General features: G+C 38.9%; 3 protein-coding genes across 3 annotated transcripts; 2 read left to right on the plus strand and 1 right to left on the minus strand.

The window, feature by feature from the left end:
- Positions 1–43358: 43358 nt before the first annotated feature.
- Positions 43359–68189, plus strand: LOC139709174 (ATP-binding cassette sub-family C member 10-like). The gene is made up of 20 exons (XM_071621128.1): positions 43359–43601; positions 52596–54053; positions 54371–54496; positions 54945–55172; positions 55914–56070; positions 56311–56316; positions 56603–56826; positions 57348–57599; positions 58101–58199; positions 58837–59026; positions 59499–59750; positions 60279–60426; positions 60997–61201; positions 62417–62632; positions 63410–63537; positions 63986–64155; positions 65025–65185; positions 65980–66233; positions 66505–66748; positions 67977–68189. The coding sequence occupies exons 1-20, from the start codon at positions 43359–43361 to the stop codon at positions 68187–68189; spliced, it is 4974 nt and encodes a 1657-aa protein (XP_071477229.1).
- A 5366-nt stretch (positions 68190–73555) lies between these two features.
- Positions 73556–84902, minus strand: LOC139709196 (translation initiation factor eIF2B subunit beta-like). Its single transcript, XM_071621146.1, has 12 exons — positions 84833–84902; positions 84069–84190; positions 82255–82461; positions 81447–81501; positions 80772–80831; positions 79662–79808; positions 78935–78994; positions 77803–77936; positions 77247–77307; positions 76123–76182; positions 74784–74920; positions 73556–74081 (listed from the first exon to the last, which is right to left on the minus strand). The coding sequence occupies exons 2-12, from the start codon at positions 84146–84148 to the stop codon at positions 74009–74011; spliced, it is 1074 nt and encodes a 357-aa protein (XP_071477247.1). The 5' UTR covers positions 84149–84190; positions 84833–84902; the 3' UTR covers positions 73556–74008.
- Positions 84903–121384: 36482 nt separating this feature from the next.
- Positions 121385–123772, plus strand: LOC139709197 (uncharacterized). Its single transcript, XM_071621148.1, has 3 exons — positions 121385–121913; positions 122169–122755; positions 123207–123772. The coding sequence occupies exons 1-3, from the start codon at positions 121385–121387 to the stop codon at positions 123486–123488; spliced, it is 1398 nt and encodes a 465-aa protein (XP_071477249.1). The 3' UTR covers positions 123489–123772.
- The last annotated feature ends 20135 nt before the right edge of the window (positions 123773–143907 follow it).

The following is a 143907-nucleotide window of genomic DNA, read 5'->3' on the forward strand; positions in this document are numbered from 1 at the left end:
GGGGCAAACTCTTGACAAAACAGTACGTTCAAGGTTCCGAGATGTTTTGTGAGGATCAGAGTATCATTTTGCTGTCCTTTCATTATCTTACTTCAAATGATGTAGCATTGTTTACAGGGAAGTAGACAAACAGTCTATTCACTTCCCTATCAAGTCTAGTCAATGATGGGTTACAAATAACATTTACGAAAAATATGAAAAACTTACGGAAAATGAATTATTATTTTTTTGTTGGCATTAACAATTCGTCATTGAATTGTATCCCTATATGTTTGTATGATATGGAATCTATGTTTGTAAAATGAAAGGAATAATTCCTTTTTTTATTTATGTAAAGAAAGTGTAAGGGAATATTATGATAAAGGAAAAAAAATCATTGCAAGAAATAATCATAAGCTGCAAGTGTTTCAGAAAAAAATGGTGTCTGTTTAGACACCTGTTCTCTTGATATGTATGATATGATGGTCTGAATCACGATATTTCATTGCATTGCCTGTTTTACAAATTTTGTTTGCAATATTATGATTTATTATGTGTTTAGATGAATGCATGTTTGATGTATAATAATGAATATCCCAGTGGGAAAAAAAGTAGGCAAACAATCCCGGTAGATTCTTTACGAATAATTACACTCTCCTTCATAGAAGAATGATTGTGTGTATACTGCTAAAAGTCTCACCCCTTAAAGATACAGACAAAATACGTCATAATAATAATGATAATAAAGAATCCCTTTTTAAAACATGTTACGAAGAAATGTCTTATTTCGTTCGTGAACACTACATCCGTTTATGATTGTTAACTTTTATGATTGTCATGAAGCGGAGGTCGAACGGAAATTCAAGGAATTAACAGCTCCGAATGAAAAAAAAAAACACAAATATATTCAGTGAATACAGAGAGGGAAATTATTTGTAAGAAGAAGCTACAAATTTGGTGATTAAACAATCTTTTGACAAGACAATCACACAGGTACTACTTCTGTTTTCTCTTTCTTGTACATTGTTACTTTGGGGTGAGTGAACACAAGATGAATCCATCTTTTACTATGTGAAACTTTTTTTTTTGGTGTGTCTCTTTACGAGAGTGAAAGAGATTTTTTGCTCCCATGCAGTGGTATAGATTAATAAAAATACAAACAAACACAAACACACACAAACATACAGTCTCTTTCACTGCAACTTCAACTGTGCTACAATAATCAAAGGATGGTACAGTTTTGATTAAGATAGAGTTTCAGATTTCCATTCTTTTTTTTTTTTAGAATAAGTTTCTGAGATAATGAGAAATCTCTAGTGAAATAATAACCATGAATAAGCATAGTTCTAAGAGGAATTCAGAGTTAATTTGACAGATATTGGCTTTGAAAATTACTGAGAAATCCAAAACAAAGTGATCCTAATAAAAGGTGAGACCAACATTTTTATTAGGAAAACCTTGCTTTACTTATTCCTATATATCAATAAACTGATTTCTTTCAAATAAACTCTGAATTCGTCTAATAAACTGCTTGTTCTTTAATATTTTCATAAACCAGTGGTTTATAAGTATCTCGCAAAGAGTTCTGAACTGTATCCTCGCCTCAAGCAATATCATGCCATCCCTTTAACGCAGAGGAAAATAGAAAGATTCACAGGCTCTGCTCATTTCACATACTTTTAAATACTTCTCTCCAAAATAAGCAAAGCAACCCTTACCCTGCGGTTTGATGATTAACAAGAATAATAACAAACAATAATAGAGTATCAGCCCACTTCATGATGTGCAACATAACTTTATTCGATTAAAGATGATATGGTACTATACAGTCTCCAAATGTGAGGGAAACATTACAATACGAAATCTTAAGAACATTTTTCATACAATCGCATTCATCAATTTGTGTGTGACTATTTCCTCATTCCTAACCACTGCGCCATCAGTCTTTATTCCTTGGGTCTAGGTAAACACGAAGATCATCTATTGCAAGTAAACGGTCAATGTCTGGCATGTACTCTGTTGAATTTCAAGTATACTTAATTGGTACATGATCTCGCCTTATTATTCAGATAACCATCACATCTCCTCGTCACTTGTCTTGACTTTTTCATATTGATTCACCAGACGTATATCCCTGCACATACACACACACACACACACACACACACACACACACACATACACAGACACAGACGCACCATAATCTTTCTAAATTGATATATACATATATATATATATATATATATATATATATATATAGATATATATATAATGTATAGTAGGAATACATATATCATATCATATTTAGTTTCAGTCTTTAACAAATTAAAGGTCACATTCTACTGGCCTTACCGCAAAGGGAGGAAGTCACACTCCAGCGTACTCCCCTCCCCCTATCGGCAAAGTCGCTGTCTTGAGCAAGTCGGGTATATGCCTATCTTACTGATGAATCCTAGTGAGACAGTTCTTTCTTTCTTTCTTTCTTTCTTTCTTACTTTCTTCCTTTCTTTCTTGTGGCTTTATAATGACACAAAATATACTGTTTGTTCTGACATCTTATCTTTCTCCATTCATGTAACAAGAAAGAGTAGTCTTTAAAAAGAAAAAAATAGTTTTGAATTCGTGTCGTGTCAAAGTGGTGTCAAGTCAAATAACTGCTTCCGTCTTGACATGTAAGGCTCACGTAATATGAAGCCCCAAACATATGACTCTCAGCAAATGACCGTGTCAGCAAAATCAAAGAAAACAACACCTTGGTTCTGAGGTAAGCAGAAAATTGTTATTGATGGAATGAAGAGAATGGTGAAAAAAAAATTACTCGTAATTTCGAATTTGAGCTACTGATAGGTCATCAACACTCTGGAACTAAATACCCGTCTTCTGACGTTATAATACATTTCGATCATTGTGATATTAAACATACCTTATCAGGTCATAGTTCAGACTGCTCAACCAGAGTATAAAAAAAACCACAACTATATATCTCCCTCAGGACCTATAGAATGTAGATATTCAATCCATGAGTACAGTTCCCATTTATATTTCAGTAAACTGAGAGTAACATGACTGTGTTCCTTATTTGTTGCTACGTTGGGGCAATTGATCTTCGGGTAAGCTTATTTGAGTGTCAAAAAGGAGGAAATTTGATAAGAAATTTAGTCTAGATTATTAAGAAGCGAATTACACACTTCACTTGTCTACCAGAAAGTATGGGAACTGATTGTTATCTATAAAAAAAAAAAAAAAAAGTTGCGAAAATATAACATCGAGCATGCAGAAATATTGTAGGCAATAGATCAAACGTGATCAACCTACTCTTTGTGTTAAAACATAATTGTCATCACAATATCAAGAATAAACCGAACGATTACATCGTAGATTTGGTATAAAAGTCCTGTTTGTTAATTTCGGTTCCATTTGTATCGATTCACTGCGACAATTGGATGTGAACTTTATGTGAGATGTAAAGGTAATTCTACATGTTTTAATTCAATTCAAAGGTTTTGTAACTTCAGACATTCCTGATATTGTCTGTCAGTTGATTAATATGTAACAGCTGGTATAGCTGCTCCTCAATTCTCAATCTTGAAGAGTGCTATAGTATAGACAATGGTAAGTAGATCGACTATGATTACGATTTGTAGCCACATTTGTAAATACCATTTCTTATCTATCGATTCAATCAATCATTCACCGAGGATGAATAACAGATGATGATGTCTTCGGAAGGCATCATGATTAACATCAAAACAATTAAAGCCCTATAAAACAACAAATATAAGTTTGTCGTCTAATGACGTCTTATGTGCGGTTTAACCAGGCGAGGACGTCTTGAATTAAGTCCCGACTGACCGGGTTATCCTGCCAGCCAAACACCGATACACTTGTGTGCTTGTCCACCTCGACCACGAATTGGGTAGAGTAGCCACATACCGACAGGATATTTACCACGGAGGCTTTAGATGTGGGATAGGACATTCGACCACGGTGGCGAAGTCCTTCGATTTGTAATTCTTCTCCAAATCGAGACTCGTCGAGCTTGAAGGCGATTGAACGAACTTGTCCCCAACGCGATATCGTGCAATCCTGTTTGACCAAGTCCAGAAAGACAGAAAGTCTCGCCTTCCAGCCGTCTTGATGCAAATATACGACGAAACTCTGCTTGCCCGTGCGGCGATGAAAGAGTACTAGTCCTCCACCAAAGGAACTGTCATCAATCGTCTGCACGAACAAAACATGAGCCAGTAGAGATCTAAGCTTCAGGGTCCTGGCTTCCGCCTTCAGCAGTTCTGTCTCTTCGAATCGATCGGGAAGAATGACGTAGCCGTGTCGCAGAAAGTTTAGGATGTGTCTAAATATATTCCCATCTGCATGAATGAAGTGTTGCCCGCGCGCCGAGGCGGAATCCTCATCGAGGATGGTACGAAAGACGGACTCAGGTTCGCGAGACAGGTCCGTCCGTGTCGTCTGGTAGATTTTCCCGCCAACATTGAGGCAGATCTTTTCCGACGCTGCAGACCTTCCCATTAAGATCTGAACCTCGGCTTTCAAGGAGCTGAGCTGGAAAAAGTCTGCCTCGCATTCTAGCAATTCATATTCAGTGAAACCGTCTGGGAGAAACAGTCTTCCATATCTCAGGTAATTCAAAACATACCGGAATATGTCTCCGTCTCTATCAATGCGAAGATTGCCCTTTTCGTCATGTGGACAAGTTAACTTACCAGTCAGCATCGATCGAAACAGACAATTGGGGTCGCTCGTAAGTGTGTGAAGTGACGTCTGATAAATCTTACCGCCAACGTTCAGTCCCACGAAAGCAGCCATTTTGAACTCAAGGCAATAAGCTCAAAGATTCCAATTCACCTTGCCAATTGAAATGATGCACATTGAACGTTGAATCTGCTCGCGTACCTGCGCAGTCTGAGCTTTTTCCACCTTAATCAGGCGCAAGCAGAGTGACGTGGATTCTAAAACATAGACTCTTCCGCAGCGATGTGAAACAATAATGGAAATAAGATAATAATGAATAAATCATCACGATCAACGTTCCTAGCCTTGTCAAACCGTCTGTTGCCGGCAAACCTCATTGGATTCAGTAGGAACATGTACAAGGATCATGAGCGTATCGTCTTAGTGGGTCGTGTCAAAGATATATCTACACAGTTTTCCCATGATGCATCGAGGCGATCTATACACGCCATGTCTCTAAAGGTCTTGTTGACATTCTGTATTTAATGATCAAATACTGCATCGATTACGGTTAATAACGCATTGTCGTTAAATACCCGAGGCCTTTACACATTAACCTGCATAAAACGTGCTATTACAATGAGAATCCCCACCAAGCATAGGCCTAAGACAAATTGTTTTTTTTTCTTATGGTATTATTACAATCCAATCTTTAATGCAAATTAGTTCTTTTATAAACTGTACTGGTACTTTGTAGAGTTTTCCACCAATTAGGTTTATTCTTTTTGGGTCTGTCATCACCTCTCTCTCCCTCTTTCTCCCTCTCTCTCTTTCTCTCCATATTTTTTTTTTAATGTCTACATGTCTCGACTTTGAACTCATCAATCTAGAAGCGTTTGTTTAACAACCCCATCGTTCTCTTATACCATCAAATTACTGTGTAAACAGAGCGATCTTATACACCACAGCTTTTACTCTCATGACTCATGGACATCGCTGTATTTTACTAGGACAACAAGATTTATTGTCTAAAAATAGAATCAATCAATGTATTGTTGCAAAATACCCGACATAACAATTAAAAATATTATATATACAGAAACGTCGTCTTCTTTTAGCTGACAGTGACGGGTACTATCTTTGAATATATTTGTATCAAGACACCTTTGCTATTATAATGAGAGCCCCATCCCCATATTCCATGTAAGACGTGCCATATAGTACAGATTGTACTTTCTTAATTGCAAGTATAGGATAATTTCAACTGGCGGCAATCCTTCGATCAGAAACATCATTTCCTTTGTCAGCTGTACAAGTCCATTATATGACATCATTTCCAATTCTCTTTTAGCAATATGATCAAACATAATCATACAGACATGATACTCACTATAGCTGGTTTCTACAATTTTAATAATGTTTATTACACATGCGTCTGTGACATAATCACAGTACATGAATTACCAAACAGAACGGTCGCCAACCATGCGCTGTAAGCTTTACCCTTTGGTAACAGGTGATAAATACTATGTACGTTAACAGGCCCGTAGCCAGGATTTTCCAAGGGGGGGGTGCGGTCACTAAAAAAACGGACCTTCGGTACCAATACCAATGATGACACACACACACACACACACACACACACACACATATATATATATATATATATATATATTCTTTGGACGACCGAACTACAAAAGTTGTATAAGAATTTGCGCGCGAAGCGCGCCGCAAATTGTGAATTTTGACTGTTTTAATGACGTTTTAAAGTCTTGAGGAAATTTGTATTTTTGTCTGTTGCATGCAATCGCGTTACGGTATTTCATCTAGGAAATAGTAAAAACTCATTTTGCCAGGAAGTTGCAAAGTTTAATTGTGTTCGAGACTCTGCGCGCGTAGCGCGCCGCAAAATTGAGAATAGTGATTTTCCTGGTGTTGTTTTAACTTTTATTTTTTCTATTGTATACCCGCGTTAGCAGGCCTGAAGCCAGGATTTTTAAAGGAAGGGGGGATTGCGTTAATTAACAAAACGGTCCTTTGATACTGTCCCGGGAGGGGTAGCGACAATTAAAAGGTGGACACCATGCTCATACATGGCCTTTCAAAATGGCCCCTAAACGAGTAATGATCATATGATTTTTTCGGGCCTCAAAAACAAGTATTCCTTAAATGTTTCCTGCACCCTAAAGAAGTACTTCATCATGATTGAACAATATACCATTTTCCCAAATTTCGGCCTTTTTGATACCCTTTGATTATATACGCTCGTACATCACACTTTCCATCTAATCCGTGAGAAAAAACGACCCCTATCACGCGTTTTCTTTAGCGAGTATGGTCACGATGTCCACCTTTCAGTTGGAGTTTTCCATCCCATTGGATGCTGTTTGGAAGATGAAACATTCACTTTACTATACAGTATATCAGCCGTTGGTATGCGAGTTTGTCAAAAACGAAAATAAGTAAAAAAATTTTTAAAACAAAATGAATTGTAAATCGTCGGTGAAAAGATGAACCGACGTATCTGAGAAATTTTTTCAATTTTATCGAAAATTAGATTTTTGCCTTATTCCACTGTTCTCACTTGCATCTATCATCGTAGCAAGTTGTGGACTTCAAATTACAGCCAAAAGCTATGATTTACGCACACGCCGTACATTATTTTGTCACTGCTGTTGTCGCACTGACTGCATGAAGTGACGCATCCGCATGCGTCTGTTCATGAACTAGCGCGTATTTTGCATGTGCGTGAATGAACCGACGCATCGCATAGGATCGCACGTTGTAACTTCGGGGTGAAACGCCGGTCCTCTGCTCTTCATCGAATCCTCAGTGAATGGATGAAGTGGCGTATTGTCAGTGATCAAGATGACAAACAGGTAAAGAAGAATACATTTCTGTTAAAATTCACTTATGAGGTGTATATCACAGCCTATTTCACATTCACATATGTTTTTGGAGGCCTATGTCGTGGAAATATAACTAAGTTTGTAATTTTCATAGTTTTATGTAACTTAGTTGCCGTCTCAATTATTGTAGTCCCATTCATTAGTAACCGTGTAAGAACAATCAGCAAGAGTTTAATTCTTTGTGTTCATTGTAGCCTTTATCTAAAAGATTCTGTATCTGAACACCTCTCACTAAAAACTTATTTTCGCTTCAGAATTCCCTAAAACTGCCCTATTAATTGCGTTAGAGAAATTTTCCGTTCATGTGGATATCTACAAAAGACACATACAATTATTTTAATTGTACTTTCTATTTGTATCAATGTAGGATATATAGGCGTCTACTCTAGATATCAAAACACTGTCCAGCCTAGCCTAGGCTATAGTTGTAGTAGCAGTAGTTCTACTAGGTTGGTAGGAGCCTAGTACTTGTACTACGCCTATGTTATGGCTATGTTGTTTTTTGTGTTTTTTTTCCTCCAAGTCCAAGCCCCCCCCTCCCCCCCCCCCAAAAAAAAAGAAAAAAAATCCACTCATATTAATCAGATTTTAGAACTGAAATGGCTCTTCTTGGGACCTTGCCTCAACAAGCAATACAAAGAAATGCTGTTCGCTGTCACATGGAAATCTGATGGAGGTATTTGAAAACGTGCAAAGTCTATGGTAGAGTGATTTTTGCGAAGCTGATATCTGGTGTATACAGTGTGCATTACTATACTAACAAGAGAGGGAAAGAGAGAGAGAGAAAGAATAGTGCGTGTAAAAGAAATGTATCTCTAGTCATGGTGAGTGGTTATTGCAAAAAACCACTCACCATGACTAGAGATTGTTCAGATTCTAGAGTTATCAAGTTGTATGAAAAGATAGATGGTCTGGTTGGACCTTAAAATCAATCAGGGTATTGTCATTTAACTTGTTTGCATTCAAGATCATACATTTTTTTTAATACAGAGGTCCATTTGAATAAGAAATATGTAGATTGCAACTTCAGTGTCATTGTAGTTTATACAGTCAAATAATTTATGTAGGAAGCAAATGCAACGATCAGAATTTGATTTAGTAATGAGTTTTATCTTAATGATGATGTTAGGTATTTATCTTTAGATATCTTGAGCTGTTCTAGTGTCAGTATACTTACATAAATGGATATAGATTATTACAAAACTTGTACTCTTAGGCATGAATTCACGAAGGTGGTTTAAATCTAGACCATGGTTTATGCAATTCCCTCTGCGTAAATGCATGTGACAGCTTGCATACACTGGCAGATGCTCAATAACATTAACAATCGTTCGTTGATCAGCACTTGTCAAAGGTACACCCATTTTACGCTTATTTTGTACCATGGTCTAAATTTAAACCACCTTAGTGAATTTGGGCCTTAGAGCCAAAAATCAACTTTTCTATCAAAATGAAAGACCACTTGACTAACCACTTTCAGAAAGCAGGGGGAATAATTGCTACCCATAACATATGTCAGTCAAGTTGATGGAATGTGTTATTTTCATTTTTTAAATGATTTTTTGTAGTAATCCCTTTATATTTTCTTGATATTGTTATCCACGTACATCATAGATTACATGTACATGTATAACATTCAGGCTCTTCTGCATGGGATTATACTATTTGTACAGCTTGTGCAAGCTGAACAGACCAGGGGCAGAGCAGCCAGTCAGAGGCAACAACAGCACCAATCGGCAACTGCCATGGCACTGGTTTTCAAGACCACAGTGCTCCTTCAATACCAACACTTGGTCCCCACCGTGATACTTGTCTGCAAGGGCACAGCACCCCTCCACTGGCAGTGACAATGCCACTTGTTCCCAAGCAATTAGTCTTCAAAGGCAGAGCACCCCTTCAATGACAGCAACAGCATCATCATGTAATTTCTACTATGGCACTGGTCTACAAGGGCAGAGCACCCCTTCAATTTCAGGAATAGTACCACAAAAGGTATCCACCCAGATTCTATGGCAACAACTGCAGATAAGAAAAAAAATGGTTTAGTGCTTCAAAAGAATTCTTAAATGTGAGCTAGGGATGAAAATCATGAACATTAAATGTTTATCTGTATTTATTTCATGGTAAGTATTGGGTATTGTAAAATGTAAAAAATGTGGACAATAGTTTTATCAAAATTGTTACTAGAATAAACCATCACTGGGACAATATTGCAAAGTATTTAAATGCTAGGGTGTTTTGCAATGCAACTGAAGCATACATGTGCATCAAATGTGATGATTTTAGCATATTTTTAATCACTGCGCCCAATGTTAAAAAGTGACTTTGATTGTCCCACTCAAGGTACTGGTCTTCATGTGGAGAGAACCCCTTCAATGGCAGCTACAGCACCACTTGGTCCCCACCACGGCACTGGTCTGCAAGGGCAGAGCACCCCTTCAGTGGCAGGAACAGTACCACTTGGTATCCACCCAGGTACTGTTTTTTCAAGTGCAGAGCACCTCTTCAATGGCATTTACAGCAACACTTAAAACACCTTGCTAACATTTGCAGATGAAGAAAACAAACTGTTGTCGTGCTTCAAAGTAGTTTCTAACTATGAGTTGAATGAAAATATTAATCTCTATTCAATCAGTGTTAAGTACAGGGTATTGTAAGATAAACAAACAGTTAACAATAGTTGAATAAAAACAGTTTCTAGAATAAACCGTCACTGTGACAGTTTAATGAGAAAATTAGTACTATCTCCTGTTTGTGGTTTTGTTGCAAATCTTTTGTTGCTAAGGTGTTTCGTGACACAAATAAACCATACATGTGCGATAATAATTTAAAAAAAATGAGCATTTCTTTTTGATCACTGCTCCCAATGTTAATAAAGTGGCTGTACAGTTTAATTGTCCCTCCAAAGGAACTGCAAGGGTACCACTCTACCCAAGGATACCACATTGTCAGTTGTCATCTGTTCCTGCATTCACTTTTTTTTTCATGTTATAGGTCAATTGCAATTATAGTGAGAATGGACAAATATGACATTGCCAAGATATGATGTGTAGCAGATGTGAACAGCAGGGCTTAATTGGCAAATTCACAAGAATGCACTCATCATGAATCCATGTCAATATTCTTATGATCAATGCAGTGATATTTTTTATTAGCCTTATTCTTCATTCAAATTTTTGTATTTTGTATTTCCCTCACAGCATAAGCATTTTGTTTATCTGCTATAAATCTCAGAAACCAAAAAATAAGTTGAGAATATCAAACCAGCCCTTGAGTTGTCTTTAATGATTCTCATCTTCATCTATTCCATGCCTGTCAATTTACCATTTCAGCATAACACACCTGACTTTTTCCCCCAAAATTTCATCCATGCTTTTAATTTCTCATTTGCTGCATAGCTGCCAGCTTTCCAGAATTTTCTTTAATTAGTAGTGTTGAGCCTGATAACATAATTCTGGTTCTCCTTTACTGTAAATATCATAATGTTGTTTTAAATAGGAAATGTACGTTGTAATTGAAAGTGTACAAGTGGATTTCTACCTAGAATTTGGTACAGTGTTGTTTTGATTGGTTCATGTTGACGGCTGTGCTATTGTACAAATGTCAATGTTGCTAAGATACAATATAACCCAACATTCTTGCTTTCTTTTCCTTTCCCTACCCTTGCCTTGTTGAACTTATTGTGGCTCGTCATGTTTTTTTTTATTCATTTTTTTGTGTGTGTGAAATTTCCCTATTCCCCACATGCACACAGCCAAATACTAGTAAGGCTAAGAACACACGTAAAATGCATTGCAGCTCAGTACCGTAAAAATTTCTAAGAAATCCATGTAGGAATTAAAAGCTTTAGTAATTCATTTCTTGTGACTCTGTGGCCATCAAGGAATACATTCCACTGGTGGATTTCAGTTGAGTGCATTATGTTCTCTTGAAAGATTTGTGTGTTATAAAATTCATTCTGGAAGGGAAGCTAGTGTGTTTTTGCTCCCTGGACATGAATGTACTAATTACCAGAAGTGATGGCGGTTGTTGTTGTTGCTTTTGTCTTGCCTGCGTAGCGGAAGCAAGACATAGGTGTCACTGTAGTTGTTGTCATCGTCGTCAACTCATTAAAGGTCAAAGGTCCATAAACTTATGTTGAAATGTACTCAACTCACAAACTGCAGCATGCAGGTGAGATGTTGCTTGGCATTTGCCTTTGTATTTTTTTAGTCAAAATATGCCATGATACCACATGCTGAAATGGACACTTCTATTTGACTCTACTGCATGCTTTTGTTGTGACATGCTGTTGTACTGTGGCTAAGACTTGCTTTTGCAATGCAATGATGCTGCATTTGCTGGATTTCTACTGCTTGACAGATTTATTGCACATTTTTCTTATTTTAAATGGAGTTGTGATTTTCTCCATTTTTCTACTCTGCTTGTCATACTCTTTGCTACTGTATTCGTTTTAGCTACTGTAACAGTAGATACATGCTGTTCACACTATTGCTATCCCATGTTAATGGTAATGTTTTTAGATTAGGAACATAATCACGATATATCATCACTCTTGTTTGTACAAATTAATTTGTCATGTATTTGTGCTGTAAGCTCATAGTAGTGTCCTCTAACGAAATTCTGTTTATACATGTACTTCATCTACCCACTTATATTTTAATTTCAATTGAAGGTAAGTCATGTTTCTGTATTGTATTTTCTGATGATAGTAAGTCCTAAGTAATATTGTTGACACACAATTTGTACTATGTATACAACTTTGTATTAGTATCTACCGGCTACTGTTAATAAAAGTGTTCATAAAAAATAGATAAAAATTGTACAGTGTTTCATGTGTAAAGATGTGTGTGATGGATGAGCGCACATGTTGTCATGTGGAGATTTTATTCTCATTTTGATTCACTAATATCCAGATTGCTAGATAAACAATAAGACAGTTTCAGTATTGCAAACTGGTTGTAAATCTTGATTTGTCAGAGACACCATCTTGTTTTAAAGATGAGATCAAGTAATACATATCTTGACCACTATACATGTTTAATGTGAATTGATTTTGAATGTAAAAAAAAAGTGAGTTTGCTTTTATGTTGTCTCTATCAATTTTTCCATGCTGTTAGCAGTGATAACGTACAAGAGATCACTTAAAAGATGAAGTAAATGGTGTGGCAACTGAATGCTCACCATAACTTGTAAGTATTATACGTGTTTTTTTTTCTAATTTTAGAAAATTTTCTAGTTGTTGTTTAAGAAAAAAAAATGCCACTCCACTTTTATCATTGTTATTATTTTTTTTTATTTGGACGATGTATAGGAATACATGTACATAGGGTGTCACAACTATGCCCCTACTTTTTTTTCTTTTTTTTTCTTTTTACCACGGTAGTGGAACTAGAAAAAAGATGAAACCCAAAGTATGAGCGTGATAAGTCTTTTTTTCCCCCGCTGAAGGCCTTTTGATTATTACTATTATTATTTTTTTTTTTGCATGTTAGTTGATGTAACACGGAAGTGGCAACAAAAGAATAAAGTGTCCCCTTTTTTATTTCATTATCATTCTTCTTCTTCTTCTTCTTCTTATTTTTTTTTTTTTGGGGGGGGGGGGGGGGGGGGAGCTTGGCACCGGCGATGTAAAATCCCGAAATTGGCGTAATTTGGCACTACTTTACAAGGTTGATAGCAGCAAGAAATAAGAGATGCATAATTTTCTTTACAATGTTGACAAAATTCCAGTACACACTGGTACAAGTCACCTCACATAAGCACTTTAAAAATAAAGATCAATATTGCATAAAGTAAAAGTAATCGTTTGCTTCATTTAGCGATGTCACTATTTACATTCGCTTGCCAGAGCAATCTGTCAAATTCTTAGTGTAATATGTTTGGCACTAAGTGAACTGTAATAAAATATGAAAAGTCATAGGTATATACACCGTACATTCAAATCACAAACATGTTGAATTTTTCAGTTAGAAAACAGTAAATATTGTAATACGCAAAAACCCAACCAACGTGTGCATTCGAGTCTGCAGAAAAGTTCGTTGACCCATATTGAGCGCCTGTGTAAGCATACTCATATGAGACGGTGCTTGCGCTACGCGTTCACCTACTGTGCGCGGATGAAGCGACGTATCTAAGCGTATACGTCTGTTTACAACCAGACGCGCAATAGACTTGATGGCATGAACCGACGCAAACCTCCTCGCGCGCTGTAACGGGCAGAAAAGCACTGTCCGAAATTTCAACCTAATTTTCCCCACGTCAATACTCACTGCATGCAGATAATCATGTTATAAATTTACAATGGTTAGAAAGAACAGGTCTTGGGCGTTCTTGTGGTGTAACGTTTGTCTAGATTAACAGTCGATAACTACGTGATTTCATCCGTTGAAAAAGTCCATATTTTCAAACGCGTTTTTCTCCGATTCACATTTGCGCGCTTGTAGGTCGGAAACGTCGGTTCATGTTTTCACCGACGAAATGTGAACCATTTATATTTTGCCTCCTTGTGGTAGGATATTTCCAGCATTTCCGAACTTTCAAATAATCATTTTAGATTTAATAATATTAAAGGTAGTAGATCCGATTCGCAAACATCTCCAATATCAGTCAAATGTCATATTAACCATCATGCTAAGAAGGTTTTTTTTTGTGAAATTTGGAGGTCAGTGAAATTCACAAATTAAACATCCGTTAGCCATTGGAAGAAGTTGAGTGCAAATTCAGACCTCAGGCTTAGTGCTCAGATGTTTTCCTATTTGATTTGATCTGTCTTACTGTGCACACTAAGATACATACTGGAATGGTTATTTCTTATTTATTAAATTATAGTAGCATATTTGGTTACTAGCTGTCTCTAGGCATTTTCGAATTTGGGCTGCAAAGAGATCCACTATATAACCTTTAAGTTAGAAGAGAGATAAGTAAATAATGATAAAATAAACAAACAAAACAAACAAACAAAAAAGAATGAGTTTCTTTTGTAATACATCTGACAAACTTTTTACTTTACCATTTTACTTCATAGCTCAGCACTTTCCATTCTTTCTCATACCCTCTTACCCATAACATTTAAATGAAATACAACTAAAATGAGTTTGCGTGCCTGCATAATACTCTTTGGAAATTATAAGTGAAAATGTTCCTAGGTTTTGGCTCACTTTAAAATGAGAACCAATAGAACTGTCACAACATGAGAAAATGTATAAGTAATAATCAACAGTACATTTCCGAATTTGGCCTGCAAAGAAATCCGCTGCCTGTAAGTTAGAAAAGAGATTAGTAAATAATGATAAAATAAACAGCAAAAAAGAATGAGTTTCTACCGCCGTATCCAGAACAGAGCCTGAAAGGGTGCAGGCTCAAGAAATCGTTTGTACTATAATACGTCTTGAAGTACTGTGTGATACTGTTGACTCAGACTTCTACAAAGCTGTAAGTGAGAATTGTCATCCAATCCGACTCATTACCTGAGATATTTATGAAAATATATCAATAAAGAATGTAAATTAAATAACGATGCGTCACAATGCAGTCTAACGCTCTCACAATGCTATCATACATAGGGTTTTTCACTGACTGTTTATACTCCGGAGCTCTTGCAATATTCAGGCTTTTGTAATACTATCTGACAAACTTTTTACTTTACCATTTTACTTCATAGCTCAGCAATTTCCATTCTCTCTCATACCCTCTTACCCATTACATTTAAATGAAATACAACTAAAATGAGTTTGCGAGCCTGCATAATACTCTTTGGAAATTATAAGTGAGAATGTTCTTAGGTTTTGGCTCACTTTAAAATGAGAACCAATAGAACTGTCACAACATGAGAAAATGTATAAGTAATAATCAACAGTACATTTCCGAATTTGGCCTGCAAAGAAATCCGCTACCTGTAAGTTAGAAAAGAGATTAGTAAATAATGATAAAATAAACAACAAAAAAGAATGAGTTTCTACCGCCGTATCCAGAACAGAGCCTGAAACGGTGGAGGCTCAAGAAATCGTTTGTACTAATACGTCTTGAAGTACTGTGCGATACTGTTGACTCAGACTTCTACAAAGCTGTGAGAAATTTTAACCCAATCCGGCTCATTACCTGTGTTTTTTATGAAAAATATGAATAAAGAATGTAAATTAAATAACGACGCGTCACAATGCAGTCTAACGCTCTCACAATGTTATCATACATAGGGTTTTTCCCTGACTGTTTTTACTCCGGAGCTCTTGCAATATTCAGCTTTTGTAATACTATCTGACAAACTTTTTACTTTACCATTTTACTTCATAGCTCAGCATTCTATCTCATACCCTCTTACCCATTACATTTGAATGAAATACAACTAAATTGAGTTTGCGTGCCTGCATAATACTCTTTGGAAATTATAAGTGAGAATGTTCTTAGGTTTTGGCTCACTTCAAAATGAGAACCAATCGAACTGTCACAACATGAGAAAATGTATAACTAATAATCAACAATATATTGAGAATGTCTCAGGTTTTCGATTATAGTAATTTCGAAGAAATTTCTTTAATTTTTATCATATATGTAAACTTGAGGCTATTAGATTTTCATCCACTTACCTCTGTTCCTGTGAAAAAATGCAAGTGTCAACCTCAATGTCATCCACGAATCGCACGTACTCGGGCGGCCAGTGGAAAAAAAAAACACCGGTCACACGCGCCAAGGGCCATGGCATGCAGTGCCAATATAATAATAGCTCGCACAAATTGATACATAACATTTGTGTTTGTGTGCATGGGGACGATCCGATGGTTCATACAACAAAAGGGTTTCGTACAATTATTTTTAACATTGTTAAACGTACTCTTCCACATTTACGTAGCATATAATGTGTCTTTATATTTATTTGGATTGTTATCTTGAGAATTGCTAAAAACCGTTATTATGAAAAAGTGGACCTTTCAGAATTTGGGGGGGGGGGGTGCGTACGCACCCGACGCACCCCCCCTGGCTACGGGCCTGGTTAATGCAATAAAAAAAGGGGGGATCCAACATAATGCTCGTGGAAAAGAAGGATAATGAACGGAGAGACAGACAGAGTAAGACAGAGAGGAAGGTAATTGGGTCTGTCCGTGATCTGGTCTCTCCCTTTCTTGCTCTCCATTTCCCCTTCTCTCTCTCTCTCTCCCTCTCTTTCTATTATATCCCTCTCTATGCATATCTTTCTCTTTCTCTCTCTCTCTCTCTCTCTCTCTCTCTCTCCTTTATACTCCTTGTGTGTTTCCATGTCTCGACTATTCTCAATTCATGTGCCATCAAATTACCGTGTAAACAGAACGACCGTTATACCACAGCTTTTACACTCACGACTCACTGATACATCACTGTATATTGAATCGAATCGAATCGAATTGAACTGAACTGAAATGAATTTATTTCTCATACTTCATACAAAACCAACTGTATACGATGTAAAAAATATCACTGGACAAAGACATTATCAAAATCATCGGATTACAATTCGATCCACAGAAAAAAACAGTTACAAAAGGAAATACAAAGATATAAAAGCAAATAGACAACACATGGCTGTCTTTACATTACAAGTGACAAAACCAAGGCTTAGGTCCCTTACGAATAGGAGTTGTAAAATGTGCCAGAACCAACTAGAACAATACTTTTATACAAGTCGGCTGGTCGAATGCATTTCATAAAATGTAGAATCAAGGTCAACATCAGTAGCCACGTGAATAATGATATTATTCATTTTTTTCTATTTTGATAATGAACAACAACAAAAGAAAAATGGAAAAGACACGGATAAACAGACTTAGTATCATGCTCAGCTTACAATAATTTTACACTGAGTGTAGAGGAAAAATGTTAAAAAAATGCCTAATAGAATCTCAATCTGTCTGAACGCAATAAAGAGAAAAAATATTCGTCTCGTTATAGCGTGTACCGGATGTAATGGATTCACTTTCGAACCTTCTTAATATTGAAGATTTTTGACTAACGTTTGATTTTTGATGGAATGACTACTAGTGACATCGCCAGGAAGATAATTCCAGACTGTAGGACCATAATACTTAGATTTGTGTGGGGGAAAACACTGTTCCTGTTAATTCTAAATGCAAAAAAAAAGCAGAAAAAAAAGTCAAACATATAAAAAAACGGCTTTGACGGGTAGAGGACAATAATGATGTATACGTCGTTTCTTTTAGACATGATTGAAATACACCAAGGAGATTATCAGCTGAGGAAAATCTGTCCATGTATAGTACTACTAACGTTTAACAAAGATTTATCAATAATCTTTAATGCTTCATTTGCGGCAAAAAAGACCAGTTATTTATTGTTAAAACGAGTCTGATAGTATATTCCCGGATAAGAAAAATCTGATCAAAGATTTAAAATACACTTCTTCCCCATGCTAAGATACCAATAGCATGCACACAAAGTACAATTATATTAACAGTTGATTAAAGTATAATCTACAATGTTTGTAGAATATCAATGAGAAAATATCTCCCAATTTGTAAAGAATTTCAGCGTTTCTTGAAAACAATTTACATTTTTTTAAACATAAATAATACATTTGGGATTTCAATAAAGGATCATTATGAATATAAGCCTTGAATTTTGACCTTATCAGTTCATTGTAAATCAACAATACTTATTTTGATGTGGCCAGGAAAGGGATTTGGGTGATTATTGTTGTTAATACTGCATGGGACGACAAGATTTATTTTTTCTGAGTCAACCAATATACTTCTGATAATCTGAAAAAAGTAACAAATGCAAAAAGGGAAAGGAAGTATGATATACAGTAATTTTTACGTCTGCCTGTCATACATAATGTAACAGCGATTGGTACTAATGGAATATCTTCTGAGGAGATCATGCCGTAACATAATTGTAAATAATACACAATTCAAGTATCGTCAAGGTATATGAGATGATGAACATAACAGTAAGGATGTACTTATAGAAAGAAAAACTTTTTGGAAACATTACAGACATACAAAGACACATTCATACATAACCTACACACACACACACATACACACTTAAAATATAAGAGTGATGTGTGCTTGTATATGCGTGTTTAAATGATTATTCTGACAGTCGTAAACTTTGGGATTATCATGGCTGGCTGCTTAATGCATGTATAGCTTTAGTAATTATTCATTTTTTGATGGGAGGGGGTTGTTTGTTGGAATTTTGGGTATTTAGGAGGAAGACAGACTTGATGTAAACGAAAACAATATCCCTGATTGTTCACCACATTTTCATCATAATTATACCCAATTGAATCGAGTTTTTACCTTATAACAACTCAGCGACTTAATGATTACACATTCAATAAATCTTGAGTAACTTTCACACAATTTCATGTCACAGTGATTGCATCTAAACTACACATCCAAAAACTTTCATGCAAACACAAAAAATGATCAAAATGTTATCATCCAATATCGCCTTTCCCTGAACATTATACAACATAGTGTATTGCTAATGTAAGTAATGCAGAAGTAATTGTTGTTGTTTGTTTGTTATTTCTTTGGACTTTATCCAAGTTAAGTTGGCTTTGGTGGCTTTGGTGGCCTGATACCTTCAGGGGCGGATGCAGGAATTCTGTAAAGGGGGGGGGGGGGCGTGACTAATATTTCTGGTGCCACTGACTTCCGGGTTTCATTTCATTTTTTTCTTTTTATTTCTTTTGTTTTTAGCGAAAAATAAGGGGGGGGGGGCTTGTGCCGGTTGCGCCCCCCTCTGGATCCGCCACTGTACCTTTCTCTCTACTGCATACTTTCCTATTGATATAAAACCCTATACTAGAGACAATGTGGACATTGGTCACTGATGTTACGAAGTGACCCTCTCGACACTTTTCGATCACTCGAAAAATAAAATCTTCGAGTAATCCCTGAGGTTACTAGAAAAGTCGTAATAATAAACAGTTTCACACTAAATTCACTCCAATTTCACTTGAAACTCACTCTTTTCTGTTGTTCAAGAGTGAACATTTTCACTCACTTTTTGTTTTTGTTTTTTCGCTTTTTTTGTGAAAGAGAGGGATAATGGACAGCATATCTTCCTTTTTTTTTCTTTTTTCTAACCTACTTTTTAGGTTGTATTTGCAGGGTCCTCTTGCAGAGCAGCAGCAACACTGAAGAGACATATACCCTGGATAAAGCATAATTATAGACCTTTATCATGTACTATGATTATTACAAGAGAACTAACTTAACCTAATCGATTTGTTTACTAAAAGAATCTGAATCAGTTATAGAAAACACAAACAACGAATCGAGTTAATCATAATTACAAGCCTCCATAGTGGTATGCGGTTCTTACAATTACGATTCAAACCAGGGAGGTGGAAAGACAGACGATTTAGGATCTTACGTGGGGTAAAGATTACGCCTCCACCCTCTCCCCCCTCCCCCCCCCCCCCCCAAAAAAAAACAAACAAACAAAAAGACCAAATGCATCATGTGCACCCGAACAACCCTAAAAACGCTTTTGTTTTAGTGTGTTTACACATAAATGGTGATGATGCGAGGTAGGGAGTGTGTAGACTCCCATGTGCGCGCGCATATGATTGAGTGTCTGTGCGTGCGTGTTTGTGTGTGCGTGTGTGTGTTATTGTATATTATGGAAGATTGTGTGTTGAGGTTGTTTATATGCATTATTAGGATTGAAATACATGAAATTCTTCTGTCGAGATGCTTTCATTGCAACTGATTGACAAATTGCCCTGCATCGACGTAATTAAGCACTGAATTGATCTGTGTTTTAGTAGTAGCCATGATAAAAAATCATGGGAGTACATACTCGAGCGGGATTCGGAACCCACGACCTCCTGATCACCGGACAGGCGTCATCTCCACTAGACCACCGAACTATCGCCCGACAGCAAGTGTTGGTTCTAATCCTTGTAGCATGCAGCGGGTACTGCGTAATTATTCAAATACATGAAATTCTTCTGTCGAGATGCTTTCATTGCAACTGATTGACAAATTGCCCTGCATCGACGTAATTGAGACACTGATCAATTCAGTGCTTAACTTACCAGTCATACCCACCCCGCCAAAGCATAACACTGGAGCAACCACAAAATTCACAGTGCATGGCCGACGACAATTTGTGCAGCTTCGTTTCATTTTGCCAGCACAAATTGTCACCATCGAGGTCAAAAATTAGGAACTGCACAAGCATCACAAATTGTCGCCAGACGACAATTTGTGACGGGTGACAATTTGTGCCGCCAACTCCGTCACAAATTGTCGTCCCGAGCCGTGGGCGACAATTTGTGATGGGGCGACAATTTGTGTAGCAAGAACGTGTGTCACTGCATGCAGTCATTATCATTAGGTGATCCGAGTATCCTTCGGATCACCTTCTGTATCTGTACTGATTCTTTATTTCTCCCCAAAAGTTGTGCACAGGTTGGCTCAGAAAGTCCTCGGCCTATCAATTTCAAAATTATACCATATATGTATCATGTCGCAAAGACGACAGATTTTATAAAATCATAGTGATCAATCGACCGTGGCGTCACTATGACGTCATTATATGAAAACACATTTTCATTCATATCTCATTAATGGAATGGAATTGTTCAATGAAATTTACGTCACATATATTTCAAGTCAAGTGCATTCTACTCATTATCTCAAATTTCAGTTTGCACTTAAAACGTGCGCGTAGCGCACGTTAAAATGTTGACATGCTCCAATCGAGCTCAATTTTTTTTTTGCACACGTTTTAGATCATTTGGAGCATTTTTTGAAAAATTGAAAAAAAATCAGTCGGAGGCGTACGCGCATATACGCATGCACAGCTCATATGCAATAGTAATTTCACGTTTTTTCACGCGTATCAGATGTCTGAAGTGTCAAGGAATAATTCTAGTAAGTTTCAAGTCAATCCGACACAATATGATGTCATACGGGCCCGTCAAAGTTGAAATTCCGCGCGCGCGTCAATGGCGATATACAGTGCTACTAAGCCAAAAAAAAACCGCCAATTTTAAATACGATTTTACTCGTCAGAATGGACGGTGACCCCCCATTTTCTTTACATGTTCTGAAAGCTGATGAGTCGTACATGTCATTTCATGGGTTGGCGATGCTGGCAAAATGATTAAAAAAATATCAAATTTCTTAATGAATAAAAAAAAGGTAAATTTTCAAAATGACGTCATCAAATTTCAAGTTCACTCGAGCGTATCTCACTTATCCTTGGCCGATTTACACCCAAATTTCAGTATGTTGTAGCTAATTTAATGTTCTTTCATATTTCTATAACAAAATTTTGATTGGATGACAGCATTACCTCGTAAAAATGGATGGAAAGTAATCTTGTCAAATTTGACCAGTTTACGTGTTATCTCTATGGGAGTGCAGTTTTTCTGGAAATGAAAATTGACATGACTATCTTTTTCGAGCAATAGCTCACTTATGCTTCGGTGAATTTCTCCCAGATTTTAATATGTTGTAGCTGAGACTTTCGGCTATCGTTATGGTGCCCTTTGTTTTCTCATGCAATGTCGGAATTACGTCAAAAAACGTGGTTGAAAGTAAAGCTTATCTTCGATGTATTGAGATATTTCTTTCTTTCTGCAACTTTCTTTGCAATAACTAAAAAAAAAAACCAGCTGCTATCACCACCATATTTTGCATATGTTTAGTTCATGTCACTTACATTATTTCATAAAATAACAATTACTTCGTTAGACACCATCTTGGGTATGTAAATTAGGGTCAAAGGTCATAAATGTTTCATCCTCTATCTTGGTGAATACATGTCCTGTCTTTCCCATATTTTGCACACGTAAAGACCATGTTACAAGGATCATTTCACTAAATAACCACTTTTTGCTCAGATGCCATCTTGTCTGTGCAAAGTGGGGTCAAAGGTCATATGTACTTCTTTCCTTATCTTCGTTATGACGTGTTATCTCTATGGGAGGGAATTTTTCTAGATGTGAAAATTGACATGATTGTCTTTATCGAGCACTAGCTCACTTATGCTTCAGTGAATTTCTCCCAAATTTTAATATGTTGTAGCTGAGACTTTGGGCTATCAAAATGTACCTTCAATATTTTCATACGACGTCAACATCACGTCAAAAAAACGTGGTTGAAATTAAAGCTTATCTTGGATGTACTGAGATATTTCTTTCTTTCCGCAACTTTCTTTGCAATAACTCACGAAAAACAGCCCCTATCCCTCCCCCATTATTTGCACATGCTTAGTTCATGTTACGTACATTATTTCATAAAATTAAAAAAAAACTTGATCGGACACCATCTTCGGTGTGTAAATTAGGGTCAAAGGTCATAAATGGTTCATCCTGTATCTTGGTATATACATGACCTATCTTTCCCATATTTTGCACACGCAAAGACCATGTTAAAAGGATCATTTCATAACATAACCACTTTTTGCTCAGACGCCATCTTGAGTGTGCAAAGTGGGGTCAAAGGTCAAATATACTTCATTCTGTATCTTCGTTAGTGTATACGGAATTCTGTACCAAAGATGGCAGGTTTGACTCCCTTTTCTAAATGAGAATCCAAACATCACACGGCCAATGTCCCCTCAACACCAATGAAACCTGTATGGTCATGCTTATTTGGATCAGGACTCATATCATTGATTTCCGAACAGATCGGATCACCTAATTTGTCAGTGTTGACAAATTCCAAGTCTAGTTGATCATTGTCGTTGATTTGACATTGATAAGACATTCCCTGCTACATAATCTCTCTCAGGTACTTTTTAACTATGTCATCACTCCAGCCAAAAAAAGCAAAGCAGGTGGCAGCATATACTACACGAATGGATGGTGTACCTATTTGTGAAGATAACAGATCGACCATGTCATCCTCATTGGAAGGGTGTACAACCATACCCCTGAATCCCGGTATGTATTCAGATCTGCCAACTTTGGTCAAATCCAAATGAAGTTCAAGCATGTACACGTTTTCCCATGCCAATTTCAAGGTTTCTGCATCTACGTTGTGTCGCCCGAAATGAGATAGGATCCTCAAATGCGTTATCGTATTTGAGTAGAACACGAACTGGTTGTCTGTAACAAACATAGCTAGACCACTGTGTGGTGCATATCTATTTCTTTGTAGCATTTGAAGTATCTTTACGTGTGCCAGAAGAATATCCATCTTCAGAGATTTCGCTTCAACTTCCAGCAGGTCTAAGTCAATTTCCGTAAAATGATGCGAAAGTTTGAGGTATCCAAATCGAAGATATCTCAAGATGTGGACAAAAAGAGATTGGTCTCCTTCTATGAAGTATTGACCATGATGAGGGGGAGGATGGCCATCAATAATCTTGCGAAAGACAGACCCTGGTTCCCGAGACAGGACGCTTCTTGTCGTCTGATAAATCTTGCCGCCAACGTTCAGAGTGACACTCTCTGCGAGCGTGGCCTCTCTCAGAGCTTGGATGTCAGCTTTCAGAGAACCGAGTTGGAAGAAATCTGCCTCTTGCTCAAGCAACGCGAGTTCGTCGAATCTTTCGGGCAGGACGAGTTTGCCATTTCTCATGTAGTTCAGTACATGGCGGAAAATCTGCCCGTCACGATCGATCAAAAAATTTCCAGACTCATCCTTGGCGCTTTCGAATTGACCACTCAGTATCAAAGTGAAGAAATTTTCGGCCTGACTAGTTAGAGTAGTCCTAGACGTCTTAAAGACAATTCCTCCAACGTTCAACCCAACATACGATAATGCCATCTCGTAACCGTCGTCGTACTTGGCAAACGTCAATATACTGAAATCATACGTAAAACTGCCATGTGTGTTCAAATGAGGCACCGTAATATGAGTGAGGTACATGGCTATTAACAGGATGTCGGTTTTCTATCTGTCTCAGCCATCTTTTGGACTTTAACCCTACTTGCGGGTCTTGTAGATAGTCTGTAAGGAGAAAGTTCTCACGTTTACATTTCCGTATATAGGCAATAGTGTATTAATATAAGGCGGAATCCTGTTGTAGCCACAGGTCGGGTGCAACGAGATTCCACTTCTCACAAGGAAGATAATCGGGTCACAACCAATCTACGTGATAACTGACGGGAATTCGAAGTCTCTTTTGCTTCGAGATAAATTTCGTCCCTCTTCACCCCAAACCATCCATCCAACCAACCAACCGACCAAATAAACAAACAAACAAACACAGGAAGAAAGAAAAATAAAGATTTGCATGACCTCAAAATTGTTCTGAAACGACTTATCGATAATGGAAAGGAAGTTATTATTGTAGATTATTGAAGATAGTTATACACAACTTCTATCTTTTGTTTAGCATCGACAATGTTGACACAATGCATGACAAGGCTAATTTTGAATAATCATCATTAAGATCTGAAAAAGAGGATAACAAATTCAATGTGTTCGTGGGTCTGCAATCGCAATAGCAACATTTTCTTTTTGATAATAATGTGGTGTGTGGCAATGTTTTGTGAGATACATTTTGGGGTCTACAAACACACGTACACATCCACAATGGATTGTGGTACAGTGCATGACACATCCGGGGGTTGGAATATGGAGTTATATAAACACACGCATACTCGCGATTTTCAGCAAAAGTGAGACTTCAGTGATTGTCCATTGTGAGAGTTAACAACAATTCCAGAAACAAAATTAAATTTTGAAAACTGTCTAGATGGAGTAACCTGATTATTAATTAAGTCAAACAGTTTGTTCCAAAGAGGACGGAACCTATACAATCATCCAGCAGATGAATGAGCGTTTCTGGTTCCTGGTTTACAAAACTGACATTATCATCTGTATCCGAACGTGTAATTTTCGACAAAAATTGTTTAGTGCAGATAAAGTTGTAAAAAAAACTTGAAGTAAATAGCCCTCATCTGGGTTTCTATGGAACAGGTAAAGTTTGATAGTGTACCCTAGACCAATTCAAGTCTGCTTCATCTAATTCTAGGGCCCTTTTCCACCTTACCTGTGCTTTGAAACAATAATATTAACAGTTTCTCTAAGAGTTTTATTTGAATGTTGCCGAACTTTCTTTACCCTGATTAATGCTTCTACAATCGTTTCAAATAGAATTCTATCTGCAAACCCAGAATTTTGGAACCACTCGGGAAGTATACTTTTGATCGGGTGCTGTTCGTTGTTCCGAAGGTTCGCTGTTCGTTGTTCCGAAGGTTCGCTATTCCGAAGGTTCGTCATTCCGAAGGTTCGTTTATCCGAAACACACAAATCCCTATACCTAGAGGTTCGTTAATCCGAAAATGAAAAAGGGTTCGTTTATCCAAACATTTGTGGCGTTATTCCGAAGGTTCGTTATTCCGAAGGTTCGTTAATCCGAAAATGAAATAGGGTTCACTATTCTAAAGGCTCGTTTATCCGAAAATGAAATAGGAGTACGTTTTTCCTAAGGTTCGTTAATCCGAAAATGAAATAGGGTTCGTTATTCCGAAGTTTCGTTGATCCGAAATGATATGGTGTCCGTAACGAAACTTCGGAATAACGAGCTTTGTTTAATTTTCGGATTAACGAACCATAGGGAATAACGAACCTTATTTCGTTTTCGGATTAATAAACCTTCGGGATAACAAACCTCATCACATTTTCGGATTAAAGAACCTTCGGAATAAGGAACCTTCGAACTAAAGAACCTTCGGAATAACGAACCTTCGAAATAACGGGCTGTAACCCTTTGATCAGGTAGATACACTTCTTTCGGTGGCTCTTTGGTGACCCAAATCCTGACATTATTTTCATCAAGGGTTTTCGTTTCATTATCTTAGTGAGATATCTTGCGAGCCAGTATGACCAAAACTCGACCATGGCCGGGAGGAAAAGCAAGAGTTCTCGCCGTCTCCCAAGAATGTTCAAAGGACGGATGTTAGAATGTCAAATCGTCGGCGTTTTCACGAACCGACGCTATTTCGTTTTTGAGCGAAAATGCAGTTCTGAGAAAATCGCGTTTAAAGATCTCACAAGTTTTAGACAACGTTTTCAATGACTTTTCCTGTCTTGTGTGTGAAAATTTTGACAGGGTGATGAGAGTGGAAGTTGTTCTTCCTATCCATAGTGTAATTTTAGTGTGAATTAAAAAAATTTACGATATTTCTGTCTTCAAACTCACTGCGTCGGTTCGTAAATCCATCGTTTCTTGCGCGCACCATAGGTTATGTACTTAAGCGGGGGGCTCACGAACCGACGTAAGTTGTATTACGTCGGTTCGTGAGACCCGCGCTGTAGGGCCTGTACAATAGGTAACGTGCAATACGCGTGTATTTACGAACCGTCGCTATTTCATTTTCGTATGTGTTTACATACAAATACTATTAGGGCTATACCTGCTTATCAACAATAACCTTATTAATTGAAATTAATTGTCATGTAATGATTGTTGTGATGATTACAATACATTTAGTGATAATTAAGATGATAATACAAGCCAGTTTCTCTTAATTGTTCTAAAAAGAGTGTTGTCATTGTTTTCATCTTCATTTAGTACACGCATGTATTGTTATTATAGCTGTGGTTGATCGTTCCAAAGATTTCTTTGCCCCCCCTTTTTGTGGATATATTATTATTTAACACTTTTGCATTTGGACATCTATCATTTGGTAATACATGTATTCGGTATACTGTGTTTCATATTTTTTACTTTTTACTGTTTTTTTTTATACTTAATTAACTTTTTTCACATTATTTTTAATTCAAATTCAGTTCACTTCTTTCATAATAATTATGAATGTTTGTTCTAAGATGAAGGATACCGCTAAATCTTGGGAAAAAGACGTGCCAGTCAATAATAATTACTTGTATTTACTCATCTTCCATACTCATGCATGCACTCTGTTATTTCTTTCTCTGAAATAATATATTAATTTCTTTATTTCTTATTATTCCACATATTTGTTACATTTACTTTGTCACAATTTTTATCAGTGTCATTATTGTCATTTGGCTCGCATGCGAATTCACTCATAATTCCTCATTTTCCATCTTTCTCTTTCCTGCTCAACAGATTCTATGATAGCTGCACCTGATCATATAAAAACATAAACTCATCCTGCATGCACTCTTCGAAACTGATAAACTCCTAAAAATACATGAATATCGACACTATCAGAATTTCAAGCTTCATTTTAAATATATAATAATGGTCATGTTTTATTATGCCTTTTGCAGCAATATATTGAAGAGGTACATTATGTAATCGAAGAAACATAGGTCCTCAATAGAATATCAAATTTGAATTATTCAGAGATGAGTAATGACAATGGGAAGGATAACAATTGTGGAAGAGCTCCATAAATCAATACATATCTAATGGCAAATGGAGATGGAATCAAGATTCAAGAATATGTGTAATTCAAGTTCATTATTATATCAGTTCTTGTGTGTTCACAAAAAGAGGAACACAGTTCGAACATGCACACCAAATCTTACATCGTACATTTACATCTATAGAGTGCGGACGGAACATATACAAGAGAAAGAATAACATTCTCAAATTAATATATCAAGCATAACTACATGTATGTATATGACCACACAAAGATGTTGCTGCATATGCATGAAGCTTGAGAGTGCTGCAACACCCATATGCTCAGATAAAAACTTGATGTATATCATACAAAAGAGAAGAGGTACTGCATGTACATGTAGTTACACTATTCATAGGACAGTAGAGAAAAAGCACGAGAGAGAGAGGGAAATGGGTGTCTAAAATAGGTCGATGTAAGGAGTGCCAAGCCAATTAAGTCTCTAATAGAAGTCATACATATATAAGGAAACAAATTAATCACAACATAAATGATCATGCTCATGTTAACCAATAATTAGCATCTAAAAATGTGTGTAGAAAGCCCATAATATCAGCCTTTCGCCCCGAAGGCTTGTTACATATGAGAAAAGAGAAATTTTGGCCGACCCCCCCCCCCTCCCTGTGAATCCTTAATCCACCAGTACTATAAACACATTCTTACAATGTGTTTTAGTACATGTACTAGCAAATTCACAAGAGGGTTGGGGAAATTCAGCCAAAATTGTGTGTGGCTAAAATAATTAAAAAGAAAGGTCATCAGCAAAACTACGGGGTGGATGCAGACGAATTTTCATGTGATGACTAAAAAATATGCAGCTAAAGGAAAAAAAAAAGACGGCGGAGAGGGGCCAAGGCTAATTTGACTCCCCTCCCCCCCCCCCCCCCACCAAAAAACAAACAAACACCACTGTTTTACAGCACCTTTAAAGGACTCTTAATTTTTTGTTTGTTAAAAACAAACGTCTCGAAGTAAAGAATTCCATATTGTAGGCGAAATGTAGACCGATAAAGTGTACATCCCAAGCTATTAAAGAAAAAAAAAACAGATTATGAATATCATTTAAAGTAAGAATTTCAGTGTGTTTAATCATCTTTAGTTGAGTTGCAAATGACATGTACATATTTAATAAGAGCAGTAAACTTCGAAGCGCCCCCAAGCCCTTCTATACTTAATTATTCATGTGTAAAGGTAGCGCCAGGGCACTCCGGTGGTCTAGTGGTTATGACGCTGGTCTAGTAATCCAGAGGTCGTGGTTCGAATCCTGCTTGGGCTGCCTGTGATTTTTTTTTTTCACAGCAGCCTACAAACTGCACACTGCAGTTGCGTGCGTTACTACGGATGGAGACAAATGAATAATCTATTATTTTAATATACGATGTTTGACATCCTTATTGCAATCACTTTCTTTAATTGTAAATTTACAGACATAATGAATTATTATTAAAAGAAATCAAATTTCTGTATTTTGTTGTGAGTTTGCATGGGAACATACACGTATCATAATTTACAATTTTAGTTAGATAAAGAACATCTTATAACAGAACTGTCTAGTGATGGTTGAATAATTATGTCAATTTGTTATAAGTCCTATCATTTACATGGAGTGCATGTTCCTATGTTTATAAGAATCATACGTGACACATTCAAAGTGGGTTGAAGACAACAAAATAATAAATAAAAGAATAAAGGAGAATAGAACTTAATCTGATTACAGCATCATCTAAATATTGCCAATGTGCACTTAGAAATCTATCAAGATTTATCACAAGATTATGATTACCACACAAAACCTTCAAGATTTATTATCATGAAATACATACCAATGAACACTTAAAAAATTCTAACATTCCATATCCACATGAAGCTTTCCTTGATATAAATGTCTCTCTGTAGTGTTATTAAAGTGTAGCAAAATTGTAATTACGACATCACAGAATGGAATGCCTTGTTTTCACCTTCAATCTTAGGATCTCCTTTCACGTTTCCACTTTACAATCACATTTCACTGTAGATATACCGTCCTTATGTTGTCGCCCTTCATCCCAATTTCTCCCTTCTATCCTATCTGTAGATTGTCTTCTTTCCTAAGCCATTGTATTCACATTCCTTGATGATCAGCACGATGCTGTACTTTTTTCTTCTTCTCTGAAACAGTCCAGCTCTTCGCTACTGCATGGCATCAGTCATCTGAAAGAAAAGACAGAAATTAAGAACTTTCAATTAAAATCAAACATCATGATACAAGATACAACTTTCATTTTGAGAAAAAGAAATCAGCCAACTAAACTGTAGTTGAAATTATTTTGCTCTATTTATATTAAACATAAAACAAAACGGTATACAGGATCAAAGAATGTCAAAAAAATACTGCTGTTTTTGATGCATATTCAAATTGTCTCGCCTTTTACATATTTTAATGATGCAAGATCTTATGTCTAGCACTTAGTAAGTCTCATGTAGAATTTAAATTATTATTCACATGAATAAATCTGCATGTCCTTGTAAACAAGGCATTGCTTTGAAAAAGCTGAATATTACTAATTGCATTTGGGAAAGAGTCTACGACAATCAAACTTGTTTATTATCAGAGACTTTAACATCTTAATTAGACCTAGACTCTACATTACCATTGTATTCACATCCGTTGGTGATGTACACGACCCTGTACTTTTCCTTTTCTTTTCTGAGACAGTCCAGTTCTTCGCTACTACATGGCACCAGTCATCTGAAAGAAAAGAAAGAAATTAAGAACTTTTGATTAAAATCAAACATCATGGCACAAGATACAACTTTAATTTTGAGAAGAAAAAAAAAATCAGCCAACAAAACTGAAGTTGAAATTATTTTGCTCTATTTATATTAAACATAAAACAAAATGGTAGGCCTATGCAGGATCAAAGAATGTCAAAAAATGCTGCTGTTCGTATTTGATGCGTATTCAAATTGTCTCTTCATTTACACATTTTACTGATGCAAGATATTATGTTTAGCACTTGGTATGTCTCATGTAGAAATTGAATTATCATTCACATGAATATAAATCTACATGTATTTGTAAACAAGGCATTGCATTGAAATAGCTGAATATTACTACATGTACCTGCATTTGGGAAACAGTCTATGACAATCAAACCTGTTTCTTATCAGAGACTGTAACATCTTAATTAGACCTAGACTCTACATTATCATTCAGCTTTTAAAGGTATTAACCATTCACCTATAAAACACTGGCATTGTCATGTGCATCATATTTCTTTGATACTGCACATATTTTCATGAAGTCTGCACAAGAATGCAAATGAAACACGTCTGCTGTTTGGTATTTATGAGAAAAAAAATCACTAACCCGGAAGTCCTTGGCCTTAGGAATAACACGTGGCGAGTTAGTAGGAATTGACGTTAAAATAGAATAAGAATAGATCTACTAAATAGGCCTTTGCCTCATGAATGTCTGGTCTAATTATAGACTAAGTGAAGTCTAGACCTTTCACTTTTAAGTTACCAGTGGTTCACAAAATTTATATTATAGATCTAGACTACATCTAGATCTAGACATCTAATACTATTAGATCTTGGCAACTTTTGTCTTTGTGACACGAAATTAACACGTCACGGATGATATTGCGGCGATATCCAACAGGATGACAGTACCACTATTACTGACTCAGTAAGTTGACATAGATAACTAACATCAACTTGTTAACGTACGTTAGAGATGGCACCATATACAATAACCGGTGACACTGACACTGACAGATCTAACGACTACGTTTTGACTAACGTTAAAGAGTTAGACTCGCCATCTCAGTATTAAAGTCGGCCAAAGACAAAGTCAATACAGGGCTAAGTCAGTGTTACTGTTATGTTAGGCCTAACAAATGTTAACGGTTACTCGGTTAGGTTAGGTTTACCAGGACTCAAGAGTCCTGGTTAAATCAGTCGAGGGACATTTCTTAGAAGTCCTTCGATTCCAAGAATAAAAAGGGTGAAAGAACAAAGGGAAAAAAGGAAAGAAGAAAGGACAAAAGCTTATGTATGGCTGCTGTGGAAATCGACAGCGCTACTGTATCACTATCAATCACGCGTGAATATGTAAACGCCATTTGGTTGGGCCGCATTCACAAGTTTTAGGGAAAAAAAGCCCCACCGCTGTGCTTCAAAGGTACTCCACTCGAACTAATGTTAGACATAATGTCACATATCTACACACAGTACGGTACTAGGGCTGAATTCACAAGTATACTATAACACTGCACTGTACAGGAAAGCCACCTAACCTGTAGAGTACTACTCGTAGTGTTTAGGTAGTATCACTAGACCACATACAGTCATAGATGACATCTACACCAACGCTGCACACTGGCACTGGTCCGACGGTCCCTGACCAGGAAAGATCACTGTTGGACACTGACCAGTAACTTTTTCAGGAATGGACAAGTAAAAATTGGGGGAAAAAATGGGTGGACTCTACCTACTATTACCACTAGTCTAGATGTAGATCTAGAGCTAGACTATAGACTCTGTGTTAATTTGACTTGGTCTTAGACTTCAGCTGATCTTAGTTTTAGTAACTGGCATTACAAGTAAAGTCTTAACTTAGACTTAATAGTTAAACTTGAAAGTTAAAGTCTAACATGTCTAACTTTATTCTTTACTCTTCCTTTGAGTTTTACTTTTAGACTTTTTACTTTTTTTTTTTAGTTTAGTAGGCCTACTTTGTCAATCTCATGATTTCATTTTCAACTCAAGTCAAGGCATAGCCATGAGTGTCTTCGAGACTTTGACATCTTGCATGTCTTGCACACAGACGTTACGACTACAGTACTCAGTAGTCTCAGAAGTAACGACATAAGTTGAAAAGAAACTATAAATAATATGATTTGGGATCTAATTTGAAATTGGATGGCGTTTACAGACTAGGCTTCATAAGCATCACGCGATTGAATACATGGGACTACACTCTACCGCAATTAATGGTTATGGTAGTCCAACTGAAACTGTTATTTTGAGCATGATTTTAATAGGATTATAGCTTACCATTCACTTCACTCGTGGACAGTGGGCTGGCTTAGGTCGTCATTCATCTTTCAGATGGTTTGGTTCTCACTCTGAGATCTGGATTAGGGCCAAAACCTAATTCTAGGCCAGTAAGTTGAACAAAGCTCAAAATAATGCAACTGCGACGGTTCGTAAAACCCGCATTGCTCTTCACCCTAGCAATTCGGGTTTCACGAACCGGCGTATCTTTACTGCGTCGGTTCGTGAAACCCCTTTTTCTCAATTTCTCGATATTTCGAGTACCGTCGTTTTTTTCTTTCTTTGATAAAATTGAGAATAATTAATTTTGTGTTCTAAAATTTTGGGATTTGGTAGAGTTTTGAAAGCACTTTCATTTGGTACCAATATCTCGATTTTGAAAATTTTGACCAAAATCGAAATAGCGTCGGTTCGTGAAAACGCCGACGAAATAATTTAGTTAGTCAATAAGAAAATCACAAAACAATTACGATTTTGATATCTTCCTCCTGATTTTTAATTGCATTTCTCGCCATCTTCTTGTAAGAATACGCATGGCATTGCTCTCTAAATTCCTTACGTTGGAAGTCAGTCTGTAACATTGTGGGACCAATCGAAAATTCTATTGAGAAAGAACTTGACCTTTAAAACAATTAAATTGGGATTTTCATTTTAATTTTATATTGTCCCTCACCTAAATTTACAGATTTAGAGAGTATCATAAAATATGTCACCACTCCATTCACTACAGTTAATATTGTCATAGCCGATAAGCGTTGTCTACCTCCATAAACAAATTACATCTCAATGAAGACGCACACGCGGACAAGAGGTGACAGATTTACAGTCATACTTTCTCTTTATATCCAATCTCTCACTTTTTGATTGAAAATATTACGCAATATTCCACCAAAACTGTCAACAGTTTTTTGAATTTCCATTCTAAAAATGCAAAACCTCCCTCGTGTGGATCCTCCTTCCTCTTCATGGCAGCAGCGCTTACGATAGATAAAGAGTTAAAATAATTTGATCAGTAGTTTTGTAAATCACGCCACAATCAAAGAATTCATATGGTTCTTTCTTGCAACTTAAAAAGATAACAATAAATAACAGTTTTTTGAACTTTTCCAAAATATTTTACCAAAAGACAGTGTGCACACGATCCATTCCAAAAGCTTCCTCGTACATTCGGTCCTATCCACCTCCCACACTCGACCCACGCTCGGTCGCTGCGTTACATTTATTCATACGTTTTCGAATAATTGGATCAGTACAAACATGACAACATCACACCGCAACTACATTATTTAGCTTGTTTGGATGTTATGCTTGCAACTTGATAAATAACCACCGTATCATTCTTTTTGATTGAACAGTTTTACAATATTCGTTTTAGAGTGACCTCAGGGATCATTCAAAGATTTTGGAGTGATTCCTGAGGTCACTCTAAAACGAATGAAAATGAACGTTTTCACTCAAAATTCACTCTTTTTTGTATTCTCTCCTTCGAGAGTGAGTATTCTCACTCGATTTTTTTTGAGAGTACTGTTGTATACTTTCTTATAATGTATAATTCTACTAGAGATAGTGTGGACATTGGTCGCTGATGTTACCCACCCGACAACATTATTCCTGCCTTGATTTGTATATTTTATAGGTCTGGCCTTCCAGATAGGGCGTACTATCTATATAGGCCTAGCAACTGCCTAGGGTTCTCTTGCAGAGCAGTATTAACACTGCATACGGAGGTTACCCAGGCTAAAATATATAGCCCATAATCATGGCAATTAGGCTAAGATATGAATCATAACCTAACATAATTAATTTGATTACCATACGTAAATGTGTATCAGTTATAGAAAGGGAAAACAATGAGCTGATCACGAATACAGGCCTTAAACACAGTGCAGATCTTACAATACGATCCAAACCATACTGATAGACTGAAAGACGCACGATAGCTCCGTGTTATATAGAAAATTGCGTGTAGGGTAGAGGTTACGGTCCCCCACTCTCCCCCCCCCCCCCTTTTCCCGGGGGGGGGGGGGGAAGACTACTGCATATTGTGCCCGCGAACAACTTAAAAACAAGCAAACAAAGAAACGCTCATGTTTCAGAGTGCACATATAATTATTAACTTTGCTGGTGTGAGATAGACCGCCGCATACACAGTTAATTCCTTGAGGAGGTAACAAGACGTGTGTCCACTGCATGCAATCATTTATCTTTTATCACTGTCGACGATTTTACGAAATCACTCCCAGCTACATAATCTCTCTCAGAAACTTACGAACTTTGTCATTACTCACGTAAAACACGGCTAAATAGGTTGCAGCATATGATTTACGAATACATGGTTTACACATCTGTAAGGATAAGAGGTCGACCATTTCCTCCCCATTGGAAGGGCATACAACACTACGCGATAATGCCGGAATGTATACAGCTGTGCCAGCTTTGGTCGAATCCAAATGAAGTTCAAGCATGTACGTACTGTATATCCATGCCAATTTTATATTTTCCGATTCCACGGCGTGTCGCCCGAATTGTGACAGGCCTGACAAAAATAACTTGTTACGAGAGTAGAAGACGCACTGGTTGTCTGTTGCAAAAAGAGCCACACATCTGTCATTACCGCCACTATTTTTGTATAGCATCCGAAATATCAATACGTGTGCCAGAAGAATGTCCATTTCCATAGATCTCGCTTCAGCTTCCAGTAGGTTTAAATCCAACTCCCCGAAATGAGAGGGAGGTTGAAGATATCCGAATCGAAGATATCTCAAGATGTGGACAAAAAGAGATTGGTCTCCTTCTATGAAGTATTGACCATGATGAGGAGGAGGATGACCATCAATAATCTTGCAGAAGACAGACCCTGGTTCCCGAGACAGGACGCTTCTTGTCGTCTGATAAATCTTGCCGCCAACGTTCAGAGTGACACTATCTGCGAGCGTGGCCTCTCTTAGAGCTTGAACATCAGCTTTCAGAGAACCGAGTTGGAAGAAATCTGCCTCCTGCTCAAGCAGAGCGAGTTCGTCGAATCTTTCGGGCAGGACTAGTTTGCCACTTCTCATGTAGTTTAGTACATGACGGAAAATCTGCCCGTCACGGTCGATTAGAAAATTTCCAGACTCATCCTTGGCGCTTTCAAATTGACCACTCAATAGAGGAGTGAAGAAATTTTCGGCCTGACTTGTTAGAGTAGTCCTTGAGGTTCGAAAGACTATTCCTCCAACGTTTAACCCCACGTACGACATTGCCATCTCGTAACCATGAAATATTTGGCAATCGTCAATGCTGAATCATGAGCTGTTAATGCCGTGTTCAAAATATCAATGAGGCACCGTTTTATATGAATAGGCCATGGGGTGAGCTGGTTTTTTCGCTTGTTTCGTTCCGACAACTGCGGCACTAAAATTTCTCCACAGCTACGTGTAAACAAATAACCAAAAAGGCTACAGGAAAAAGTTCGACACAAACCCTCCTGCAGTATTTTGGTAGTTTAGGGGGAAACAGTGAACTTTTTTTGTCACTGAGGTGCTGAATATGTACACTTTGCCGTGTACGATATTCATTCGCGAACGATCATGTGATGTATGTTATCCAATCCGAATCGAGAATTACTGTTTACGAGTCAAAATGGCCGCCCCCTGTGAGCCTGTCGACGCGTCTACGTCGTCTGCTCAGCCGAAACTTATTATGCGTCATTATGCATATAACATCGATGAAGTTTGAAAATTTCACGGCTATGACAAACCTAAGATAGACGAAACCTATTTTGTGTGCCAAAGAGTGGATCAAATTGAGTGGGGGAGACCGTGAAATCGCAGACCAGAACGAAGTGATTCAGCTGCTCAGGGGGACTGACTGCAACCTACGTAGTAGGATAATTTACAGCCATTATACAGGTTAGTTTACGTGCGTACAGTCGAGTCGTAGCAGTCGACACTGCAGTGCAGTCTCACTCATAATGTTAATGACCATGATGACTACAAGTACAATTGTACAACGTTTAATAGCTATGTTATGAACGTTGCTTGTGTATGTTATAATGGGCGCTAATGCAGTAGCTTAGCCGTTAGCGTGTCTGTTACTTAGATAAATTATCTTGAATTTCACCTTGGCATGGCATAGCGCCGTTCTAATGTCGCCTAACAATGTTAGATGTAATTTTACAATGTTCTATGTACAGCCCAGGTTAGGTTGATGTAGCTGATCGGTGATATTGTTTTGTAAAAGTCTTGACACACAGGACTGGATTGAAAAAGGTCTAAACTGCATGTAAATTTATATTTTCATAATCATGGCCATGGAGTATTAATATTAAAAATCCATCCTGTTTCTCTCACCCCGAAATTGGCGAATCCTCCCTCAAAACACACATTAAGCATCTCATTATATTAACTTATTAATATTTGATATAAATAGACTAGATCTAAAAGACCAACAATGACAATAACATAATTGCAACAATTAAACTCCCTAAAACATATGATTGCCATTATGTTGTGCCAAACTATAAAGCAGCGGGTGGTGGTGATAGTGAAAGGAAGGATTACTAGTATTATTGATGATAAGGCAGTTGTATTCATAATTATGATAATTTATATTGCATGTGATCAGGTGCTGAAAGCTGTAGATGTAATTTAAAATCAGTAATTGCACTGCAAGTACAAGTTGAAGTAGTTGATGACAATGATCATGAGGTGTTAATGATTACCTGGCATAGTACTAGGGCCTGTGTATTGGTAATTACAAGATTCAAATATTGGCAGTCAATAGTCTACCGTACATTTAATGATATATTGAGTGTAATGTTCAACCCCTCCCTCTAGCATTTAGCCTTTTTTTCCCCCTAACAAAATCCAACGGCTAATCATTGCTGTTCATTTCTCCATTGTATCAAATAGGATTCCATGAAACGTGCTACAAGAGGTTTATAGATAGCAAACGCCTGAATCTCGCTAGGAAACAAAAGCTGAAGGAGGAGCCTGGTCCGTCAGCAGGAGCATCTGTTTCCTCCCCTAAGACGCTCACATCAAGATCAAGATTTTCTTCTGGAAGCTCTTCAGGTTCTGCTGTGTTGCCTGTGAAATGCATCATTTGCAACAGAGTCAACCTGCTCATTACTTGCCAAGGGAAATAGGTTAATATGATTGATATTGAAGCATGAAAACATTGTCATGTTACTATAAGTTGTCCTTGATAAAATGGAGCAATATATAGGCCTATACACCACTGAAACATTCACACACATACACAAAGAACTTCAGTGCAAAGTTCAGAAACAACAGAATGTACTGTATATGCACCAATGCTTTGGTCAATGTGATTGATATTCAAGAATTGACATCTTACCAAAGTTGTGCATGATAAAATGTCTTTGTAATACAGATTGCTTCCTGTATTTTGAATGCCAATGTTTATGCAACATGTTTTGACTCCTTGCCTCAGTATGTGATTGTTCGCCCTTTAGCAAACATTTCTGCCCACTATTATGATTTGATTAGGGTTGAATTATTCTAAGAACAAAGATGTTTTCCTAAGTGTGTTTTTTTTTTCATAAAACTGAATGACTACGATTAAAATTTGTTTCTCCCACTCTGGGGAAAAAATATGTAACTATTATTAATACTGAAACAGAATGTTCATGTAGAAAGGTCAGTACAATGTAGGTGTGAGTACAAAATCAGTTTGCTAAAACTAATACACACCAGCCAAATGAAAATTGTGCATAAGTTGAGTCAGGTTTGCACAGATCCTCTGATATTGGATGTTAATTGCAATGTTATCATAATTTTTAATGCCAAACCTGTTTTATTCTCTCCAAGATTTTCAGGTACACATTGCCTCCAATGCAGAATCCAACAGTTTTCACTCATGAATGGGTAAACTATAATTTTGCCTTTATTTTATATATTGACATTTTTCAAAACTTTGACACCCTTTCAAGGATATTTGGACCATGGAATGTTCCAGGAAATTTATTAAAACTAGAAAATTTGACTGATTATCATTTTGAGCTATCTTACATGAAAGGAGGTAGTGTCCCACCATGTTGTAACCTAATGATAGCAATGAAAACTTCAGGAAATTTTATGAAGATTAAATTTTCTAGTGCTAAAGTAATGTATAATATTTCATGAACAACGTGATTGCTATGTGATCTAAGTATATTAAAGCTTCTTAAGAAGAAGAAGAAGAAGAAAAGAAAAACATGTTTACTGATAAACAATATGATCTGTTTAATAGTAATGTCTCATGTGTGTAAATGAGTTTGTATGTGTGCGTGTGAGTGTATATAATATGTCAGCGTTTTTATGCACCTGTGTATGTGTAATGCACTGATCAGTACATGTATTATATCATTGTGTGTGTTCATGTTTATGATAATCTTTTTTATGATGCTGATGTGATAAATGGCCAAGGCATGTAGAATAATATTTTAATACATTTGGGTATATTGAATCTTCATAACTATGTGTGTGCGTATGTGTGTGTGCATGTGAGGGTGTGTGTGTGTGTGTGTGTGTGTGTACAATAAGATTCTCCCACATGCACGCGGACACACACACAAACAAACACACTGATTTTTTTTCTTTTTTTTGCCTTGAATGATTAGTCATTTGATTAATAACATGTCTTTGAACAGAATATAAGGCATTTGCCTTGACCTCTGACGGTCAGTCAGTGCTCTCTCTCATATGGTCTTGAACCACTTTGCTCTTGTCCTCCTTTGCATAGCCAGCATCAGGAAAAGCTGAAACATGAGATATAATGCAACTATTAAACCAAAACTTCACTTTTTTTTCTGGGTATATGGCTAAAAGCAGTGCTTTACAAATGTGTATATGCATTTCAGCTTAGAAACACTATGGGAACTATACTGCGGCTAGCAGCCCCATACGCATAACTGCGGCTAACAGCCCCATACGCATACTAAGTAACTGCGGCCAGCAGCCCCATACGCATAGCGTCATGGGGCTGTGAACTGTAGCATACAGGATCATGACGGATATTTTATCGCGGACAAATATCAACTTAAAATCGGGAAAAAATCTTCAATTTGAAGACTTATTAATAAATTTGAAGTATTGATAACAGAGTTCGTGCAAGGTTTGCTTCTGCAAATAGTTCCTTTCTGTTCAAATTGATGACTAAATGTGACTCGGTCGAGAGGAAACTGGGAGAGCTACACTGAATTGACGGCCAGCGCATGCACACACAGACAGCTAATATCCAGTCAATGGATACGAAATTTGTGCGCAGTGATGTGTGCGCCTGCGCTGACCGTCAATTCAGCGTAGCTCTCCCAGATTCCTCTCGACCTAGTCATATTAAGTCATCAAATCGAACAGAAAATGACTATATGTAGAACCAAACCTTGCACGAACCCTGTTGTCAATACTTCAACCTTACTTGTAAGTCTTCAAATTGAAGAATTTTTGTTCGATTTAAGATTGACATTCGTCCGCGATAATTCCCTGTCATGATCCTAAATGCTACAATCCGCAGCCCCATTACGATATGTGTATTGGGCTGCTGGTCGCAGTTTATAAAATATGGATTTTCGCAAAAACTGCAGGATATTTCGAGGAGAACTTTTTACAGTATATTTAGGATGTACAAAACATCACATTTCCGCATTCAGAAAGTAGTGCCAGTGTTGCTGGAACGAAACCCATTTTCTAAGCCTCTTTTTCAGCTTCACCCCATGGCCTAGAATGAGGTATACTATACTACTCACATATCATTCGTATCAATACAAGACTATTTAGGGTACGATAAGGAGCATGCCGGGGTTGTGTCATTATGTCTTTTGGACTTTGACCTTCGACATTGTGACATAAGGCCACAGACAGACATTCATATCAATTTCAGTTTGTTGTATTTTTCCACTTGTACAGATAAAATCATCGTGGCAAAATCAACCATTTCTAATCAAAATATAAACAAGAGTACTCAATAGAAATAGATACTGTATAAGATATAAGACATGCGGGCGAAGGAGACCGTTATCAATAGGCAGTTTGTTTAATGTCTAGGACAGGGGCATCTGGTGAGGTTTTATTGGTTTGTGTGTTTGTTTGTTTTACAATTCTCCCTTATTAGAAATTGAAGGAACAAAACACAAAGATGCAAAGAAATAACTGGAACTTCCGAATATTTTCAACATTATTCGACCTAGGAAGACAATAGAAGACAGAAAACAAATAAAGTGACAAAAAAAGAGATATCTGATTGAATAGAGTAAGTCAAGTTGACTGAAGAGAAGCGATGCTCTCCTTGCCACCAGTGTTTAGGACTCTTAGAGCAGAAAAAAAAGCATACCCTACCTTCATCTACAAATTTGAAAAAAATGAGGCATCTCGGATCTCTGGGAAGTACATAAAAAACGAAAACACAAAGAGGAACTCTGATACAGAAACTTCTTCATTTGGTTAACAATGATTATAGTACTATGGAGCTTCTTCAATTTAGGAATTCATGCCCCATTTTTACTTTGATTGTAATCAGTACAGTTCAAAAATCGCCGGGAAATATGAACATAACAACACAAGGACATACTGCAGGGTACCTGGAAAGTATACTGAAAGAAAAAAAAATCGAAAAATTACATACACACAACTCAGACACAAATATAGTCATCTAGAATAATATATATGCAACGTGTCTTTGTGACATAGTTCCCTATACATTGATAATATTTATATAATATTGGATGGCCTTGAGGTTAATACAAGGAAATATTGGACGAGCTTTGCACAAATATTGGACGAGTAGCAGACGAGTCCAATATTTTGCTTAGCAAGTCCAATATTTCCTTGTATTAACCGAAAATAGGACATCCAATGTTATAATTATTATCCTACAGAGGATTTTAGCAAAGAATATTTTCACTTACCCTTTCTGTCTCTGAGTACTGTATGGTCTCCTACTGTACTTGATCCTGACATGGGGTATGGTACACTCTTCAGTGCAAGTTAATCCACTTCATTCCCAGATAAAACAGTGACCTATGTAATTTGATGTACACTTTTAACTAATTGATATATGAAATTTAAGTTTGTATAAACACAGAATTTTAGAAAAAAAAACCATATTTTATCTAATTCGTGATTGACCAATCACAGACGTTTTTACTTCATATTTCGGGTCATCTCGTATATCTCAACCAATCACAGTGCAGTTTATAAAAACTTTGGGGAATCCCCCTCTTGCCGTCCAATATTTTAAATGTTGGTCGCCTCGGCAAAAAATATAAGTTCAACAAACTTTCTAAGTGGGTCGGAGGTTATGAGGTGCGTTGACTAAAATAACACTTGTATTCGGGCTCTAAAAATCCTCTGTATGGATAATAATATGCAATATTACTGATAGAGACCATGTTAATATTGATCACTGAATATGATTTCACAGAGTTGACAGTTCCTGAATGTCTTGATTTGTAGCTTCTACTCTGCATATTCTTCGCAGACCCCTGGCAGTTATGTTGCTGTAGGTATTGTTATTAAACGCATATGTATCGAAATAAAAGGCAAACAGTGAGCTGATCACGAGGCGGCCTAACACAGTCCTATACAAGGTAGTTAAAATAAAGCGGCAACTTGCTCCGTAAGATCCTTCGTGGGGTAAAGGTTATGGGTTCGAAGTCCAAACGCAACAAAACAACCCCTGTCGGAAAGAACACGGTGACTACACAATATTAAATTGCGATCGAATTCAAGCTGGAAAAAAAACATAATGTACACAATTCAATGTTGATGATACACGTGGGGAATAGGCCACCTCAACTACATTAAGGAGCTAACAATGTTTAGGCGTGCATGGCATGCAATCAATCACTGTCAGTGACTGTCGTTGATTTCATCAGATATTCCCTGCTACATAATCTCTCTCAAAAACTTCCCAACTATGTCCCCACTCCAGCCAAACACGGCAAAGCAGGTTGTGGCATATGATTTACGAATGAATGGTCTACCCAGTAGTGAAGATAACACGTCAACCATTTCATCTCCATTGGCAGGGCATAGAACACTCTGACGGAATTCCTGCATGTATACCTGTCTTTCTATTTTTGTCGAATCCAAATGAAGTGCAACCACGTACACGCTTTCCCAGGCACATTTAATACTTTCTACTGCCATTGCATGTATGCCAAATTGAGACAGGGCAGCCAAAATCACTTTGTCATTGGAGTAGAAAACGAACTGATCGTCTGTACTAAACATAGCCACGCCTCTGCCTAAACTGCTAGTTCTTATATGTAGCATTCGAAATATAAATACGTGTGCCAGAAGACCATCCATCTCCATCGACTTCGCTTCAGCTTCCAGCAGATTTAAATCCATTTCCGTGAAAGGGGGAGATAGTTGGAGGTAGCCAAATCGAAGATACCTCAAGATGTGAACAAAAATAGACTGGTCTCCGTCTATGAAGTATTGACCATGATGAGTGGGAGGATGACCATCAATAATCTTGCAGAAGACAGACCCTGGTTCCCGAGACAGGACGCTTCTTGTCGTCTGGTAAATCCTGCCGCCAACGTTCAGAGTGACACTTTCTGCGAGCGTGGCCTCTCTCAGAGCTTTGATGTCAGCTTTCAGAGAACCGAGTTGGAAGAAATCTGCCTCTTGCTCAAGCAGAGCGAGTTCGTCGAATCTTTCGGGCAGGACGAGTTTGCCACTTCTCATGTAGTTTAGTACATGACGGAAAATCTGCCCGTCACGATCGATCCGAAAATTTCCAGCTTCGTCTTTAGCGCTTTCAAATTGTCCACTTAGTAGAGAAGTGAAGAAGTTTTCAGGTTGACTATTTAAAGTAGTACTAGACGTCTGAAATACTATTCCTCCGACGTTTAACCCAACATAGGACAATGCCATCTCCTAACCGACTAAAAGTACATTACATTTTCACAATCGCCGATCCTGGAATTCTACATGAATTCTGTTGGCCGCTGTCTATGTGTTCAAAATTAACGAGGCACCATTATAAACGAGGTTACGAGGCACCATTATATGAATAGAACGAGTAATATACTATGCAACTTACCAAGCTAAATATGCCGATGGTGTATCATAGTAATCCCATCCGTCTGTTTGGACATTGATCCTTTTTGTGACAAAGGTCATTATGTATAGACAAGCAGACTAAAGGATCTTTTCGAACGCTAGTCGTGCGTGGGTACTTAGGCCCTATTGAATGCAGCCTATGCAGGAGAAAGTTCTCGCATACTAGTATTACAGATTTCGATAGTGTATTAATCGAGACCATGGGGGCATTTCATGAAGCTTTTTGTCAGACATTTCGTCCGACAAACTGTTAAAAACTACTGAAATCCTTGCATCTGATTGGCTTAGAGCAAATTTGTCCGACAAGTTGTCGGGCAAAAATGCTTCATGAAATGCCCCCATGTCTGTCTGACTGAAGTCGTATATCACGTAACATTCGGCTTGTCTCGAACTTCATTTCTGATTAATGAATCCGTGCATAATCTTGGAAATGAACGCTAAAATTCATCTGAAATAAGAAAGGCATGTACTATCACGTACAGTCATTATCATCTTTATCCATAAAATATGTACATACATATCCATACAATATCCAAATATATATATGTATAAATATATATAGGCCTATGTATATGGTATTATAATAATAATGATAATAATAATGCTACTACTACTAATAATAATAATAATGATATTAATTATTATTATTATTATTATTATTATTATTATTATTATTATATCATTATTACTGTTAACCCCATTAAAGCCACGGAATATTATTTTAGAGACGCATGTGTATATGTGTGAACATATGTATGTAACTTGTCTAGATGTTTGTCAGATACTAATAGGTCCTATATCGCAGCAGGAGTGTAGAAGTGTAATGATGCACGATATACATGTGTACGTCTGGTTTGTGTGTGTGTGTGTGTGTACGCGCGCGCGCGCGCGCGTGTGTGTAAGGATGTTTTATATCGTGAGGTTTAGTTCAAGTTGATTAAATATTTGCACTTTCAAGGAAAATCATACATAAACTAAGAATACATTCAATAATTTGTTTTCAAATAATATGTGTATAGACAACTAATAACTTTCAGCACATGCATGTAAAATGATCTCGATAACTTTTGTTTCTAACGTATAAATTGAAATAAAAGAATACTCCCTTGTCAACATTTCCGGTTTAAGAGGAAGAAATTTAGGAGTCTGCCATCTGAAGCAAGTGCATGCTTGATACATTGTTGATGGCAGCTAAAAGAAAGACATGGGGAAAAAAGAGAAATTTGCCACTGAAACTTAATTATGTTCTGCTCACTTAACTGGAAACAATAAAGGAATAAGTGTGGGGAAGGGCGGAAAAGATTTAAAGATTAAAAGTCAGTGAAAGAATAATTACTTTGAAAGGGAATTCCCGTCAGTTATAAGGTATAATAGACTGATAAAGAGTAGTCTTTCAAGCACAACATAAAAAAATGAACAAAATCGGAAAAATAGGTAAGTTATGACATATTGAAGTTTCGCTAATTTCTGCGAAACAGTTCCCATACAGTTGTAAATAATGGTATGCAAAATAATGAGTAAGCTGATGATGCTCTTACCTCATAATCTTCCATTGATCGTTTACTCTCCCCCCCCCCAAAAAAAAAAAATAATAATAACAAATGAATAAAAAAATGAGGGGGAAAACTCAAATTTTCTGTTGGCAAACTGTTAAAACTTAATAATGTTATTCCCAGCGGACTATCCACAAAATAATCATAAGTTATATTCATGTAAGGATTTTAGACTGCTATGAGCCACAATGGCGTTTGACAAACAAACAGTGAAGAAACAAATAAAAAACTAGGGAATATCATGATTTTATTTAAAAACTGTCGTGCAAATGGCAAATACGATTATTGTGAGGGGATGACAGAGCGATCGTTTATTCACTATTTACATATTCATATTGACTGTTAAAGGACTTTTTTTCTTGAAAATTGACGAACCTTCACAATTTCATAAATTCTTTAATTTTGTCCGATTTTGCTAAAATTAAATTTCACTCTTGTGCTTGTAAGATTTTATTCTCTCTTTTGATTAACTTTTGTATCGGATTTCCCCTTTTAATACGTAACATGACCATAATTTTTGAGAACCTCTTGCATCACTTTGGGTGTGAATGACATTTGGAAATGACAAAGATATTTTTTTAGGATACACTTTAACAGAGAGGTAGTTAAGAAAAAAAGCTCTACATATCATATTCGTGCGGGTGCCCTGATTGATTGTTAGCTAAAAATAAGCTTTAGGATTACTTAGGTGACAATCATCTGTTAAATGACGATTCGTATATGTATCGATATCAAATTGATACTATGTAACAAGAAAATCTTTCTTCTTCGTTATTTTTTATTTTTTTTTTTGTATAAAGGGGCCGAAGTTACCATCAGCTGTAGGTCTACTAATAGGAAGCCGTCATGGCTGTTGTACTGACTGTGCGGGTATCGTCGTCACACGTTCGCCTCTTGTCCAGAGCCCGTCATTAGCGGTTTAGCCGAAAGGGGGCCTTGGGCTGTTGGGAGCGTCTCAGCCTGTCCACACCAACTCTTTCTTGGCAATTTATGCTGTGACCATCAGATCAGTTATAATGTAATTGCCTTCTTCTATCAGGAAAGTGAGCACCTCCCTGCTTCTATATACAGTAGGAAGGGACCTATAGGCCCAGGCCCAGTGATCGGTTTGATATATCAGTCTCTCCTTCTTCTTACATAAATTTATTTTTATTATTATTATGGATAGTTGTTATTGACAAGGGGCTATTGGCGAATGACGGGTTTCCATAGATGCCAAGTTCAAAAATTTTTTATGAGTGAGATTTTCATAAGTCGGCATTTTGGCGCGCGCGCATGTGCATGAGCGAGGGAGCGAAGCGACTGAGCGAGGGGAGGGTGTATGAGGGGGGTGTCCACCCTCCCATGGTTGGGAGCTTTTTCAATTTTTAGCTCTTAATGGTACAAGTTGGTGCATATTTAAGTGACTATTTTTCACTTATTTTGAAAGACAAAAGGGAAATATGCCTGCAATTGCAACTCTTACTTTAATCCTTTAAGCTATGCTCCCAATGCGTGAGAAAAATGGGTGTCATGCGTGAGATCGTGAGACAGCCCCTAAATGCTTGAGTCTCACTCACAATGCGTGAGACTTGGTAGCTCTGGCGTTTCTAGTTAACAAAATTACATTATAACTGATCACATGGTCACATCATGAATTGCTGTGAAAGAGTTGGTGTGGACAGGCTATTCTTCTTTTTTTTTATGGTTCTTCCCTCCCCCTCTCAGGGGAGGACGAAAGACCACTAAAGGGCTTTTTACACTTGTAAATTTTTGCTTAGCCCCGGACCAACGGTGGGGCTAAGGGGGGGCCTTAGCCCCACCGTTGGTACGGGACTATCCTTAGCCCACTTTCTGTTTACACTCGTTTTTGCCAAAGTGGGCTAGCCCCACCGATAGTACGGTACTATCTGGCCCTGCAAGCAGGGGTTAGCACCGCAATTGCGGTGCCAAGCAAGTGAGTGTAAACAGAACGAAAAAATAATCCTGGGCTAAGCGACGGAGACGAAGTCCGACCCTAACTGACCAATCAGAAACGAGGTAATCAAGTGCTGCCGGTGCGTGCGTGTACGTGTACAGTACACAGCGTAATTATGAATATTCATGTGGTTTGGAAAGTCCGGGGCTAAGAAATACGAGTGTAAAAAGGTCAGTTTTCTCCTTAGCCCCGGACAAGAGATAGTACGGGACTAATTGGCGAGTGTAAAAAGCTGAACAAATTGGTACGGGACTAACGATAGTCCTGGGTCAGAGAAAGTCCGGGGTTAAGAAACGCAAGTGTAAAAAGCCCTATACTCTTCTTGGGATTGAATTCATGTTGACATTATTGGCGTGAAGCGCATCCGGGCAATTACCCCCAGAGGGCAATTACCTCCCCCCCCCCCCCCCCCCCCCCCGGCTGAATAATGGTGAGTGGTAAGGTATAAGAGTTAAGATTGGGGTTAGGGTTAGGTTTAGTGTTAGGAGTTTGGGTTAGGGTTAGGATTAGGTTCAGGGTTAGGATTAGGATTAGGGCCTGGGGAACTGCCCTAGACCCGTGCATGAATAGAATCTGATATATAGAAAAGAAGAATCAAGACTGATGTAAAAGAGTAAACACTATATAGTTGATCATGTCCTCGATTTGTGTTTAGTTTCCTGTGGATTCAATCGATTGCTAGTGATAACGAAAAGTTGACTCATCTTTTGCACAGAGGGGAAGACCCTCGGAGCGTTGCTAGACTTTTTTTCCAGGATCTAGTTAGCGTACTGTATCAATTACTGATTGTGTTTCCCGACCGTACACTCAATGGGCTCAATGACGGGAATTTTTGTTCGACATCCTGTATAGAGTTCGCCTCTAAAACTAAACAGACCTATTTTATTCATCTTATTTCACCAAATTCAAATACTTTGCGATACAGGGGATTATATGCAAAAATTAAGTTTTGTGCCTCTTATTCATGGCACTGAGTGAAAGTGGGATATGGGGTCTTATACTGTGAAAACTGTTTGAATGCAATAATAGTCCTATTAATGTTACTCTACAACTATATTCTCTACATTAGCAATGGAATAATTAGGCTTACTTGGTCACGGCCCTTTTAACTGAAATTGGCCAGTTGGCGAAAGGCCTATAGAGGAGCCTATTGAATTTTTTTTTTCTCCTCCTGTCACTGTGAGATACCGAGGTGGTGAACTTACTGTGGGACCCATGACTAGCCGCGATCTATACGATATCCCTTGTGACAAGCGGGGAGTTATCAGAATACTACCAATTTTGAATTCTTTTTGATTCATTTTCGCACCTATAGTATTTAATATAGGTATAGGTACATGTATTATAATAAATGAGCATCAATGAATTTGATGTCTTTAGTTTCACCAATATAGGGCCTAAGCAATTAAACCGTAGGCCGTATGCACTAGTTACACGAAATGTCGAAAGTTATAATTTAGGTGCGCTTAGTTGAACCCAAATCTATAACTAGCTACCTCAGAGTGGTTTATTTCTAAGAAATGAAATCGTAATTGCATGTACGAGGGGTTTGTGAACACTAGATAAATTTCATGAATGAATGTATCCCTGTGAAACTTGTTGAGGCTACAGATTATTGATTATGGTAGGCCTATACTATTATGCATCATATTATAAGGATATTAAGAAAAGAGGTTATAAGCATAGGTCCTATAGGCAAACCTACTTTAGACGAACAAAAATTAAAGTAGAGTCGAGAGACCTAAGAAAGATGGGACTGTTTACTTTAATAATTAGCAAGTGAAAGTGCTATAGATCTTCAATGAAAGCTGACATCGTTACAAAGTGGCTGACTATTGCTAGCAACGATCTAGCCCTTATGTGCTGGAGTTGCTCAGTTATAGATCAAACCAGGGAGGTGGGAAACTCACACTTTCACCGACAATAGAGAAAAATGTGAGTGTTTATATTAGCACTGGAGGATATAGGGCCTTTAGAAGTGAATATATTCACCATCGACTTTATCTATAAGTTAAACTATAAGCACCTATTTGAAAGATGCATTCTTATTTCAAATTTATTGATCATTTATTCATTTAGGCCTATTCATTCTTAGAGCAAGAATCAACCTTATAACACGGCAGTCGTATACTTTGGCAGACTGTACAGCGCATGGTACGCAATGTCCTCCTAATCAATGCAAAAACGACTTAGACAAACACTAACTTGCCAATGAAAGAACACGTGCGCTATTTTGGTGGCAGTGACTGCATGGTTACGCAGGCTCTATTTACCACTGTTTGGAGTTACGTAATGCCGTAGATACAGTCCAGGTCAGCAGGCTAACGCATTGACATGTGCACAAAATGAGAACTTTCTTTGATTTTGAATGATATCATGGCTATTTTTACCCAGCACAAGATGTTTACTTCCTGTGGGTCGCATTCCTGGATGGGTATATATCAAGGATTCCCGGTGGATGAAGATGATCAGTCCATCCGACCAGGTTGCCGACGGACGTTTTGTGGTCGTCTGCAGTATCTTGTCATATCTTCGAGATCTTCTCAACCAAGCAACTCTCGATCTCGCAGAAAACAGATCCACAAACGAGTGCAGAGCTCTATCGCCCGTCGATATATGGGACAAATTGGGAGCTGCTCCCTCGCATGCATCATTTCAGTATCATCACCTAAGGCTCTAAGCTGATTAAGCTGTAAGTGCATGTCCTCTAAACTATATCTTGCGTCTACGTCTCTTTTCAAAATTTCTTCTCGTGTCGATCCCTAATTGTCAAGCATTTAATTGTGTTAGACTAACTGAAGTATGCATTCTCATTCACCCATTATTATTAAGTTGGTGTGTACGTAGTGAAAGTGGGTAATAGACCTCCATACCTCATGATTCGTACCCCAGTGCTAATTTACATATTTTACATAGACTGCAATTTATTAAGGTTCTGGATCTTGATAGGTGTAATGGTAGCTGCTATATATTATTATTAAGAGTTGGCTGACTTGAGAACAGTATGCTATGAATCGAAAGAATAAGCTCAGGCTAATCTGAATGGTGTAACACTCACAGCTTCTTAAAATTCAAGAAATATAGATATTCAAGGGTAGGGCCTACCTAGAACTCTAAAAAAGCAAAGCAAAAAAAAAAAAAAAAATGTAGTCTAGTATTACAGGTCCACCTACCTGAGTAAAATCAACCCTATGAAAGCAACCCTACCTAGAACACTCCATAGATAAAATGTTCTTGTTTTCTACATTAGATGGGATGTAGGCCTAAATATCACATAGATTACAAGTCTAGAGTCTGCAACACCAGATTTAGAATACCAATTTATGACAATTTAGAGTTCTACAAAGTATTAAAAAACACTGTTTAATTACTGAAAAAAACGTGTACATGTCTGTTATGCATGATCCACATAATAAATGATGTGCCATATGAAAGAACATCCAGGTATTAAATTTTGCCTCAGATTGTGTGAATTCAGTGAATGCATGCAGACTTACAGGGAAAGTACACAGGTTGACACTAACACAACAGCAGTGAAGTTTGAGGAAAATCTTACCATCTCAATCTGTAAAAAGTGACAGTTTTTATAGACCTGATTACATTTGTGTGCATGCTTTCCTCACTGAATAAAAATTAGGCAACAACAGTCAGTGAAGGCAAGGTGCATTTAAATTGAATGACGTATTAAAAAAGACAATACAAAATTTTATGAAACAAAATCAATGTAGCTTCATTCTTTTACTATTTCAGTTTTAGCAGGATTTTTTTTTTTTTTACTTTAGCAGGAGTTTTTGTAGGAATGAATGACCTCTCGACTTGCCTCCTAACCAAAAGGTAAAGGGAATGATATGGCCCATGATAATGTCAGAAACAAATTGAAGGAAGTATGTGCATTTTACATTGAAATTTTCGTAATATATCTCCACTTCTGTGACATCAGGAATTGTGGCCTAGCTTCCATCATGACTACGTACAGTTTTAACTATAGATCTGAAATAATACTTTGCAAATAACTTATGAACTGATTGGCTAGTGATTACAAATTGTCCCAAACTTCACTTCTGTATAATCTTGCATGCACGAATAGAAATTAATTTGTAAAGTCTGCTTTCATCCTTTGAGAATGTGTTATTACATCTTAAGGTGATAGATATTCAGATAGAGAAAAGGGGGCAGGGATGTCCTCCCCACCCCGTAACATCTAATGTTGCTTTGTGAAGGAGCAAGTCTCTTTTTCTTCTTCTTCTTCTTCTTCTTCTTCTTCTTTTTTAAATCAGTGTGCTAGCTTATTATGAATCCCTGAGAGGGAAGATTTTAACCTGACAGTATTGTCCAAGAACTTTAGCAGAGCTACAACAAAACTGAAAGAAATATTTGGGGAAAAAATCACTGCAAAATGGTTTTTGTACAGAAAGCTCAAAATACAAAATGAAGTGACACAGTGACTTAATATCTCTTTCCTAAACTTTTATGAATTCCATGATTTAATTAGAAAAAAAATATATCATTTGGATTTGCATGCGATTTGCACAATATCCAGGTGACGAGAGAGTGCTGCTGAGTATTAGGTTTACATGCTTGTAGGGACTTCCGCCATTAGAAGTATCGATTGACCCTCATGATTTCAACTTGTTGCCTTGCTACTTAGAAAGCATGGAGCACTCTTGCAGTGATACCTAAATGTGACAATGCTGTAAGAATTACAATCATTGAAATAATTAGCTTATAAAGTTAGCTATTATATCTGAACCTCATTTTGTAGTTCTTTTTGCTTTTACGTGCAACCAATACATTACCATATATGTCTGGATTCTACTTTTTGCTTGATATGAGATGCTTTCAAAGTTCTCATCCTTTTACCTCACTTCCTCTTTTTTTTTTCTTTTGCTTCTTCTACAGATCTGTTTTCTCATGTTTTTTCTTGTTTCTCCTCACCATTTTTATGTTTTGCTTTCTGTGACAAACAAAGCAAACATGGGATCATGTAAAAAACAATGGGAAACATGTCTGATGTGTGACAGTTGCTGTACTCATCACTCAATGCCTTGAATGGTGCTTTTATAGTTTGCATAATTGTTTGTTTGTTTATTTGTTTTTTTTCTTCAGATCATGGCCAGTGTGATGGGCGTCTCAGTGGAGAGGTTGTGTAGAAGAGCTCCAGGCAACAACACAACCTGGCAGCACGATTTTCATGAAGGCCACTGCTACGAGAAACTAATGATCTTTCTCCCGAGTCACTGTTTGCTGGCCATCATCAGTGCCTTCTATGTCATCCAGATCACCACCGAGTCGGGCAGTCCCGGCCTGAAGCAGTCGGTCGTCCAGCGTGCCAGGTTTTTCATTGCAAGCCTGTATGCCCTGCTCCAACTGCTCAGTGTGTTGCTGAGACAGGTTCCAGTGGATGCAGGTTTTTCTTTTGTGGACCACCAGGTTGACTGCTTGGTGTTCGTGGCATGGTTCTTGCAGGCCTTGTACCAGTGGAAGCTGCGATGCCGGAGCTCGGAGTCCATCGGGACCCACAAGCCAGTCATCATTGCATGGTTCTTGACACTGCTGGCAGTGTTCTCTCGTCTCACAACCATTCTTGGGCACGTGCTGAGTGGCAACAGACCTGTGTCGATCAGTGAAGATGGTCTTGTCATTGTTTGGACTGCTCTCCACTTTCTGTACCTGATTTCTCTGTGCCCCACCAGAAGACATGCCCAAACTCAAGAGGAAACTGAAGCTGATGATGGATCATCTGGTTGTGTGAGCAAGACTTCAGGTGAAGAGGAGTCGATGCAGGCGTCGCCTCCACCCATGGCCGAACCAACCAAGCTGGATCTTGGAGCGGGAGAAGACTCTGCAAGTCTGCTGTCAAAACTAACATTCTGGTGGACCCGTCCCCTGCTGTGCAAGGGTGCTGCTGGTCAGCTGTCTCAGCCAGAGGATGTCTTCCACCTGTCAAGCCAACTTTCACCGAGTCGCGTCGAAGCTCGTTTTGCCACCGTATATCCCCAGAGCTCGTCTGCCTTTGCCGAAGACGTGTTTGCATCAAAGGAGTCGGACCCCAGCAGCAGCAAAGCTGGTGAGCAGTCAGGAGCTGCCATCTCTAACATGCAGACCAACAAGCCATCTCTCCGTTGGGCCATGGTGAGAATGTTTGGTCCTCAGATGTGTCTCCTGGCGTTCTTTAAGGTCGTAGTGACTGTGTTCATATTTGCCGGTCCGCTGATGCTCAGCGAATTGCTTTTCTTCATAGAGAATGGCACGGAACCCAAATACCACGGCTACTACTATGCCACAAAGTTGTTCCTGGCCATATTCCTCTTCGCCACTCTTGACGCTCACTTCCACTACCGGCTGAGGAGGCTCATGCTCAACGTCCGCTCTGCCCTCGTCTCCGTTATCTACCGCAAGTCTCTGGCGGTAAGTGGGACCACACTCTCTGCCTTCACCACGGGCCAGATCATGAACTTCATGACGTCGGACACTGATGCCATTGCCGAATTCCCCATCAGGATGCAGTTTATGTGGATTCTCCCTGTAGAGATGGCTGGCTCCTTCTACCTGATTTACAGACAGGTTTGTCCTACACACACCCTCATCATCCCTGGTTGTCTTCTATACCAAACACTTCCATAGACCCCCATGAAATTCTGATGACGCTCATAGTGGTTTTAATTGGCCTCTATTATTGTTTTTTTTTTTTCATGAATTGGCTTCTTATTCAAACCAATAAAAGCTCGTTATAAATGCAGTACATATAGCCACCTGAAACATGAGCCTGACATTTATTTTTCAGAAAGTGTATATAGGGTACATAAAGATCAAATGTCATGCTTCCTAATCATTAGGGAATGAGAATAACCCTTTCTTCCTTTTGTCTTTGTGTTTTGAAGGTGGGTGTGTCTTTCCTAGCTGGCGTAGGATTGATGATGATACTTTTACCCATCACCAAGTTTGTCAGCGTGAGGATAACGAAGGCACACAAGCGCAAGATCAAGCAGCTAGACAGGAGAGTCAAGGTAATGATGCCAGGTCATGTGACATATATGACTAGAATAATCAGGAAAAGGGGTGGGGGATTGACAGTACAGTAGGGATGGAAAGATTGAAGATTCAATATGATGAAGTGGCTTATAGTATGTAATGGCAAGGAGAAATGTACGAAATCTACCTCTTTATCCATAGGAACTTGAAAAGATTGCATCAACTCATTTTGAGTGGGATCAGAAAATGTGCCCTGCATATGGAAAATTATAATGTCTGTGCTTTCATACATTATGAAAATGTCATGCGGTTGCTTACTGCAGAGATTTTTTTTTTTTTTTTTAAGGGAGACGTCTTCGGTGAGGTTAAGCACCAAAGAAATTGTGTCAGCTGTGTAGCTGTAGCAATGATCTAATCCTGTGGGTGACCATGCCCACCACCTTGCCAGGAATTGTCATTCTTTTCCCTGTCTCATTCCCCTAGGTCATGACAGAGATCCTCAAGGGTATCAGGGTCATCAAGTTCTACGCCTGGGAGGCACACTTCAAGGAACAGGTGGGGAAGTGGCGGTCCAAGGAGCTGCGCAGTGTGCAGACGGTGAAGTACCTGGAGTCCGTCTTTGGCTTCACCTGGGGCACCACACCCATCCTCCTCTCCATCCTCACCTTCTCCCTCTACACTCTCCTTGGCAATGAACTCACTGCTGCAAAGGTTAGGGAGTTCTGGCAGTCATGCTCATTTTTTTTTTTCAAGATTAAAGGATAATTTCACCTTAATATACATAAGGATTGATAGAATGCAGCAACGTCACAAAAACACATCAGTGAAAGTTTGAGGAAAATCGGACAATCCATTCAAAAGTTATGAATTTTTGAAGTTTAAATGCTCCCTTCGCTGGATGAGAAGACTACTACAGCTTGTGATGTCACATGCATACAATGATATAGGAAATTCGACATACTTTCACTTTTCTTACATAATAAAAGAGAACTTGGCTTGCCTCTCTCAGAAGGCAGGGGGAATAATATTACCCTTTACATACGTCAGTGACAAATTGAGGGAATGTGTACTTTTTTCAAAAAATGATATTTTGTGAAATTTTCTTTATGTATTCCTTATATTGCTCTGCTCATGTAACATCATAATAAAAACTGCAGTAGTCTTCTCATCCTGCTGTGACTGTGCAGAAACTTCAAAAATTCATAACTTTTGAGCGGATCGTTTGATTTTCCTCTAAACATATACTGATGTGTTCTATTAATATTGCTGCATTCTCTCAATCCACATGTATATGAAGGTGAACTTGCCTTTTAACCGCAAAGTGAAAATATCATTATTTAGGAATGAATGTGGAATTAAGTCAATATTACAGGTTGAAACAGTTCCACTCACAGCCAGATAGATTTCAAAACATGAAATATTTGATTTGCACCTTCTGTATTTCCTCTGTAGGTGTTCACATGTTTGTCGCTGTTCAGGCTCCTGGTTGGCCCTCTCACGTGGATGTCGGGACTGTTGAATTGTACCATAGAATCGTGGGTCGCCCTCAAGCGCGTCCAGAAGTTCCTCGACCTCAAGGAGTCAGACTTTGAAGAGTACTACCGGTCCGGTAAGTGGTAGTGGGACTAGCTGTGAGGGGCTGATATAACATTCAATCATTTATTTTACTCATTCACAGTGAAAAAGAGATGAAGCAGACATTGTGCCTACTATAAAGTGCACATTTTCAGCTGTGTGATGGTTGTCATTTGATACAAAAATTACATGATTAATATGTATGTGGTCGTATTTTTGTTTGAACAACACTGAGATATCCTAATTAGGGAGAAGTTGATCTTCCTCCAAAGAGAAAATTGTAGCATATTGCGATTAACCAGTAACAAAATAAGAACCAAATGAGAATAAAACCTGTTTAAGTTACAAAGAATTTTTTGACATTTTGTGTCATAATATTGCATGGGGTAATTAAGATAGCCATGTGGGGATTTAGGCCTACTTATGTCTTAATTACATGTGCTGCTAGCTGTGCAGCTACTGTGCTTAATTTGAGTTGACTATAGCACGCTTTTGACATTTTAATATTATGATTGTGATAACTGATATATATAATATTTTTCAATTTTACCACTAATCAGAAAAAGGTCTTGCAGAAGGTGAATGCTTGAAGATTGCGGGAGGAAACTTCCACTGGGAGCGTCCAAAGCGGGACGAAGAGGAGAATGAAGATGATGCACAAGATGAGGAAGAAGACTGTGACAACAATAACAACAACTCCAAGGACAATTCACTTGATGAAAAAGATCAAGATTGTGAACAAGTGGAACACATTGTGAAACTGGAAGACATTGACCTCAGCGTGCACAAGGTATGTCCCAGGTCCGATGTTATCAAAGCTTTAGCAACTATTCAAAGATGCTATAATTGGAGTGACCATATGGTAGCATTACGCAAACAGCCATCATAGCTGTTTGCATTAGTTGCAAAAATCTTTGTGAAATGATCCCACTGACTGAAATATGAGACAATAAGTGCTTTGACTGGCAGATTTTACTTACTGATGATATCAACTCTGCCATGATAAGTTGAGGTACAATGTAGATTGCCTACCAGTGGCCACTGTTTGGATACGTATGACGGTCTTTATACTGGCAATTTAGTTTGTGGTTAAACTTCTTTGTGCAAGCTAGCTCATCCTGTGAGCAGTTTTGCACACCACAAAAAAAAAAGGTGTTTGGGGTTGGTTGTCATTTTGAGCTCCATAATACCTTGTTTGTGAGAAAAGACATATTTTAGAGCCATTATAGTTTTTGATTTATATCCTGAAATTATAATTTTTGATATATATGCTCTCTCTCTCTCTCTCTCTCTCTCTCTCTTGACTTGAAGGGCCAGTTTGTTGGCATCGTGGGTCAAGTCGGGTCGGGTAAGAGCTCCCTCTTTGCTGCTATCACAGCTGACATGGTGAAGGAGGGTGGCAGCATTGCAGTGGCTCACCTTGACCGGGGCTTTGGTCTGGCCACCCAGGAACCCTGGCTGCAGCAGGCAACACTGAAAGAAAACATCCTCTTCGGGAAGGCCTTGGATGCGGAGTGGTATGACCAGGTCATCGAGGCCTGTGCTCTGAAGGAGGACCTCAAGGTTAGCAAACAGGAGCATTAATTTATCCAAGTGTGCTCAGTTGGAATAATCATGACTATCATAAGACACCCTGCTTTCAATTTATTCATTTCATATGATATGATTTGATAAGTGTAGATTGGATTTAATTTCATTCATTTATTATTGTGGCTAAAAAAAATGAAAATCTTGACGCAAAAGTGTCATGAGTTACTCACAACATCACACAGCTAGGGCCCCCATCCTGAAGATACTACTACAACATGGTACTGTGAAGATGTCTTTAATAGGGGAAAGTTATAAGTTATAGGCAGGGGCATATTCTGTCATAGGTAAAGCAGTTTGAAATCATATTGGGTATTTCATTGTTACCTTATTTTCGTAGCAATTATTGGCCAAGTTGGTTGGTCACATTGTTTTAGAGTGGATCTTCATATTCTCCATATTACGACTATTGCAGTGATAATATAAATTTTTTAAATCCGTAGAGATGATTTTTTTTTTTTGGTCAATATGTCACAGATTCTGCCCTCTGGAGACGAGACAGAGATAGGTGAAAATGGAGTCACACTCAGCGGAGGTCAGAAGGCGAGAGTGGCCCTGGCGAGGGCAGTCTATCAGGTAAATATTTACTCATGTGCACGCAAAGTAGAGGGCACAGATAAACTCTCTGGTATCCACACTCATTCTGTTATGTTAAAGCCATTGCCATTACATACAATTTAATGTTGCTATGAAGTAATGATCCGTGAATCTGGCTGAAAATACTGAGCCTCGACCATCAATAGGATGTCAAGCAATCTTATTTTGATTTGCTCAGCTATACAGCTACAATGAAAACAAAGACAGCCTACTGGGATGGAACGTACAGCCCTTCAGTCCAGTGTACTCAAGCGCCCGAATTAATGAAGGTGGTACGATTGAAGCCATGGTTTGAACCATGGACATTTGGATGGAGCACCAAGTGTCACATGGCCAGTCATTTCATCGACAAAATTATGATTTTGTAACGAAATGGTCATTTCGTCGACAACAAATTGACTGATTGCATAACAAATAGGCCATGCGACACTTGGCACTCCATACAAATTGTCCATGGTTTAAACCATGGTTTCAACTGTACCACCTTCATGAATTCGGCCCAAGGAGTTTACAAATAACCAAAGTGTGCCAAAAGATGTGATGATCCAAACTGAGTGCAGTACGAATTGAATTTGTATCCCCTCCTACTCCCCGTGTGTCTGATGGCCAAATCCAGGACAGCGACATTTACCTTCTGGATGATCCTCTGGCCGCAGTGGACGTACACGTCGGTCAGCACATCTACTCCAAGTGCATCATGGGACTGCTGCGACACAAGACCCGCATCCTGTGCACCCACCACACCAAGTACCTCACTGAGGCGGACCTGGTGGTGGTCATGGACGGCTGCAAGGTCACTGATGTCGGTGAGTGTGACAGTCATATTGCAAGATGACCAAGAGATGTCTAAGCATTATATTGATGCTATACAATGTAGTTGGCTATAATATAAGGTTGTCTGTTCCAATTGGAATGTGGAATGAATAAGGTCATGAATTTTTTACTTATGAATGAGCCATAGAACTATTTATAGTAATGGGATTTTGCTTTAAAATAACATCACAAGTTGATAGTGACTGTAAGGAACTCAGAAATGATGGATAGGAATGGAAAACTGATAGCAACTTTATAAACGTATTCCCTAATTATACCCATGTTTCTTATTCTATTTCATCAGGTGTGATTCATAATGGTTCATGCTACTAATCAGGGAGAAGCATTACGTGATGATAGGATTATTTGTGTCAAGAGAGAAAAAAGATACATCAATGAAATACAATTGTTCTGGTAAGCCAGTCTGTAGAATTGCTTCTAAGTTACTGCCATATTCGACCACAGGTCCACCCGACAGTGTTCTCAACCGATCACAAAACACCGCCAACCTCCAGTTCAAGGAGTCGACAACCAAGAGCAGCGATGGGGACAAGTCTGCCGGGGCAGACGAGCAGGAAAAGAAGAGCAGCGGCAAACTGGTTGAGGAGGAGGAGAAGGAACAGGGCGTGGTGAAGTTTGACGTCTACAAGATGTACCTGAAGGCTGTCGGCAGCAAAGTGGTCCTGGCTTGGTTCACTCTGCTTCTTTTGATCAAAGGTACTGTAAAACGAAGAATGCTTGCATGCGTTTTAATTTCACGAGAGCCATGAGTCACAAAATCAAAATGCACAAGAAGTTCTTGTCACACTATATGCATTGAATGTTAGAGGCAACTCGTGAAAATTTCATGCCGCAAAAATATCATGTTTTACAGTATATTCATCCAGCTCTGTGTGCATCTCTGCAAATTCTGTTCTGTGATTTAAGTATATATTACTGTATCAAAATATCTTCATATGTTTGTGTTGACTGCCAAAAATTAACTTTTAGAAAGTCTCTGGTAGATGCATTTAGATGGTAAATGGATTTAATCATGTGGTAATATTCTTTTTCTCATCTCTGGACTTCTGCCATTTGTTTACTTTTTAACCCATTGAGGACAGACTGATTTTGCTACCACACAAATTTCCCATAGACATAATTTTTTCTGCCTGAGTATACTCGGGACTTGCCCTCAACGGGTTAAGTACAAAGTTAACAATAGAAAACTTGCATTATGACCATCGTAATATTGTTTGTCTTCAGCCTCAAGTATCTTTGGTGACTGGTGGCTGTCTCAGTGGACGTTCAGTATCAGTCAACAGAGGGCAGCACACACCCACAATGCCTCAGCACTGACGGCATGTCAGTTGTCCTATGCAGAAGAGATTGATGGTTCCCTGGATATTTGCCAGTGAGTGTATTTCTGCTGTCATTAATAGAACAAAAGCTGAATAGATGATATACAGAGCTATATCAACTGAACAATTTTGATTTTGTTCTTATAGAAAGCAAAAACATACTGTAGAAACTTGCTTTCAAGAGGGTTTAATGTTTGTCAATATTACAAAGTATTGTTGGCCCATGAATTTAACAAAACATGAAAATATTGCCACCTGATCTTAAACAGACAGGCATTAGTGCATTTATTTATGATAGCCCTGATGTCAAATTGCAAAAGCAACATCTTGCAAAAATGTCTGTGACCTTCACATTCAAGAAAATATCTGTACATGAAAATAACAGTTTTTATATACAATGTTGTTTTTACAGGTCATAGAAGACTAATATATCACATATGTAGAGAATTACATTTTGTGAGAAATTTGCTGTGTCTTAAAAGTTGCCAAAGCTGGCTGAGAGAACAACAGTTTGACCTGTAGGACCACTGCAGTAATGCCACTGAGACTGTTCACAGGCAAGATCAGTGGTGCTGTTCCATAAAGATTTAACCTTTGAACTCATTGTCTTCTGCCTACTCCAGGTCAGGGACTGATTCGTCCTTGTACATCGCTGACGATGGTGATACCCGAGAGACGACAAGCAGCCTGGTGTTCTATCTAGGCGTCTATGCCGGTATCGTGGCCGTCGGATCCCTCTCCACATTGGCCCTGGAGCTCTTCTTTGCTCACACCTGCATCAAAGGCGGGGCCATCATTCATGAGAAACTGCTAGACAGCATCCTCAAGGTTAGTGGTGGGTGCGAGGTGAAAGCTAGGGGATGAGCTCTCTCACCCCGGTGGATCAGACCACTAAGTCTTAATTTTGAGGTCCTTGCTTCAAGTCCCATGAATGCAGTGAAAGTGCACCCTTTGCAATTGTTTAAAGGCACTAGTTTTGCATGATTCAGGTCTTTGGAGATTTCAAGTTTTCATTTAGGCCTGTCGTTGGTTGCTTGAATAAACATTTGATTGCCTTCTTTAATACAGGGCACTCCCATTACAATGAATAGGGTTATTATTACATTTTGTCATGGAAGTAACACATTCAGGTTCCAAAATTATCTTAATTTTTTGTATATCTTTTTGTTCTGTTATGAAAAAAAAATCTGATACAATAAAAAAAAAAATGCAAGTCATGAGGACTTCGTTATAGTTAACGGGAGTCACCTGTAGTCATTTATAAATCTTCAATAGTCAAACTCATACTTATTTTGATGTCAGTTTTCTGCCTTGCATACACACAATGGAGCTGCATAGACATAATCTATACAGTTGTAGATGTGTGGCTCTCCAAAGGCAGAGCTACCAAGTCTCACGCATTGAGAGTGAGACTCAAGCATTTAGGGTCTGTCTCACGATCTCTCGCATGACACCCATTTTTCTCACGCATTGGGAGCATAGCTTAAAGGATTAAAGTGAGAGTTGCAATTGAAGGCATATTTCCCTTTCGTCTTTCAAAATAAGTAAAAATAGTCACCTAAGTATGCACCACCTTGCACCATTGAGAGCTAAAAGTTGAAAAAGCTCCCTACTGTGGGAGGGCGGACACCCCCGGACACATCCTCCCCTCGCTCAGTCGCTTCGCTCTCCCGCTAACGCACATGCGTGCGTGCTGAGATGCTGAGTCATTAAAATCTCACTCACAAAAATTTTTTGAACTTGGCATCTATGCAAAGGCTGTTTTCCTTGAGGGATTATTTTCACCGACCATGTATTAAGCTCTATTATACACATCATGCGAAAGTAACTTTAAGTTTGTTGGCAATGATTTCTTTCATAAAGTTGTAGGAACCAAATGGCCTCTGTATACATTGACCTGTTGAGGATGGGTTAATTTTGCTAAAACCCATTTCCGTAGACACCTGCCCGAGTATACTCGGAATTCATCCTCAACGGGTTAAGAACTTTTAAAAGGTTGTTTATTAACTCACATTTCTTTTTCTTTCATTCTCTTGTCACTAGGCTCCCATCTCTTTCTTTGATTCCACGCCGCTGGGCAGAATCATCAACCGCTTCTCCTCCGATGTACGCACCATCGACAGCCACCTGCCCGGTCTGCTCTGTGCCCTGCAGAGGAGCTGCCTAGCCTTCGTCAGTGCCATAGCAGTCACCTGCAGTGGCCTGCCCTGGTTCTCCCTCTGCCTGATCCCAGCGGGGGCGCTCTACTACTTCCTGCAGGTTGGTCAAAATTTTGTCTTTTATGCTGCTGGTCTCTTTTCCAAAAAAGCAGCACAGTGCTCTGACTGTTTAGGTGCAGCGCACTGCCATTGTAACAAACACAGTTATTACGAAATTCCTGTTACAATGAAGTAAAATTTCAGGTCCCAAAATAAGTATATATACATATATATAACTTTATATCCTAATACTTTATTTATTTGGTTAGAACTAAGCGTAACAGTAACTAAAAGTATTTGTTCTATAATGAACAAATACTGCAAGTCTCGAGGACTTTATAATAATGGGAGTGGCCTATGTATGCGTGTGTGTGTATGCATGAATCCATTTGTGCGTGAGTTCAGTATGTTCAGTGTGTAAACTACGATTTCACACCAGAATTTTTTAAAAGATTGTACAAATATTGGCATTATAGTGGAGCATTTGTGTGTGTGTGTGTGTGTGTGTGTGTGTGTGTGTGTGTGTGTGTGCGTTCGTTTTACCAATAAGATAATAACACAAGTACATTCATGGGAAATTAGCAACTTCACAGAGTCGATCTAGGAAGGTCTTTTCCGTACATGTATCACTGTGCACTTCAGAATGGTCTTTTCTGAAGAAAGCAACTTCTGAAAGGACAAAGGAATATTTAGTTCTGCAATGATTCAGTGAGGCATTTAGTGCAGATACAAAGCTCTCATCATAGCTAGTATGCCAAAATCTTGTGACATCAGACAGAGAAATGATTGATACCATCACGGCACCTCTCTCTCTCTCTCATTCTTTCTTATCCAACAGCAATACTACCGCATGACGTCACGTGAAGTGCGCCGCATCCGCAGTACCTGCAACTCTGCCATTGCTAGTCATTTCTCCGAGACGTTGGCTGGACTCCCTGTCATCAGGGCCATGCGGGCCTCACGACGGTGAGTCACTCCTTTATGTTTATTCTTTGTATCATGCTTGATATCTCAAGCTTCTGATCCTGCCTGATACTAAATTTCCAACGTTTCAAAAGATCTTCACCAGTAACTCAACAACTGCATGCTGTTACTGTATATACTACTACTAATACTACTGCTACTACTTCTAATACTACTACTGCTGCTACTGCTACTACTTCTACTACTTCTACTACTACTCCTACTTCTACTGCTCCCACTACTACAACGTTACTACAACTAAAACTTATTCATCTTCATAGTTTTCTTTTCCTTCTTCATCACAATCATTTTTTTCCCGTATCATTTGTGTTTCATTTTCTTGTTCTTTTTTCCTCTTTCTCCTCCTCCTTCTTGTTTTCCTCCTACTTGTACTCATTTATTTTTATCTTTTGATAACATCATTATCCCATTTTTATTCCATTGTGAGCAGATTTCAGAAGGATCACCAGAAGAAGCAGGAGCTTTTCCTCCGTGCCCGGTACAACTGTGAGAGTGTCTCCTTCTGGCTGTGGTTCCAGCTGCAGATGATAGGCATCGTCATGGTAACCGTGGTGGCCCTGATGGCGGTGGCAGAGCATCAGTACAGACAGGTGGATCCAGGTATGTGTCCTGTCTGAAGATTTAGTAAAGCGCTTTGCAATTATAGCCATTTTCACTTTAACCCGTTGAGGACGCGCTGATTTCCCATAGACACTTGCCTGAGTATACTCCGGACTCATCCTCAACAGGTTAATGTATAGTAAAACCTGCTCTATACATATCACTTGTCCATACCGACCACCTGCCCAGTGACACCCATGGCAATTAATTTGCAGAGAAAATGTGTAGTGAAGTACCTGTATGTAGTGACCACAGATTTGGTTTCCACTGAATGACCACTCAGCGACACATGGGCACAGAGTGACCAGATCACTATATCTTTGTCGTGTTGCCAGTGCATCAAACAAATGGCACTGAAACTTGTGTACAAATAAGACAATCATTGATTGTTTGAAAGAGTATGGCAATTAACTAACTCTATATAGGTTTATGATACACAATGAAGGGGAGGGATCGACTTCTGACAATAAAATAGCCGAGTGGAATGCAGCTGTTAAGAAGCACATCATGAGATATGGAAGTGCTGAATAGATGTTTGTATCCGATATTAGTCAACCCCCCCCCCCAAAAAAAAAAAAGAAAAAAAAGAAAGAAAAAAAAAGAAAACGCACCGTTCATAATTATCAGAAGGAATAGATGTGCTACAGTGCTTGTTTCTGTTGACATTAGCGTAAAATTACATGCTCTTTCATATTTCATATCAGGTTTCTCATTATCTCACTTGGGGATGTTCAAAACATGAATCCCCACCTCAACCAGTACTGTACAGTCCCTTTATAGGCTTTCTCTAGAATGATGAAAATGGAATGAAACATTCAAGTTTACCTTATATCCACTAATATTGTATGTCCCCCTTGTGAATACGACAGGTATGGTTGGGATGGTCCTTTCCTATGCCATGTCCATCTCCCACATTCTCATGGGATCCATCATGCAGTTCACTGAGATGGAGAAACAGATGGTCAGCACAGAACGCACCAAGCAGTACATTGAGGACATTGCCCATGAGCGTCAGGGTGGCCGTATCAAGGTGAGCTCCTTTAACCCCCTCCCCTTCCCCTCCCCCTCCCCCTCCCCTTTCCCCTCCCCATTCCCCTTCACCATCCACAAGTACTTCAACAATCGAAGCCATTCAGAGATACCAAATGTTACTTTTTTGCTTTATTTTGTACTGTTTTTGTTTCTGGCCATTACTGCAGGTTTTATGGAAAATACTGTTTTTCCACCAAAAATCTGCCTTTTTAGGTTTTACAATATGATACAGTGCACTCCCATTATCAACGAACATCATTACAACTAAACTCTTGTTACAAGTAAGTAAAAATTCAGGTCGAAAAATTGTTATCTATTCTTTTTACATATTATGTTATTGTTTGGCTATGACAAAATTTGAAGAAAACTACCTGTCCCGAGGACTACATTCTATTGGTAACTGCCTTTACTACAGTGGTGTTTGATACAAGGTGGGCATCTCTGCCCATCCCTCCCCTCCACTTGAATTAAGACCTACACACAGTGGCAGTGAGATATTATGTGATGTAGGGCCCATGAACGGAATTCTTTAATATTGATAAAGATTTTGGTCCAAAAATTACTCAGTTGTGTGGTTATATCTCCTGGATTGTGGAGATGTAATCAATAATTCTATGCGAATGCCAACTGTTATTTTGTTTGCGTTTTTTTTTTTGGGGGGGGGGGGGGGCTGGGGTCATTTTCCTATATCTTTGTGTAGATTACTATACATGATCAAGCAAGCTTACATTATGTGGAAATGATGTCATCACCATTCTAAATCCATTCTAATTGGTATCAAACTCTTCACAGCCACCAGCTGGATGGCCGAGCAAGGGAGTGGTCAAGTTTGATGACGTCCAGTTCTCCTACTGCAATGACCACCCCAAGGCCCTGGACGGGGTGAGCTTCGAGACCCACCCAGGGGAGAAGGTGGGCATCGTGGGCCGGACGGGGTCAGGGAAGTCCACGCTGTTCCTGGCCCTTTTTAGGATGGTGGAGGCCCAGGGGGGCCGGATCACAGTGGACGGGGTAGATCTGGCGGACCTGTCGCTGGAAGAAGTCAGGTAAGACATAAGAATACGCAAGGAATGGAGGGAGAGTTCACACCAGGGCAAAACACTTCCCTCTTGTATTGTTGTTTCTGTATTTTTTTTTTTTTTTTGGTGGCAGTTCCTTTAGCTGTACCTGTAGCCGTTTGTTTATTCATTTACAGGACCTAATGATTACATCTGCCTACTATCTACGAACATATACCTTCACCCATCCTCACTTTCATACAAATGACAAACTTCTTATGCAGACTTCAAGTATTGTTGACTGCTTTCCTCCTCCCAGGTCCCGGCTGGCTATCATTCCCCAGGATCCCTTCCTCTTCTGTGGAACCGTGCAAGAGAACCTGGACCCTGTCAGTCAGTTCACTGACCAACAGCTCTGGTCAGCCCTGGAGAAGTGCCACCTGGGGGGCGTGGTCAAGCGGATGGGTGGCCTGAAGGCCCAGGCTGGGGAAGGGGGCAAGCTCTTCTCCAATGGTCAGAGGCAGCTGCTGTGCCTGGCCCGAGCCATGCTGACCAAGGCAAAGGTGAGACTGCATTCCCTGCAAAGTTACTTGTGCAAACTTTTTATTTGGATATCTTTGTTAAATTTGACCCATAGCATGTTTCATAGAAAAACCCCCATACAATAAAGCATGCACAACTTCACAATAAGCTGTTTGGCTGTAGAGTAAGATATAGTCAACCTTGCCTAAGTGGAATTATATGTGGACTGAAGAAATGGCTTTGACTTTAATAGAGAAAATTCAACAGTAGGGATTAACCCTAATCAGGCTGGGGGGGCGGAATCCGCCCCCCCCCCCGACGTTTCGCGCAATATCTTCGCAGCGCGATAAGCTCCCGCCGCGATGTTTCATGACTTATTTCTTTCAAGTATCGCGCAACTTTTGAGTCCAAAATTGTTGCGCCTGCCGTTTTGACACGACGCCCGTTCGAAAAAAATTTGTCAACCCCAAAATTGCTCCAAAACGTGATTTTGTGTACAAATCCAATGCAAATTGTGTTTTTTCAATTAATTCACATAAAAATTCATATCTTGACTTAGAATGGATGAAATTAATTTATTTTAGCATAATAAAGCTTCGAAAAATGTCTGTGACAAATTTTGGCCAAAAAACAAACAAGAACAAAAGGTCGAAAAACAAGGAAATACATAAGAAATTCAAAAAACAATCAAATACATAAGAAATTAATTTCGATACAGATTTTTTTTTATCCTATGTCTCGGGAGAATAATACAAGAAACATTTTAAAAAAGAAATTAGCTTAATTAGAGCATTAATAAGTGATTTAGAGCCAAAAACTGATTTTATGCATAAATTACAATAATTAATTGATATAAAATATAAGAAAAATTTTTCGGAGAAAGCAACCATACATTTTGATAGTATATGTCGCGGGCGTCGCATGTGCCGATTTTCGGCGCGATCACGCGTTCCATAGGCGAGATCTGAAGGGGGGCGGATTCCGCCCCCCCCCCCCCCCCCCCCCCCCCAGATATAGCATAGCCAAAAAAGCCCAGCCTGATTAGGGTTAAAATAAATAGAATATCAAGAGAAGGGGACTTGAAAAGACCTTTGACTCGGGTGATTATTTGACTTGTGCGACTTAAGCGAGGTTGCTTGTATTTCCTTTTTGTTCAAATATTTTCTTTAAAAAGGAATGTCATGTAATTTTGGTCTTGAAAGTGCTGAAAAATCCAAAAGGGGCACATAATTGACAACGGAATTGTGTTCTTCTAAAATGTTCCAACAGGTCTTGTGCATCGACGAAGCAACGGCCAGTGTCGACATGGAAACGGACGAGCATCTGCAGAGGGCCATCCGGGAGGAGTTCAAGGAGAGCACTGTCCTGACCATCGCTCACCGCATCAACACCATCACCGATAGCGACCGCATCCTGGTGATGGGTGGGGGCAGAGCTGTGGAGTTTGGTGAACCCAACATCCTTTCTTCCACCTCTGAGTAAACCCCTCCCCCCTTGTGTGCTTCTCAGCAAAAAATTTCAAAACAGTTTAGTTCAGTACTTTGGAGGGGACTAAAAACAGGCGTTTCCTTGGGTGCTTCCTCAAATAAAAATTCAATTGCATTCTCAGTGACCATACAGTTTGTAGTTCCCTAGATTCTTGGATACGGGAATAAAATGACTTCCTTTGAGAACACATTAATTGAACAAAAACTCAAACAATTTAAGGTCTATCACTTACCTAGGGTAGCCTCTCGGCGTAATCGCTGTTCTCTCCCATAGGGCTCTACCATTGTCATTAAGTACCCAGCACCCTAAGGTACCAGTGTTTATTGTATAATATGCTCATGTCAAGTGGCGCATGAGTCAAACAAATTTTTCCAATGCAGGAATAATGCAAACATCAGCAAAATACTCCGTTCCAGCTGAGATCAAATCCATCATTCTATTGCATTATGTCACCTTGTTCAGTCAGTAAAGTCTATCTAAATTAAGACATTTCTATATAAGGATATCATGTGTTGACATAAAACTCATATTTCCTTATAAAAAAATGACTTAAAATTCAATTGTAATTGCCTTTGGTATTTGTCTCCATTATGTTTAGTGCAAGCCGTTGTTGCAGCAAGTACTGGTATTTGTTGAATGACAAAATTAAGAGCTAGATTGTATGGTCAGGACAATCTCATGTATGTTTAAAGGACTGGAAGTGATTATTGCTATTTCTTGACATTACTAAATTATTATTTTTTTATCTTTTTGGACATATGTTGTTATGATGAAAATCATTATTATCATCATCATCATCATTATCATGTTTTTATGATTGGTCTCATTCTTATGATTGGCATCTGTTGGATGTGATCATTCAAATATGTATAACGTGATTCAGTACAAATTGTTCTTTAGGTATCTCAGGTGGTATCACAAGTGTGTCTTCTTGTGTTCAGTATGAAGTGTGTGAATTACATGCCATTGTATTATGTAGTACTGCAGTGTACTGCTTCAGTCAATGGAACATTTGTACAATGTATACGTAAAGTGACACAAGTGTGTCTTCGTGTTCAGTAAGTGTGTGAATTATTATGTAGCAGTGTACTGCTTCAGTCAATGGAACATTTGTACAAGGTACATGTATACGTAAGTGACACAAGTGTGTGTCTTTCCGTGTTCAGTAAGTGTGTGCATTATTATGTACATGTAGTACTACAGCGTACTGCTTTAGTCAGTGGAATATTTGTACAATGTATATGTAAGTTACCTATTTGGGCAAGTGTGTGATGAATACACTTACATTTTCCATAGCGATGCTTTGCTGAGTTACTTCATAGAAGAAACCTGATAGCCCTGTGGAGGGCCAATGTGTGCTATCAGAAACTGGTTTGGAAAAGTTTACTGTATATTAAGCTCTTATTTTCGCGAGGGTTTAATTTTCGTGAATTTCGCAAATCACAGTTGGATCGCGAAAATGTCTCCATGCGCCCTGTTAAAAGTGCATTAACGTAAGCATTGGCGTCAATTCGCGAAAACAACATCTCACGAAAATGTCTGTGGCCTCGTCATTCACAAAAATATCTGTACGCGAAAATAACAGCGTATACAGTAATTCGTTGGCTGAGAATGAGAAGGCTTAACTGTTAAGAGGTCTGGAACTCTATGGATTTTAGTGGCAACTTTACATGCTCTTATCATTGTCACCCAACAATTTAGTGTCAGTATGGGACTGCAACACTGTATAACTAAACATTTTTGTGTGCATGAAACTTAAAATCAAAGTTGGCGAGGAGCTAATATTCGCAAAAGTAAAAGGAATGTGAAAGGTTAGCTTACACAAGACATTGAATGCCAGTTACAAGTCGTAAAAGTTTCATGCCACACAAAAAAAACACTGCTGGCTCTTTATGCAAGATAGTCTCATGCTAAGATCACTGTACATGTACACTGATTTTTGTTTCGTTGTTGTGGGAGGTGGGGGGGGGGGGGGAAGAGAAAGTGGAGGGGTGTGATCAATTGAGAAATGCTTTTTCACTTGAGTTTGGATGCATGGCTGCTTTAGTGGTTGGTAATTAGAATCGTCTGATGCAGGCGTTAGACGACTCTTGCCATCAAAAGCAATCAAAATAAGACATTATTATTATAATCATTATCATTATTTGGTTTAAAGTATCCCATGAGGTCACAGAAAGGAAAGTCTGCAATAATTTCAAGGTGTGGTTTCATCTTTGCTTAAAAATGCAGTGTACCACCTTGATTACTCCTGTGTACTCAATATGTTGCTTATTTTGCTAAATCTCATTTTCAATATGCGAACATGATTGTTTGGAAATATGATGGGCTTTCACAGTGTCTGTCATTGCCAATGTCTTGAAAAAGAATTGTATGATAGTTTTATACAACAAACTCAATATGCAATATTGTATACAATTGTTTTAATGATATTGAATTTTTACATATAGATTATATAACAGTGAAACACTCAAGTACACGTAGGACTGCTCAACTGTGTACAAGGAGGAATTGGTAATAATGGTACTAGACTCTTTGAATCCAGGAACTTTCGAGTTGGCTGTGTATTTGTGTCAATCTGTTATCTTAAACAGAACAGTGCTTTCTTGGTTCATGCTGAACACCTTGATAATGCCGTCATATTCACTGTGAATGTGTATGACTTTGTAATGGAAAAATAGGAACCCACCAATAAAGCATGCATGAAATTATGAGGTTTTGCTTCAATGGGACATTATTCTCATTTTGTGTTATTCCTTGTCTTACTATATAGTATTACAAAAATGAGCATTGCACTTTCATTAGTTACCTCAATTAAAACTTCAAAACATGTGTGACTGTGAGTGCCATAGCAACTACGTAGCATAGCAACCTTCAGAGACCCTAAAAGTTGATTGGCTGTGGCTATGATACTTGTAGTTGTAAGCTTTCAACTTCATCAGTGATGCATGACCTTCGAGCCAAAATACAACACAAACATAATGCGCAAATCACTCTCAATGCACACACGTTATGCACAGGCACAAAATCAAAATACAGACACACATCGCACATACTAATATTCATGCAAACATACAAACATGTAAATCCTAGGTACTTCACACACATATCGATAAACATTCCATGGCTTGTGCCTTGTTACTTGTACCCCCAAATTAGTCCACAGGTCATAAGAATAATTACCGGGTATTGGGATCTTCGGAGAAAAAGTGAAAAACAAGATGTATGTCTTTGTGTGTGCATGTGTGTGTGTGTGTGTGTGTGTGTGTGTGCGTGTGCATGTGTTGAGGGAGGATGATGAGAAATGATGGAAATAAATGCACAAGTAGTCTCCACATAATCAGGTACTATTTCACTGATGTACAAATTGAACAAACAGTTCGGACATGTTACATTAACCAGATAATTCAGTATGCATTTCGGGCAAACGAGTAAAATTTCGAGACTACCCTGATCTATTTTCATAGTTTCCCTCATCAATCAGAAAGTCCTTAAAATGGGTATTAATGTAAATTCTGAAGAAACTGTGAGGTGCTGATAGAAGATAGGGCATGTGGGTTTACCATAGTGTATGATTGATTTGCCGTATCATTAGAAGTACACTGTAGACACGTACATGCATGCCATGAACAAACCTTTGCACCAGCACCACACACACTATCAAACCAACCTACACACCTAATGACACACCAACCACTACTCATGTCTAGTCAGCTCTCTCTCAAGAAGAAGATTCAAAAAAAGAAAAGAAAAGAGAAGAGCTACATGTAGCTCTACTGGGACTCTAGCCTTTCTTCAGGTCCTGTGGGGGAAAAAAGAAACTTTAGTTGCCATCAGACCTATGGGACAGCAGATTTTTGCTGCAGCATGTGACTGCATGTCAGGCACAGGAGTCTGGCTGTGCATAACACATACTCAGTTGGGAAAATTTTGACGACAAGTCAATTTGACTAACTTGGCACATGTCTCTGCTGCATAAAAGTTACCTTCAAATACATTAGTTATTTTTTTTGAATGGGACCTACTGGTACACCACTTTCTTGAGTAGGAAATGCTCTGCCCACCATTACCCAATTGAGAGAGACTACTGTCTCACACTGTACAAGAAATCAAAATGATAGATACATCGCAATATTTGTATTTACATGATACTTTATTATTTGACAACTTGAGCATAGTTGCTGGTTTGCCTACAAAACAAACTGTAGGATCATATGAATGGCATATCTCACGGATTCCAAAAGATTCAATGACCCTCATTGCAAACATGATGCAAGCTTTCTTTCTACAGGCCCACATCACTGGAGTGTGTCCACATACTCTTGCAGCTTTACACTACATGCTGTATGTAGGGTACATTTCACGTTGTCAATAGATGGCTCCTACCTGGGTCCTTATTTCTGAACTCTGATTCATCTTCATAGATCTACATAATCTGAAATAGTTGGGCCTCATTTCCACTGCCGGTTCAGGCCATAGCCTAGATGCTTGAGCCATATAAATAGAGTATATATATTACATGCATCTCAGACACTTCTTGAGACAGCACATAGGAACATTTGTGGCCTTACATCACAAGACCCATAGAAAACCACCAGGAAAGTCATTTTTTATCTTTTACTGTAGGACACTTTTAGAACAGGAATTTCTCACCTTTAAAATCACATTTGACTCATAAAATGGAATGTTCCCAACCAACTGAAAATAACAAACCAAATGTGATAGTAAACACAAACTCCTGAAACATTTCTTTCGAAGGAAAGGAGCTTTGAAATTAACAGTCCATTAAAGTGCAGTGACTTGCACATAACACATTATTATAATTAAATCATACCATTATAAATAAAAGATTTAGGCAAAAGAAGGATTACTCCTTCAGAAAATATAAAGGCATGGTAGTCAGCAGTTTTGATCCAAAATATGTCTCAAATATACACTTGAATGGTCATTGGATATTTTACCTGTTCATTTGTGTGTGTGTGTGTGTGTGGATCTTGCAATGCAGGGTCACACATACTGGTCTCTTGCAAAAATCATGAAAAATCTTCAAGGGATATTTTGTGTATCAATGGAAAATTGTTTGATTGGTCCAAATTTGGCAAAGACTCCAGTGAACTGAACCATGGTCACTCACTGCTGTATGATCAGGCAAGAGCACTACTTGTGACACAAGGCAGAATGCACGGATCAGACCAGTGCCTTACAGGCCAGGTTAGGAGATATGCAACACACACACCTATAACACGATACTGCCTGTAGTTTCATGCTGGATTTCAGTCCATTTCTTTGCATGAAATTTGAGGCAAGTGCCGGATTGAATACAGCCATGTGTATCAAAAGCAGGCATGGGCTGTCTTGTGGTGTCAGTCTGACACTGCTAGACTCATACAGTGCCACGCAGGGTGCTGGAAGGCAAAGCCACTCCGAACCCTTAAACAAGGAAACGGAATGAATGGCTCATTCCCAATGCAGCAGTGTGTGTCGGGTGGCCAAGACGTACACTTCAATGGTCAAGCAAGCATCAATGGATGCCAGTATGTTTGTCAGTACTAAGCCTCTATCAAATTACTGTGCAGCAGTTTGTATGTTCCCATTCTCAGAAAACATTAACAGGGGATAAATACCTACTTCCAGTAAGTCTTCACAATCAGTCCTTCCATTAAAATGTATCAGGTTCCGTGTAAACTTTCCACGCCAGGGCTGACTGCTTATCATCAGCCTTTCCACATCACGGTGCCTCCATGTTAGTCACATGGAATATTTATTGTCCTTGTTAAAAAGACTTGAGGAGAGACTAGCCAGGTGTATCTCTAGGATCAAAGGTCCTGATCGTCTGGGTGGTAGAGTTCACTGAGGAGCCGGTAAACATACGAGGGAGCATTTCCACCACTGCAAGGGAAACCAAATGGCAAGCATACATCATCATTTATGTGTACAACACAAAATCTGCTCACTATGTTAACATATCAGTTAACATTTGGTTAAACTGTTCTACAGTGATGAAGTCGACAGAAAATTGAATATTCATATCAATACCAGAGAACAAAAGATCTTGGTCATGTTGACAAAGGTATCAATGAATTAAAGAAGGAGAGGATATTACATAGCCTCATGCATTGCATGTCTGTAAACTCAAAGGAAATATTATAAATTCAAGAGGAATTTTATTTTTGACTGCAAATCTGCTGAAAATGCAAAAATCTGTAACCATACTCTTGCCTATGGTCATCTAAACATGAACTTCTGATACAATTATTGCGAATTTTGTGTTTAATTTGGTGACATAATACAGTATGCTGTTGTTCATTCAAAACCCATATGAGCAACAGATTTTGACATGGGATTGCAAAACAACAACAACAACAACTGTTATGTTAATGGGAGTCACCTATAACATCTTTTTTTTTTTCTTTTTTGTCAGGCCTACTATTTCAATGTAAACTTACTGTGCTGTTAATCCACCACACAGAAAAGACTTGTACAATAGTATAATTCCTGACATTCCTCTGAAATTACCCCACCCCCCCAAAAAAAAAAGAATAAGAAAAAGGTGATGAAAGCAATACACATCAAAACAAAAAAGACACTTACATGTTGGATATGAAGAGGGTGACAAGCTCAGGGGGAACATAGTCAAAGACAGGGTTGTGGATGTTGACCTTTGCCATCAACTCTCCGTCAGAATAATCCAGGATCTCTTGGGGGGACTCAAACTTGTTGAAAGCATCCTAGATGAAATCAAATGAACACAAATGATACTACTAAAAACTAGAGAAGCACTCTGAGAGCGCAGACCTCCGCAAAGCATGCAAATCATTTTCACCACTGATCTTGTTCTTCCATAGGGATATCAGTGATTTCCACCAATACGTACTTATAGCATTGTGTGCGGAAAGTTGCCTGATTTCCCAATATAGAAGCCCTTTGTTACGTCATAAACCCTCTGCTGCATGGCGCGCCTCACCCCAGCAGAAACTTGAGCACGCACTTTAGTGCACGCAGGCAAACCTCAAATATGTGCAGCCTGAACTCCCCAGTTCATTGACCCCACCTGCCAAAATATCAAAAATCCTTCATAAATTCCCCCAAATTCTCGGATCAATACCAAAAGTTAATCGTTTGTTACTTGTGTCATTCTCAACCTTTCCTGCAAGTTTCATCCCAATCCGTTAACTACTTTTTGAGTTATTTTGCACACGGACAAACTAACTAACAAACTAACTAACTAACTAACTAACTAACGAACGAACGAACACACAAACCAACGGTAACGAAAACATAACCTCCTCCCTTGGCGGAGGTAACAAAGCAGTCAAGTGATTTCCTTTCACTGAACTCTGATGAGAACATAATATGATACAACAACAAACACTATTTCAAATACATTGACCACTTTATTCTACATTTCCTGTGTTGTACATGTGAAGTGCATAAATCATGTTCATCATTGAAAACAATCAGCATTGATTCTTAAATCTTTCATTAATCAAATCCTGTTCCTTGATTGGTCTACAAAGAGTCATGTGACCAAACATAACCTTTGCTATGTTGAAGACAAAATGACAATTTATTGACAAAAAGTGCCATACCATATTAACAAGGTAGTGTGCGTAAAGTGCTATCGGTATCGGCCTCATAGCTCACTGTATATACAACAAAACTACAGGAATATTTAATGTGAGTGGAGATGTTATCTTTTTATACGGTGTATTTCAAGGTGTCAACCAAATATATATTGCTCTGTTTTGAGCCTCTAATAAATCTACAGAACTCAAAATTTTAACTAGAGGCTTTAGGTGCATGGCACATGTGTTTACTTTCATTTAATAAAATTCATGATCTTCATAGCACTCATGTAAAAATTACGGAATTTGATTGAGATAAAAAGATGAAATGGATGACATTTCTCTGCATAAAACACTTCATTTACCTGGTCTATACTGCACAAATATTCTGGTGAAAGCTTGAACATTGGAGTGCACACAATGAGCTGCAAACAAAACATGACAAAATGAGAAAAAAAAAAAGTTACATGGCATTTGATAATACATCTGATATCAATAAACTACCTATGAACATTCAACTGCTATTTGACAAATGGCCATTTGAACTATTGCAGAACATATGTTTTTGAACTGAACACTTTTGAATGTTGGATGCAATTCCAGCACATTACTGCACTTAGAAATTTCATGAAAAGGGGGATACTGTAAAAGCGGTTTCTTTCGCGTAAAGATTCTTTCGCGGTTTCCATCGGTGCCGACTTTTTCGCGTGTGTTTAAATTCGCCGTCGGCAAAATTTGTGAATTCACAGTCGGCAGAAACTGTTTTATTTTGCACATGAAAACCCAAACCATAATCCAATTATTCTTTTATACATTAGATAAAAATTAAAATTAAATGCAGGCTTACCTGAAATCCAGTCTCGCGAGTACTTTATAAAATGCTTGTACCTACATTGCACGTATCGCTGTGTGTGTGTTGACCATCAATACACTCAATGCACGGAATCTTCGTGTGTGCATGTGCGCAATAGCGTTGTAACAAGCAGCGAGTTCGAAACATTTTCGCGTGATGTTAAATTTGCGGTTCAACCTCAAAGTGCGAAAAGCACGAAAATAAAACCAACGCAAAAGAAACCACTTTTACAGTCATCATTTCAGTTCTGGACAGTCCTAATTTGTACACGCTTTGATATACTGTAAAAGCAAACTAGCTGAACAACACTTTACATTTCAACTTCACTGGAACCAAACTGAATACTGATCTCAACACCTCATTTCAGCATAAAAATAACTTTGTCTAACTGGCCAATGAAATAATCTTTGCATATCTATAAAATCGTAAGGACTTACAAATTGATACCTAACAACAACAAAAAATTGATGGACTTGAAAAAACACTTTTAATTTACGCACGATCGACTTCAGCAAGGTTGACTGTAGTATGTAGCCCTCAAACACACTTTAATTTCACACTGTTACATGTTGACTAACACACATCCCTCTCCTCTCTCATTATCAAATACAATATATGTTGGAATGATAGACTCACTGGTACTGAGTGGTGTTTGGCAGCTAAGGCTAGGGCATGTGTCCCGCAGATTGCCTTCAGCCTAGAAAAAACAAACAACAACAATATTATGTAAAGACAGTTGAAGTCTTTCAAATCCACAGGGAGCATTTCTTTTTAATGATGTAATCTAGTAAACATATGTCTTCTACAGACCCATATATCATTTTGATGTGAGGGGTATCAAGTATTTCTTCAAACTGTATTCTAATGGAAAAAATTTAGTGATGATCTATATGCAGTCAACTGAAAATTTGTGAGGGAATGACCTTATTACCTTAGTCTCTTTGACATACCAATGGTTAGTGGTTATGGTCAGCATTGCTGTTTCAAGAAATTATGGGAAACAGTATAATATTATAACTTTATTTTACACTGTATCATAATGAATCTCTTTTTTTATTCCATTTACATGTTTCCATCTTTTTATTGAAGTTTAACAGAAACATGGGAGTAAATCGGCACTTAAAAGGCAATATCAACCAAGCGCTTAAAGGGACCACGCGGTTTGATTAAAGGAGACTGCTTAGTCACTCACCCGCCATTGGCCATGACAGTGTGTGTACCGATGATGACCTTGTTGACCCTTGACATCATGGCAAAGACTGCAGAGTCTGTGATGACTGTTGTCTCTATGTCATGCTTGGCTAAGGTCACAGCGAGGTCATGACCCTGAAGGGTGAGATGATAAAAAAACACAATACAAAACAAACAGAAAATAATAAATATGTAGTGATGTGAATAACAAAGGAGTAACAGAAACATTGAAGAACTATAAGAAGAAAAAAAAAATAGTCATGATCACTTTCTGTGATTGCAAATCTGTGGAGATAGTGACGAAAACAATTTTATTTTCATAAAGTATCTGCATGAATATTCCAAATCATAGCATGGCACTGTAACACAAACAAGGAGTGGAAACTAAAGAAAATTCTCTAGTGTGTAATCCCAGTTTTGCTTGGGTAAACCCATCTAAAATGGTCCATATATTACCATTGATAGCATCACACTCCCACCTTACAAATATTTTACCCAGTCATATTCATCATGAGCATAATCCCTAGACTATACATGAGCATGCCATGGTGAGATACCAATACCAAACTAAAAAAGAATTGGAAGATATAAACAAGAGGAAATGGAGATTGCTCATAATTACAGGACAAGCAATTTATCATCTTACATATACTTTCTGAAGGTTGTTGCTGTTATTTTAAAGAAAAAGGAAGAGACAGATAAGAAATTGGGGCCCTATACAAATAATTTGCCCCAGACAATACTAACATTAAAACAAACATCATAAATCTTAGAGATATTAATGACTACAAATACCTTTCTGAAGGTAAGTTTTAGTTTATGACAGTAAATCAATGAAATGGCTGGCAATTCTTAAGCTGCAATAGAGCTTTAATGACTTGTTCTATCCAGTTTGGACTCAACTAGTCATCCCTTGCTGGTGCAGGAGAATATCTTTTTTTTTTCATGTTTTGAGATCTTTGGAAATAGCTTAGCAAAGAGCTTTCTTAACCCTGCAACTCCCCCCAAGTACACAACAAAACAAAAAATCAGAATGCTACCATCACATGATATGTGCCACATGACTTGAGTCACATGAGCTTGGCACTCAGATCTGATGCCCTCCTGTATCAACTGGCTCACAGTTCACTCACCTTGTATAGCGGGGAGCACTCCGCTACAATGACATGGAACTTTCTTTTCCTTGCAGCATTCTGCAAGCAAAATCACATATATCTCAAGTCAAAGCCAAGAAACAATGATAGTATATTCCTACACCTGTATGGCCCACAGTGTTATGCAGACTTTATCACAATTTGACATCTTCCTTCACAAATCACGCCTGTTGCAAAATGTTGATAGCTTTTCTTTCCCTTGATTATTTCGATTTCTGTTGGTAGCATCTAATCCTATTTCATGTCATAAATGGAAACATAATTAAAACAGCCTGATATATTTTCACATTTGTTGAAAATGAATATGATTCCTCCAAACTGCAATAATTGAAGTCATTCACTTTTATGTGATCTCCACATTGAAGCTAATAGAGATTCAGATGTTGCATCAAGTGACTCAATAATATACTTAAACATATAAAAACAACCTTGATTTGATACCAAGTTTCAAACACTTTGAATAAACATTTAGTAATTATTTACTAAGGATTTATACTGATGTACAACTCGTAATGAGAATGGAGTGTGTGCATAGGGAGGGTGTGATGAAGGTACACAAAAAGTCATATCAATATTTTACCTACATCATACACAATAAATGCAATCCAAAGAAGAAAGCTATTCTAAAAAATCCTTTAGTTTTTTCAAGAAGCGAAGTTGAGCTGAAATTACATGTTCAAATCAATTATTATTAGAGCTTACTTACCAGGAGGAATGCTTCTAATGTCCTTGACTTGCCCAGCGTCATAATGACCTCATTGGAGTGAATATGTTCTAATGCTTGGCTTGCGATGGCATCAGCACTACCTTCCAGCTCCGATAACAGTTCATTGATACTCTCTATGACTCTCCCCTTTAATGAGAACAAGACAAAAATAAGTTAAGAAGAAAGAGTGAGGTATGAATACAGTAATCTATGAATTACAAGCTTTATTATTCACATTCATGAAATTCTTCTGACGAGATGTTTTCATTGAAACTGACTGACAAATTGCCCTACATCGATATATGTACGCCCATGATTTTTTTTTATATCAAGGCTACTACTAAAACACTTATCAGCTAAGTGCTTGTTTACATCAATGTAGGGCAATTTGTCAATCAGTTGCAAGGATTACAAACTGTAAATGGTTTGGATCTTCAGACTCAACTAGTTTGACAGGGAGAAGACTAGCCATTCCACACGTCATGCCAAATGACCAGCACAAATGTGCCTTGTTGCTTCATCGTGTGTTCACACAAGATTACAATTATCTTTGCATATTCAAAAAAGAAAGTGTAATTGCACTTTACTTTCCTGTGATTATCATCTACTCAACTAGTTGCACTGATTGTTATGAGGCAAATTATTACAGCATTTTTGAAAATGGCTTTGAAATTTTTTTCTTTCCTATAAATTATACCTTTCAATATTTCAAAGCCTCCTAATTTCAACACACTGTTACATACTGAAAACACAACATTCCTCCCCTCTCTCATAGCCAATATTATGTGTTGTATTGATAGATTCTCTTCAAGTTTACTTTTGCCTCAAGTACAAATTCTATTGTTGGTATGAAAAATTTAAAATGTGGCAGAAAATTCCAAGGATATCATTTAAACATTTTGTTGAAATGCCAACTGAATGTAAGTCTTAGTCACTGCAAAATCAACATTCACCTGCATGTGAAGTATGTCCCAAGCCAACAAATATGAGGAAGAAATAAATGCTTGTGATGATAGGTGTGCATTGTTTCCAGAGAAAATGGAGGCAAGATATAAAATCCTGATGAGATTTCAACATGTTTTATGCTTGCTTCCACTGTTCAAATCTTACCTTCAGGTTATGACAAGGTGTGCTGAAATCTTCCACTTGGCCTTCTGCAAGCAGCATTTTCTGTTGAGAGGTACGTGTGAAAGTTACCAATTTCATTGCTGTCATACAGTTCAAAATGATTGCAGAGTGATCATTCTAATGGCCCTCTAGCACGGGCATAACACACAACATTCTTGGGTCATGATGCATGACACTGTACTGGCAAACATGAATCCAGTCAAGCTAACCACACTCATGTCTGGGCAGATGATTTACTTGTAATCACAAGGATTGTACATGTTTCCCACTCTTGAAAGTTCCGCCTCCTCAAGCCTTTGTTTGGCAAGTCCCCTACCAAAGTCTACAGACATACCTTTTGGAAGAACTACTGCACTTGACGATGCATAGGAATATACTGTCAAAACATATGCAAAGCATCATTCAAAAGGAATATAAACATATGACAAAACCTGGCCACAATCAGAATTTTACAAGCAAAGTACTTGTGGTTGCCACCAAATAAAAAGGACGAAATTCCCTCGGGTATTCAAAGATGTAACTTCTATCATGATATGCCAATGATCAGCAAGACTGCTATACAAGCCTGTGTGTCTATACAATTTCTCTGTACATTAAGCATGCATGATGGTATTATTGGAAAAAAGTCATCCCTGTCTTTTTTTCTCAGTAACTCACATGAAGAGATTCCTGAGGATCTCCAGACGAATCAACACCCTGGCCTTTGATGATGCTGAAAAGGAGACATATTATAAATTCATATCTTTAGAACTTACAATGGAATACAGAATGTACACTCAGGAATTTGACATGAAATGAGACATTCTTCCTCCCACCTACACCTATTCAAAGCTTGGAAGAACATTTCAAGGGTGTAGTGCCCAGATTTCAAATGAATAATATAATCCCTATCAACTTCATTGTCTTGTATTAAACTCAGTATAATAAATTGCATTCTCTGGAACGGTGGGGGCATTGGTTTACTTGTAATGTATTCTAGGACATTTTACATTCCACTCCTCCCCCCCCCCCTTTCTTTTTTAACCTCAGCCATTTAACAGTATGGCAGACACTTTCTTTGAAGCATGTGACATGTGTGATGCACTAAGTGGCATAAAGCATCTCCTCAGAAGATTACCAGGTAAATGAAATTGACATATCTTACATGTATGCCATACAAGATGTTGACCATGATAAAACAGTATTCACAATGACATAACTCTATGTACTCAGGGTACAGTATTCTATTTAGTGAAAGCACTGATCTCCAGAGGACCTGACTCTTTTCTTTTTGATTATCCCAGCACTGTCAAGCACCCATTCATTGGACCACGAGGAGGTCAAAAGGGTAAAATGTCTTGCCAATAAATGGGATGAATACACCAGGCATGATTTGAACCCAGACCTGAAGAGCACCACATTCACTATACCACAGTGCTTCATCAATAACAATGATTCTGATGTGATGGGGCTTGGAACCACTCACCTGGCATACTCCTCCCTGATGATCTTCAGCACCCTTCGCACCATGTTCCCCACGGAAGACTCGGCTGGCTGCGCACTTGTCATCCTCTTGCCAACCTGTCTGATGAGGGCCATTAGCTCACCCGCATGGGCCCAGCGACAGCCCGATATCACCCTCCTCATGAGGGACAATGTGCTGTGAGCAACATCGTATGATCCTTTCACATGACTGTTGAAGGAATGAGAGTGGGGAGAAATGCAGAAAACTGTTGCGTCATCATGATATTTCTCACAGGGTTTTATTCTCTAACAATTTTAACTTGATTGCATTCATGAATATAGCAATTAATGCAGGCATTCACATACAGTACATACTACAGACTTGTTTTTATTCATTTCAAACTCTTCACATAACTGCTCTCCTGATATGAATTCTCCCCAAATGCCATGAGTAATGAATTCTCCAATAATATACATGAAATGCAAGAGCCTTTGATACAACATAAATGATTATGTCAAATACTTTTAAGCGCATATTAGAAGTTGCACAAAACATATCCTTAGAATACTTCTGTAAACCAATAAATCCTACTTTACACTGTCAATGGCCAGCAGAACTGCGGGGGCCGTGGGGGCTTGGGCCCCTACACTTTTTGTGCACCAGACAAAGGAATACATAAGGTGTCATCAACCCACTTTGGGCCCCACACTTTTTTTAACCCGGAAGTAAGTAAGTGGCACTAAAAAGAAATAGATAGAGACTTTGAAGTGTGTTTTTCCACTGAACGTTTTTTTTTTTTTTTTTTTTGCTTGTCAGCCGAAGAAACTTGGAAGTGAAAGGGGAGAGATGAGCTGAGGACCTTTTTTTTTGCTTCAACAAAAACCTGGAAGTGGGCACCCCCCACACACACACACACACTTTTGAAAATGCCTCCCGCACTATCAGGGAAACTTGGCAGTGTGTGCAAACACAAAAGGGCATAACAGACTTATAATTTTATCGTAAACCCATGAAAATGATAAATAACACTTACAAAAATTACTTAATTGCTTTTGAGGTTTTTACGCCCATCATGACAGCCATTAATTGTGATAGGAATCTTTCATTCTATGTATTATTATGGGCTTGCTTTGTATTGTGTCAGTGAGAAGCAGATCCAAGCGTTCACTTTCAGAATATCAATGCACCTCCTATCCTTGTCTGATCAGACCGAGTATTTGATACCGGTACTCATCCCCTCCCCCTCCCCCCACCCCCCACCTGGGGTAAGAAATGATTACCTACAACTTTTTGAAAATATGACAGGTGACATAACTTTCTCTTCAATGGATGTTTCATTCTCATTTGCTCTCCTGTATTGACATTTTTTGAAAGTCTGCCAGAGAGGCTGGCAGCACTAGAAACTGAGTGCCAGCAATAAAAGGCCAAATATGAGAGAGTTCTATGGACAGAGCCAAAACCAAAATTCTCACCAAACATGATATACACACCTACATAAATAACTTTACTGAAAGCAGGAATGGCATTTGTTGAATGCCAGGTGACCAGTAGCAACTAGATACCATTAGAGTTTGCTACAACCTACAAACTATGAAGGAAAAAAAAAAGTAAAATACTTGCAGCATAAAACATGTGATCACACAAAAGAAAAAATATGAAAACAAACAAACAAAACTGCAGTGGACACCATCCTGGACCTGGACACTAGGACATAAAAAAAATAATAATAATAAGCATAAATAACTCTGAATACAATTTGAATCCTTGTCGACAAATGACTAGAACTCTATATTATCAGGACTGAAGTGTCAGGAGGCACATGATTTATTCCTCACCCTTGTTTGAGCTCTGCTGTGAATGCATCAATTCTCTCCGTCAAGTCCGCAGACAACTGGGCCTTGCCTTCTCCCGGCATGCTAACGATGAGAGTAGTGCTCGAGTTTCACAAGGGCAATATCTGCACACACAATTTATATGGTAGAAACGACAGTGATGGAATGTTATACTTGTAACTTGGCTTGTACAAAAGTTGTACTGTAGAGGCTGGCTGGATCAATGTGGCTCTGACAGTTCAGTCAGCTGTGACAACACTCAACAGCACAGCCGCCCACATAACATAATATTTGTGTACCCCCCCCCCCCCCCCCCCCGAAAAAAAAAAAGAAAAGAAAAGAAGAAGACTGGAACGACTGTAAAGAACTAGAACTGCTTTTGCCCTATATCTGTTCGTCGGTCTACAACTAAGTGCATGCACGTATATAGACAGAAAGATCCGTCTGTCCGGAGGACTCTTTTGTATTTTGCCATTAACGCCGTCCTCCGTAGACATACGGAGGGGATCCGTGAAGCCAGACGCAGTCTCCGCGGAACATTCCCCGACGGACAGATACAGACCGATCTTTCGGTCAAGCACGTATATTGCCACATATTTTTTTAAGGTATGGGGCTACACAAAAGATACAATGAAATATATCGAAACGCAAAGTAGCAGATTATTAGTGGAATAGCTTGTATGGGTACTGTTCATCCCCGAGTCAATATCAGCTAACAAATGTTGGCAATCGGTCTTACTACACATATTAATTTATTACTTCGTTACCTCGAAGTAAACGTAAGTTTACTGGCGATCGTTCACACAACCAGAAGACGATTTCCCGTACCCAACATATGGATGGTCTTCTAGCTAGAGCAGTGTAAAAACTGGAGAGGGCAGTCGACCCAGGCCGATCGCACAAGTCACATCGGGAGGTTGGCACTCGCTCGTGAGGTGCGTGCTGCTGTGCGTGCTGCTGATCAATGGATTGCATCAGCCGAATTGCGAAACGGTGGGTCGGAACCACAGAACTCTTACACAAGAGTAAGAGTTCTGTGGTCGGAACGGAGCGAGTTATAAAGTGAAGAAAATGGCCACCAACAGTGGGAAAAAAAAAAATTGTTGACTGTACAACTGTATCAGTATTCATATAGTACAAGTGCATCTCCAGTGTGTATAAAGAATCATCGAAATACAAGTGCGGATCCTGGAATTCCTTAAAGGGAGGGGGGCGCACACGCCCCACTTTCTAATTTCTTTTGTTTTAACAAAACAATAAATAAAAAATAAGAGGCGCTCTTTGCGCCATCCCTTTGGATCCGCCACTGAAAGAGGACGTAATAGGCCTTATACCTTGCACAATTATTTTTCTAATCGTTCTTGTTGACTGGCTTCTCAATGCTGTTAGCTGAATTGGTACAGCCTGACAGTCGAAAGCTATAAAACGGGGAAAATATATGAAAGATTGAGAAGGATCTGAAAACAAAATCAAACGAGGTCGTTGTTGTTTTGTTTTACTCTATTCTGTTACAATCTATTATTGGCTAAAAACAATTGATTAAGCCGACAGTGGCTTCCAGCACTAAGGCTTGGACCAGAGAACACACATTAAAATTGTCAATACACCTGTGGAAATCACACCGACATAACGCTGCCTGAATTAAAACCTGAACATTCTAGAAATAAAAAAAGAAAGCATAAAGATGAACATGCCCTATACACTGTACTCATTATCTACGGAAGCTGATGTAAAGAATGTCATTACCAATTGACGGTCATTTAAAATCAGGATATTGAAATCAAAATTATATAATTATATATGTATTATATATATATATATATATATATATATATATATATATATATATATATGTGTGTGTGTGTGTGTGTGTGTGTGTGTGTGTGTGTGTGTGTGTGTGTGTAGGGTCTCCATTCTGTTAATTGAATTGAATATAAGTGACACTTATTTCCGTTTCACCTACTATAATGCTGACACAAAATGAATACGTGGTACACTGAAGTTTGGAACAGAAGTGGTAATGATTTACACATATAATTCGATTTTCAATTCAGATGAATTTATTCCAGTCAAATCAATAAAAAATTCAGGGGTTCAATTGTAGAACATGATAGCCTATCACAGCGATCTTATGCGGAGGATATATACCCTGATCAACAATCCTGGCAAATCTTTGATCTTACTATTTTATCATTAAAGTGCATTACTGACAGATACTTCTTAAATCCGCTTTTACCTGCACTGTACATTAATGACAGAGGTGGGACACTTGTGACATGCTGGGGCAGCGAGTTACACGATAATTTTGGTTCATTGAAACTAATGTTTATACCGGTATGACATTGTTCTATGACTTGCGCGGACAAGCCAATGATCGTTTGCTATAATAATACAGTATAATCATGAAATTCTCATTGTCGGAAAAAAAGTCTGTAAAACAGGATTTCATGGGTTTTTTTCAGTTCCCTTCCAGTTTTATACACAGAAACACCTTCTTAAAAAGCAGTAGGCCCTAACTTATCATCATTAATTGTCATCAGCCTCATTTTACGATGATAGAGATTATAGTTATAGAGATTACTATAGTTTTGAATTGAATTCAACCAATGTTAATTTCAATTTTCTCTATCCTAATGATGAACTTTGAAACAGAAATGGCAATGGTCTACACAAAGTATAACGTTTTAAACGAGACATAAGTAGAGATTATAGTAGTTATTAGGTATGAAGCAAATACAACTTTATAAATGACGTTAATTTCATGACATCTTTTTTCCTTTTCTCTGGCAGAATCTCGATACTGACCACGTCATCAAAACATGCAGAATAATATTCCTTCTGCGTGCCAGGGACCCATTTCATAAGAAAAAAACCGCAAGGCTTTGTGTTTGGTATACTTTGAATATTTTATCCAGACAAGGGAAAGCACTATTTCCGAAGAGGCAGCCATGTGGTCTTATCTGAGAGGATGGGTGGTAGAAAGACACCCAATAGAGAGGCAGGATGCCTGGTGCGAAGGGTTAAACGCCATATTGACAGATTTCCTCGCCAATTGCTGTCGCGCCAGGAGTCACTGTGAATAAACTGTCGGAAAATCTAAATCCAGAGATCATTATTACGGTATGTGTACAAGTAAACAGCAGAAAGATGTGCTTCACTCTCACTCCACAACACGTGCATGCTTAATGAGATGAACATAAAGTTTCATCACCCTCAAAAGAACACTGACTTTGTCCTTGCGAAACGTATGGTCACGGGAATCCAAACAGGAGGAAATTGCTGAAGCCAACTAAACGCAAATCATCAGAAATAGAATGCAGAAAAACTGAACGCTAGCGCGAAAGACAAAACATTTAGGTGATTATATATTGTTTTTTACTGTCTTCGATCTGGAACAGGTAATCTTTATGCCAAAGTCCCCTGGCAAAGTTCCCGCAGTCTGATCAAGACGGAGACGTAAATTCAGCACCTACAATTTTACAATCTTTGAATTCGCTATACTGTATAGGGACGGATGGTATTTCCTAGCCTTCACAATCATCCGGGAAAGACGAAGCGTGGATCCTGCGAGATCGCTTCACATTTGCATCGCTACTTGCATTTGAAAGGGATGTACAACAGGTAGATTTCTTTTGTGACGGATGTGCTGGACAGAACAAGAATTCAGTCATTCCTACAATGCTAACATTTCATTGAGAGAGCCGAACCTGTCCCACCAGTCACAGTGTACTTAACCAACCACGGTCAAAGCGAAGATGATTCCATGCATAGGGTCATCGAACGCAGCCATCTATTATGGTATAGCGTATGGCAAGGAGATCACGGTAACGGCTCAGTTGACTACCAATTTTGTAAGATAATCGTGTTTGTTCTCATCTATATCGTGCCTTGGGGGTTCAGTACAGCGACATCGAAGATAGGAAGCCCACAAATCAGGAGAAATGCATCCTTCCTGTCTGTACCTCTGAAGTTGGGCAAATTACAGTAGATAGGAAGAAATTATTGGAAATCAAGATTATAAGGTGAAATGAATTCAACCTTCTGCAAGCATTCTCACACAGATGAGGAGTTCGATGTCATCGGAACAGACCGGGTATAAGAAAGCGTGGAGAAGAGCTTGATGAAGACAGTGAGACCTCAGCCTTTGTATAAAACTTTTCCCCTCTTCAAATTTCAGGTTGTACCTGCAAGCTCTCTGCAGTGGCACTAAACCTGTAGTCTAGCACCCTAACATCACGCATTACACGTTTTATTTTGTAGAAACTATACTTCCCCCAGATTGTGCGTCACATTCAGTTTGCATATACGCATCTGTACTGTAATTATTGGATATGATATACAGCTCTGAAGGTCATATAAAGCACCACCAGACAACGCAAAATCACCTGTACATTTTGGAAAAGAACGTCTCATGAGCCGCCATCAAGAAACTTTTCTATACCAGATTAGGGAGTTTACTTCAAATTATACTTTCGTTATTGTGTCATAATTCCTATCTTGAATTTCACAAAAGTTACTTTGCTTATCGTGAGCAACAAAGATGTATGAAAAGAACTACTGTACTTCATGTACTCTGTGCTTGAGCAGAAGTGATTCGATAAATTGTGCTAAAGTATGATGTTGAAATCGCTGTCTTATACAACAAAAAGAACATATACATTCTTTCCAAGTAATGATATAAAAAGAAAAAGTATGTCACTCTCAAAACAGTATGTATTTATTTCTTTTTAGCTCTTCTGCCAAAAAGTGTCAATGTGTCCATCATATTATAAAGTTAAATGTCTAAAACCTCTTAAAATATCACAAGCGTCATCTTGTATTATAAGAAAGACAAGCGGGAGGAAACAACACCTCAACCTGTCACTGTCCGACATCCTCACCTCAAAGATTATACTATCAAAATATGTAAAGTTCTTACTTGCACCAGCATTTAAAAGAGTATACCAGTATAACATGTTACAATTTTTCCTTTTCCTTAATAAGAGTACATCATGAGATACATACCCAAAATACACGTTTAGGGGAATCACTCGACTGACCTAACCCTCGTACAAATTTTTATCCGATAAATCACTACAATGCAACATATTCCAAATGAGGGAAATGTGTAAAAGGTTATATTGTCGGACTTAAGTAAAGCATTTGATATCACGATATATTACTTCGTAAATGCAACCAATCCTATGGAATTCGAGGAAAACGTTACATTTATGACATGATATTTGCCTGATGGACAACAATTTATGTTACATCAATGGTACCACAATCAAGTATGCTACCATATTAAAATGCAGCCTTTCATAAAGCTCATCAGCTTCTTTTTCTCATGTGTAAATGCATCACTCTTTTATCACTTCTTCTCTTTGCCAACGACAAGATCTATCCACATGATAGTGAACTTGAGTCGATTGGTAAATTCTTTAAAACTTTGAACTGTAGAACATTAGTTATAATCGCAGAGAGTTGTCAGACATATAACAAATTTATTGGACTTTAACCACCTCAAACTTTATTTTCAGTAACAGAAAGAATATTCATACGCATGGCAAACACTCAAATACATATTATAAATCAGTTATAAGCCACATGTATAGCGCATGCCAGGAATGCTGACATATAGGCCTACACAATTACAAACTAAAAAATAAATAATTCATTTGTTTCCATGTAAATTAAGATATTCAGCTGGGATCTGTGTAGTATCATAACGCCATCTAGCCATTCCCATATAAAAAAAAATACAACAAAAAGTAATTCCTCCTTAATGTTATTAACCAAAATGGCGTGACTGTCTGACAAATTGTTTATGAAATGATTTGACATAAGTCGTTCCAATACTTTTGACTAAGCTTTGAGAGAAAGTGAGAAATATCTGTTGAATCATGCATGAGTGACCACACATTAAGACAACCATTACTCCTCAAAAGTTACGAGAGCCCCTTTTTATTTTTTATACTTTTGATCACTTTGCTTTCTGGTTTATATTTCAGTACTGTGCAATTTTTTATTTTCCAGTTTGACTTTCTCACACAAATACACACATACAAATTCCATGCTTACATTTTCTGTCATTGCAATGTTAAACATACCTAGCATTATGGAACTCATTCAGATAATGAAAGAATTAACATCAGATACCGTCTGACCAAAAAGTAAAAGCACAATTACGTAGAAACAAACAAAAACAAACGAAGTAGCTGTTGCATCATGCCTACACTGTACGAGTGAGCACACTCAGCCCCAAGATAAAGCATGCAAGAAATGCTCATGTACCGTGTTTATGGCACAGATACAATCAATTCTTTACTTTAACAATTCGATTTTGAACCACTGTGCATGTGTAACTTTCCCAAAGAATCATTAACTGCTTCGGGTAATCTTTCTTTATGAATTTGAAGCAGTTCTTCCATCATAGTAGCTCTGTAAAAACGGTCAAATTGAATTACACGTACAACAGACACAAGACGAACTTGCACATAAAACAGTATAAACACAGAGTAATGCACACGTACGCACACTCAAACACACAAAACGCATACACACACACACACACAAACACACAAACCCAAATGCCTATACTTGCCTATATATCTGTGGCTGTCAACCATACACGTTTTGAAGAATAGATGCGATAAAAAAAAAGTATTAAGAAAAAAAAAATATACTGAAAGTGTTCCATACGTCACCGAATATAATCTTCACTGCATGCATTACAGTCATGGGTGTTTTCTATGTGAAATGGTTCCACGGATACGTAAAGTTTCATTTACAGTTCGTCTCCCGCGCCAGTAGTCCTTCGAGAACGGTCTTCCGTAACACTCAATCCCAGCGTGACGCGTTCCTCAGCACTGCCATGTAGAAGCCTCCATCTTCGGAGCATCTCTCCAGATTGTCCCTGTCTCCAGCACCCCGTCAGGCTATATCTTTACAGCTTTCTTCATCCAGGCTACTTCACCATGGTGGTTCAGCATCTGCGAGAAAGAAAAAGTGATGTCCATGCATGTTAACGACCTGCGAGCTGGAATCAAGAAAGTGAATGCTGAAGTTTAAAAGAAAAACCTCACGGCTGAAAAGGAAATGGCGAGAAAAATGTATATAGGAAAATGAAAAGAGTACATCTAGCCGCAGATTCGGAAAAGTGAAAACGGTTTTGTAGGCACTCAGAAAAGAAAGCGTTGCAACACAGATTCTATTGATCTGAATGCGTGTTTATTTGACTGGAGAATACGATGGGAGGTAGAAGGCCAACGCACATGAGAATAGTTGAATTAAATAGAAATTCACTCTCATACTTTAAATACGAATGAAAATGAACCTCACAGGGAAACTTATGTATTTTATACATTATAAATATACGTCCGTGTTTCTTGAACACTTAACTGCAGTGAAACCAATTTAAATGTAGGCTACTGTAATTGATAATTTGTAATAGGGTCTCTGGAAATGTATACAAAAGAGCACGAAACAAAATATTGTTAAGATAATTTGCAACTACTTGGCAGATGTTACACTGAATTTTAATTGTCATTAGGTAATGAAGTTCACAATACTGTTGCCACACCAGGATGAAAAAAAAAAGAAAAGAAAAAAAAGGGAAGAACAATTATCTTATGAAATATGATTATACAATGTATGGCAAAATTGTATCCATTCTCACTTTAATCAAGATCGGGAAAACAAGAACTACCTAAAATGACATTAACTTCGTATGTGGTAGTGGTATGCTTTTCTTTTCTTTTTTTTAATTTGAAATTTACCTGTATGAGTTGCTGTCTGAAAGCGGAATTTCGGACAATGCTGTTCCTTAGATTTGAGTTGAATCGAAATATGTGTTTACACTCCTGGAATGTCAACTTATGGCATGTTCAATTCCTTGCCTAAGTTCAGGTAAAGTACCACCCAACCTGCGATTATCAATTGTGATGAAAAAAATATCTTCAAAAACAAAACAAATGAGCAAGATTTTGCCTACCCTGCTATCAGAGCTCCAGTTGAGTCCACGGGAGGTTATCCATGCAGGCACTGAAACCGTCTCCCCATCAGCTGCCCGACACCCCTCCTCCACCAAGTAACGTGTCCTCTTCAATGGGCAAGGATGTGGGAACCACGGTGTGGGAATGAAGGACGAAGTTGGTACTTGTTTCGCTACCTCTTATGGAAGCTACCCGCTGATCTTCTGCACGCAATCCTCAAGAATACTCCTTTGGCAAAACTCAAGCATCATGTGTGTTTCCTGACTAACATGCATTCAGGTTGATACTGGGACCTTTGAGGGCAACGCCGTAATTACATTTTTTAGAATTAAAATGCTACATGTACATTTAGAGCGATAACATCGTCTTTGTGAATCAATATTCCTCTCAAGTTAATAATTATACGGTGCTGCAATAACCCACTTCAAAGCGATGTACAGTACAAATGAAATCACAATAACAGTAATAAGAATGAAAGCATTAATTTTGTTGAGTGCAGAAGCTACGTCTACGCTCTACTGCGCTGCCAGAGTCTTCAGAAATATAGATACTGAGTCTATAAAACAAATCATTTTATCAATGTTTGGTGCCAGTTTCCTTTTACATATATGTGTGTGTGTATATATATATATATATATATATATATATATATACATATATATATTAAGAACGAGGGGAAAAAAGAATTCAGTTGTTACAATAACATGAAAGTGGGGAAAATATGAACATGATGAACAGGAGGCTTAGTGAAGAAACGCAGTATGAATTTGGGACAAGTGCCTGATCCTACTGCCCTGTTCACCAGCAATTTAAGGAAATTACCCATAGGGCAATTCCGGCAGGCTCATTACTCACAAGGGCTCTAGCAGGAACAGGCCTTGGCCTAACCATGACAAGACCCCTGTGCGTAAGCATCCCTATAACAATAATGAATCAAACAACATGGAAACATTGTTGCATTATTGATATCTACTTTTGAACGAACTGAGCATACTGAAATATTCATAATGACACCATTATTATCTTCAAAAGTAAATTTTGTACTGACATATTTTTTTTTTCCAAATTTCAATACTCTTTTAGCATTTCTACCAAGGGGCCCTGCTCACATTATGTACAGATAAAATGTCCTGAACATCAAAACAAAATACAAACAATTACCACAAACCAACCACAAATGTGATACGGTACTCCAAGACCCACAAAAAATAGATAAATACAAACTCAAACATGTTTTACTATTACAACTTTTAGGGCAATCAGGAAAGAATTCCACTTCACTTACCCCCCCCCCCCCCACAACTGTTATTATACAATGCCTTCAGACTTCGGACTTCACTATCAGTCCTTCATACAAAAATAAGTAAATAACACGGACTTAAAAATACATAACACAAATAATATAAAAACACACAAATTAGTTGATTTTAATTCTTTTTCCATATTGTATGCATGCCTGCATAAAGTATTAATTAATCAATCGCCAATGTCCAAAGACAAAATGGTGAAGGACAGTAAATTGATAATAGTGACATTAAATATAAAAAAAAAACCACATATATACAATATAACAATTGTCTGCGTCGGGCAAGGTGGCCCTTTAAGTTGGTTAGCTGTTCTACCAAGGGGCCCTGCTCACATCATGTATACACACAAAAATGTCCTGAACATCAAAAAAAAAAAAAATACAAGCAATTACTACAAACTTACCACAAATGTGATACTCCAAGATCAAAGAAAATAAAATAAAGACAAACTCAAAAATTTTACTATTTCAACTTGGTCAAGCAATCGGGAAAGAATTGCCACTTCACTACCCCCCCCCCCCCCTTTACAATTGTTATTATACAATGCCTTCAGACTTCGGACTTCACTATCAGTCCTTCGTACAAAAAAAAAATAGTATGGACTTCAAAGTACATAACACAAAGTGATATAAACACACAAATTAGTTTATTTTGATACATTTTCCATACTTCTATGCATGCCTTCATAAACTATCAATTAATCAATCACCAATATCCAAAGACAAAATGATGGAGGATAGTAACTTAATTAGTGACATTTAATTTACGAAAAACACATATAGAATATGACAACTGTCTCCGTCAAAGACATGGCAAATGGTGTATTCAGTCACTAAAAGCTCTATTCAGGCCTTTGATGCAGAAGGTAAGAAAAATGAAACGTTATCTTGCTTTGTTTTATTGACAAGTTTTGTTCGAGCATCTTTGAAATTTGGACATTTGTACTTGAAACAAATATATGTTTACTGATCTTTGACAAAAAAAAAATCAAATCATTCAGATCTGTGAATGAGAACATCGCAAAATACTTTAACACTAAGAAGTTTGTTTGTTAGTATTTTCTAGGCAAATATGACAAACCCATTTCGTTTTTTATTGTTTCTTGAATTGCTATTTTTATCTTATTTATTTACTTATCCATTTTTTGGTGATTATGTCCAGCTGTTTGTTTCAAATTTTTCATAAACTCCCATTGGGAAACATAGTTCCTTGCAAATTGCAACAAGAGCTGTAAATATTGCTGCATTTATTGAGCGCATGCAAGAAATAGAACGCATTTAGTTGCTGGCTTCAGGAGTAGGGTGTCCCTCTCTTCATCAAGGCAGCAGCATGCAGCAGCCTAAAGATACATCTGGGTTTGAATCAGCAGGCAACAGCCTTGTTTCACGATGCAGGAGTTATAATCCCCTCAGAAGACCTCATGGAGAAGTAAGCTTTTTTTCTTTTTTCTTTCTTTTTTTTTTTTGGTTATTAGCTGAAAATCCGCAAGCTGAAAGCGTAAGCTAAAGTTCTTATGTTAAAATGACCCCCCCCCCCAAAAAAAAAAAAAAAAGAAAAAAGAAAAAGAAGAAGAAGTGGGGTGTATTTGACGGGTCCGTCATAGCGCAAACATAAGAACATTATCACTTATGCCTTTGCCCACTCTATATACTAGGACCATCGAAATGTATCTCTTATCATTAATTTTTATCATGTCCTATATATATTCATTTTATTCATATTTACTATTAGGCCTACTTAACGACATTTACCTAATGACACTGCCGTGTTCAAATCAGGAACACAGCACATTAATGTTTCCCAATTTGAAGATAAGTTCTAATGATTGTTACTTTAATCTCACTAGTCATGCTATAAGTATTCGAATTCATATGACATGATAAGCTGCATCTTAATAAAAAATGAATTTTACAGGATCAAAAATTGTCTTTTCAATTCATGTCTTTTGATCGTGTATAGAGGCAAGCACATGAAAGTCTTCATGTTTGGGGATTAAAAATTCCTTATGCAGATCTAAGTAGTGATCGGACCAAATGGTTTCTATACTACAAGATGCAAATTCATTCAAGAGAATCAAATATCGGTGAATTCTTGAATACACAATAAGTATTTTGGGGGTGTTCAGACTATATTGCGTTGATTTACTGCTGGCGTTGTTATAATATTTCACATACTGTATTACATTTGTTGGTCTCACTGAACTTGTGCAAAGACCTGTACCTGGATTAAACATATTTATACACCTCTATTTTTGAATGATCGGCGTTGTATCGTTTCAAAATAAAATGTCATTAGAATGTTAAGATGATTATTGTGTTGCTTATCTACTTTTTCTGGCAAATTCAACTATATTTTCTTTATTTTTCTTTAATTGCATTTCGTCGCTCTTTTCTAATTGACTGCAACTGCTGCTCGTTTTATAAAGAAACAAAACAAGACCTGGTTGTTTTTGCAGAAGAGAATCACATGCAAACAGGCTCTGAACAACCAGACCCTAAGGAGGGATATAAGCCCAAACCGCATTGGCTACAGACTACTGCAAGACGGGAAATGAAAATAACTTTTGAGAAGTGCAGTATATAGCGGTTTGGATTAAAACCATTTCAATTTCAGCCAGGCGGGATGCAGTGTTCACATCTTTAATAATATAGGGCACTTAAGATTTTGCCTGTCTGCATATACAACCTTTATTATGCATTTACACAGTATTTTAAGCCTGTCTGCATGTACAGCCTTTATTATGTATCTATACGATACGTTTAACATCCAGATAATGGATGTTGATATGACATTGTCAAAATGTAATTTCATGAGTACTTATCCATCATGTGATGACTTACTATGACTATATAGCAGTTGAATTTCGCGGAGTTAAAGGCACTACACCTTTTTGAATGAATTTGACATGATTTGTCTTTCATTAGTATTTCTAATCACGTAGTCGCAAGCACATGAGAGTCTTCATGGTTATAGGTATTATGAATACCTCATGAAGATGTATGGACTGGACTTAACTTAATGGTATGTACAATGTATTCTATTAGGTATATTAATCACAGAATAATAGACTATGATACTATAATAATAACAGTAAGGTCTTATTTACCCAGGGCAGCCTCTAACAGTGTTACCACTGCTCTAACAGAGGGCACGGTCATTATTACCCTATAGCATTGCCAGGTACCCATTTATACACCTGGGTCGAGAGGGACATGGTGGGTAAAAGCATCTTCTGCAAACCGAAACGAAACCTGGCTGTGGCAGCAGAAAGAGGGAGTCCAAGAGGAATTTACCCTTAAATTAAAAAGCAGCGAAGCATTCTCTGGAAAAGTTCCAGCAAAGACCAGTGGCTAAGGATCGTAATGTCACCCCCCCCCCCCATACTGTTACATTCCATTGGGACAGTCAATTCCATTTCATTTTCGGAGACAAATCGCTGATTATTATCGTCATAAATGTCTAAATGCAACATCATGAATAGACCTCCAATAGTCACACAAAATAATATCAACCAGGGAATGTCCATATTTTTCTGCACTGCATCTTAAATCTGATTTGAGAATTCAATCTATACTATAATCTAAAAATTTGTGTAATTCACCGCAGATAGAATAAATGAGCCACAGACAATGTTTATCAGCATCAGCCAAAATGTGGCTTTACTTAATACAGCTGTACATGATCGGACTCATATAACAAGAACTTCTAATGTTTTCTAATCTTTTTCGCTCTACTTATATCTTTGTTTGTAAGACAAGCAGCTACAATTAATGAGTTTAGGTCAAGTTAAAAAGTCATCTCTTGAAGTAACGTATTTTCTGTTTGAATTATGTATGTTATTTTGTAATGCGCAGTAGAGTATATTATTATAGTAGCTGCGCAATATAAGTGTCCTTTATTATCATCATTATCATTATTATTACTATTATCTGCAAAGAACTAAGCATATTAAAATGAAGTACCTTCACAGTTTTGATTTCAAGCTTTTATAAATGTTAAGTGTATGAAGTTTGCGCCATATTCTGTTCAAAGTTAAACTCCAAATCGAAGAATTGCCAGAAACGAATCATGCCGCAAATGCACCGGAGGTGCTAATGCAGTCCGCCAAACAGCGGACACTACCCCAAAGAAAAAATGCGGACCCAGTATTAAAAAACAAACACCCCCCCCCCCTAAAAAAAAAAAAAAAAAATGCCTACCGACCCTCTTGGGTTTGGACAATTAACCGACTAAGGGCAAGCAAACTTAAATTTGTCATGGGCAACCAGAAATAGCAAACATTTTTGTGCAAGACATTAGCCGACTGACACGAATTATGCAAGCATAGGTGGAAAGGCCTCCTGCAGGGCAGTGCAAGTGTGTGTGTGTGTGTGTGTGTGTGTGTGTGTGTGTATGTGCGTGCGTATTTTTAAGCGCAATGGCAAAGGAAATATGAAATTAAAGATGGGCTTTGGTGTATTCTCAGTTTGTACAGGTACCTCTACATAATCTATTGTTCATGGTATTCGTTACGGCTTGCAGAAATATCGAAGGTATACAGGGTGAAGGCTGGCATAATATATTGAAATATACGCTAGTGTGCTTTCACTTGAAATACTGAAAGGCCATTTTAATTTTCGCTTGATTGACTATGCACCTTGGTTTGTCACATGGCATCATTAGATGGGCCCTTATATTAACTAAAACTATTGTTTTAATCAGTTTTCCAACCACAGACAGCCATTATTTCGATGCGAAGGATAACTACATTTTGTCATATCTTCGTGTAAGAAACTGCATTTTAAAATTCATCAAGAGATTAAAAGAAAGCAAAATGTATATAAAGAAACAATGCTTTATGGATTTTAATTATGGAACAATCTACAAGCAAAAGTTTAGGTCAGATTAAGCTGAATAAAATCGTGCCTTTAGAGAATCGACTGAAAAGCAGTGTCAACGTAATCCACACAGAAAGAGAAATCCATCTACGATGTATAAGGCACATGAGGAGGACTCTACCAGTCCTGTCTTCACCTACGTTTGTCTATACACACCGGCACTGTATACCACGTTTCACGTGGTTACTGGACAACAATGGATTAAGTATCTTTATATAAGTGCATTATTTGTTCACTTCCTTTTTTCAGGTCTATCCAAGAGGGCAAGCAAACTACTAAGTCTGGTGCCACAAGTTTCACTGTAACGTGAGTGTGACATGGACAGCTTGATAGAGACATACACTGCTGATATCTGCCATCACTGGACTTGGTGCAGAAAGAGGTGCAGGAAGAGCATGAGCGCTGGAAAGCCGGCTTCCGGAACCATCCTAACCCATTTGATTCCCATGCACTTGACATCAGAGTATGCGACCAGTTGAAATATCCAAACATATTTGTATTCCAAAAGCTAGCATGCACTTAATTAACAGACACAAGCGCAGTGTGAGCGGTCATCACTACACCCGGGCAACAATGGTCATGGAGCGGCTGTCTTCGTTAGCCTTAATTCATATCCATTACGACTATTCTCATGACGTGGACAAGATCATAAGTCGATTTGCAAAACTGCATCCAAGGAAAATGGCTTTGGCAAACCTTGTATATGGTGACCAGTAGGGAGTTGGAATACATGTACACTACTCATCAAAAAAAGACTAAAACTGACCCCTTTGCATTTTTAGATAACTCCTAAAGGAAATTCAGAGGAGAGGGTTCATCCCCAAGTGCTAAAGAGCACAATAAGTTTGCAGAGAGAGTATATTCTGTCACTGCACAATGTCAGCCAGTAGTCAATCAGTTCTATATACGATCACCTGCATCAACACTCATTTTTTACAACGTGAGCGGTATGGATATGGATCATGGATATGGTGATCATGACGTGACGGAGTAACCCACTCCAGCGGAAAATCTGCCGCTTTGAACACTCCAACCGGCCTGGCCACGGGACTTCGGCTTTTTTTGCACTGTCAGAAATCTTCAAAATTAGGCCCTAATGTAAAATAGTTCTTTCAGATATTCTATTATCATTGGTATATAAAACACCTACTGATTTTGATATAGGCCTATACGATTACGTTTTCCGTGCTTCCCGTTGACATTCAAGAATCTGATTCGATGGTCCAACCATTGCCTGGCATAGCAGCCTGGACCGACTTGGCGAAAGATGAAGAACAGGCGTCGACCAAGTCAACGACAGGGTAAACTAATACCAGTGCCGACGTATCGCCATCTACTCCTCCCCATAAAGAGACAACGCAAATCAAACGCTGATGAGTAGCAAGCTGAGATCTTAGCTGAAACCTGGGCGACGTGGATTCAGGTAGAGAGAGAATGCTCACGAACGGACAGGGGAGACTGTTGATCGAAAAGGAGAGACTGGCAATTGAGAGTTGCATCGCAAGAGTTTGTATTAGGCAGCAGAATGGAGAAAATAATTACACGACCGGAATTACAAGACCACGCCTTTCTTCTCCCCCATTTCGATATTCTTGTATAATACAAAGTTACTTTTTTCCAAATGATGTGAATTTGTGTATTACAGTCACCAAAGATTAATTTTTGCATTTATACGTATAGTATTGACATTGTTTTGATGTTATGATGTAAAAAGGGATGTTCTTGATTTGTTATTTTTTGTATGTTGAATTAACTGTTATACTTTGTCATTCTGTTGCAGGGCCCCGTAGGATAACAGTGTATGAACCACTGATGGGGATACTCTTGGTAAAGAACAATTAAATATAGATAACAACACCAAAGGGTGGCATTTAACATAATTCCACCTAATCTACTGATGAATAAGCTTGTTGCTCTTAATACTAAGCCCTCTTTAATTCTCTAGCTTAATGATTTCCTCACCTGGATAGAATTCAAAGTATGATATACAATCATATATTCATTTTTAATTCACTTATAGATGAAGACAATTTCACAAATCAACATAAACATAGTGACATCAAAGGACTAAACATGAACATGTTTTCCGTCTCCCGTGCAAGTTTTGTTGGCATTATAATAGACGTAAAAATTGATGTTTCAAAATGCACGCAATCATATACGCATTACCCTTTTTCCTACACAAGTATAATATGTTATACATTCTTATTTCAAATTTATTAACAGATCAATTGCACAATAACATGTATATTTCCCAATGTACAAAAAAAAAATGGCGTCTTTGAAATATACTACTGTAAATGTAAGCCTTAGTATAATTAGTCAGGTAAGGTTTACGCTATTCAACCTGTTGAAGACAATACTCGGGCCAGAGTTATTGGAAATGCGTGTAATAGCAAAATCAGCTCATCTTCAACAGGTTAGAAGAACATAAACGCAAATTGCGGGCTTTACACATGGTATTTATTCACCTTTTTTGGTGACAGGTGGTATGCACCAGAAAAATTGCTGTACCCTAAACCCATGTTCTTCTATGGCGAGCAAGCGGACAAAGAAGAAAAAGGAAGGAGTCACTGAATTCTCTGGAAGGTCGAAAATCAATCGCAGCGGGGGTACGTGAAAAGGTGTCTCTCTGCTTTGATGATAACGTCAGTGTTCCTGCTCAGAGAGCCAGTGACAACTCAAACATGCAGCAGACTGTGCAGGGCGGTAAGTTGGCTCAGTCGGTAGCGCGTCTGCCTCACAATCGCGCGACCCGGGTTCGAACCCGAGTCTGGACTGAGCAATGTTGTGTGTAAGCATACCGTCCCCTCTAGCAAGAGGCAAAACACTCTGTCCCTCGGATAGGACATAAAATGGAGGTCCCGTGTATGAGAGAGTAACAACTCATGCACGTAAAAGATCCCGCTTCATTCATTCATCGTAAAGAGCAGGGTGTTTAACCCGGTGAAGTGGTCCCACCTCAAATCCAACTGGACCCCATGCAAGACCAGCTTAACGTAGCTGAATATGGGCTATCCAGCCATCTTCTCAGATGGAAAATGAACAAACAAACAAACAAACAAACAAAACAGAAACATACACCATGCACAAGTTGTGTCAAATGTCCATCCTCCTTCGTTTGCACTACATGCTATTGTAGGAGTGACCATTGACCAAGGAACTCCATGGCAACCTAAAAACAACTGGGAAGGATATAAGCGTACATCTAGTAATTGTACAACTTGTAACTTGTTCACAATGTCGCAACAAACTGGTAGACCGAGAAAAAGGAAGGCAGGTGGTCGGCCACCAAATCCAGTCAACCCCCACGTTGCACATCATTTTTTGAACATCATGTAGCTGGCATTGATCTGGATATCAATACTCGCAGGGAGAGTCAAATTGATTAAGAACACTTTCATGTTGATGAGTCTACTGCTTCTTTGATCTGCAGTGTTTACTGTCATCACGCCCTATTAAGACGCCCTGTCATCACCTTCTCTGTTCCGACTGTTTGTCTTCTTTGTGTTCAAAAGTGTCCATTGAGTGCCCATTATGTAGTGAACATGTTCATTTTTCACAGACTCGTAAACCAGCAGAATAAACGTTCACTTGTATATACAGAACTTACATGTTGGGTGCAAACATTGCAAGCAATCACTTCACTTCAACCACTCGCGGTCATCGTTTCACACTTGACGCCATCGGACCCCCTCGCCATCATACTGAACATGACCACACGTAAGCTAGTACAATGCCGGAGCTAGAGCAACAACAGGTGCAGCACATAACCACCAATTTCATTCGCGATCAATTTGCTAAGTCCCCTGATGTCATCTTTGCAAACTTTGGCGTCCCCGGGCGTGGACAGGTATGAGCACAGACCCTTTATTGCCAATGATATTTGAAACATAAATCACACTCCCGTACCGTGTCCAAGTCGTCTCTTTCATAAGACATCACACTGAACATGGCTCCGCGCGTACCGTGCACACGCGCCTTACATACGTGGCATGAAGAGAGGGCAAAGGAGGAAGCTAGACTACAGGCAGAAAAGGTGAAGAAGACAAAGGAGGAAGCCAAGCTAGAGGCAGGAGTAGAGACAGATTATACTGTAACACAATAGATTATGAGATATACCAGGTAATGTCTTCATTATTTAGGGTTTATTGAGAGGTTGTCTTCATTATCATTACTACTATTATGGTTATTATCATTATCATTATTATTGTCATTGTTATATTCATTTATTTTATTTATTAAGTTGCAGTGGCAATTGTCAAGAAATAACAAAAATATTACAATGATTTATTCCCCACCCCGATCACTCTGTCATTATCAATATTAAATAGAGATATTTGTTATTGGGTATCATTACATTACAGCATGTCATTCAAACAGTTCCCTGTGTTTTAAAAATGGTGATTTCTAATGGTATTGCCCATGTTTTGAAAACCAAGTGTATTGTTAAATTCTTATTATTAAGTATATTATACTTTCAAAATGAATGCTTTTGAAAGTGCTGTTTCTGAATTTGATATACATGATACATATTGCAACTTTCCTTACAAGGTAAAAAGAAAAGGCAGACCATTGCACGACAATGTTGCCTGTCTGGCCAACAAATCGATCGCATGGCACAACATTTTCAGAGAAAACACAGCGACTTAGCTCTGAGGGGCTCTGTCATGTAAGACAACAAACATGACAAATGGTGGAGAGGTATGTATCATACTTTGATTCCTGAAGGGTGCTTATAGCAGCATCAAAACACTCGTTTTGATGAATATCTGTCCTGAAGTATCACAGTAAACATTCTAGGAAAATTATATCTATGAGTTGTTTGTCACACTGTATATTATGTGGTAATATTCATGAGGGTATTATTCTTGTGAGTTTTACAAGTAAGTTATATATGTGGTAAAAATGTTTAATCTTGATCATGTTTATCCATACTAATAAAAGCACCACTGAAATACAATTTTGAGATTAAGTCCAAACGTGAATCCTCGATAATGTATGTACGCAAGAATATTGCAGGGGTTACTCCAGATCACTTAAGTGATGGCGACAACAAAGACGAAATTATGAGTAACTATACCTCGCGAACAAACCAGAGGCAGATAGAAGAAAGAGACTCTCACTGGTTTTTAGGGATCGGTCGCAACCGCAAGAATTACCGGATAGCGACATCAAAAGAAAATAAAGATTTACTAGGGAAGGTTGCATGAGGCTCGTTGAAATGCTGGAGCCAAGTCTCAGCCATGCAACAAAGAGAAATCATGCACTTCCAGCCAGCCTCCAAGTTTTTGTTACATTTATTTATTTATTTATTTTTTTTTTTTTGCAACCGGTGCAGTGCTAGATGACACTGCAACAACTCACGCCAGTCACGGTGTGGATAGGTATACGGCATCAAAGACTATCCACCGTGTCACAAAGGCTCTTTGTGACATGAAAGAGACGATGAGTACATTTATTTTTACTCTTCACACTAAGTTTGGATCGGCAGTGTATCTGCCAAACCCAAGGTATGCAATATGACAATACTGCGGTGAATACTCCCCCCCCCCCCATACATTAAAAAAAAAAATTCTAAGTGCAGACTTCAGATTTTATTCAGAATTATGATCGTGATACAATACACATCCATTTTACACATTGTAGGCAGGAGGGATCGATAACACCATAGATTATAGTATGCGGGACTAAGTTGATTTGATTTGATTTGATTTGATTTGATTTGATTTATTCATTCTCCGTATGGCAACATTTACTTTTTTTCAACATAATCAAATATAATGATATACAAATATGAAACTCATTATACAGTGTGTAGCTAGTTTCAACAATTTCAACAATTTTGATTACAAATGCATTTAAGACAACATTACAATACATGTGTTACGAATTACCATACAGAACGGTCGCCAATAATAAGCTATAAGCTTGACCCTTTGGCAACCGATAATACAATACGTTAATGCAATAAAAGAAGGGGGTCCAACATGATGCTCGCGGGTTAGGGGGATAATAGGAGAGACAGAAAGAGCAGGAAAAAGAGGGTGATAGAAACCTTCCGATACCAGGCGTTGCGATTGTTTAGCGAACCCTATCTTATCACATGAATTAAACTTGTATACAATACCTGGTTCCGTAGCTGGTCAAGCTGAGAGGTACTTATACTTCTAAATTACCATAATTTACTGTTTTTGATGAATATCCTGAATAATTAAGTTTGATTTATAGTCAGAATCCTAACTGTGTCGTTTTTTGTAGTTCGCGGGTTCCTCTGTGTAGTAAATGTGTAACCCGTCAGTCGTCTTGGTGCTGAACATGAACGTAGAGGGCGAAGTATAACAACGGGCTTAATTATGAAACTTTCAGCCAATGAGCGGCCAGGATCGGCCGTATAAACAGCCGATGGGAAGCTCGATTTGTCATTTTCGGAAAATCACTCAAGCGCACAACTACTTCACACCACTTCTACATTTCTAGATCATCGCCCTCATCAGCCATCCACCGTAGGTCTAACTTGCTTTGTTTTTATGCCTTGTATACTCATAGAGCTATTAAAGGTTTATGTCAGTTACTGATGTATTTGGTTTGATGATGATATTCAAATGTTGTTGACAACCAAGAATATTGTTGGTAATGTTAGAAGAGATGGATTTCAATAGTATAGTGACCAAAGTGTAGACTGATAGAAGACAAATATATCGATCAAGATTGAGATACTTTACTCAGTCGTATGTTTTATTGTTTCATGAATCATTCATTCACATTAGACTAATGCCAAAGAGGGACACCAGAGGATGTCAAAGAGAGGTCCAACTTTGGGATCCGGGGATCCCAGGTTAGGGGAACATGGATCTAGATTTTAGATAATATTTCTTGAGTTTTGGACTCTCTCTGACTACGGATTTTCAATAAAATTTGATAATCTTTCACAATACAACTATTGATATTTTTGCTCATCTTCAGTAGATGTGAATTTTAATACTCTTGAATTTGAATGCAGAAAGAAACATTTTTGTGGTCTTAGTGAGTCATCCATTTATTAGTAATACCAATCAACAGAAATATTGCAATACATTCAGAACTTAGTTTGATGTGGTAAAGTGTACCTCATTAGGAAACAAGTGATGTACAATACTTTAATGAATCTACTGTACTGGTTAAGTTGATACTCTTCGTCATTGTTGTCACAAATTACATTGGTATATAAATTATATAAGTCTAGGTATTGTAACAAGATTACTATGGAACGAATGTGTGTTATAGAAATCTATAGCAGAAGTCAGTATGCTACAAAGGCACAAATTAGGATTGTTATAAGGACGTGTTTACATGCAATTATAGCATGTACGGATGCATTATAATGCATCTTCCTTCAACAGTTATTGATGCTTGGTGCATGTACAGAGTATGTACACCCCCTTTCTACTCTTACCCCCCCCCCCCCCCCCCTTCTTCAACTCTGACTCTCAGTATTGTCAACCCATCTGGAGTGGAAATCCTGCATAAGGATAACAGTTGTGCTGAACAAGCACAATCGATTGCATTCTCGAATAGGGACTGGTACATGGCGTTAGCAATACAGAGCCTGTTGTTTACTTGCCGAATAGGCCTTACTTGTATTTTTCTTCAACTTGCGCACCTAGTCTCAGTATCATTCCTGCATCTAGGCTGGAGTCTGGCAAGCAAGAGGACCTGTGCTAAACTGGGTTCCAGCCACCGTGTTAGTTGCATAATTTGGATCTTCTTGTCTGCCACTGATCCCCCCCCCCCCCATAGAATGAGTGATAATATATGACTTCACTTGGCATTTAGGAGAGTGGTTCACTTTTATAGTGATGGTTTACATTTGTATGTGAGGATTGTACTAGATGTCAATGTTGAAAATATAAACTCTCATGATTATATTATAAATGTTCTTGAAGGTCATGGAACTGGTTGGAAAACACAGACTTTTTTGTATGAGAAGGATCTAGCTGTCATAGTTGCCGGGAGATAAAATCTCGAGGCCAGTAACTATACGCGAACGTGTGTACTATGTCTTCCAAGTGGCACTGTGTGGCACCAAACCAGTGACCATGTTAGGGAATAGTAATTGGGGTGGAAAAGGCAATGAAAGCCCGCCGTAGGGTGCAGAGGAGTGGATTGGGAAGAAGAATGTTTTTATACTGAAGAATGGTTAATTTTTGATTGCTGGCATGAGGACATGGAGGACGTTGGGGGATCTGAGGTAGAGACACTGTCATATTAACCAGGTCGGAGGTTTGGAAGACCGAGAGAGCACATAAGGGGCCTGCTCGGAGCAAGGTTATGGTTGCGGATAAGAACGTGATGAAGGATGGAAACAAAGATTGTTAGATATCGCAAATATAGAATTTAATCATTTGTCTAAATGGTAGGTTACTGTTAAAATAAACTCTAATATTTATAATAGTAGGCGACAGAATTGTATGTGTGGATTCACTTATATTATTTAGTCTTACAAGAAGATACTTTGTCCCACAGTAACCTTTCCAAAAACAAAGTCTGCACTTAGCTTTTCTTTTTTCTTTTGTTACAGTCAGTTCAAAGCCATAGAACGGATGAAGTTATGTAGGCTAGATACACAATGTACAAAGTGTAAATGAGTTTGTTCGCATTACATTTCGCTATGGTTTCAGAATGCCAAATGCCATGTACATATGCGTGTTATGTAATAACAACTGATCAAAGTTATTACATCTGAACCTAACGTTGTAAACTACAATTTCTTACTGTTCTTGTACATACGCAGATGACAAATTGAATTGGAGAATGCATATATACTACTTAAGTAAACGAAATGTAGGCGTTATCACTAATATAAAATCTATATTTCCAAAGAATATATTGCGCATACTATACTCAACTCTTGTACTACCCTATCTCAATTATGGCGTTCTTGCCTGGGGAAACTCAGCAAAATTATACTTAGATAAATTATTATTACTCAAAAAACGGGCAGTGAGAATTATTTCTAATGCAACATCACGTTCTCACACTAATGAACTCTTCTATGAAAATACATTTCTAAAAGTACAGGATATCTTATGAATCTAGGATTCATTATGTACAACTCGAAGGATTCTGAATTTCCATCAGTTATTTCGTCACTTTTTGTTATGAATGAACAAGTGTACAATTACAACACTCGGCAGTCTTCTTCTTACCACCTGCCATCCATTATTAGAACCAACTTTAAACACAATACACTTGCTTTCGCTGGACCAAAATATTGGAATTCTTTAGCCTATTTTCTTCAACAAACCACAAGCCTCAAAACATTCAAATACAAATCAAAACTAAGTCTTCTGAGTAAGTATGTTACGATGTATCTAGCCTTTATAATCCTACACCAGATATCTGGACACTTTTACCCTATACGGTAATCTTATATCAACTTTTACATGGTAAATTATTCATGTGGAATTCCCATTTATTTTAATTCCACTGTTTCTTTTTTTCTTTCTTTCATTCTTTTTCTCCCGTTCTCTCCTTATCTCCCTCTCTTTATCATTCATATTTACCTTTAAGATGTAGATACGTACATGTAGCTCAGCAACATGTCGGATGAAAGGACTTGAATGCTTAGATATGTAGTGACCACATGGTGAAAGTCAGGAATGATTACTACAATCTTGGTAGTTTGACTTTGAATAGAGAATGTTTGGCCCGTGACCAGCATGTGACCAGCAAAGCCGACTCAAATGCACAAACTAGCAGGAAGAAGCACGCTGTATCATACTCTGTGCCCTCACCTACAGGTGTTTGAGAGCAAATCAAAATTGTTTTTAGAAACTATGGTCATATTGGAGAGGCAGGTAAGAAAAATGTTACAAAAATGGCTAATCACAGTGGGATTGTTGAAAAAGAAAGGGGGGTGAAATATTTAAACACATGTTGACGTTCAGAAGAGGAAGAGAGTGGAAGAACACCTTAAATGCTTCACAAGTGTCCCATCCCACTATCGCCATGTATCTTCTTCAACAATAACATAAATTATGTGGCTCCAAAGCTGACAAAGAAAAATAACCTTCTTTCTTTTCTCTATTTACAGCCGTTAAATCTAGAAACACTTAGAAAGAATGAGTTTTGTTTTAGTGGGGGCAAACCTTGTTTGTGTTTAGTCATCACTGTACATCATTTTCTCTGCTCATAATCTGTCAGCACCATTTTAACCTTACACATTCTCATCGTTACTGCTTGTAATCTGTGAGCATTGTCATAACCATGTATCCACCATGCTCAGCAAACTGTCGTATCACACCGATACGACAGTTTCCTGACCGCACGCACTGAGAGTGCGGTCTCCGAACCGTCATGGAGCAGGTTTTCGACTATTCCTGTGGGGATACCTTTCTTATTGTGAACGTAGCATTAATTCTATTCATAATGTTTTAGAATACATATATTATACAAATTACGTGGATTTCATACAAAAAGTTCGGGAATAAAAGCGAGAGATTTCTTCACGGGAGAGTTCAAAGGACCCCTGGCAAACGTGTTTTCATGAAATCGTGTTCTCGCACACCGTTGACATATACAGTACCACAGTTCGGACGAGCGCCGACGAAAGCTCTTCTTGGAAACCTTGCCGAGATTGAAGTCGCCACGAAAGATGGAACGTACCTCTTACAGGAATACAACGGCAGCCAAATGGTACAGCTGAGGACTACTTAACATCTATCCATTTACCATGTGCCAGCGTAGGCAGGGATCTCCTGAAAAAAAAAAAAATACAATGACTGACCGCTGCACAACAAATGCGTCTGTGTGTCTGTAGATAGAAAAATAGAAGAATCGCTAGGTAATCACACAAACACTCGTCTCAATGTTCCATGCATCCGTTACTTGCATTTGCTGCTGAAGCTAACAGCATCCTTGCCCAAGAAAACAAACGTCCATTGGAACAAGAATTCATGAATTAGTAGAAACGTCCAGTCCCAAAAGGGGCTATGTCTTTAATACAAAGAACATGGAGAATGTGCCGCACAAGAAGCAGCTATCAGAGCTACAGACAAACTCTTTAACAGTGTGGACTTTTTGAGGGAGAAGGGGCTGCCATTTACATTACAACGATGGGTGGGAAGTAGATTAAACATCTTGTTGGAGAATGTCCTGGACCATAGTACCCCACAGGTGATGGCATAATGGACAACTCCAAGGTCTCGCCTCCTCAGGACATCATACAACATGTTCTTGTGAACATGCTTTTGTAAAGTTGTCCGCAAATTCACCTTCGCAAGTGTTCTCAAGGGAGCGTAGGAAGAGGTGGCCAGCAAGCCACAGATTGCCCGGAATGGATTACGTGCGGCGGGAATTTTCCCGTTCAATCGGGAATTCAATCGGGAGAAGGTTGCACCGTCCTCCATCTATCGACATGTACGTGGCCCTTCTGGAGATTGCTAGGTGACCTATCATTTCTTCTCAATATTTTATGTTTGTTTTCAATTTGATATCAATTTATATATTTTACTGTTTCTATATTAGAACTGAAATAGCAACAATACAGAAGGAAATGAATTCAAAGTATATCAACCCAAATGACTTCGCGTAGTAAAAGTGGTCAACATCAACGCTGTGAAATCAAAGAACAAGGGTAAAAACATTTGTTCATGATTTTTTTTTCACCATAAATTGCCTGTATTTCGTAATCATTATCAATCCTTGCGTGTGTGTGTGTGTGTGTGTGTGCAATGTGTCTTCGTTCTGCAATCTAAGTTTATTTATACTCTTTGTTTAAGATTATGAGGATTTTATATGTTGGACATCAACACTTTATAATTCTTTATCAAAGATTCGATTCAATATGTGTAAAGACATCATAGAACTTAATCTACAATCTCCAGCTTTAAATCTTCCCTTTAATTTCTTCTCTTTTTGTCAGCTGTTCACCACGGGAAATCTTTCCTTTCCTTTGCGCTTTTTATTTTTCATCTGCATTTCGGAGCTACATCTTACTTTCACCTCATAATTACTATAACGTGTCATTCCTGCAGACTCTGTGTGTACATATAAATTGAAATGTAAGTCTGTTAAAGCCATCTTGTCAACATTCTGATTTTGTCCCTTTTTTTAAATACTCTGATACTGATATTTTTACCAGCCAGATTGTACTTTGGTAAATGTTCATTCATGGATCTACAGACCACGAGTCTTCATATTCAATAGATCCCAGTCATATTCAACTATTTATTCCATAATGTGAAATATAACTTTTCCCTTGCATTGTGCATATCTTACCAGATAACGCTGTGAACTCTGCAACTTATGCATGACTGTAGCATATCTTTTTCCATGGCGGAATAAAAAGCAATTGAAACTAATGTCACCAGAGAGTCCTTTCCGGAATGAAATAATTTAAGTGGAGCGTACTATGTTCTATAATTCTGAATAAAGGCAACATGTCCCTGGTAGATTTGTTTTTGTTGTTGTTGTTGTTGATTGCAATGTGATGTGAACAGTAAGCTTGTTTGAGTGAACGCATAAATGTAGGTCTACAGCATAATATTATATCACAAAAGCATTAAATTTTACAAAACCGCCATTTTTTTTTTACCCGTAGTAGGTCCAAGTTTATTCATGAAAAGAAAACCACAAGAAAGTATGAATTGCATGCTAAACAATAAAACTGCATGCAAATATACCATGTGACATGATTAATTATATAATGAAAGAAATTCTACTTTCAGATGAAAGAATAGAACATTCAGTTTAAATGCAAGATTTTTCAGTAACACTTTCATATACTGCAAAGGAAAGAAGAGAGACAAGATCAGTAAATGAATTATATAAAAATTATAAACATATTGAATATCAAAAAAAGGATGAAGTATTAAATCAGCGCGTATGAGAAATAAGGTTTCAGTTTCCAGTTTCAATTTCAGTAAGTTTTATTTCTCTACTTGTACATAACAGAAGATAAGTACAACAATATCGAACATACAATGTATTATGAACAGCCCATATCAACGACGCTCACGGACATCCTATGACTTTGAAATGTCAGAGGTGTAATTACGAAAGCGAACACCGAGCGGACAATGATAGGCACTACAATCGTCAACACCCATATCACCGTTGGGAAACAACCTTTTTCGTCCCCGACCCAGCGACCCAGAAGTATCTGGACAAGAGGCGCAAAGGTGGAAATGAAAAGGAGAGGGAAAGCGACAGAAGGGCGAATGAATAGAAGTATGGGTAGAAAAGGAAGCTGGAAGCCCATGAAAAAAAAGGAAAAAGAAAGAAAAGTTGGGGAGAGAAAAGGAAAAGGAGAGGGAACACGAGGAGAAGGAAAAGGAACGAGAGAAGGAGAAAGAATGGGAGAAGAAAGAAAGGGAAAAGGAGAAGAAACACGACATGGAACGCGAGAAGGAACTAGCCCGACCAGGCATGCCAGACGCCGTCCGGATCACGCGTACAGCGACTGGGCTGTGTATAGTTAAAAGGAACGGGAGAAGGGGAAGAAAAAGGGGAGGCAAAGAGGAGACAATGCATCTGATACTCACCGTTCACCCACCAAGTCTGCCAAGGAAGAGAGGTGGCAGGAGATCCAAAACCAGGAGGAAGACAGCGATGTTGACGACGACGCTGGAAGCCTGACGTCTGAGTCTGAGGAAGGTGACAGTGACCAGGTCCTTGTGGAAAGTGAGTCTCGAGCAACAGATGTCACCGTGAGAGTCAGACACCCAGATGGAAGTGACGTACGGCTTGTGAAGGTGGCAGTCTACACGGAACGATATGCTCAGATCAACGGCAAGAAGCAGCTGGTGGAGAGCACTTCCACTTCGTTCTTCCCTCAGTCCAGCCTGGAAGGATGAATGAATTCTTTGTAAATACTTGGTTCTGGAGTTGAAACTTAATTCAGGCAGGATATGTTGTAAATTTCATGACAAAGTTGAGTACAAATACTTAGCATTACTCGGTATAGAGCAGATTTTACACAGGAATATATTGATAAGCGGATATCACTCTATTCCTGCCAGGGACACTTCGGCAAGCATTCACAAGTAATGGGAAATGATCTGACAATTTGATTGTCTATTCATGTTCTGATTTGACTGATCAAATCATGGAAGTATAGCTTGAGCTTTGATTTTCTGCGGTCAAATTTATCATGTTTAAACTTTGCCAGGAACGGCTTTGGGCAGGGTAGGGCGGGGCAGAGTAAGGCAGGGCATTGGATTAGGAACTACCGGGTACTTGTAATGCAAATTCTTTGTCTTCTCTCCCTCTCTCTCTCTCTCTCTCTCTCTCTCTCTTTACAGGTATTGCGGTCTTAAAGACATACTAGTGAGTCCATTTACACCGAGTGTGACATCAGACCTAGCACCTGCAAGTTCACTGAGCGGACTCACACACTCTACTGCACAGAACTCAAAGGAAGATTCATCGGCAATGATTTTAACTCCATACCGATTTTTAGGCTTTGCGATAACTATTTTCTTTGTTGATTAATGCGTGTTTTTAACTTTTTGGCTGCCATCGTGACAATTACGAAAAGAAAAAATTATTCATACAGTCACTCAAAATATGATCACAGCAATGTTGGTATAAAACCGTGAGCGTTTTCAAGATATACTTTACTAAATATCTAAATAGAATAGGCCACCAGATATGACTTTAATGAAATTAGTTTATTGTATCAAATAAAATCTTATAATGAAATAATTTCAAATACTTTGCAGCGTCATGTGAAGATGTACCGAGAGTCACGCAGCATAAGGCACTTGGCAAAAGTCTCGTCCTTGGTTTTATTCGTCTTTCCGTTGGAGCGTGGATGTCGAGCGGTATTCCCATGGATGTTCCTTTGCTTCAAGGGATGGAGGCGACAGCAGGCCAATTAGTCCTTCTGTTTTGGGGTTGCAGGATCTAGATTGAAAATAAACTCTATACTAGGTCATTACATTTGCAAATTTTTAGCGATAACATTCTTGAAATCGCAGATTTTTTTTAAAGTGGTGGTCTAACTAGCTCTACAAGCTTATCCACGTCTTAAATTAGATCTAGAATAATTTTCACCTGAATTCGAAAGAGTTGAAGCGTATAAGTTTTATAATCACACAAATTATCTACAGCAAGTTGTTTATTACCAGTCGTAAGCCAAATTCAGAAAGAGAGTCTACAGGTCTATCTACAGGTCTATACAGATGATATCATTATTATCATACAATGTATAATTCTGTTACACTAATAATAATGTCTGAAAAATTATGAAAGTGAATAGGTGTAAAAACACGGATTAATATTTTTCAAAACCACATTACATTCAAACAAAGAGAATTGAAATATGAGTCATTATTCATACAAAAAAAAAGTTGTAAAGCATTCTTCGGAAAATGATATATGACATTCTATATCTACAATTCTCTGAATACTTCTAGATAATTCCACTATCACTAATAGAACATAACTATTTGTGCGCACCTTCACCAAAACAGAATCGTATCAGTAAATATAGTGGGGTGGCTTAGGGACAAATATACTGATAATCGTGACACGCCGGACAAAAGTGTAATTTTTTCCTCAGACATTTGTATATATATAAGGATCAAAATTAGGGGGTGCTCCAAGAAATCTGCCAACAGTAATAATGAGAAAATACCCTTAATTTGCACATTTTTTAAAATTTTACATATGAAGCAATGATGTCTGAATTCATAGACTAGTACAACAGTGCATTCACCTAATTTCTCAATGCTCGCATCTGATTGGTCTAAAGTTCTGAAAGGCCAGCTAGCTAGCTAGGCAAGACAGCTAGCTGGCTACAGGCTAGGCCTACATGTAATGTACAGTGTACTAGTACTGTGCGTGAGCACACCGCACAGTGCAGGAAGGCCTACACGTACATATTATGTGTATGTAGCTGCATCGCAGCTAGCTGCAGCAATTTGAGCATGAGAGAAACAGCTGTGTCCAGCCAATGCAGTGACTAAAAAACTCCATTCATCTTGGCCTTTGTTGGCTTTGGCCACTTTTGGGGATCGGATCTACATGTATGTTTCCTCATTACAAAGGTAAGTCACTTTTTACTCTTATAGCATTTACTGGAATAGACCTCCAATGTTATTCAAAAGATGAGATTTAACTTTGTCGTCAGGCCTAGAGGGTTTTCTACTCAAGGTCAAGCTAAATATGAAAGTAATATAGAATGACAATGTCAATTCTAACGTTAAGGGTAGTCAATAACAATAACTGAATTATTACCTGAATTACCTACGATGACGCCCAGTAAATTGAAAACTTGTAGAGGGCCACAAATTAATTGACTGATAATTCCGTGGATACAGTACCAGGTACTTCACATGGATCTCCTCAGCCCCAGGCTCAGGATTGAATCCTTTGAACGGCCCTCTTACAATAGTCCAAACAATACGACCAAGCGTTGTGGGACCGGACGCGTACATATATAACTGTTATAGAGTTGTACTTGTACTTTGAAGGGGAAATGTAACGATTTAGCAGGTTAATTCTCACGCCGTTTTCAGAGTACGTTGTCTAGCATTTAAAATGAGGAGTCTATATCAAGTCTTTGAGGGAAAGGGTGCAATTTAGTTTTCACGCGCAAACATAAGTTTAAGTGTCCAGAAACACAACCCCCATCATACAACTCAAGTTTTCAACTTACTGTCTGTATACTGCCTCTGGGTGTCATCGTAGGTAATTCGGGTAGGCCTAGGCCTACTGAGTAATTGTTTAATAAGACAAACGGTTGGAGACTAACTTAGTTAATAGAGTGAGTCCAACCCGTTGTTTAAGTTACACCAAAATTTGAAAAAAGATATAGAACTAGAACCTATCTAGTCTAAGCTTTGGCAATTAGGCCCCTAACTGGTGAGAATGATATTGATAGTTTCATTTACTGAGTCTAAGACTGGTGAGAGTGAGACTGATGTGTGTGACAGGAAAGGTTAGATCTAGACACTAACCACTTGACTTATAGGTATACTGTCTCTAGACTCTAGTATGCAATGTAGGGACCCTAACAACGTTAATGACATTCTTTGTTTTGGGTCAGAAAATTACAAATTAAGCTTAACGTTAGACTATAAGAGTTAGACTGTGGTGTATTAGTGTAACGTTAGACTCATCCATGTAGCCGTTTGTTAGGCCTAACGTAGGTCGTTAGGCCTAACTGTTAATTGGTTTGTTTCAGACCCTCTATGTAAACTATTGTAATTGTAACGTAACAAATTAGGAGCAAGCAACCTGTAACTTTATCAAAGATCGTGATCTTTAACACACTTAGGGGTTCTAGGTTTAAGCCGACAAGACACCGTGCAGAACCTTTTGATTCAGCGACTGGGCTGTCTATGCAGTCTAGACCAACCTGTGTAGGCCTAACGTTATATGCCTAGGCCTAGGCCTACTGTAGTGTTGGTTAAATTAGGCTAGGCCTAGGCTGTAACGTTAGGCCTTTAGCGTTAGATTGGAATGCATGACAGATTCCATTTGTTTGGGGGCAGTGGATAAAAAATTAAGCTCGTTAGGCCTAGGTCCTAACGTGTGTCGTTAGAACTAGATCTAGGCACCCTAAACAGAGAATCTGGAGGTGACACCTGACTGCTAGACAGGTTTCTAGCGTTAACCATTAATTCTTACTGTTAGATCAAGGTCTAGACCGCTAGACTGAAGAATCAGGCGTATAAACGACGGTTATTTATTAGATCTAATGTTAGCTTTAGAATCTAGATCTAACGTTAGATCTAGAATCTAATGTTACATCTAGGTTCTAACACTTAGGAGCCGTTCTTTGTTATAGATCTAACAGTTAGACGAAATTCTAGACATAGGACCTAGATCTAAATAGATCTAGGGATCCTAGAGGTCTAGTTCTAGATCTAGCACCTAACATTAACAATGTAATAGAGAGTCTAAGAACGTTTCTAAATTCTAGACCTCTTCGATCGTTGATTAGGCGTAGGCCCTAATCATTTTTAATTTTAGAAGATTTTTCATTTACATCATGTGAGCCAGTGATTTCATGATTTAGCATTTTAGATGTGCTAAGCCTGAGGATATTGCATTTACTTTTTAAAGACCTTCTAGACCTAGACCTCTATGGCCTGTATATAAACAGTAGGCCCCTGGCCTAGCAGTTCTAAGTACCGGTAACACTAGGTGTCTAGAAAAGGTTCTAACCTAACGTTAGTTAGGTCTAGGCCTAAGCATATACTGCACGTTGCCAGATGTAGACCTTACTAAGGTTAGAAGTAGGCCTAGAACAATCTAGTTGGGTCAAATTCTTTAAAGCGGAAGTAGGACCCTAGGCCTAGATTCTAAACTTTCAATCAGTTGTAGACTATCTAGACCGTTTTATATGGAACATAATATGTTACTGTTAGACCCTACAGGGGTAGATATCTAGACCCTCTAACAATTACATTTGACCATCAATGTCAGTTGCTGAGTTAGTCTAGCGTTAGACCTCTAACATTAAGCCTTCAAGTTCTGTTCTCAAACAGTCATGACAGTAGATAAACCGAATCTCCAGTGTGGAGCACCTTTAGGCCTACTATAAAGAATGAGAAAATTCCCTCCTTCAATTTAAGCCTATAATATTTAATTTCATGTATCACAGACAATTGACTGTACAGATATTTTTTTCAAATAAAAATTAGATCAAGAAATCCTCGGATTGAGGTTTTAAATGATTACAAATCCACTAACTGTTATTTCTCATGCAAATTTCAAATGTTCAACTAAATAATTTATTAGATAATGTGTTTTTTTTCCTCAGGGATTTATTCCTACTATAAAATAAACTGCACTTTTTAGATACTTCAGATGACATACATACATTTCATCATGTCTCAGTCTAGTCACATTGATCTGCAGTCTGTTTACAGACTTTGTGAGGAGGTCTGCACACTGTACCGTACAACATGGGCAATTGCAATACAACTATGTACGTAGGCAATGCAATGTACTAGTATTAGGTTGCTAGTCTTGGAATTCAGACCCACATCACTACATGTGCATGTTTACAATAATGCACTACTTTATACTGGTTTTCCTATGGTAGCAGGTGGTTAGTCTGTGTTGCAGACCTGAGGGGGGATTGTTGGAACAGTCCAGTATTCTTAAGCACCTTTTTACTAAATTATTTGATATTACTGATAAAGGATTATCAAAGCAGTATCTACCTCTTGAAGAGAAATAGCAAAGCGTGGCATCACACCGGTTCAGATAAATGTTGGACAATGACAGAACCAGGTGTGTTGCAGCTAATATTTTTTTTTCTACCAAAACCACTAGTCTACCAGCAGGAGAGCTGCATTTATTGCATTGAAAACTTTGTTTTGGGTATTGCCCCACATATTTCCAAACAAATGTAACCTGTTTCCTTTGAGATTGTCCGAGTCCCATAGGTTTAACACAGGGACTGCTCAGTTTCTGTAAGCACTTATGTATTGTTTTCCCTTCTGCTCTCTATGTGTTTACTTCTTATGGAGGTTATTCAAAGGTTTAAAAAGGGTAAATGTTTATTGTTTCCAGAGTTGAAGTAAAATTGAGACATTTTGAATTCTTCTTATAATATCTTTACATTTGTAATTTCACTGATAAAGACTCCAAGTGGTTTGAATATTTTGGGTCTGATAGCTATAGACATGCTATTCAAAAGTAATGTTTGGTTGGTTCACATTTGTAATTGTAATTGGCTGGTGAACAAAGTCTAGGGGGAAGTTTACAAAGGCGTAAAAAAATGGCTTAGAGTGGAATATTCCCGACCACAGAGGCGGTTTATTCAAATATTTATGATGCTTCATGTCAAAATGCATTCCATCCCAAATCCATGTGATTAATAGGAGGAAAAAGTGTACTACATTAAAAACAACAATAGTTCAACTAACCTCATGCGTCCAGCAGCAAAATGAAATGATTGCTAAGTTCTAGTGTCTTGTCAATCAAAGATGATGTTACATAATGACATTTATTCAAGTCAGCTACAACTGTATATCTATAAGCCAAAGTGAAGGGGTGGAGGTGGGGAGAGAAGAATGAAGTAAGTTACTGGTACCGGTATCTGTAGTATTGATTTTAATTATATTCATTTTAATTTTCTTAATTCTCTTTAGGTCACCATGGATTGGAGCATTTGTGTAATCTGCCAGGAACAAACACAAGAAAAACTTCACTGTCCAAAAAAAGGGGGACTCAATGCTGAAAAGGTTTATGCTTCATTTTTGAAAAATGTTGAGGAGTTCAGGAAAATAAACGCCTTGCCAATTGATGTGGACTTTGGATCTGAAGGAACAGTTGAGGCATTTGTGAGAAACAATGCCTTGTGGCACCGTTGTTGTCATCAACAATTTAATAATGACAAACTCAAACGCAAATTGAAAGGGGAAAGAAAAGATGAAGAAGAAGGAGATGCACAATGTGACATGAGACGGTCAAAGCGCCAGAAGTCGGGATTTGAATACAGGAGTTTGTGTCTCTTCTGTGAACAAATTGGCAATGACAAACTGCATAGTTTTCAAACATTTGAAGCTGATCAGTCTCTCAGGAAAATGGCAAGTGATATGCAAGATGAAGAACTCATGCACAAAATAGCAGGAAGTGACATCATTGCTCTAGAAGCGAAGTATCACATAGATTGTTTGACTAAATTTAGGAACAATTATAGGGGCCATCAACGCAAAGTTGGTTCTTCCAGTACAAAAACGACAGAGGGCGAACGAGCACATGCTCGAGCATTTGTTGAGCTGGTTTCTTATGTTGAGCTTGCAATAGAAGATGGGCAGTACATCTTCAAGCTATCCGATCTCCACGAGAAGTATGAACAGCGTCTCGAAAGTCTTGGACATCATGTATCTGTGAACAAGGGCCGGTTGAAAATGAAGCTTGTGGATCACTTCTTCGAAACAGGCGTACAAGAACAATCAGATGGCAAGAATGTTGTTCTCATATTCCCTGAAGGTATGCAACAAATGCTGAAGGATGCTCTAAAGGACAAAGACTACCAAACTGAAGCTTTCCTGTTCGCCAAAGTTGCGAAAATCTGCAGAGAAGAAATGTTCAGGAAAACACATTTTGAATTTTCCGGCAGCTTCCCCCCGAATTGTCAGAAGATGCTTCCAAGTCTTACACTCCTGTCATCAATGATCCTTTACGGACCAGACTTAAAACACAATGAGGATGGTGATGACTCACAGGCATGTTGCACAATGGCCCAGATGTTCCTCCATAATTCAAAGAAGAAGAGCAGAAATCCGACCCCGCATAAACGCCAGTCTCAGGATAGAGAACCACCACTTCCAATCTACATTGGCCTGAACATCCATACCACGACAAGGAACAAGCAGCTGATAAATCAACTGGCCAGGCTTGGTTTAAGCATCTCATATGAGAGAGTTCTACAGTTAGAGAAGAAATTATCAGTTGCAATGTGCAAGCAGTTCACAGCTGAAAACATTGTGTGTCCATCCATTCTGAGGAAAGGCATTTTTACAGTTGGGGTACTAGACAACATTGATCATAACCCATCGTCAACTACAGCTAGAGGATCGTTTCATGGAAGTGGCATAAGTGTCATCCAATTTCCTACACAATACCATCCTGGACGGAGGCGGGTATCACAGTGGTTTCTTCCTGCAAATCCAAATGAGAGACCTCAACTGCTTGATTCGTATAGCATAGTCGAATCAGTCCATCTCAAAGCATCATCTACTAGTGTTCCCAAGGTTACTATGACGGCTGTAGATGGAAAGCTTCAAGACGCACAAGAAGAAGAGGGAAAATGGATTCAGCATGCCTCTGAACTACTCGACAGACAAACACTTAAGAAAGGAGAAGTGATCTCATGGGCTGCATATCATGCATCTAAGCAATCACCTCCTCTTGATCCTCCTGCTGTCATCGCACTTCTCCCTCTCTTCCAAGAGAAGGCAGACTCGCCTGCCATGATAAAGCATGCTATGAATGTCCTTGCAACTGTCACTAACTTCCTTAATCCAGGCCAAATCCCTGTGTTGGCGTGTGACTGTCCAATATTCGCTAACTGCAAGCACATACAATGGACCTGGCCTTCAACCCATGGTGAGGATAAGTTTGTGATCATGTTTGGTGGATTTCATTTGGAGAAAGCCTTGTGGACAGCATTTGGTGATTTCCTTGACAAAAGCGGATGGACGGAAGCTCTTACCGACTCAGGTGTTGCATCATCAGGTACAGCTAACTCCTTCATTAAAGCTGCTCATGTTACAAGGACCCGACATGCTCACCAGGTAACTGCCCTAGCTCTTTCGAAGTTACAACATCAGGCATTTGAACAGGTTGCAGCAACAAGTGGGAACCGAACATTTGAGGATTGGAGACATTCTATGTCTAGTAAAAGCCCTACCTTCCAGTACTGGGACTTGGTTTTGCGAACTCAGATTTTGATCCTGATATTCATCAGAGCTCATCGAGAGAGGGACTTCCTCCTCTTTGTGGAGTCACTGCAAAGCCTGATGTTCTTGTTTTTTGCACTGGACCACTACAATTACTGCCGTTGGGTTTCTGTCCATCTGCGAGACATGCAGTCCTTACCAGACGCTGTATCAGAGGGGCTCCAGAAGAACTGGGTTGTAAGCAAAACACAGAAGAGGTTTTCTGCACTTCCAATTGATCAAGTCCATGAACAGGAAAATGCAAAAGTCAAAGGTAAAGGTGGAGCCGTGGGCTTAACCGAAAATCCTGATGCTTTCCAACGATGGATGCTTGCAGGTCCCGAGCAAGCCAGACTGTTGACAGAGTTTGAACGTGAATACTTACCTGAAGAAGATCCAGAGGAAAACTGCAAACATCATGAAGAGACTCAATCAGATCAACAATCTTTCAGTAGTCAAACAGCAAAACTGATTGAGACAATCAGTGAATATGGCAACCCTTTCCTTGAGGACCATTCTGAATTGTTGGTCTTGCACTCTCGGGTATGTGCTGATAAATCAGTGGTAGAGACAGTACAGCATATCGAAGAACTTGGTTCCAGTCAGTATCAAGCGTACAATCGGGAAGTGTTCATTGAAAAAACCAAATCCATCCATGCACCAATCAAAAAGAATTCTCTTCCGCTCTTCAAGACATCAGTGAAGACACAAAGGAATCGCAAAACTGCAAAAATTACATCTCTTCAGAATGATGTGAGCCTCTTTGGTCGCATGTACATCGCAAACCAGCTGCGTGATGGTGACCCAACAGTATTCTTCAGCCACGAGAATCAGGTACACCCACCATCTCTATCAATTGGCGGGAAACTGCGCTTGACATCAAGCAAGTCCAAATTACTAACATGTCTGGACACAAATGGACAAGGAGAGCCGCCTGCACACATAGACTGTAAGATTTTTGATGGTGCAGCTCTAGTTCATGGGTTGCCAACATCATCCGTGTCTACATTTGAAGACTATGCAAGAACAGTGTTCAAGCCCATTCTGGACCGTGAATTGACAGGAATCAAACGACTAGACTTGGTGTGGGACCGATATTTAGCCTGCAGCATCAAGGAATCTACTCGACAGAAGCGTGGAAGTGGATTGCGCAGAAAGGTAGCACCCACGACCAAAATGCCAGCCAACTGGAAAGACTTCCTCCAAGACAGTACTAACAAAGAAGAGCTGTTCGCATTCCTGACACAGAGAGTGGCTGAACTAGAGTGTCCCAAAGAAAAGGAGCTGTATGTAACCTCAGGTACGTTATTCTTTATGTACTTCTGATTTAGACAATACTATCTCTAATAATTATAAGATTAAGATACATTTTGTGTAATTACAACCAATGCATAACAAAAGCTTGATGAGTGGGAATTAGTTTGGGAAGAGCTTCATATGATCTCACTAATCTTGAAGTATTATCCATGTAACTTTAGAACACATGTATCTATGGGTCCATAGGCAGAGAAGAAAATTCAAAGTCTTTCTCTTTTTCTCTTTTATGACTTTTCAGGTACTTCGGTGATTGCAAGGGGTGATTGTGAACCCATGGCAGACTGCACACATGAAGAAGCAGATACAAGAATCACAGTTCATCTTCAGCATGCAGTGGAGAGAGGGTCAAGGAAGATTGTAATCCGAACAGTGGACACAGACGTTCTTGTTATTCTCATCGGACAGTTTCCATCATTGTTCATTGAACATCCTGACATTGACATTTGGGTGGCGTTCGGTGTGGGGAAGAACTTCTGTCACTACAACATCAATAACATTTGCAAACATCTTGGAGATGACAAGTCACGAGCGCTGCCCCTGTTTCATGCTTACACAGGTTGTGATACCACGTCTTGCTTCCTTGGAAAAGGGAAGAAAAGTGCATGGAGGGTCTGGAAATCTTATCCTGAAGTGACACAAGCATTCCTTCATTTTGTGGATCATCCATTCCAAGCAGTAGATGTTTCATCTGAACATATCAGTTGTCTTGAGCGATTTACAGTCCTGATGTATGATGTGACAAGCAATCTCGTCTCTGTGAATGAAGCGCGCCGAGAGCTCTTCTGCAAGAGGAAAAGAAACCTGGAGAACATACCCCCAACTCAGGTACGTTCATTTGCACATTCACAGTCACTTTCCTTACCCCAAGGGATAGGACATACACGGAACAAGAAATTAAATTGCAAATACTTTTGAAAAAAACATGATTAATGTCCTGAAAAATCAATGAAAATAACATAATGATACCAACATCAGTGTTCATAGTTTAAATAATCATTTCCTATAATGCAAATGGAGTTAATCATTCTGTTGGGCAATGCGATACTCAAGTTCTTGTTTGTACAACCTTCAAAGCCTGGTGGCTTGTTTTGAAACTTGCTATTATGAAAATAGTATTTAAGTACTGGTATTAAAAAGAAACAGATATGATAGGAATTTGTCACCATCTCAACCAAACAGTTCTTTTTTATGTTAAGGTAACATGTTATTATTTGTTGAAACAGTTGATTAACTATACAATATATCTGGTGTGGCTTTTTTTTCCAAACTATATTAGGATGCACTGCTCCAGCATATCAAGAGGGTATTATACCAAAGTGGCATTTGGACAACATGTCGCCAGGCACAATCTGCAGTTCCTTCTCCAGAGGGATGGGGATGGACAATGGAGGATGGTCACTGGGCACCAGTTTGGTTGACCATTCCTGAAGCAGCTAAAGCCTGTAAGGAGCTCATCAAGTGTGGCTGCAGGGCAGAAGCTGGATGTGTTTCTCGCTGCAAGTGCTCGAAAGCTGGATTACCATGCACAGAACTCTGCTCTTGCTGCTGTCAGAAATAAGCTTGCCCACATGTCAGGTATAATTACAAAATTGTATGCTAACCGGGTGCCAGAGAAGCCCACAATGATGAAAACACAATAATTAACCAGAGCTGGAGCCAACTTGTTTTATTAATTATTTATTTTTGAATGAAATTCACCTGGTGGTAAGCTACAAAGTATATGTGACATGTATATTGTACACGTTTACAGCTCTAGTTCTGTTCCAGATCTTGTCAAAGTATACACATGATAAGACGATATATCATACTAGTATTGGTTACAGTAAGCAAAGCATGAGTATACAACAGGAGCATTGTTTATTTTCATGATTAGATTATGAAGCCTAAGTCGCACAGAAATAGTAAATTCAATGACATACCAGAAGTGAAACCACGGAAATAAAGCAGAAATACATTTTTTTTTCGAGATTCATTGCTTATAAAAATTCTGCTATACCGGTACATTATATTGATCAATCATACCAACCCTGGTGGGAGTCTCTTCAAAGTCATGGAAGTTCTAACAGGGATGCCAAGTGCAAAAGAATTTTATTAGTGAGATTTTCATGGCTCAGCATCTCGGCGCATGAGTGAGGGTGGGAGGTTTTTTTTACCCCTCCCTCGGTATCGCGGTAGGGAGCTTTTTCAATTTTTAGCTCTTAATGATGCAATCAGGTTCATACTTAAGTGACTGTTTTTTACCTATTTTGAATGACAAAAGGGAAATATACCTTCAATTGCAACTATCACATTAATCCTTTGGGCTATGCTCATTATTATAGGCCCGAGTTGCAGACTTCGCTCGATGTGTGAGAAAGATGGGTGCCATGCGTGAGATTGTGAGATGGCCCCTAAATGCTCGAGTCTCACTCAGAATGCGTGAGACTTGGTAGCTCTGTTCTAAAGTCTCCTATGAATTTAACCAAAATCTAAATGTGTAGTTGCCATGGCAACATATACCACTTAACATTCAGAAAAAAGTATTACAAATACCTCCAATCGTCCAGTCGATCAGTTGCACCTATTCAAATGAAATCTCTTCAGAACTGGAAGTTATACTGTATAGCTTCCTGTAATCAACTTCAACTTAAAACCTTTGTATTGGGTTGCCATGGCAACGTAAAAATCAACGATCATATTCCTCCCCTACTATATTTGCTTTGTACCTTCTTTCATATCAAGCTTGTGAAAATTTCATCTTTCCTACCTGGAGAAATAGGTAAGAAACCTGATTTTTTAGAAAAAAAGTTCATTGACCTTTGACCTTTGACCTTTGGCAAATTCACTCCAAATTAGGTTGAAATATTTTAATTGTTCTCATTATTCTTCCAGCCAGGTTTTATCCAGATTTGACATTCCTGACTCGAGAAATAGCCAAAAAACCAATTTCATAAACAAAGGTCGTTGACCTTTGACCTTTGACCTCCTTCCCAGCATCAGTTTCTTTGGAGCACCCTTTTTTTTGAAAAGGCATATCATGAGGTACCTTTGGTGAAAAAATCATGCTTTTGTCCACCGTGTCACGATAATTTCACTAAGCCACCCCACTAATATGTCTATATGTAAATATAATTATTATATTGTTTATCTGAGAAAGACAGATAGAGGGACGCAGGAGTAAAGGAGGGAGAGACAGACAGAGAGAGTGAAAGTGTCTTAATTAATCAAATAAACTTTAGAAAGCGATATTGTCTCTCTGAACGTTTAATATAAAATTGTACTTAATTATCTTCAATTCGTAAATTATGGATATATCTACTTACCTACATGTTTTTGCATTGCATTGTACCTTCTTTTGTTTTATTCCATCTGATAGCTGGTGGGAAAGTGTGGACCATCTCCTTATCTGACTATCGCAGAGGAAGGCAGCATCTCGACATGGGTTCGGCAGAGGGCGAAAATCGGATATGGGAGAATCAGAACCAAATTGCGACAGGTACATTATCATTCATTTACAAAGTTCATCTATACTTCCATCAGTGAATTTCACTCAGGAAACTCCACCTAACCGTGAAATGCCAGCTGAAATGTTTCTTCAAGAGTCAATTTTACGAGTCCATTAAAATAACATGTTGCCAAGTTCTTATTGTAAAGTTAAAAGCGCTCAAATCTCAGGTTACAGTGAGAGAATGGTTGTGTACGGAACGTATCAAGAACTATATATGTCGACTTTGGATAACGATTCATGAATTGCTTCGAAAATAATAAATAATCTAATGTGTTGTATTTAATATAGTCCACCAATCGTTTGATTCCAACAGAGATACGTAGTAGTTAATACGATGTTGGTCGCGTTTTATACCTAATACTTCAAATTTATCAATATCATGACATTCCTCCGTTTGTTTTGTTATGGTTTTTTTTTTTTTTTTTTTTTGTTTAGTTAATTCAACTTGTACTTACTTCATCTTTTATCTTCAAACGACCACAGTTTGTGAACTGCGGGTGGTCAAACGCATGTTCGACCGGGACGGGCGTCCAACGCCGTTTCCAGACAACCATCCCGGAAAAAAAAATGGACGCAGCTCTTCTTGCAGCGGCATCCTCAGCTGAGCCAGCGCAGCCCAAAAGGTCTTGGAGGAGAGCGAGCAGTGCTGACCGGCGAAAAACTCACCAAATGGTTTGACGATTTGGAGACCCACCTTCGTGACAACAATGCAGAGTCTATCCTAACCCAGCCCACCCGCATGTACAGCGCAGACGAGTAAGGAACTCCCCCTCTGTGGGAAGACGGACCGAGTCTAATTGGCTCAACGGGGAGCAAAAACTGTGAATGCATTTTCAACAAGCACAAGATCCCAAATAACGCTGATGTGTACGATTTCAGCGGCATAGGTGCTTTCCTACCTCTGATGCTTGTTATCGCGGGACAGAGGTTCCGGGAAAATCCGCTGGAGGGAGAACCAGCCGAGAACGGATGGATGGACAATGAGTTGTTCTATATTCCTTCATTTGTAACTGCTTCATCCCGTTCTTGGATGAAGATGTGCACCGACCGGTCATCCTAGTGGATGGCCATGCGAACCACCTGTCCCTGGAAGTCGCTGAACTTTGCGCAGAGGAAGACAATACTGTATTGTTTTCCAGCTATTTCCCGCTCGCTGAAGATCGCTTGGGCTAGGGCGGAGAGAGAATACTAGCACATGACCGACCATCCTGGTGAAGCTGTGAAGAAGCTAACATTTGCTAGAACGTTCCGGCCGGAGTGGAAGTACCGTGGTATCAGCAAAAGTCAATCTACCCCGGAATGGATTCAAAGCAGCCGGATTGTACCCTTTCACGAAGGCATTCAATATCGACAAGCTTGAGCCAGCTGCCGCGTACCATCAGGTTCCTGCTGCTTCCACCGCAGCAACTCCGAGATCTTATTATAACAAGGAGCTTTTTGAAGCTCCTTGCTTATAATCGTGGAGAGTAGTTTGTGCGGCACGGAGACGAACGCAACACTCCGAGATTTATGTGATAGCTTTGGGAGAGACTCATCATTGCTAGGGCAACTGTGAAAAGAACAAAGATGGCTGCGTTTTTACTATTAGGATTCCGAGAGCAAGAGGCAGCAAGACGTAATTTGAGAAGGCAGCGGGTGTTTAGGGACCGGTCGAATCCCCTTGACTACTATGATGATAGTGAGATGGTGAAGAATTACAGGTTTAGCCGAGAAGGGGTACTTCGCATAATCGATATCGTCATTACTAAAGATGACCTCCAAAAGCCAACGAAAAGATTGAAGGCACTGGATCCCAGCATCCAAGTGCTGTGCGCCCTTGGGTACTACGCCAAAGGCGAACTGATGTCCGACAGAGCCGAAATTCATCACGTCAGCATCCCTACAGTTTCAGGAACGGTGCGGGCAGTGACACAAGCTCTACTTCGAAAGAAAGACGAGGTAAGAGTCATGCTATCCGTACAACTGTTGTCGTTGTTCGGCTCTAAGCCTCAAATCCTAAACACATCGCAAGTCGGTTACGCTTAGTCCCACAAACTCAAATATATGTTAACGTGTATTCTGCATGATCGTCTACCTCGTATATCGCTTGTTCCACTCACCAGAATGTTGTCGGAAGTTGATGAAACAGTTCATATAGTATATTCTTTCTTCAATCCCTTTGTTCAAAATACCCTTGGTAGTCGGCTTACACCTGAGTAAAGATGACCGTTAAACACACTGGATCTTTGCGTGATTAGGTGCGTGATGATGTTCCACGCCGCTTGAAGCCTCTTAACCCTAATATTACGGAATTACGTGGGACTATAATTGTGACAACACTGCTAATTCATATCACTCACACTGCACTGACACTCCTCAAGCTAGCTTTTAGCTACATAATTGTAGAAGTCGCGAAAAAATATTGCACAATATTCTATAAAATATCGAAAAATGTAACCAAATTTTCTGTTTCAATACTCACTGATTCGATAGGTTGATCTAGAACAGCGATGCGGTGTGTAATTCACTTTAGGTATCAAGGGACAGGAGTTTGCATTGCCTCTCGCTGTACATTTTGTTGCCTGTGTCGTCTGCTGCATGCACAGCGCTGGCGACTCGCCGCACGATCACTGCCAATCATACCCTCGAACATGACGATTGAAAAAATTAAAGTCTCTCCTAGCTTAGGAGAGACTTCGTGAAATGGTTTTTACTTCTCCGTGAAAGTCTCTCCTTTACAGCTATGAGCGACTTTGGCCATTTTAAGATTTATGTGATAGCTTTTATGTGATAACTTCATGAAACGGACCCCGGGAGTTTACGAAATAACGTACCATTAGGGGTGAGGATCGTCCGACTTTGAGTGACTATCAGAATCGAGGGGTAGGCCTATTTAAAACCTTACCAATGTCAATGAGCTGCTAATTGTTACTCGTATTTAATAAATCCACTGGTGTATCATAATTTCAAACAACAGATGAGAAATAAATATTACCGAAAAAGGCCTTAAGTGTCCGAAAACTGGGGGCTTTTAACCTAGCTGATCTAGACTAGTCTACCAGTACCACGCCTACTGCGCAAATGTCCCACTGTCCGAATTCTGCTGGGGATGGTGTCCGAATTCTGCAACATTAATGATAATTTTAATATTCAGTTCTTAGAATGCATATTACCATGAGAAAGTCTCTATGCGTGTACAAAATTAATGAAAACAAAATCTATCACATAGGCCCTATCTCTCTATTCAAACATTGTTATTAACAATTGTCAAAAAGGTAAGTTTTTAGCACAGATTTGAATTTATCGAAATCTGTAATGCATCTCATACTGAGAGTGGGACTGGTGTGAGACGGAGATTTAATATTCAATAATGAAGGTGCCATTTTTCCAAAAGCCCCATCACCAAATGTCTTAGATTTGACACTTATTTCAGAGAAGATTTTTTTTTATTTTGAGCGCAGATTACGACCAGGATGATATGGCTTGATGAGTTCACTGAGATATGCAGGGGCATTTCTATGAAAACATTTGAATACAAGGGTCAAAATCTTAAACCTGATACGAGCTTCTATGGGCAACCAATGAAGACTACGAAGAATGGGAGTATATGATCAAATTTCCTTTTGCGTGTGACTACTAGTATCAGAACCATATCGAGGGGTTTTTACATTTTTAAGCATATTTGAATCCTTACCAATGAGCTGCTAGGTACTCATATTTACGAAATCTAGCCTACAGGCGTATCATAATTTCAAGCAACAACTGAGAAATAGGCCTAAATATTACCGAAAAAGGCCGTAGGCTTAACCTAGTGTCCGAAAACGGGGGGGGGGGGGGGGGGCTTCTCTGATCTAAACTAATAGACTAACGTTAGCCTACCACATCTAACCGTTAAGGCCTATCCAAAGCTCTTTCTAGTAGAACATGGTATAGATACTAATTACTATAATAACGATTTCTATTAAGCCCTGGAATCACGAACAGCCGTTCTAAACTGTTAAAGTTAGCGATAGAACGGGTCGATTTATATTTAACTCCTTGTTGGTGTGAAAAAGACCACCAAGCGATTTATCTTGGTTAAAACCAAACTTAACGCTAGGCCTACCTACCATTCATTGTACCAAATTTCAGCACAGAAACAAAGCCACAGAGCCTGCAGGTCTTGATCTCCAAATCCAAGAGTCCACTTTCCCGGGTAGACCTCTATCCAGACCTTGGACTTTCTTCCAGAACCGGCAGAATGGTATAGAAAAACGGGCTTATTTAGAAACTAGATTATCTAGACACTAGGGCTCTAGACTCTGCTCTGAGTCTAGGTCCTACTACTAGACCTATAAACCGAATACACAAGTAGGCCTAGACCTAACTGCGACCAGCCCCATGCGCAGTACGCTATGCGTATGGGGCTGCTGGTCGCAGTTAGCCTAGACTTTAGGGCCTACACTAGTTAGTCATTGCACATCCCTGTCGCTGGACACAATGCTTCGCAACAGCACTGCGTTTGGCCGGGCTAAACTCGAGACTGTAGGCAACCACCTATGTAGGCCTAACAATAGCTAGTCAGCTGTAAAAATACAGCTGTCGACGCACGAGTGGATGGGTGCACGGATAAACGTGTGTCCACAGCAAGCATAGCATCATTTGTATGTTGTCTTGTAGAAGTTGTAGAAAGAATGTCAAAACGTCCTTGAAAATTGGTTGCGGGGGAATTAAATAGACCCCATGACATCCCGCCTGGCCCTAGGCCTAGGGCCAACATCACATTAAAAAAAAAAAAAAAAAAAAAAAAAAAAAAAAAAAAAAAAAAATCTTCAAATGTTTGAATGCTCTAAACTCTAAAATAAGATATCACCCTGGTTCTCGTTTACCAGTGAGTCTGTAGGCCTCCAAAAGATAGAGTCTACCTTTGGTGGGTGCGGGCCCGGTACGGTCTCCAGAGCTACCAAGTCTCACGCATTGTGAGTGAGACTCAAGCATTTAACTAGGGTCTGTCTCACGATCTCACGCATTGGGAGCGTAGGCGTAGCTTAAAGGAGTAAAGTGAGAGTTGCAATTGAAGGCATATTTCCCTTTTGTCTTTCAAAATAAGTAAAAAATAGTCACTAAAGTATACACCAGCTTGCACCATTAAGAACTAAAAATTGAAAAAGCTCCCTACCGTGGGAGGGCGGACACCCCCCTGCCACACCCTCCCCTCGCTCTCTCGCTTTTGTACATATATATGCGTGCGCGCAGAGATGCCGAGTCATGAAAATCTCACTCATAAAATTTTTTTGAACTTGGCATCTATGGGTCTAATCTCATTAAGCCCAAAAACTTAAAAAGTTGTGACTTACCGGTACCGTTAGACTAGAGTACAACTACGAGTTAGCCCGACCGCATGGTATGACGCATACCAGACGCCGGCGTCCAACAAGTTACAATAAACACACACAAATCTATGATGAGACCCCTCGAATACAGCTACTATACTAACGTTAGTACTAAAACTACTTCGGGTAAATTACAGAATACCGGCAGCCAATCACGGAGAGCGCAAATCGCTCTGAAAAGAGCGTAATTACGCTTGCCGATAGCAACCATTTAAAATATCAATCCGTTCTGCGATACGGTCCGTGATTTGGCTGTCGACGATTGCATTTGTTTACGTGTGTTTTCTTTGGTCTGTGCGGTGAGAAGTGTGGTATCTTACGTTGTTTACGGGGGTTTCGGGGGTGTCCCCCGATAGCGATAATAATGTAGTTCTAGAGATCCTGACGATGCTAGTCTAGACTAGCGGTTAAAATTTACCGGAATTTACGATGAATACTCACGTTTTTAGGAGTTGAGGATAGTCCGTGGGTCGATAGTCCTAGAAATCGATAGCAATTTAGGTGAGACTAGAAAACAATCACTTATCTAATTGCTGGTGCTAGCTTACAGTAGAGCTTACGCACTGTGTGGGTGCTCTTGACAGCCCACCATGTTGACTCTATGCAGTCGTACAACAGTACCTACACACAACAGCTTATGATGCGTACGTGTGCAGTGGTAGCGCGTATTGAGTCTGCAGAACGCGCGCATGTTTACTAGTACAGTGTACAATACGTGTAGCAGTTGAGTGCGCACATGTCTCTTGACAATACGCGTATACGCGCTGCCTTGCCAAACTAGTGTGTAGTGTGATTGATCGTGAATGACTTGTGTCGAAAAGAAATGAAGGAAGGAGGTTGTCAGCTGTGATGACGTCATCAAGTTTAAAGTAGTTCCGCCAAAATCGGCTCGATTTTCTTTATCGACGATTTACTCGAGTTATCTTGATTTAGAGCAGTTTTCCTCTGAAACCACTCAATTTTCATAAAAATTGCGTGGTCAACCTACTTTTTGACGGCCGTTCCGTTCCCGGGCTTTTTGGGGGCCCCAGACGACGGGAAAGACGAATTTCAGCCCTTCGGGCTGAAATTCATCTCTAAGGGAGAGCCGCCGGAGGCGGGGCCGAAGGCCCCGCCTCCGGCGGCTCTTATACGCACCAATATGCTAATTTATATGACGCAAAACCGGTATTCTGTAATTTCCCCACTACTTCTACAAAAGAAAACAGTTGTTGAAATTCATTGTTTGCATTCTTAATTACAAATTTCACAAATTACTCACGTGAAACGAAATGCTTGGATCGTGGTCCCTATTAAACACGTTAGTGAGCTCTCATGCCATGTAAATGTGGTAAATGGAAATATGCGGTCTGTTATTGTTGCGTCAATGCGTTGAGGCGCGTTGTGTCCATGCCAATGGCGCAGTGTGCGTGTGGTTGGCATGGGCACAACGCAACTTTTATTTTCATGAGATAAGATGACGCAGATTTGATTCATTCTAGATTCTTCACTTTTCACTTGAGAGAGAATGGACATACAGTGTATTCTCTACGAGCTCTGCTATGTTGAATAGTTAATAGGCCTGTATTTGTTATTCACTCTGTATGCGACATGTAGCTGAGGATAATGCGGAGTTTATACATGTATCGGCAGACTGAGACTGTTTTGTTTCCTTAATAAAATCTATGCAACGTCAACTGGAGACTGTCAGCGTCATCATTAAGCCGGCTTACAACAAATGGTGTCAGGAGTGGGATGATGACAGCCTGACGGAGTGATCCACTTCATCCAGTTGAAGAACCCTGATCGACGAATAACAGCCTCGAGTATGACGGAATAATGGTCCACGTTTCGCTCCGAGGAGACCTGCTGTTTTGACGACACTTTGGTAGCAGACAGGAGTATGCAGGAGTGATCTTGATGGTGTACGTTGATCAGCCCTGGTAGAGCAACGCTACTCTGTGAGGCAACTTCAAGATGATCAGGCTCGTCGGTAGCAGATTGAAGACTGGAGCAAATGGTGCATCGAGAGTTTGCCGTAGATCGATGTCTATCAGCGCGAGTGTACCACAGGAGCAGCAGGACATCGATCAGGATGTGACAGTTGGAGCTGATGGCATCTCACGCACTGAATAAGATAACTTTCGTTTGAACCGATAACTTTCGTTTGATAACTTTCGTTTAAACCGAATGGACTTCAGGCAGATTTTGACCTATGATGCCATTTGGGCATTACGTGTCATGTTTGGCGTGTCTTAATTGGTCAGTTTAACTGCGTTGTTAGTCATGTGTGAACAGTTTGTTTATAAGGATGTGCAAAGTGATAATTGCTCTTCGTCATCATATCGACAGGCAATAGATTTGTGTGTAAATCTCGCTCTAGGCCATGCTCAGATTGAAAAGTTTAGTGGGTATTGTGAAGATGGCACTGAAACACCTTTTTCTAACTGGATGGAAGGATTCAATTTTATTATTGAACCTTTCCATTTCAGTGATGAGGAGAAGGCTTGGGTTTTGGTGAGCAACCTTACGGGGCCAGCAAGAGAGGAGATTCTTTATTGTCTGTCTGACGCGAAGCGGAGGAGTTTCACAGAGATTGTAAAAGCTCTCCGTCTGTGTTTTAGTCGAGAGAATTCTCACTTTTTGCGGTGTTTGTTCTATAAACGTGTTCAACGTGATAATGAAGACTTGGCAGACTTCAGTAGGGCTCTCATGCGTCTTTATGCCAAATTGGTAGATGCTGCAGACGATGAGAAGGAAGCTGCGGCTCTGAGGCAGCTTAGGGATGAAGCTCTGTCAAATCAGTTTGTCAGTGGAACACGGGATGAGAGAGAACGAATTTTGTTAAGGCGTTTGCACATGAGAAATAGGGGAGACCGATTTGAAGTGCTTAGGAGAGAAGCATTGTTAGTTCTCCGTGAAGACTGTATGCTTGAGGGAGATGGGCTGAAAACTGGGAGTGCTGATACTGGAACACAAGGAGTGTTCACTGACCCGGTTGCTCAGCAGCTAGATCTTTCCTCAGACATGTCAGATACAGCTGGACAGGAGAAGGAGGATGTCATATCTACTCTTTTGGATGGGGGATCGCAGATTCTGAGTTGCGTTGATGTAGATGAGGGTGGTGCAGAAATTGATGCTGGGGGACATGGACGTGAGTCATGTGATGAACAGGTTGATGCAAAGGATTTAGATGCTGGGGTGCTTCTAATTGCAAAACCTGTGGGAGAGGGTACCGAGAGGGGTCCCGAATTATCACTTGAAGGTCAGGATGTCCAAAAGCATGCAAAAGTGCAGCCACAAAGAACTAACGTAGCGCCAAAGGAGCGGTCAATTCCAAAAGGGGAGAATATTTCTCATGGTGACATTGTTGTCAATAATGTAACAACAAGGGAGGCATGCATATCTAACTGTAACATGTGGAAGCATGGATGTCATGTTCAAGTAACGGTATGGGGGCCCTGGGAGTCCAATTGGAGACCGAATTTTCATGAAAGCTTGGTTGCTGCAGGTTAGAAATTCATCCGTTCATGGAATTTGTTGTGACTTGATTCGCTCACAGTGTGTACGTTCATGACTGCAGCTGAAACTTGTGTACCATCTCAAGTAGCAATGGAATTAGGAACTATGCGCATTCAGAGATGCAATATCAATGCGAGAAATGATTCTCAATATAATATGGTTATTGTAATTGATATGTGATTGATAAGAAGTTTTTAATGAGATATTGGAATAGTGATATGAAAGTATTTGAAATCACTATTACGTGGAAAAACGAAGGAACTATAATAGCTATTGTTTTAATTGTTTTGTTGGAAGCTGAACAACATGGCATTCTGACAATATTAGTGGTTGTTCAGTGAGTCAGGAATGTTTGATAATGAGAAATAGTTGGTCGAGAATTCATGCTTTGAATGATCCCTTAATTTGTGTGAAGTTTTGTAAATGAGCAAATCGCTGACTGTGACGATAATATGACACATAAAGCGGGGAAGTTACCGTATATCATAGCGGAGAAGCTTATTTTTGTTAGTTGTGAATTCTAACATTCTGTGACTTCACTTTGTTTTAACTGTGAATTTCGTAATATGTGTTATATTGATTCATTGAGAAGTACATTACTTTTAGAAAATCGATTATTATCATACGGGTCGTATGATATAATCGCGGGGAAGTTGTGTTGTTGTTACATTTGGCATGTGTATTAAGAGACTTGTCTATATATTGCGTTTTGTTTTCTCGGATATTCTGTAATAGGCCTAACTGACAGTGTGGGACGGCTGAGTTCTACATCGAAACGGAACTGAAGAAAATTGTAACATATTGATGTGTTATTCTCTTGGCGCAGAACATTTATGCCATGTATCAAATATGAGTTTGTATGATTTACTGTAAATTTGGAAGATTCAAGAGTTTCAGCTCTTGGCAGATTTCATGTGTAAAGTTCAATTTTGTAGTATTTCGACGTTTGTATATTTGACTGGAAAAGCGGGGAACACACGCTTTCCTGAAGTATATTTTTGTATAGCATTATGTGCTGTTAATCCGCTCTTATATGAAATTGCTGTAAAGTGTAATGATTTGACATGAAGAGCGGGGAATTTTTTGTTATGAAAATGATATGATGTAATTGGGATTATATAACCCATGGTTGTGTTATATAATCGCGGGGAAGTTTGTGGTAAATGGAAATATGCGGTCTGTTATTGTTGCGTCAATGCGTTGAGGCGCGTTGTGTCCATGCCAATGGCGCAGTGTGCGTGTGGTTGGCATGGGCACAACGCAACTTTTATTTTCATGAGATAAGATGACGCAGATTTGATTCATTCTAGATTCTTCACTTTTCACTTGAGAGAGAATGGACATACAGTGTATTCTCTACGAGCTCTGCTATGTTGAATAGTTAATAGGCCTGTATTTGTTATTCACTCTGTATGCGACATGTAGCTGAGGATAATGCGGAGTTTATACATGTATCGGCAGACTGAGACTGTTTTGTTTCCTTAATAAAATCTATGCAACGTCAACTGGAGACTGTCAGCGTCATCATTAAGCCGGCTTACAACATAAACTCAACAAAAATTGCAATTTCAAACCAGAAAGCTGACCATCACAGCACGATTCCAATATGAAAATGCTAGCGTTACACCTTAAACGCTAATTAGCTTTTACATGCACCCATAGGTACTACTGCCTGTAAAAGTGGTTTCTTTCGCGGTGGTTTTATTTTCGCGCTTTTCGCGCTTTGAGGTTGAACCGCGAATTTAACATTACGCGAAAATGTTTTGAGCTCGTCGGTTGTTACAACGCTACCATTACCGACCGCGAATTTAAACACACGCGAAAAAGTCGGCACCGATGGAAACCGCGAAAGTTTCTGTACGCGAAAGAAACCACTTTTACAGGGTAGCTCGGCCCAGTAAATTTTTCTTCATATGGCCCAAGGTAATAATATCTCAGAATAATTTTAGTTTCATTCAATAATTATCCAGCGTTATGACCGCAAGAAGTGACAAATAAAGTATTAGGTTTAGACTATAGGCCTAACATAGCTACTCTGTTTCACTTATCAGGTGGCTGAAAGTGAGAAAAGTCCACACTCAAGCCGAGAAAAATATGCGTGCCATTGAAAAAGAAATACATGTAACGTTTAGTGGCACTGGGCAAGCCCTGCAGAGTAGATGCGGCTCCAATAATATTCACAGATGAAGACACTAAAGAGATTGTCATCTTAAACTTATAGAAGACTCCAATGGTTGCAGTCAAAAAATCTGAGCTTAAAGGGTCCAAGCAGCTAGATGAGTACGAAAGGCTGGCTCAGTTTGTTTTCATTTCTTATCTCTAAAAAGTATCCAATAACATATCAAGTGCATATGCACAGGCCTATACAAAAAATTCTATAACTAAGTGGAAAGCGTGTGAATATTAAGTATTATACATTTTTTTTTACCCCTCCAGGCAAAACCTCCTGACATTTGAAAAGACATCAGGTGAAGTGTGGCTTAAGTTAGGAGACAAGGGAGGCTTGACCTTCAAACTGATGCTACAGATCGGAAATATGAGCCAGCCTAATACAATAGCCTTAGTTAGATTTAGAAATAGGCTACAGACAAAACGTACAACCTCGGTCTTGTTCTCCAGCAATTCTCCGTTGAAGTGGACAAACTGGGGTCATCCCACGAGACCGACACCAACGAGTCATACGGTCCACGAGACCGACATCAAAAATAGGTCCATGAGACATGTTATCATACAGCCCATGAGTTATACGGCTCACGAGTCATATAAACAGCCCATAAGTTCGACACTACGCACAAAAGGCTCACGAGACCGACACTAATAAAGGCGGAAAGCACTGAAAGCAAAGAAAGCCCACAAGACCGACACTGCACTATAAAGGCTCACGATACCGTACCGACAGTACACAGATTAAAACCACGAGACCGCGTACGTACCGACACATAGCACACTACCGGCCGGCTAGAGGCAAAGAAGGCTCAACGACCAACATGATGAACAGCGCCATCTACAAGTCAGTTACAAGTATGTATCTGTATACGAGTGTTCCATGAAGGGGAAAATTACATACTGGCGGGTGCAACATCACGCTATCGAGCGAGAGATTGTAACTAACTGAACAGCACCATCTACATATCAACGACATCAAGTATGTCTTTCTACACATGTGGCTTTTAGGGGGCAGCTCTGTCACGCTACAGGGAGCGACATTGTTACCAATTTTTCTCTTTTTTTGTCTAGAATTTATCCCCTTCATGGGACCCCCCCCCCCCAAAAAAAAAAAGTATGAAAAAATGATATAGGACAAGAACGATGTATGATTTGATTTGAGATGTCATCGCGCTACTTTTAATAGGCTTCCCCAATTTTCAGCTAGACGGTGGACAGGATATAAGTTTTTTTTCCGCCCTTTTCTTTCTCGCTTCACTATATACATGTAGTAAAGTAGGCCTTATTAGATATCATATCCGCCTGCTAAGAATTCATTTTGTAATTTTCTCTGTAACTACATTTGTGGCTTGTGTGTGTAAAATTATTCTCCTCAAAACGGTACATTTTTCGTGAAACAGAATAATTGTTTTCATGGATGCATCTTCTCTTTTCCTAATTCTTAACGCTACCTTAATAGACGATTACAATTATTTTCTGCGAATTTATACTAAATCAACACCTTTGCAGATGCCTACTCCCCCTTCATATCATGTAAAGCAGGGCAGTGTGCAGAGACTCCAACCCCAAGCACCTTCTGATCGGGAGATTCTCCCGCCTGAAACCCCTAGCAAACGGGAGACTCCAATTTGATGTGCGCTTCGCGCACATCACGAGCGCAAAGCGCGAAGTTTCTTGCGGCCGGGGTCCTAGGGCCCGCTTAAGGGCCCTGGAAGAACGGTTTAAGATGCTCTTTCGTGCTTTCTAAGGCTTATTTTTTCAACATATACAATGAGATTAAAGTGAGAAATGCACTCTCAAGTGGGAGAACGGGAGATTGTGCAAAAATTGGGAGATCTCCCGTCGAAAACGGGATAGTTGGAGTCTCTGAGTGTGCACTGCATCATTGACCATTTTGTAAAATATTTTCTTGTAAACCATTTCACACCTGGATATTTCTCTATATAGTTCGTTGATCTGAATGTCCCCATCATTTTTTTCGTGTTTTTTTCCTAGTAGGTGTAAACAAACACTCGCACACGCAAACACAAAGATCTTGAACCGTTCAGGGGGTGAGGGAGGGCAATCGGCGGGGTAATACCCTAGCAACTCTCCTTTTCCATCTTTCATATCTTCCTTATGCCATTATCTGGACACCCTAGACAATGAAATTGATTGGTTTATAGATGGCGCTGTTCATACTGTCAGTCTAGTGCACCGTCCCTGCCCTACAGGCCTCACGCTCCTTTTATGGGCTCCCATAGAAAACTGTGTTAAATGCAGCATATTCCATGAATCATAAAAAAATAACTGAATCATAGATTTTTTTTTTTGATTGAAGCATATAGAATGGAAATTTTCTCTGCTTTCAAGCAAACAACATATTTTGGGATGTTTTCCAGCTCTAAAAAAAGTTAAGAGCCTCCATACGAGACTAGTCATCCAGTCACTCTCAAAAACGATAAAAATAGCAAATTACCTCATACATCAATAAAAATTCATTAAAAATACAAAAACCCTGATTCACACAACTTCTTCATAGCCTGCAGAAGCTTCTGTCCTCAAGCAATGTCAAACACTACCAAAGATGGCAATTTTACACTTGACTGATTTTTAATGATTTCTTTGGTAAAAAATAACATTACCTCATCTTTGTACTGCCTTCCCGGCAGGCAATGCGCGAGTTGAATTAGGAGCGTGAGGCCTATAGAGCAGTCAAGTGCTTCCAAACACTTTTTTAATGCTTTTGTCTTGTAGAGATATTAATTCCGATCACAACGATATAAAACTTTCTACATTTCATGCTTGTTTTCAGCAGAGTGGACCCCATCAAGCTACTTAATGCACCATGTACTGAAATCGTATCAATGCACCCTTACTAGCATCATACCTTGGGTTCGGTAAAATTGGATGTAGCCCAAACAGACAATAATTCAATGACATTCATTCAGTCCAATTTGAAGTTTTAAATGCTGGATACCCTGAAAACCTCCCAAAACATCAAAATAATTGTTCATAACACATATCAAGGTAAATATTTAAGTTTAATGAGCAAGAAAGGGAAGTTCAATTTCACTGTTCCATGGAGCATTTGAGCCCATCACCAGGCCATATGATGTACTTTTACAATATAAATCAATATAAAACTCAATATAAAGTAGGGATTAGAGTTCTCAGAGGTTAGTATGAAGGACAGAATGTGATGGGATGGGAAATTTGGGGGGGGGGGGGTTCCAAGACATGCCTACAGAATGGCCCTACATAAGGGCAACAACAGAGAGCATGAGTACAGGTTTTTACATTTAATGTTTTGTGGGGTTAATTAGATGATTGACTGCTTGGATCTGGAGTCAGAATGCAAGTGTTCTTTATTCACTGTTCTCCAGTATTACTATTCCAACACATTTCAGGTATTGTTTACATTTACATCGCTGATATCCTGTGATGATGTGAAGACAAATGACAGGGGGAGCAGAAAGGAAGTGGGAATAGATAGTGGTTGTCAGCTTATCAGAAGACCTCGATGAGAGAAAGAAAGCAGAGAAAGATAAGAATTAACTTGACGGTGGAAGGGTGGCGGTGAGATGGATGACTACGGAATGAATGAGACATACTGTTCACTGCTACACCATAGATAGACATGATATTTATTGTACAGACACAATATACACAGAAAACTGTCAGGGTGAGATGGCACTGGATTGGTTGAAAGTTTGTTTGCACTTAAGATAATGAGATTCCTGGTAGACATCAACTTTGAAGCAGCATCTTCTCCAACACCCATCGACCCCCGACCCCCCCCCCCCCCCCCGAAAAAAAGAAGGGGAAAAAACACACAAAAAACCCCATGAAAAATGGTGACAGGAAGGAGAAGAGCCTGAAATAATGCAAAGCAGTCTGAAACAAAGCATCATTATCGAAATCATGGTGTTTAAGAAGATACGTGCTTGTTGGGGGCCTGGTCATGTACCATGGAACAAAGGCCAAACAGTTGAGACTGACGGGGGAAAGCCCACTGTGAAATATGTGCGTCTCACTGAAGAGGACCTGCAACTTACCATAAAACGCGACAAACAAGGCAATTTTCTGCACAATGAAACAGAAACTCCTCCGCATACCACAATGCTTCTTCGACCAAAAGTGAAGGAGGAACTGCAGTATGAAAAAATGATGAAATCTCCTTCAGGAATTGCAGTGGGACATCGAATCCTTGATGTTGAGAAACTGTTGCAAGCCATAAACAACATCCACCGAGAGCACGACGTTGGCAGTCCAAACTGTAAACATCTAGACTGGCAGTTACCCGAAGAGAGAGAAATCATACATGGACTGGCAATAACAGCATCTTTTAGATGCCAGTCGTGTCAATTTGTGAGTACACCACAAAAACTCTACCGGGAAATGGCAAGCAAGGGTCCTGGCCGGAAGAAAGCAGTACCAAATATGTCACTCCAAGTGGGGCTGTACCAAACAAACATTAGTGGTACAGCAGTCCGTCGTCTGCTAACTGCACTCAGTACACCGGCACCTGTGATGAGCACACTTCAAAAAAGTTCAAATGAATGTGGAAATGCTATGGTGCAAGCCAACGAAATGGACATGATGACAAAGAGGAGAAAAGTGAGGGAAGTGATGGAATACAGGGGGATGGAAAGGAACGCTCCTGTTACCATTGAAATTGACCGTCAATATAATACCCCTCTTAGCCATGGCCGCAGAGAAACGCCCTTTCAACCAGCAACACAGGCAAGGGATGTTGTGATAGAAAACGTGACCTCTGACAAGTATGTAGTCGCATACAATCACACAAATAAATTGTGTAGATTTGGACAGAGAATGATCAGAGAAGGGAAAAAACCTACTTGCCCAAACCACCCAAAGTGCACAGCTAACATTCGAATGCAGGATGGAATTGGTGACGAGCGAAGAGGCGGTGTAATTTGCACACAGCAACTTTTATCAGGTGCCGAGAAGCTATGTGTGAAGCGGGTTGTTACCGATAGTGATGGTCAGTTTGCCGCAGGTGTATGCAGTGTGATGGAGAGAGAGGCAGGACTTGAAACTGAAGCGAATTTGTGTGTAATCCACCTGAACAGATCGCTTGCCAGAACTCTGTCCAATATTCCACTCAGCCGATGTGCATTTCCAGCAAAGTCAGGGAGGATAAGGCAAAAGCAGCAAAAACATATGGCCGATGATATTGTGCACAGATTCAACGCTGAACTAAAGAGTGCTCTCAGTAAGTCAGGAGATATATCCAACTGTGAAAAACAACTCAGTGCAAGTGTGGAGGCAATTCTGCCATGCTATGTTGGCCAGCATGATCAATGTATGACAAAAAGCATGGTTTGCAGGGGGAAATACAGCTTTCCGTTTCTCTCAAAATCAATGCGACACATGATCAATTTCAACTCTTTGGATCGCAGTAACATAAATGCAGAACTTCAGAAACGCATCACACCAGAAATGCTCAGAAAAACTCGTACAATGTCTTCAACCCAGAAAGCAGAGTCCATGAATTCCGCGTTTCATGTAACAAGTCCCAAGAACACCACAACTTACACCCGAAATAATGCGGCTCGGGACAGCAGTGCCATTCAACTTACGAATAGTGGGCCGGGGGCAGCACTTCTGAACAGCTCCTCAACTGCAAACGTTCCCTTGGTTGGCGGAGGTCGTCTGAGAAGCCAGCTGAAGGAGATGCAATCACGACGGGACTACTGGCGGAGGCGGTCTCAGCAGGGGTCTACGTCACGAGTGATCCACCGGCAATACAAATACAAACTGTATGAAAGAGAACACAAATGGGACATTGAGAGTGGTTATGAGAAGGGACAGTTGGAGTTCAAGCATATGTCTATATCAAAAGATCATAATTATGACAGACCCATCCCCAAACCTTGAAGTAAAAACAAGGAAAATAAGTCCTAAATCTGACACTGATAGTGAAGTGTAAAAGTGTTACTGTAATGCACCTACCCATTTTATTTTTTGATAAAAATGGTTTTGCAGACAAGGATGATTATAATTAGGCTATGTGAGCAAAATTCAAAAGAAAATGAATACCATATTGGGCCAATGTAACAAGATTACACTTGGACCTACTTACCAGAAATTCAAGCGTTGAACAGGCATTCAGGCTGGTGCCCAATGCACCGACCCAGCCCATGGCAGATCTGCCTTTCCTTATTCATTCTATGATGCTCTATTACAATGTGGGAAGGCCTCACACAGAGCCTTTGCCCACAACGATGTGAAGCCTCATCATCCGGGGGCAATTTCCATGATCTCACAATATGGGTTAATGCAGCCATTCTATGTGCAGTGCGTACTGATTTTCCCAGGCCTGGAATAATTACATCTATAACGCCGTATCCAGCCTTATTGACTCGGCCTGTAAAAAGCCAGCATACCACTGGATCATCGCCAGCACTCTTGTCCGTCTTTATTTCTAACATTTTGGAATAGTGCTTGCTCCACTCTTCCTCATTCATATCTAAAATCTTCTTGCTTGTCGCCATAACACAAACCCCTTCCAAAAACATAAAAACGTTAATGAACAGACCTGCTGGCTCCCGATCAGATCCAGGACCAGATTCAGGACCACAATATTGTGTATCGACCAACCTGCAACACAGATATATAGATCATTAAATGTCAGTCAATGACTAGACCTGTATGACACTTTGAAAACAGATAGTCCTGCTATATTTTTCTGAGAGAATGAGGCTGAGTTTGATGTTGTTGGAATGAAATGCAATGGAGTGAATGTGTAGACCATGAGTGGTGAATAAATGGTGCGTGAACATGAATTCGTACGACAAGGTGAAAATAGATAGTCCTGCTATATTTTTCTGAGAGAATGAGGCTGTGAGTTTGACATTGTTAGAATGAAATGAAATGGAGTGAATGTGTAGACCATGAGTGGTGAATAAATGGCACATATGGCTGGTGCGTGAACATGAATGCGTACTACACGGAAACTTCCAACACAAAAACCCACTGTCTGCATGGGACCAAGCACATCCATCACAGTTTTTACACAAACAGATCTCCATTTTCACAGTAAAAGTGAAAATAATGCAGTTACACTGTCATATGGGTGCTAGTTTCGAGGTGTACAAGTAAACTTAAGGATATAGGCCTAAAGTTAGGATGAGGGGAAGGCAGGGTGAGGGTAAGGGTGTAAGTTACTAGTAACGTTACTCAGTCTAACGTTAGAGTACTTGAGTTCTACACTCGCTTAGACTGGGTTTTGAGCCTTGTTCATAATTACTAGACTAGGCAGCTATAGGGGTGAATTTGGGGTTAGAATCTGATTTGGGGCTGAAATCACATCACTTTGGGTTGGCAATGAATTCAACTTTAGGGCTATGGATGGTTAGGGTTAGGGTTACTACCCGTTAGGGTTAAGTTAGGGTTATGGTTTGGGATGGGGTAGAGTTAGGGTTAGGGTTAGGTTTGGTTTAGGGTTAGGGTTTTTTAACAGTTGG

The sequence above is a fragment of the Diadema antillarum genome, unplaced genomic scaffold, assembly GCF_040938485.1.
Source record: "Diadema antillarum isolate AM-2024a unplaced genomic scaffold, OU_Dant_1.0 seq00001411_RagTag, whole genome shotgun sequence".
Classification (NCBI taxonomy): domain Eukaryota; kingdom Metazoa; phylum Echinodermata; class Echinoidea; order Diadematoida; family Diadematidae; genus Diadema; species Diadema antillarum.

Excerpts from the sequence above, each read along its gene's own strand:
- LOC139709174 (XM_071621128.1), top strand. The coding sequence starts at position 43,359 with ATGAGTGGGAGGATGACCATCAATAATCTTGCAGAAGACAGACCCTGG. Across the intron at positions 43,602-52,595 it reads ACGAGTTTGCCACTTCTCAT|ATCATGGCCAGTGTGATGGG; the intron begins GTAGTTTAGTAC and ends TTTTTTCTTCAG. Across the intron at positions 58,200-58,836 it reads TGGCGAGGGCAGTCTATCAG|GACAGCGACATTTACCTTCT; the intron begins GTAAATATTTAC and ends GGCCAAATCCAG.
- LOC139709196 (XM_071621146.1), bottom strand. The coding sequence starts at position 84,148 with ATGCCGGGAGAAGGCAAGGCCCAGTTGTCTGCGGACTTGACGGAGAGA. Across the intron at positions 81,502-82,254 it reads ATCAGGGAGGAGTATGCCAG|CATCATCAAAGGCCAGGGTG; the intron begins GTGAGTGGTTCC and ends TCTCCTTTTCAG. Across the intron at positions 78,995-79,661 it reads CATTAGAAGCATTCCTCCTG|AATGCTGCAAGGAAAAGAAA; the intron begins GTAAGTAAGCTC and ends TTTTGCTTGCAG.
- LOC139709197 (XM_071621148.1), top strand. The coding sequence starts at position 121,385 with ATGTACATCGCAAACCAGCTGCGTGATGGTGACCCAACAGTATTCTTC. Across the intron at positions 121,914-122,168 it reads GGAGCTGTATGTAACCTCAG|GTACTTCGGTGATTGCAAGG; the intron begins GTACGTTATTCT and ends ATGACTTTTCAG. Across the intron at positions 122,756-123,206 it reads AGAACATACCCCCAACTCAG|GATGCACTGCTCCAGCATAT; the intron begins GTACGTTCATTT and ends AAACTATATTAG.